The sequence below is a fragment of the Phocoena phocoena genome, chromosome 10, assembly GCF_963924675.1.
Source record: "Phocoena phocoena chromosome 10, mPhoPho1.1, whole genome shotgun sequence".
NCBI lineage: Eukaryota > Metazoa > Chordata > Mammalia > Artiodactyla > Phocoenidae > Phocoena > Phocoena phocoena.
In genome coordinates, this window is record NC_089228.1 from 32,134,213 (window position 1) to 32,278,391 (window position 144,179).

The 144,179-nt window shown below is 43.4% G+C and overlaps 1 pseudogene; it reads left to right on the top strand.

Moving 5' to 3' along the window:
- Positions 1-114,680: 114,680 nt before the first annotated feature.
- On the top strand, positions 114,681-116,520 carry LOC136129262 (oxysterol-binding protein-related protein 9 pseudogene; annotated as a pseudogene).
- The last annotated feature ends 27,659 nt before the right edge of the window (positions 116,521-144,179 follow it).

The following is a 144,179-nucleotide window of genomic DNA, read 5'->3' on the forward strand; positions in this document are numbered from 1 at the left end:
AGTCTGCCTGCCGATACAAGGGACATGGGTTCGTGCCCTGGTACGGGAAGATCCCACATGCCGCGGAGCGGATAGGCCCGTGAGCCATGGCCGCTAGGCCTGCGCGTCCGGAGCCTGTGCTCCGCAACCGGAGAGGCCACATCAGTGAGAGGCCTGTGTACCACAAAAAAAAAAAAAAAAAAAAAAAAAGTGGCGCTGGGAAAACTGGACAGCTACATGTAAAACAATGAAATTAGAACACTTCCTAACACCATACACAAAAATAAACTCAAAGTGGATAAAAGACCTAAATGTAAGGCTAGACACTAAAAAACTCTTAGAGGAAAACTTAGGCAGAACACTCTATGACATAAATCACAGCAAGATCCTTTTTGACCCACCTCCTAGAGAAGTGGAAATAAAAACAAAAATAAACAGACGGGACCTAATGAAACTTAAAGCTTTTGCACAGCAAAGGAAACCATAAACAAGACGAAAAGATAACCCTCAGAATGGGAGAAAAGAACGAAGCAACTGACAAAGGATTAATCTCCAAAATATACAAGCAGCTCATGCAGTTCAATATCAAAAAAACAAACAACGCAATCCAAAAATGCGTGGAAGACCTAAATAGACATTTCTCTGGAGAAGATATACAGATTGCCAACAAACACATGAAAGGATGCTCAACATCACTAATCATTAGAGAAATGCAAATCAAAACCACAGTGAGGTATCCCTTCACACCAGTCAGGATGGCCATCATCAAAAAATCTACAAACAGTAAATGCTGGAGAGGGTGCGGAGAAAAGAGAACCTTCCTGCACTGTTGGTGGGAATGTAAATTGATAAAGCCACTATTGAGAACAGTATGGAGGTTCCTTAAAAAACAAAAATAGAATTACCATATGACTCAGCAATCCCACTACTGGGCACATACTGTGAGAAAACCGTAATTCAAAAAGAGACGTGTACCCCAGTGTTCATTGTAGCACTATTTACAATAGCCAGGACATGGAAGCAACCTAAGTAAGTGTCCATCAACAGATGAATGGATAAAGAAGATGCAGCTCATATATATAATGGAATATTGCTCAGCCATAAAAAGAAACAAAATTGAATTATTTGTAGTGAGGTGGATGGACCTAGAGTCTGTCATACAGAGTGAAGCAAGTCAGAAAGAGAAAAACAAATACCGTATGCTAACACATGTATATGGAATCTAAAAAAAAGAAAAGAAAGGAAAAAATCGTTCTGAAGAACCAAGGGGCGGGACAGGAATAAAGATGCAGTTGTAGAGGATGGACTTGAGGACACGGGGAGGGGGAAGGGGTTGCTGGGACGAAGTGAGAGAGTGGCATTGACATATATACACTACCAAATGTAAAACTGATAGGGAGTGGGAAGCAGCTGCATAGCACAGGGATATTAGCTCAGTGTTTTGTGACCACCTAGTGGGGTGGGATAGGGAGGGTGGGAGGGAGGCTTAAGAGGGAGGGGATATGGGGATATATGTATACATATAGCTGATTCACTTTGTTATACAGCAGCAACGAACACAACACTGTAAAGCAATTATACTCCAATAAAGATGTTAAAAAAAAATACAGTGGTTAGGAACACAGACTTGAACCCCCTGGTTCAAGTCGTGGCTTTGTCATTTGGTGTCTGTATGGCCTTCGACAAATCTTAACCCAGTTTTCCGTTTCATAGAGTGAGGCAGTGCCTGCCTCCTAGGGCTGATGTGAGAATTCAATGAAATAATCCATGTCAGTGTCTGCACCTTGGGCATCCCTCAGTGCTGGGATACAGAGATGGGTGTCCCCAGTGCCGGCTCCTAGCCACGGGCTGAAGGACAGTGGTTTCTTGATGGCTGTCTACAGAATACCTTCTCCAACACCAGGAGGGAAAACCTGAAACCCTGACCCAGAATTAGCCTGTGAAGGCAGGCTCTGACCTCGTTGCTGCAGGGGAAATGTGACTTAGAGGAGAGTTTGCTGTTGGCGTCATTTGGGATGTAGGTATCAAATCCTCTTGCAGCAGTTACTGTGCTGTGTAAGAGCTTGCTACACTGAGCAAACTTGACTTCCAGGCCAAGGTGAGGTGGGCCAAGGTGTTCACAGCCGCAGAAGTGACCCTGGTGTGAGCTACTGATTTCTCCCCTCTCCCTTCGTGGCAGAAATGCAGTAGCACCTCTGGGACTCTGAGTTCAAGTCCCATTACCCTTCCACATTCACATCCACATCCCTCCTTCCAGGGTCCATATCTTCCCTCTTGCCTTGTTCTGGGTCCCTGCATAATGCACATGCCACAGCTGAAGAAGTTAAGCTCTGATGGAAGCCAGGGCAGTGGCCTCAGACAGGAATCCAGATGCTAAAAATACCTCTTAGTGTGCTCTTTGCAAGTTAAAGAGCAGAGTTGGAGGCTGTGGCTGGGGATTCTCCCCAACACTGACTGTCCAACACATCATGGTGCAGGGTCCCAGGTATCTGGTCCTGCTCACCTGGATCTGAAAGTTTGTTCACATGGTGCTTTGATCTGGGAGAAAGCCAGACCCACAGTGGAGCAGATGGAGGATTTTGGAGGAGATTTGGCCAAACAGCCTATGATGCTCAACCATCAAAACTGCTGATGCAGTGGAGCTGGGCCATAATGACAGCACCAGCGTGAAGGTCATGGGTGTCAAAACTATCCTGGACCCCTTTTTGCCTAGGAGGCTCCAGGCTGGAGACCAAGACACCATCCCTCAATATGGTCTGCACAGCCAGTTCTTCCTGCATTGAAAATGACAGCTGTTTCTTTGGTTACAAATGAAGTAGCTGGTTCATGTTTGGGCCATGGTGCAGAAAGAGAATCTATCTTTTAATGCTAAAGCCACACCCTGAGTGGTGAGGAATGCAGTTCCTGAGACTGGAGAGGGAACCTCCGAGTTGTAGCTCAGACTCATCCTGGGGCAGACGTGCAGGGAGTGGAATAGTGGGCCGAATCCTCCACCATTGGAATGTTCTCCCTCTAGCTCTGTCTCTCTGTCTCTGTCCCTGTGTTTCCTAGTCTCTGTCACTCCTAAGCAGAGACTAAAATCCTTAAATGTGGGTATCGTGTACATTCAGGTGGCATTTTACCATCCCGAGTAGTTGTTTAGTGAAGTGAAGCTCACAAGTCATACTTGTGGGTCCCAGTGTTCCTAATTCCATACCAGGTGCTCTGCTTTCAAGGCGCTTCACACAGGAAGAGATTACATGCTTATTAACACCTCTTCATCCATCGAACACTGATTGAGTACCTACTTGAAATTGCATGTGGTTTTACCAAAATTGTGACCCCAAATAATTTGGACTCACCTGTCTCCACAGACACAGACTGTCCCAAGCTCCAAATAACCAAACCCACCCTCAGAAGGGCCCCAGTGATAATATTTAACTGTAGTGCCAACTCAGTGAGACTTAACCAGCCATAAAAACAAGACCCAATAAAACTTAAAGTTTTATTAAACTTAAAGTGACTTAAAGAACAAAGACATTTCTCTCTAAGGTAGTAGTTCCCAGGAGAGAGGGCACCTGTGCTCCATGCAGTCAGTCACAGGCCCAAGTGCCTTCTGTCTTGTTCCTTTGTTATTTCCAAGTGCATTGTCATCATCTGCATGGTCAGAGCTGAGTTCCAGCCAGTGGGAACCAAGGGGAAGGATGGACAAGGCATGCCCATGTCTTGAGACCTACGTGGAGAAGTGGAACATATCACATCCTTTCACATTCCATTGGGAACTCAGATACCTGGCTGCACCTAGCTGCAAGGATGCCTGGGAAATGTAGTCCTTGATGAAACTCAAGTAACCTATGGACAAAGGGGAGAATGGATTTTGATGGACACTAGGCAACCTTTGACATATTCCTTTTGTATGTATTTAATGCATCTCTTTGTGTTAACATAAATGTACCCAGGTTATAAATGTTGGTTATTTTCCTTTTTCAGAAAGAAGACCTGGATCTGCCACACAGTGTCTATGGACAGTTCCAGAGTAATGAATCAGTGTGTCTTCAGAGAAATGGAAGAAAACAAGGAAAGGTAAAAGTATCTTTAAAAATTAAAATTAAAAAAAATTCTTACATGCAACAATTAAATGTAATGCAGGACTTCTTATAAGTCAGTGGAGGCCAACAAGAATTTGGAGATAGCAAAATTTCATGTGTCCCGTTTTCATACCTTGAGTTTCTGACACCAGAGGAAGGATACCTTTCCTGTATGAGGGAATTTTTCTAAGATTTAGAAGGAAGAGTTGGTATATAGAACTGATGTGGTATAGCATTAAATATCTGATTCTGTCATTCCAAGAAACTATGGGCTTATGCTCAGATGTGTTGTGTCTGCATTTGTGGGTGGCCAGTCCCCCAAGAGGAGGTGAAGGCAGACCCTTAGCTCTCGGCAGCTACATCTTCTCTTGAAGTCATCATCTCTTCCTGTTCCTTCCACCTCCTCTTTTTTGTTCCTTAAAAATAAATGTATTAATTTAATTTAAATACCCAAGAAATGCATTGGTACGTTTTTCTAGTTAAAAATAAGAGTGAAATCCCCATTGATCCCCAAGTTTCATTCCCAGCACCCACCCCACTCCTACCTTTCCCAGAATAACCACTGTGACCTACTTTGTGAATTTCCTTCCAGAGCTTTTACTAGGAGTCTATATACATAGAAAAACAAAGTCATTTTTTCCTTCCTTTCCTTTTTCTTTCTTTCTGTTCTTTAAATACAGTCTGTCATACTGTGCTTGCTGGTCTATTCTGTAACCTTTTTATTTTATTTATTTATTTATTTTAATAATTTTTTAAAAATTCGTTTATTTTATTTATTTATTTTTGGCTGTATTGGGTCTTCATTGCTGTGCGTGGGCCCTCTCTAGTTGCGGCGAGCCCGGGCTACTCTTCGCTGTGGTGCGCAGGCTTCTCATTGCAGTGAGAGACTTCTCTTGTCGTGGAGCATGGGTTCTAGGCACGTGGGCTTCAGCAGTTGTGGCACGTGGGCTCAGCAGCTGCAGCTCACGGACTCCAGAGCATAGGCTCAGCAGCTGTGGCACACGGGCCCATTTGCTCCGCAGCATCTGGAATCTTCCCGGACCAGGGCTTGAACCCATGTCCCTGCATTTGCAGGCAGACTCGCAACCACTGCAGTACCAGGGAAGCCCCTGTAACCTTTTTAAAACATTCAATAATATGTCTTTAAATGTTTTCAAGACAGTACATGTGAGTCTAACTTGTTTTGTTGCAAAGTGAGTATCGTATCCATGGCATGAGAATCTCACTGTTTATCGAGCTGTTTTCCTGTTGGTGGTGGGGGGTGGGTGGGTTCTGTTTTTCGCCCTTACAGCAGTGGAGTGCTTTGATGCACTTTCTGGCTTACGCCTCCAAGCACATGAGCAGATAGTTCTCTTAGGTAGATGGTTATCGAGGAGTGAAGTTGTTGGGCCATCCTTTGCTTGCATTTAAGATCTTGATAAATGCTGCCAAATCATTCTCTAAAGAGCACCAGTTATCGGCAGGATACCAGATTTCCTGTTTGCCCGCCTCCTGCCACACCTCAGCTCTTCATGCTTTTTAATTTTTGCCAGTCTGTTGGGTTAACAGGGGTATCTCTCCATGGTTGTAATTTCCTCCCCCTTCTCTTTACTCTGAGGAAGTTCGTCTTCTCAGGTCTCTCTGTTTCCCAATGGCCCTGGCGAGCCTCTGTCCTTACAGGGACCCAGTGATTATCCTGAGGCCCAGGGCACCTGGACAGGCTGGGTCCTTCCCAAGAGTGGGCACCTGTTTGTTTCTTTTCTGAAAAGTATCCAAGTCTGCTCTTCCAGTAGCGTTCATCCCAGGATCACCTGCTTCTCTCTGGATCCTGGAGTGGGTTGGGAGAGCCTTGGGTTGGATTTCCTGACTCAGATGATTTCATCCACTACCACCACCATCCTTGGCAACAATCTGAGTATGTACTGTGTGTCAGGCTCTGTGTGGATCACTTGGCTTACTCATCTCATTTAATTCTCACCGTGGTGAGGAAGGGAGATGTGTTGTTACCCCCATTATGTCCATTAGGTGACGTGAGGACAGAAATTCCCTCAAAACCAACCCAAGCAACAAAAGACCAACAAATACTCTGTCTTGCCGCGGAGCCCCAGCTCCTACCCATTGCTCTCACTTTGAGTGACAGACAGACCCATGCTTGCCGAGTGGCGAGTTCTCCTGTGGTCATAGCTTATGGACCACATGCAGCCATTAGGCCCATGTTCGCAGTGGCCTTGACCACACTCACGTGGCCTTCCCAGAGGAGAGTGTAGGAGTGGAGAGTGTGGTTTGGGTTTTGTTTGCTTCCAGCATATGAACACAGGCTCTTTCATTTCACCAGCCCCTCTATTCTGGTGTACAGTTGGGGGTGGCAGTCTCACCCGTATTCGTCCAAAATATTTCTCTGGAAAGGGGTTTTTGTCATAGGGAGTAAATCTACTTTATTAGGATAAATATGCCCACTGAGCTATGGTCGAAGAGGAAGTTCTTCACTCACCCCCATAGACCTGATCAGTCACCCTCCCTAAAACGTTTAATTTGAGACACCGTTCTAAAAGCAGGCAGAGTGCAGTTTCAGAGGTCTTCCTGAGCCCCGGCCCCTGCCCCCCATTAGGTTTCAGAGACGTAAATGTGTAGAGCCAGCAGAGGTCCTAGGCTCACTGTCTGGTTTCTTGCTTCCCCATCAGGACAGTGGGAAGCAGTGAGGCCTAGAGGGAGGAAATGATTGTCCAGGTTCACACAGAGCCAAGCTGCGGTTTCAGGCCTCCGGGGGTTGGCTCTGGCTCTTTTCACAACATCACAGCTACTTCTCGCATGACCATTAGGACGCTGACCAGTACTTGTTCCAAAAATTGAGCTTATTACGCAGATAATGCCTTGAAGGAAACCAGCCCATTGATCAATCAGTTGATTATTCATTCATTGGGAGTTTATGAAATACTGTTGTGGGCACAAGAGACAGCAAGTTGAGTAAGATATGAATTCTCAGGGAATTCCGGGTCTTGGCTGGGGGGTGGATGGGCTTTTGCGCACACAGTAAGCAGTGGTTAAGTAGAAAACTTTAATTCTTCCTTGGTCGATGGGGATAATAATAGTACCTCCTGCAGTGGGTTGTTGGAGCATGTCCTGAGTTAATCATAGTAAAGCACCTGGTATTGAGTAAGCACCCAATTAAGGCAGCTGTTTTCATTTTTGTTTGTTTATTTTTAATCCCACATAGAGTGAGGAACCTAGGAAGATTTCTCTATCAGAAGATTGATAGGGCCAGACTTGTGTTTTAGAAATGATAATCTGGGACTTCCGTGGTGGTCCAGTGGTTAAGACTTCATGCTTCCAGTGTAGGTGGCATGGGTTCAGTCCCTGCTCGGGAAACTGAAATCCCACATGCTGCATGGCCAAAAAAAAAAGAGAAATGATAATCCATTGACATGATTTCTTATCCTATATGTAATTATCTTTTTAGTGTCTACCTTTCTTACTGGACTGTGAACTCTGTGGGGCCAGGTCTTGCCTGTTTTGCTCACTGTCGTTTACCCATTGCCTGGCACACAGTAGGTGCTCACTGATATTTCTGGACTGATAAGTGTAGTAGTGTTCAAGTAGTGATAAAGGGTGGACCCTGGATCCTTGAGGTGAGGTACTGTGACAAAGCCTGCCAGTGAGAAGGACCAGGACCTAAGCTTGCCTGGAGCCAACCCCAGGTTCCCGAGGAGAGGGGCTCCCTGGGGGCGCTGCCCACAGACCTCACTCCCTTCTGCGGGAACGCAGTTTTGCTCCTGAGCTTTACGGACACTTTGTCTTTTAACCAAGTGACTTAGTTGTGGGAAGACCTAGTCCCACAGCACTCATTAACTGAGCAACCTTTACTTGCTGCTTGTACTTCTGGGTGCTAACTCACAAGAATATAGGATTTTTAGAAGAGTAAGCCCCTGGGGAGTGCAGTTTTCTGCTGGCATTTGTGATGTTGGGTGGATAATATCACTCCTCAGTTTCTTCAGCTGTGCAGCAATGGTTTTAGGCAAGTGGAATTTCTGATGTTTAAAGAGGAGAATTTTGAGGGGAGAAGCTCTTGCCCTTCTTGTAAATCCTTCCTATAAATGGACTTGTGATAGTTTCTTGAAATGGTAGATGGTTAGGACTCAGCCCATGCTGGAGAAATTGATCGATTGTTTCATTCATTCATTCATTCATTCATTCATCTGTGGGTCAGTCAGTCAGTGAACATCCTATCCTGTTCAAATAAGGGGTTACTCTTTCCTTGCAGGGCCTTTCACTCTCAGATTGTACCAATGAGTGTCTCTTTTATGAAAATAAAGATCTTCTCTGGCTAGCTCATTTATTCCAGGGTGTTTTGAGAACCTCTTTTGTGCTGGCTCCACTAGACTTTACTGACTTGAAAGGCAGGGCCTTGTCTGGTGCAGCGACACCCCATGTCCGGCCCAGGGCCCTGTACACAGTAGGCTCTCAACCCATGAGCAGCTTTAGTGGCCTGAACTGGCTAGAAAACAGAATGATTTTTAGATGGCAGCCTGAAGGGCTGTATCCAAAATTGAGATTTGCCCTGCGCTGTGTTCTGTTTTCGTGCTCCAGGGATAGACTGCCTCTAGAGCCCGCACCTTAGACTGGTTAGTTTCACTGCTTGTTGTTAGTTGCTCTCTTGATCCACTTATCAGCTTCCATCGTGTCCTTCAGGCCGGAGCTGTTTGGGTCACTGATTTTTTATGAGCTCTTTGTTCACTGCCCCAAGGGCTGTGTGGGCCTGCTCTGCTTCCTCCACCTCCAGAAGTTCAGCCGCTGACCTTGAGAAGCTGGAAACCCAACAAAAGGGAGAGTAGCCTCTCCTGACCTGAGGCTCTAGCCTTTACTCTCAGACTCACCAGTCCTGTGACCTTGAGCAAGGCACTTCACCTCTTCAACGTGTCTTCTTGGAGATTCCATCAGCATTTCCCACAGTCTGCTCCTCAGAACATGGTTTCCTCCAAACATTAATAGGCACTGCAGGGAAAAAAATGGGGCCTGTTGCCAAACTTGTTTAGGCACTACTGGCTTAAGCTCAGTCAAATGTAGCCTTTCTCACAGGACCCAGCAGAGCCTGTAAAAGGTCAGTGTGCATGGAGGGGTCTCTCAAGAGAGGGAAGAGTGTGCAGCCCCCCAATCCTCACATCTGCTGTTGCAGAGATCACACTGGGGACATGCCAAACTGGGAGATCTTGAAGGTTCCTACCAATGCTGCAGTGATGTGCCTGGGACAGAGAGGCATAGTAACCAAAGACACAGGTGTTGGATTTTTAAATGGTTCAGCGTTATTTGATAGGAACTTTAAAATACTATTGTAAGCGAAAGATGGAAGAGGTCTTCCAATCCCTGTCACAAGCCTGCCGGTGAGTGAGTTGAGAACAAGTGGGAGGGTCAGGTATCTTCATAAAGATTTTTATTCAGGCAGAAACTCTCTCGTGCAAAGAACACTGGGCTGCAAACTGAAAAACCGCTGTGCAGATTCTGCTCTCGCCTCTTCCTGGCTGTGTGACCCTTGGTGTGTCTCTTTTCTTTTCTCTCATATCTCTCATTGGCTAAAAAGAATGGTTGGTTGATTGATGACTTTCCTTTTAATCCTAAAATTTTAGGTATATTGTTTAAAACAACTGTAAGCCCCTGAGGGCAGATGTGGTCTGTGTCTCTTCACCCGACTCCTCAGGGCGGTGCCTGGGATAGAGTCGTCACTCACTAAACATTTGTTGCATAAATATGAAAACGAAATAGACTCCGTATTACATTCATTGGTGTAACCCCGGAGACAGCTTATTATTAAATGATTGTTAAGGTAATTGAGTGAGTGCACATGATCTTCTTTGAGACACACACGAAGACCCAGAGGGAGGTGATGTTATTTTACAGATGAGGGACTGACATTTTGGGAGGCAAAGGGCTGGGCTGTGGTCCTGTAGCAGGAATGGAAGAGCCAAGACCCAGACCCAGCCTCCTAAGCCTCAAGTTCTGCTTTGTTGTGGTTTTTTTCCCCACTAAACCAAGTCTTTATCTGTCCTTGGACTGGTCAGAGGCATGAATTAGGACAGTGTCCTGGAAGATCTGCTGTGAAGCCACTGAAAAAGCTCTTCAGTTCTCCAGGGAGCCTGGCTAATCCTGTACATGGCAAATTATAATAATATCTGCCAATTCTGGGCACCTCCTAAGGGGCTTTTTATATACGTTGGCTCCAAATATCACAGCAACTGGGCAGAATACACATTGTTTGCCTCCATTTTGCAGATGAAGAAACAGTTTTAAGGACGTGCCCCAGTGTCTCAGGTACTTGTTGGGACATCTGTGTCTTTGATGCTCTCAAGGGAGAAGGCCCCTGGCCTTCTAGCCATCTCCCCTACTTCTCATCTCATTGGGATCCTCATCTTACCTTGTCCCTGCAGGTGGGCACTCCAAGCCCCTCTACAGGATGGGAAGGAGCTGCTGTGGCTGCCCCAGGGGTGGGACGGGGCCTCAGCCAAGGGAATCTGTTGAGGTGCAGAGGGTGGGCTTTCTAGTCTCATTGGGAGCCCGTCATTGTGTTCCTAATTCCAGACAGTCTCCTCATAGTGGGGCCCTAGTGACAGTAGGAACTGCCAGGAGGGTGTTAGGGGAAGTGGTGAAGATCCTGGCCCAGTTGTTGGAAGTTTTCCTAGTCTCAGTTTGCCATCTATGAAGGTGAATAACAGTGGTACTTAGGTCATAAAGTTGGTGCGAAGGTTCAGTGTGCTACGAAGTCCCTCGCTTGTGGTCACCGGGCACCTGGCTAACACCCAGCATGTGGCCTTAGTCTGTTATCAGCCTGTAAATCGTTTTCCCACCAACCGCAAAACCAAGTAGGAGCTGTCAGAACACATGCCCTTTGCTTTTCTGTGGCAATCCTTATAGTGATGACTTTGGGAAATTCGTTCAGCAGTTACTTGAGTACCTACCTATCGTGTGCTCAGCACTCTGTCAGGTATGCTGGGGGATGCAGTCAGACCTGGACCTTTCTTCCAATCTAGAAGGGGAGATGAATGTAATAGGAGACAAGACGTGTTAAGGAAGGGCCTAGCAGGGTCTGGCACGCAGTGTGCACCTGGGAAATGTTTAAAAACACTCAGGAGACTGCCCCGGTGGTCCAGTGTTTGAGACTCTGCACTCCCAATGCAGGGGGCACAGGTTCAATCTCTGGTCGGGGAGCTAAGATCATGCATGCCGCATGGCGCAGCCAAAAAAAAAAAAACCCCACTCATAGTGGAGGACATTCAAATGGGCACTGGACTTGAGGTGGTACCAGGAAACACAGTGCATGCGTCTGGCAGGGGAAGCTCACCCAGCCCCCGCCCTGCGGAGGGATGGTGGCACGTGAAAGGTGGCACCCGTCTTGATGCTGAGCCCTTGCTGGGTGGAGACCATGTGCGTCAATCTCTGTCCTGGGATTCTGATAGAAAATTCCTGCCAGGCAAGAGCGTGGCACATTCCCTGGAGGAAACTCTACCTTTTCAACTCTGAGGGCCAAGAATCAGGCCTGGAGAGCTATGTGAGGCTGGGGGTGTGGGCATGCGAACCCACGAAGGTTGAAGTGCTCACTGGGGCCACAGAGGTAAAGAATTATCAAGATGCATTTATGGAGCGCTGGTTTTGTGTGGGTGTTCTGCTGGGGTGTGGGTGGAGAGAGTCTTGAGACTTTGTTCTTTAGGTGGGAGAAGAGCATGGGAACTTAGGTTAAGGCTTTCCCTGTGATCATTGCTTGGACTTGGGCTGCATGTGGCTTTTGTCCCAACCCTGTGCAGTGTTGTGTGTGCTGTGTGTAGCTCAAGAAGGAACCACTGTCTCCTCTAAGGGTGGGGGTTGATTGAGGGCCTGCTGTATACCAGGCACTGTACTGGGCTCAGGGTTAGATCTGTGACTGGTCATTTTGCCGGTAAGGAAACTGCCCAGGGAGGTGATGCACGTGGAGTTTACACAGTGAGTTAGTAGCAGAGGTGGAAGTAGAACCTGGATGTCCTGTAGCCGTGAATGATGGCAATTAATTGGGCAGAGTCAACACCCAGCTACCTTTTGGCAGGTTGTCCTCACAGTTAGGACTGAGGATTTTTCTTTATCTGTAAATTTGAACAAGTGAGAAAATTTTTCACTATTTCTCTGATTTCCCTCCTTGCTTTACTTACTGTCCCCTTATCCCCAGTTCACTGTAGTCCTTCCTCATTCCTTTGGCACCTACCATACTGTTAAGATTTTTCCAAGACAACTCATTTTCTCACCTTCCCCCCACCCCATTTTGCTACTGTTTTAGTTTTGGTGGTTTGTGGGGTTTTGCCAAGTTTTAGTTTTCCACATTGTTGTAATCGTAGTAGCTTTATGATAGTCCTTCACACTTCTTGTGTCAGTCATTTTTTCGTTACGTGGTCTTCATATGCATTCTTTTTAAAGGGCTGTATAATATCTCATTTATTTAAAAAATATTTATTGAGTGGCAGCTGTGTGCCTGGCCGTGTAGTACAAATGAATGGGCAGGAACTTGACGCGGCCCCTGTCTGCCTGGAGGTTCTAATTAGTAGGAAAGTCAGCCGTTAACCTCACAATCACTTGGACAGACTGTTCCATTATGTTACAGTGATGGAGTTGTGGGTAAGTTTTAATAACCTGCTCTCCACTTCCCAAAGCAAATAAAGGGGAATTTCACCTCTCCAGTGACATCTGGGAACGCTTCCCTGGGGGAAGGATGAGCATTCCAGGCAGAGGGCACACTTTTCCTGTTGTGGAAAGTGAAAAAAGAAAAAAAAAAGTATTATAAAACTACTGGTCATGCAAAAGGGATATTGTGCTTATGGATAGTAGGCATATTTTAGGTTCTGAAACAAAGTTCAAATCACTTGTTAAAGACCTAATAACTCCTTTCTTTGTGTTCTTTATCTTATTATTATAATGTTATCAAAGGAACTAAGTTTTACCTTGTATTTTTCTTTTTTAAAAAATATTTTATATTTACTGACCATTTTCAGCATTTATTTCTTTTCTTTGGCCGCAAGGCATGGCATGTGGGATCTTAGTTCCCCAACCAGGGATCGAACTCGTGCCCCCTGCTCTGGAAGCGCGGAGTCCTAACCACTGGACAGCCAGGGAATTCCCCTACCTTGTATTAATATTTTTCTACCCAAATGTATATTTGGAAAATTTGTAACTCTACAGAAAAGTTAACAGATTTTTTTCCTTCACCTAGATTTTATTTGAACACTTTGCCTCACTACTCTGTGTGTGTCTCTGTGTATGTGTGTGTGTGTATACATATATATACTTTCTTTTCCTGAACCATTTGGAAACCCATTGCAGACATCCTGACACTTTACCTCTAAATACCTTGGCCTGTAACTCCTAAAAATAGGTACAGTCACGTTCATATTCACCTGTTACCCACTTCTGCAAACAAACAATAATTTTGTAATGTCTTTTTTTAGTAGTGTCAATTATTCTCTTTATTACACATATATGTAAGTTTATTCCAGTGGTAGGGCTTAGTACATGATTCTAAAATAAGCAAGTGAAAATTTTCCCAGTGGCGCGGGGGCAAGTCACACAATAGCTTTAAAAATTCTATCATGAGGTTACATTAACATTATTATTGCAAACAAGAAAATAAATCCTGTTTGAAATACTAACTTGAAAACTAAGGAAGCATATAAATTCCAGTAAGCGAAATCTATTCATGGTTGTTTACAAATAGCAACAGATCCAAAGGCCAAAAATACTTCACAAATGCATCTAATGAAGTTAGCAGAAACTCAAGACAGATTACCTGTTTCCCATCTTTTGTTCATGTGGTTTTTGTCCTCTATGCAAATGCGAGTATAGGATGTCCTTATCCTTTCAGTGGAAAGGGTAGTGCTGTCCATCACGAGGTACAAATAACCCTACCTAGGCAACCTTTCACCTCCAGGCGAGCCTGAACACCTTGGCACTCCCTTGGCACCATGTCTTAAAGAGACATTGGCTCTTAGCAGCTAGACTTGAGAAAGTTTTTTAACTTGGTATACTTTCTTCAAGGAGGTTCGTATTCAGAAGCCTTGTACACAGAACCATTTTAGGATTGAGGGAAGAGGTGGGAGAAGATTTAGGGAACACAAGTCAGATGTCAGTATTACCATTCTCTTGTCCTTCCAAGGCATCTCTTTTTTCCTTTATCTGTGTTCAGTATTAATTTTACTTCCTTGATTCCTCTAGTCCCCATTTATTTAGTATAGACCTATAATATCTTTTAATATCCAGTCCATATTCAACTTTCCTTAGTTGTTCCAAACCACTTTTTGTTTTTTGGCTGCGTTGGGTCTTTGTTGCTGCACACAGGCTTTGTCTAGTTGCGGTGAGCGGGGGCTACTCTTCATTGCGGTGTGCGGGCTTCTCATTTTGGTGGCTTCTCTTGTTGCGGAACACGGGCTCTAGGCACGTGAGCTTCAGTAGTTGCAGCACATGGGCTCAATAGTTGTGGCAGGCAGGCCCTAGAGCGCAGGCTCAGTAGTTGTGGCGCACAGGCTTAGTTGCTCCATGGCATGTGGGATCTTCTCGGACCAGGGATCAAACCCGTGTCCCCTGCATTGGCAGGTGGATTCTTAACCACTGCGCCCCCAGGGAAGTCCTCCAAAACACCTTTTACAGCTCTTTCCATTTCTCCCTCCTTCCTGCCCCACATCCAGGGAGCGTTCCTGGCTGAAGCGTTGCATTTGGTTCGTATGTCCCTTTAGTCCCCTTCGATCCAAAACAGGGCCTTCTCTTGTATTTATCCTCCACAACATTGGCACTTTTAAAAGTAAGATCCATGTTCTGGATTTGTCTGAGTGTCTCCTTGTGGTGCTGTCTACTGTATTCCTTCATCCCTTCCCTTCCATGAATGTCAAGTGAAGCACAGTGGCTGGAGTAGGTCCAGGAACAACATGTGCAGTGACAGGGTCTCATTGGTGACATTGTTACTCCCCAAGGTCAGGATGACCCATGGCTGGTGGTGCTGGGTTGACACTTGGTTAAGACCACAGCTTGCATTGTGTTTTGGTTTAGATCTGATAGAGATAATAATAATTATATTGACCATAATTCTAACAATTACCTTTCTAATAAAAAAACTCTCTCACTCTAGACATAGGATAAGAATCTAAAAAATAATGAATGTATAACTGAATCACTTTGCTGTATACCTGAAACTAACACAACATTGTAAATCAACTATACTCCAATAAAAGTAAAATATTAAAAAAAGCAGTTGCAGATTATTCCATTATACTATTTTATAACTTATTTTACTTTAAAAAAATCTATTGTTAGTGTTTAATTGCTTATATTTTTATATTATAAACAACACTGACAAATATTGTTACATAATTTGCACATTAAAAAATAAACACAGGACAGGTTTTTTGCTTTTTAATTACAAAAACAGTCATATATAAGTACAGCTCCTTTTGTTTATTTGTTTAAAACTTTCAAATAAGATTGAATCTGCTTGATATGGACCTTATAGGTATGGTAACTAAGGGAGAGATTTCAGAGAAAGGCTCTGCACTTTAAAAAAAGTATCTCTCCCTCTTTTTTTTTTTTATTTGAAGTATTGTTGATTTACAATATTGTGTTAGTTTCAGGTGTACAGCAAAATGATTCAGATATGTAGTTTTCAGGTTATATTCTCTTTTTTTTTTTCACACACACACTGTATTTTATATTTAGAAGAGATAAATAGACTGACAGCAAGCATTGTAAATGGATGACCACAACAAAAGCAGCAATGATTGCAGTTACCAAACACGAAACACACTCATACGATGTCATAATATTGACATTCAGTCCAGTAATCCTCCACTGTAGCAGCTCCTTTACTTTGCAGTGAAAATTGATTTGTATATTTTTTGCCTCTGAGTCCTTATGGGATTTTTTTTTTTATTCAAACAGAAAGTCACAAAAATTATAATCATCCTCATCAGTTCACTCAGTCCCATGTAATTAATTTCTTTTTTATCTTGATCTTTTGTTAGCACTTTTATAAATTCATCAGTTTTCCATTAGAGTTATGAAAAAGGTTATTTTCCATTATAGGTTTTTACAAGATATTGAATATAGTTCCCTGTGTTATACAGTAAATCTTTGTTACTTATGTATTTAATTGTATAGTTGTTTGTATCTGTTAATCCCATACCTCTAATTTGTCCCTCCTCACCCCCTCCCTTTCCCTTTTGTTAACCATAAGTTTGTTTTCTAGGTCTGTGAGTCTGTTTCTCTTTGGTATATAGATTCATTTGTATTATTTATTATTTTATTTTATTATTATCTTTTTTTCTTGGCCACGCCACACGGCTTGTGGGATCTTAGTTCCCTGACCAGGGATCAAACCCCGGGCCCTCAGCAGTGAAAGTGTGGAGTCCTAACCACTAGACTGCCAGGGAATTCCCCATTTGTATTATTTTTTTAGATTCCATATATAAGTGATATCATATGATATTTGTCTTTCTCTGTCTGACTCACTTCACTTAATATGATAATCTCTAGGTCCATCCATGTTGCTGCAAATGGCAATATTTTATTCTTTCTTATGGCTGAGTAATAGTCCACTGTACATACATAATACATCCTCTTAAACCAGTCGTCTGTTCATGGACACTTAGGTTGCTTCCATGTCTTGGCTGTTGTAAATAGTGCTGCTGTGAACATTGGGGTGCATGTATCTTTTCAAATTAGTTTTCATCTTTTCTGGATATATGCCTGGGAGTGGGATTGCTGGATCATATGGTGGCTCTTTTTTTAGGTTTTTAAGGAACCTTCATACTGTTTTCCACAGTGGCCACACCAATTTACATTCCCACCAACAGTGTAGTAGGGTTCCCTTTTCTCCACACCCTCTCCAGCATTTATTATTTGTACACTTTTCGATAATAGCCATTCTGACTGGTGTGAGGTGATACCTCATTGTGGTTTTGATTTTCATTTCTCTAATAATTAGGAATGTTGAGAATTTTTTTTCTTGTTCCTGTTGGCCATCTGTATATCTTCTTTGGAGAAATGTCTATTCAGTCTTCTGACCATTTTTTGATTGGGTTGTTTGTCTTTTTTATATTGAGTTGTATGAGCCGTTTGTATATTTTGGAGATTAACTCCTTGTTGGTCAGATCATTTGCAAATATTATTCCATAGGTTGTCTTTTTCTTTTGTCAATAGTTTCCTTTGCTGTGCAAAAGCTTTTAAGTTTGATTAGGCCCCATTTGTTTGTTTTTGCTTTTATTTCTTTTGCCTTGGGAGATTGATCTAAGAAAACATTGCTACAGTTTATGTCTGAGAAGGTTTTGCGTAACTATGTTCTCTTCTAGGAGTTTCACAGTGTCAAGTCTTATGCTTAAGTCTTTAAACAATTTTGAATTTATTTTTGTGTATGGTGTGAGAGTGTATTCTAACTTCACTGATTTACATGCAGCTGTCCAGCTTTCCCAACACCACTTGCTTAAGAGACTGTCTTTTCTCCATTGTATATTCTTACCTCCTTTGTTGTAGATTAATTGACCGTAGGTGTGTGGGTTTATTTCTGGGCTCTCTATTCTGTTCCATTGATCCATATGTCTGTTTTTGTATCAGTACCACACTGTTTTGATTACTGTAGCTTTGTAGTATTATCTGAAGTCTGGGAGGGTTATGCTTCCAGTTTTGTTCTTTTTCCTCAGGATTGCTTTGGCAATTCTGGGTCTTTTGTGGCTCCGTATAAATTTTGGTATTATTTGTTCTAGTTCTGTGGGAAAAAGTCATTGGTATTTTGATAGGGATCACATTAAATCTGTAAATTGCTTTGGGTAGTATGGCCATTTTAGCAATACTAATTCTTCCAATCCAAGAGTATGTCTCCCTCTTTTTTAATAGGCCCAGGTCAAGTTTTGGTAGAGTGTGGCTGATGTAGCTGGCTCCAATACTTATTTTATAACATTCAGGCAGAAAGCAAGACCTCCTCAAGGTTAAAATGTCATGGTGGGAGGGGAGTTTTGGAGAGTAACAGATTCCGCAAGTTTTGTGTGTGTGTATGTGTGCACGCCAGTGTGAATACATCCATATGTGTACTGTTGTCTCAAGGGAGTATGAATGGCGAGTCAAGGTGCTGGAAGTGGTGTCAGATGTGACACAGAGAGATGAACCCTGTGCCAGTTTGGAGAAGGCATGAAGGTGTAAAGAAGGCATCATTTAAATTAAAGTCAAGGAAATCTACCTCGAGCCCCTCCTTGGTACCAGGCATTGTGCCAAGTGCTGTGAATGGTACAAGCTGCCTCTTGTAGCCCTTATAGTCCAGAAGGAACAGACTTAAACACACCATTTCAAGGGTTGTTAAGTTTGGGGTGGACCCAACATTTCCCAGGGGAGGTAACAGTCAGAAAATGGAAGCTTACATGAGGGGTAGTCAGGTAAAGAGTGATCCATGTGGAAGGAACAGCGTGTGCGAAGGCCCTGAGGCCAGAAAGAATGTGGCATGCTGTAAGAAGAGGCAGCTGCTCAGTGTGACTGGATGGTGGAATATGACAGAAGCCTGGTTGGCGTCTGGGCTGGGAAGACTGGATCCTGGGAGCCTTAGTAATAAAGAGCTTCAATTGTCCTAAGGCCCCAGGAGGCCACTGAAGCATTTTAAGTAGAGGAATGACATGATCAAATTTATATTTTGAGAAAAGACCTCTGGCTGGAGTGGGAAAAAAATTTGGATGGAGGCTAAACTTGGGGCTGAGAGACCAGCTAGGGGTATTGTAGCCATCTAGGAGAGAGGTGATGAAGGGAATAAATACCTGTTGAGAATGAGTGGGAAGGAAGATAGCTTGGATATCAATGAGAAGGTAGAAATAAATTAAAAATATTCTGACAGTAGTGTTGGGATTGGATCTGAGGACTGAAAGAATCCATCTTTCCATCCATCCATCTATGCATAAAACCAACATTTTTTATTGAACCACTTCTGTGTGTCTGGGAAGGGGATGTTAGGGGTGGGGGATATAGCAGTGAGTGAAGCAGACATGGTGATCCCTGCCCTGATGGAGTTTACCTTCTGGAGAGAGACAGACTATAAACAGACAAATGTATGAAGCAATGTTAGCTGATGATGTGTGCTATGAAGAAAAATAAAGTTGAATAAAGGGATAGACAGTGAGATGTGGAATTTTAGACAGGGAAACTGGGAGGGATTTTTTTAAGAGTGTACCATTTTAGCACAGACCTGAATGTTGAGAGAGCAAGCCTTGCAGCCTTCTTAGGGAAACTTGACAGGCAGAAGGGACAGCACATGCAACGGCTCAGGGGCAGGATAGGGGCTTAGCCTGTGTGAGGAACAGCATGCAGGTCAGTACAAGTAAACATGTGTGTTGATTGGTCTGGTCAGCCCTGTTACTAAGGGGTCACATCTTGAAGAATGGGTCTCCTTTCTCTGTGCTGGCAAAGGGAGGGACCTACTGGGCTTGCCTAGGTGACTGGGGAGTGGGCAGTCTCAGGAGATGGGTTCCCAGTCACCAGAGATTGTCGAGCCAAGGCAAGATAAGCATCTTTTTGACAAGGTCTGTGTTTGGTTAGAGCTGTGCTGTGTGTTTCAAGCATTCCACCAAAATCCACACAGGCAGAAAAGAAGGAATATGACAGTGCAGAAGAAGGAATCTGTGTTAGAATAATCATTTATGTTGTCCAGATCACCATCATATTTTCATGTCTTCTTTTTTTTCGGATATAGGAAAACGATTGATTAATAACATCTTTTATTAATGTTGACTAATATGAAATTTTCCTACTGGTTCTAATAGTTTTTCAGATCTTATTTTATTTATTGTTGTTTGTTGTTGTTATTGGGAGGAATTTTTCAGACATGTAATCACATTATCTGCAACTTAATAAAATTTTGCTTCCTCTTCCTTTCAAATTGGTAATTTTTTTGTTTGTCTAATTAGATTAGCAAATGCTTCCTGAATAATGTTAAACTGTGGTGAAATCTCAGGTCATTCTTAACCTTATACTGACTTCAGTGGTAGTGCTCTAACCCTTCCCCCAAAACATAATGCTGGCTTTCTGTTTGACCTGTGGATCTCTTAAGAAAATTTCCCTCTATTCCTATTTTGTTAAGAGGTTTTTTTTAAAAGTCAGGAATAAATGTTGAAATTTAACAAGATTGGCATTTAAGAAGACATGTGTTTTTTTCTTTTGACTCTGTTAATGAGATGAATTATATTGATTGATTTCCTAAAATTGACCAATCTTTGCATTCCTAGTGTGAACCATGTGGTTGTGATCTCTGTTTGTTTTAATTAAAAAGCATTTTAAGTTACTTACCATCATTTAAAATAATGCTTCATGAAGATGCAGTTGGTTTATCTTGTGGCTTAGAGTAATGCTGTCAGGATAGCTTTACTTCAGTTTGAGAAGTTGGAGCTAGAGTGATGAACAAATCATTCATTGGCCAGCATAACACTGTTGAATGCTTGATGTGTGCAAAACACTGCTGGATGGCCTCCAGTGCCTTCTTGTAACTTGGAGATCTTGTGATTCTTTGCAGTGGTTCCATTAGTCAGGATTTGTTGTTATTGCAAGTGACAGAAACACAATTCAGTCTGGAATAAGCAGCATAGGGAATGTAATGGCTCACATAAATGGAAGGCCCAAGAGTAGATAGCTTCAGGCATGGCTGGACCCAGGGGCTCAGTGTTATTAGGTCTTGGTCTCATTCTTTTCTTCTCTTGGCTTTGCTTTTTTCTATATTGGCCTCATTCCCAGGAAGGCTTCCTCCACATGGTACCGCCCAGAAGCTCCAGGCTGACATTCTCCCACAGCTGTGGAGCGAAAGTTTATCATTGCCACTTGTTCTAGCAGGACTTCCCAAACAGACTAATATTTGTTCAGCTTGTCCATGCTCTCTTCTGGAACGTGAGGGTAGGGAGATAGGGTCAGCCTCACCTGGACCCATGGACTGAGAGTGGGGAGGGGTGGTCCCCCAATGGGAAGGCCAAGTGCTGTTACCCATGGGCGGGGAATCAGATGCCGGGTAGCAGAAACACCTAATGTTCATGGCATCTGAGCCAGTGATGCCCTTTCTTCTGTGGACCTCACTATCCATTTTTTTTTTTTTTTTTTTTTTTTTGCTGTACGTGGGCCTCTCACTGTTGTGGCCTCTCTTGTTGCGGAGCACAGGCTCCGGACGCACAGGCTCAGCGGCCATGGCTCACGGGCCCAGCTGCTCCGCGGCATGTGGGATCTTTCCAGACCGGGGCACGAACCCGTGTCCCCTGCACCGGCAGGCGGACTCTCAACCACTGTGCCACCAGGGAAGCCCCTCACTATCCTTTTTCACAGTTGAGAAGGGAGGCTGCCAGGCGCCAGGATTTCTCACCTGACCTGAGGGCCCACCAAGTCAGTCTCTGAATCATGATTCTAAGTTCCTACCTGAAGTTCTAGGCCTTACTTGCTGCACTGAATTATGCATAGAAATAGGAGTGGAGAGTCAAAGCGTTAGCTGGGCACCTTGCAATTTGGTTGTTAAATAAAGGATTTCCCTGGACTCACCCTCACCTCCAACGTGCTAGCCTAACATGATGGTCATCTTGGTGATTCTGTATTGTCCCCTTTTCATAATGCACTTAGGAGGTATACACTTTTAAAGGGGTATCTTTAATAGGATGTGAAATATTTTATGTGGAACATTTATAGTAGCAAAGTTTTAATTTGGCAAAATCTTGCCTGGTCTGATTTGTCATCTTATAACCTTTATTGAGTTATAAATATATATGGTGTGTGTGCCAACTTATGGGCAAAGCTCAGTGAGTTTCTACATATGTTTATACGGATCGAGGTATAGCACTTGTTCAAACTCCTCACTGTTCCCACCCCAGCTTCTTCCTGGCCCCCACATCCTTCCCTCCTTTCCCCTCCTCCCCAGAAGAACTGTGGCTTCCTCGCCATTGCCTGGCCTCAGGCTGCACCTGAGAACTCTCTCCTCGGTGCACATACCTGAGTCCAGGGACAAAGTTAGAAACCTGCTCCTGGAGATTTGTGCTGGGACCAGGGAAGTTAACATCCATGGAGGGGAAACAGCTGCCTGTAGAGCTCTCCTTGCCACAAATGACCACGTGCCCATTGTCTAATCCTGGTGCTGGCAGGGCCCCTTGCTGTCCTGCTCTTCCTTCATAGAGGAGGAAACTGAGGCCCCGAGAAAGAAGGGATTTGCCGAAGGTCATGGGTTGTGCAAATTGGAGGTCAGGTGGATGGTCCGTGGCTCTAGTCCAGCCGCCCATTGCCATCCCTCCCATTCAGTGAATCCAGGTGGCTTAATTGTTGAAGTTTGTCTTGATTGTTTTTCTGGAAAATCTTGAAACTCTGTGAGGGATGGCATATGTAGTAGAAAGAATATAGGCACTGGAGTCTGACATTTTTGGATTCAAATTCCTGCTCTGTGTTACGACTCTGGCCAAGGATGTAACCTCCCTGAACCTCAGTGTCTTTATCTGTAAATGGGATAATATTAATACCAACCTCACAGGGTGGTTGTAAGGATGAAATGAGAAATGTAACTCATGCTCAGCACACGGTCTGGCACAGGCTGTTTTTATATCTGAAAAGCCAGGTTATAGCATTTTGGGGAGGAGGGTGAGAAGTGACGTAAAAGTGAGCTGAAAAAGTCACAACCTCAAAAAAAAAAAAAAAAATCACAACCTCCTCGCAAACGTGAACACTTTAGCATAACTTTAATTTTACAATTCTAAATTAGTTTAGTAATTAATGATAGCATGGTATTTAAGAACACAAGCTCTGGAGATGGACTGCCTTGGTTCACATCCTGACTGTGCCACTGTGTAACTTTGGGTAGATTATTTAACCTCTCTGTGCTGGAGTTTCCTTGAATGTAAAATGAGGCTAATAATAGGCCCTACCTTCTAGGGTAGTTTGTTCATTATTTATTTATTGGGCTGTGTTGCATCTTTGTTGCTGCACGTGGGCTTTCTCTAGTTGTGGTGAGCGAGGGCTACTCTTCATTGCGGTGCGTGGGCTTCTCATTGCGGTAGCTTCTCTTGTTGCAGAGCACGGGCTCTAGGCATGTGGGCTTCGGTAGTTGCAGCACACGGGCTTCAGTAGTTGTGGTTCGCGGGCTCAGTAGTTGTGGCGCATGGGCTTTGTTGCTCCGCAGCATGTGGGATCTTCCTGGACCAGGGCTTGAACCTGTGTCCCCAGCATTGGCAGGCAGATTCTTAACCACTGCGCCACCAGGGATGTCTCCTCGGGTAGTTCTTAGGATTAAGTGAGGTAATGTGTATAACACACTTCCTTAGCCCAGTGCCTTAGCTGATGTATAATAAATGTGGCTTATTATTGCCAACAAATTGACCTATATTTCTCTATGCCTTTTAAACATCTTGATGGAAGTTTGCCTTGATTTTTCAGTCTGTACTCTCTTCATACTGGTGCTTCATTGAAAGTTGTCTCCCATGCCTGTTTCCCTCACATTTATGTTGGTGACTGAATTTGGGAAGAGAAGACTGACCACTTGGGCAGCAGCATCCTCCAGAAGCTGCAGGAAGAGGTCGGCTCTTTGGGAAGTGTGAATGGGCCACTCTCCTGGACTGAGTGTTTTGTCTGCTGGGGACAATGGGTGGCTTTCACGGGTGACTCATCCTGCGGCAGCGGTGACCACAGCATGGGAAAAGCGGAATGGATTTCAAGTCCATGTGTGCCAAGACAGTGCCTCGGTCACTGCACAACGGCAGCTGGGGGACGGGGAGGGTTGATTTCTCCGAAGACCAAGGAGTCAGTTCAACCAGCAGTGGGTCAAATTGAGCAACTGAAAGGATGTAAGAAAATAAGAGGTAATATCTTGGCGGGCTTGGCCTTTTTATTTTGAAAAATGCTCCTTTCGGCTCCGAACTGGTCCCTTGAGCTGCAAGGAGCAGTGCCAGTTAACCCACATTTAATTAGAAACTGGTTTAGTGGACATTCTGTTTCTCCCCAGAGCATGTCCTGCATGTTGGACCCCTTCCAGGGGCTGGTACAGTAATGGCCATTTACACAGCCCTGGCTGTCTGGACGATGGAATCAGCTGGGTGAATGTACATCCCTCTTCTCCCACCTCCGCCAACACTCTCCTAATTGATTTTGCCAGCTCCGCGTGGAATGTGGACTTTCCCCTTTATTTTCCTAAGGATCCATCTCCTCTGCTTATCTTTGCCTACCTCTGCTGTTTGGGAAACACTTCAGCTCACGGTTAGATTTTTCAGTGGAAAAAACTTCAGTGCAAGTTTTTCCTCTCCTGAGTGAAATGATGTGCATTTCCTTTTGTCTGGTGACTTCCCTCTGTGTGTGTGTGTGTGTGTGTGCGTGCGTGCGTGCGTGCGTGTGTGTGTGTGTGTGTGTGTGTGTAAGCTTCCCTCCCTCCCTCCCCCAGGCCTCGCTGTGTCTTGTTTCTGGGGCTGGGACCTGGCAGACAGCGATACAGAGACTCTCTTGTCCGCCTGGTTCCCACCAGCTGATGAGCAAGGTCATTTTCAAACTCCTGACACCTGCTTATCAAAACTGCCAGCTGCGCTCCACAAAGATGCCCTTCCCCCACACCAGGGAGAGGGGCGGTAAGAATAGACCAGGGAGGAACCAAGAGCCAGGGAATGAAGGACACTATCCACCTGATGTTTAAGGCGTGGGTGGGCATTTTGTTGGACTCCGGAGGCCCCTGATTGATGTAAATGCCCCACCATAACGGTTGTGCTATGCATTGGAGAGTTCTTTTAAATAGACAGTGCAATGTTTGCATGCACACTATGTGATTTAATCTCCCCCTGCTTTTTTTTTTCTTGCAAGCAACATTACTTTTTAGAAAGCAATTTTAGATTATCTGCCTGCCTCTTATTATTTGAAAGTGCTCTGATTACAGAGCCTCTGTAATCTGAGAGTACAGATTACATGTATCATAAAAATACATGAATTAGATTGGATGGTGGGATTTCAGTGGAGCTGAGAAATGACTGAAGGACAGTGTGTGTGTGAGCAGGTGTTCCTCTTTCTGTGAATGTGGGTCCCCTCAGGGTCCTCCACAGGGATGGTCTGCTCTGTGAGCTTCCTGGTGGATCCTGTATATATCTTTATTTCATCTTAATTTTTATAAATTTATTTATTTATGGCTGCATTGGGTCTTCGTTGCCGTGCACAGGCTTTCTTTAGTTGCAGTGAGTGGTGGCTTTTCTTGTTGCGGAGCATGGGTCCTAGGCATGTGGGTTTGAATATTTGTGGCATGCGGACTTCAGTAGTTGTGGCACACAGGCTCAGTAGTTGTGGCTCGTGGGCTCTGGAGTGTGGGCTCAGTAGTTGTGGCGCATGGGCTTAGTTGCTCTGCAGCATGTGGGATCTTCCTGGACCAGGGCTCGAACCCGTGTCCCCTGCATTGGCAGGTGGATTCTTAACCACTGCGCCACCAGGGATGTCCCTAGAGTTTTCATCTTTTCCAGATATACGCACAGGAGTGGGATTGCTGGATCATATGGTAACTCTAGTTTTCTAAGGAACCTTCATACTGTTCTCCATAGTGGCTGCACCAATTTACATTCCCACCAACAGAGTAGGAGGGTTTGCTTTTCTCCACACCCTCTCCAGCATTTATTATTTGCAGACTTTTTTAAAAAAACACTTTTTATTTTATATTGGAGTATAGCCAATTAACAATGTCGTGATAGTTTCAGGTGCACAGCGAAGTGACTCAGCCATAATATACATGTATCCTTTCTCCCTCAGACTCCCCTCCCATCCAGGCTGCCACATAACATTGAGCAGAATTCTCTGTGCTATACAGTAGGTCCTTGTTGGTTATCCATTTTAAATATAGCAGTGTGTACATGTTGATCCTAAACTCCCTAACTATCCCTTCCTCCCACCCTTCCCCACGCCCCCAGTAATAAGTTCGATCTCTAAGTCTGTGAGTCTGTTTCTGTTTTGTAAATAAGTTCATTTGTATCATTTCTTTTCAGATTTGCGTATAAGGGATATCATATGATATTTCTCTTTCTCTGTCTGACTTACTTCACTCAGTATGACAAACTCTTGGTCCATCCATGTTGCTGCAGATGGCATTATTTCATTCTTTTTAATGGCTGAGTAATATTCCATTGTATGTACATACCACATCTTTCTCCATTTTTCTGTCGATGGGCATTTAGGTTGCTTCCATGAGGGAGTCCTCATCCTCAGTGGGTACCATGCAGGACCCAGGACCAGTCTGTACTGACCCTTCTGCAGCATCACCCCTCCCACCTAACCAGATACCACTGCTTCTTTTTCCCCTCAGTCAAGTCAGAGGCTCTGCAAGCATTGGGAGAGATGATGATGGAGCGAGACCCGTGATTGACAAAGCGCTTTCAAAACCTCGTCCCCAGTAGAGCCCAGTCAGGGTTTGGGAGTGATTATCCTCTAGTACAGGTGAAGAGACCAAAGTCCGCAGTCATATGGTAGAGAAATAAATGACAGTGTTGGGGCACCTGCCGCCTTTGCTTTGGTTTAGATCTGGGTTTCTCAACCTCGGCACTACTGATATTTTGCGCAGGGTCATTCTTTGTTCGTGAGGGTTGTTCTGTGCATGGTGAGATGTTCAGCATCGTCTCTCACCTCTACCAACTAGATGCCAGCAGCATTTCCCCCTCCAAGTTGTGACAACCAAAAGTGTCTCTACACATTGCCAGATGTCCTCTGGGGGGCAAAAGAGGAGACATACATTTGCCTGCAGGTAGAATGGCGTTGAGAGCAACTCAGTATTAAACTTGAAATACTGCCATCAATGAGTCTGAATGAGGAATCTCCAGGGAGTTCCCTGTTAGAGCAGAAAACCGTGAGATTCTTGTTTGAGATCATGTGCTCAGAGCCAGCATGTTCACATCAGTTTCCAGGTGATTGAACTTTACAGCCTATTCCTAAAATGTTTTTGTTTTCATCAACTGTGCTAGTAAGTGTTTCTTCATTAGACTGCATGCCTCCCTGCTTTATGAAATGGGATACCCATCCCAGTTGCACCTTCCTCCCTGGCTTTCCATGTTGCCGGCTTGCAGCTTCATCACGGCGCTTTGCACGCAGCAGTGTGCCTATAACCAGGGAGCAAGATGGAGACCTTTTCCCTTTATCTTAAGGGGTGCTAAATCCTGCTTTGAAATTTCCTTTTGGTCTCCTTTCTGGAAATCCTGTGTCACCTGTTACCACATTCCTGTTTTTCTCATTCCTCTCTTCAAATTTTGCTGCTTCTAATCTGTTCTTCCTAAGTTTAATGGTGTGTGTGTAAATTAAGAGTGAGAGACAGTAAGTGAGGGCCCAAACATCTCTTCCTTGGAGTAAAGTATATTTTGTAAAATAGCCCGTATCCATCTTTCAACCGAACCCTCCCCTTTATTCAGGCCTTTTCACAAACACTGGGGTCCTTTGTTCTGGATGGTTGGGATGCTTGGGAGTCAGGGCTCTGAGGGGGCAGTTTACTGTGAATGAGGCCAAAGACAAGTGGGGCAACTTACACACCTAAAGCTGGCGAGTAAGATACAGGTTGCAAATGGTCACAGTTCATCTTAAAAATCCTCCAAGCCATGTGTAAAGAAGAGCATGCGTGGTTCTTTGTATACAGCGACCTGTACATTTAGATGTCAATGTACATAGTTATTCCACAGCGAGGCGTGCCTGTGCAAATAGATTCCACTGTGATTTTTAATAATGTCAGAGAGTATGGACAGAGGTGTGTGACACTGAATCCTCAGCATCAGAGGCACAGTGATGTGCTGCCCGTACATTGGGCGAGGCAGCAGAGAGCCCCGGGTTCAAGAGGCAGCCACCTGCGATTGGGTTCCTGCTCCACCACTTGCTGCCCTGTGATCTTGCTCAAGTCTGTGACCTTGCAGGGCCTCAGTTTCATCATCTGTAAAGTGGGGATGATGATAATTATACCAGAGCCTGACACAGAGTAAGAGCTCACAGAGTGTTAGCTGTCATGCTGCTGCTGCTTCTGATCCCTTCACTGCCATTGTCATTACATTATTATTATTACCAGTGACATGTGGTTGCTTTGAGAACTGAGTTTCCACTCCTGCGCCTCTTGGCTCGCGTGTTTCCTTTAAAGAGATGTGAAACCAGGTCCCATCTTCTTGACCCCAGCCCCCCATCACCGACATACCTGAGTTTCTCTTCTCTGTGCCTTCCTTACTCGCTTCTGCCCGCATCGTGACTCACTTGTTTCTTCATCTGCTCCAGTGACTTGACAGGCCCACAGGCAGCCCTGCATACCCTGGCCTGTGCAGAAGGATGACAGAAGGCAGCTGTGGCTCCGACCTCCCCAGAAACCCGCCCACCTCTGACCTCACTGTCCTGGCTCCCAAACATGTGTCCCTGGCTGAGGGGTAGGGGCTTGAAGAGACGGCCCACAGAGGTCAGACAGCCTGAGAGGACTTTTAAACCACCTCTGGGTCCCTGGACAGTCAATGTTAGAATTGCTGGCAGGCTGGGGCACAGACCCCCAGCTTTATGGAACCCCATTTAATGGACTGTTTGTACTGGTTCTTGTGAAATATTTTGACTTCAAAGCTTATTCATGAGTGTTCCAGATGAAGTGAAAAATGAAAAAGTTAAGCAATATGTTAAAGGAACAAAATAAGCCAGACTTCTGAACTGGAGTCCCAAACCTAAATGCTCACAGGGCCAGTGCTAAAAGTGAAAGCATCAGCTTGGGGAGGTTCATTCCCTTTTCCAGGAACTCTTTCCCCTTCCTAGTTCCTGCTTCCTGTTGGGAATGCGGGCCCACTGTGGCCAGATCTGCCAGTTTCCCAAGAGAATCCAGAAATTGGGATTTTCAAGTAAAGTCTCAAAATTCTCCTGAGAGCCCTCCAGATTTTGACATGTTGGCAACTAACTGGAAAAAAAAAAGTAAACATGTCTATGGGCTGGAATTGAAGAGCCACCACCTTGCAGGGGACTTGAGAGATGCTGTGCTGGTGTCTTCGGGATTTACATATGAGGAAATGTAACCGAGGTCCAGAGAGAAGTAACTTGTCTGTGATCCCAGAACTGGATTTGAATCCAGATCTCTGGGGGTCCCCATTGCAGGCCTTTTTCTTCCAGTTCCATCCAGACTGTGCATTTCTGTTTGGCTTCCAAGAGGGCCATTGAGTGAAGCTTTACTGCAGGTGTCAGGGTCATGCAAACTCTGCTGAGGAGCTGGCAGAGTGACCTCAGGAGGAAGGCGCTCCCCATCTCGGCTGACACTCATTCCCAGAAAAGGCTGCTCTTGGCAGAGCCACCTCCTCAGATTCATCTCCTGAAAGTGCACAGGTGTAGTTTTACTGAGGTTTGATCTGTTCTAGGAAAGTAATACATCCAGTGTGGCTTGACAGAGAGTTTTCCGCCCAAGAATCTATACAGTTTAAAGTATTTTGGAGATCTCAGCCTGCACAAAGCTAGGCTAGGATAATTCCCCAGGTGTCAGGCCAATTCCTCCTTGTCCCTTGGCCAGCAAAGGCCAGGCCTCCCCTGGACCGTGGCATCAAACCTCAGCTGCCCAGCAGAGCAGCCTTGCTGGGATAAGGTGATGAGAAATTCACCTTTGCTAAATGGTTGGTGTGGCCAAATGGCCGTCTGATCAGGGGGCTCAGAAATGAGTGTTTCCTGTTATGCAGGAGGGGAGGGGAGGGGAGGGGAGCGCTCAAAGCTCATGTACTCATGTGCTACTCAGTCTGCTCGTAAAAAGAAGTTTTATTTTTGCAAGTTACTGCAGCTTGAACCCCAAACACCAAAGCCAATCTCTTGAAGGAAATTGATCAAGATCCAGGAGCAGCCGTCAGGCCCCGGGAGGGTAACTCATGAGCAGTAAGTTCCCGGAACACACCCGTCCCTGGCCAGCTCGGAAGAGGCTAAGAGAGGAGGTACATGTGGAGGCGTGGGACGGGCACTGTAGGCATGGCCTCTGCTTTCAAAACAACAATGTGTGTTACAGTCAGAGCATCCATCCCCTGTGAGCAGCCAGGCAATTTTAAAAACAGGAGGTTCTGCAGAAAACTGTGCTGGCTGGCTGTTTTCTTCCGGAAGGCCAAGTGGTCACTTTCTAAGACCAGTCTTGGAACAAACAGAATTGGTTGTAGCTCAGCCTCTGCAGGAGCCATGTGCCATGGCAGCGCTTTTGTGGCTGCCTTCCTTTCAGAAGTTTCTGAAACCAGTGCAATCTGTGGCTCTCAACAGCAGGAACAACTGGTTTTTCAGGCCGTTGAGAAAGTCTGTGATTTATGCAGATGAAGTATGGTGTAACTGACCCCCCACTTCCAGCCCCTAAAGTTCCAGAACACACTGAGAATTCGTGTGAATCAGCAGTTGATTTATTAACTTTCTATAGATGAACCACATACATGCAGAAAAGCCTATGAATACCCGTGTGGCTCTCTGAACACACCTTTGCAATCAGCACCCAGATTAAGAAACACAGCACAACTGTTGCCAAGTGTTCCCTGTGGCCCCTCCACGGGGGGAACCACCATCCTGACTTCTAACTTAGTGTAAATAGAATCGCTAGGGCGTTGGGTCAGTGGTTTTGAGCTTAAAGAGTCCTAAGCAAGTTGGTGCCATAAAGCTGAGGGAAAAATCAGCCAGGGAGAGTTGTTCTCTGAAGGTCAGGAGGAAGATTGTTTTGGTGTTGAGGGTCTGGGAGCAATGTTGGTTCATTGGCTGGGATGGAGATGCATTTGTGGGCTCCTTCTTGAGAGTACGGGGGCATGGAGAAATTGCGCCTGTGTTAGGGGGGCTGTCAGTGTCAGGCAGTACACTGACGTTAACGACTGTGTTGGCTGTGTGGTGTGTACCACTGCTACAGGACCATTTTCTTAAAGGTCTGATTGTTCAGGAAGTATTAGAAGCCTGTTGGGGGAGGAGTGGCGTCCTGAATCAGAGCCAGAGAGAAATGCCATGTGTCGGTACTGATAGAAATCTGATCATCCCCGGATGCCGCCTGTCAGCATGTGGGCTCCTGGGAGCTGTTTGCAGATGGCCTGGATGATGTCTGCTGACAATGGGGCCGGGAGGATGCAGCTCCGCCTAATGAGTTCCTTGTTTCTTGGTCGAAGGTGTGGGGTTTCTTCGAGGGAAGCCATGAGCCCCTTTGATGGTTTGTTTAAAAACAACCGAAATCTGTCTCATCGGTGTGGAGGTTCCATGTGCACTTCGCGCTGGTCCTTGACACCAACAGCTGGGAGCTCCCCTGGCAGGTGGACATAGCTGGGCTTCTTCATGATTCGCTCTCATGTTACTTGAATATGTGGCTGGGGTGGGTTCTATATATACACTTGCTTTGTGTGGCTCAAGGGAGCAAGGAAAGTGGCCGATCCTATTGAAAATGGTTCCTGTTTATTCATTGTTCAACATTTATTAAGCACCAACTGCATGCCAGGTGCTAGGGATGACTATTTACAGTCACTGATGTAATCAGTCTTTATGTATGCAGTGTTACAGGTAAGTTACTTATTGGTTTGAGGGCTGTACGTTGTGCATTGTTCTCTCCTGACATGTGCTTCTCATGTCCAAACAAGAAATTTATCCCAAATGAGGTGATATATATAAAAGACTTTGTACACCGGAAAGTGTTTGGTAGGTAAGTCCGAGGAGTTATTTTTATTCTAGGGCCCACAGTCTTCTGTTTATATATCAAGTTACGGTATAGTGAGTAGACCTTTTGCACTCTAAACGCTACTCTCCGCCTTTTATGTATTAGCGAATGGAGGCTCATGGAGGTGATGCCCTTGCTTCTTGAAGGACCTGGTTTGCAGCTCCAGATCTTTACTCTCAGCTGCTAGACAGGGTCAAGTAACGTCTGGGGGCAGAGCTCATGGGACAGGAGGGACAGGCTGTCCAGCAGTTGGAATGCTAGACTTGACTGGAGGACTTCCCTAGGACTCTGTGATTCATGTTGGGGTTTCCCTGTTGTGCAATATACAGTTTTCATTGGTAACTCTCCTTTAGTCCTTGTCATCCCATTTGACTGTGTGTGGGTGGGGACAGGTGACAGTCAGGTGACAGGTGGGTTATGGCAGACACTTCCACAGTCGAAGTTAGCACTTGCCTCCCGGGGGGGCCCTCATTCTGCTGTGCTGCTTACCGACATTTTTATGATAATCAAGATTAAGTACTCAATAAATACTCACTACTATACTCTTTAGTTTTTCTTGGATGTTCCCATCTCCCAGATTCTGTGTGTATCATGTACGAGTGATCAGCAGAAACAGAGTCTCTTTTGCCCAGAGGTGTAGCTTAAAATTTTGGCCTTGTACAGTCTACATTTTAGGAAGGGTTGGGCTTTTTTGTGCATTTTAAGAAAACATTGCATAAAGAGAGGGATCCATTCCTTTTTGCACCCCAACTTATTTTAAGGATTGTTTGGATGGTGCTATTATTTAGGTGTGTGATGAATCTCCGTTTGTTGGTCTGGCTGGATAAGACTGTGACATGTGGGGGGGCTGGCACGTGTCGGAGGCGTTTACTTGAAAGGGGAGCTGGAGATTGAAGATGAGGCTGCCTTTCTTACATTAGAATAATCTGTTTATGGGCCTGACTTTGGCTAGAGAAAGAGGAAACATCAAGCATCACCTGTCTGAAGGTATAGGGAGCCCAACTGAAGGGGGAAGGACAGGAAGACCAGACTGGTAAATCCAGACAAGCCACCAAAGGATTCCAGGAAAGAAGCTCTGAGGGTATTGCCCTTTCCCTTGCCAAGTTTTTGTGTCCTACAGATGTGGAAACATTATCAGGGCAGATTCATTAGAAAATGAATTCACTGAAAAACTCGTCAGTAAGTGGCTCCAGACTGTCGTTATCTCCCTGGGCTTTGTAGCCAGTTGTAGATGACAAGGACATTCTGCTGGTTTGGCCAGGGGCCCGTGTGTGTGGACCAAACACTTTCCCACAGGTTCCCACAACACTTCGTTGTGAGGGTTCTGTGGCCCTTATTGCATCTAGTCTTAGGAACAGGCGGTGGCTTCCCTCTCTGGGTGAATGAGCTTCTTGAGGGCAAGGACCGAGGAGGGTAGGGTTGGAAGTCAGAGTTATCGACTATACTAGTTTCCCATGGCTGCTGTAACACATTATTACAAACGTAATGGTTTTAAACAATAGACATTATTTTACAGTTCTAGAGACCTGAAGTGTAATATCAGTCTCACTGAGCTAAGGTGAAGGTGTCAGTGGTCCTGGCTCCTTTCTGAAGGTTCTAGGGGAGAATCTGTTTCTTCGCCTTTTCCAGCTTCTAGAGGCTGCCTGCATTCCTTGGCCTGCAGCCCCCTTCCTTGCTTCACTCCAACCTCTGTTCCCATCATCACATCTCCTACTACTGATTTGCCCTTTAGTCTCCCTCTTATAGGGCCCCTTTTGATCACCTGTAATGTGATTGGGCCCACCCAGCTGATCCAGGATCATCTCCCCATCTCAAGATCCTTCACTAAATCCCATCCGCAAAGTCCCTTTTGCCATGTGAGGCAACGTATTCGCAGGTTCTGGGAATTAAGAGGTGGACGTCTTTGAGGAGCCATTATTCGACCTGCCACATTGACACATCTCCTGAAGTGCTAAACTCACAGATCTGGGCTCTGCTACTCACTGTCTTGGTGATATTGGCATTACTTAATGTCTCTCAAGGAGTCTCCTCATCTAATGTGGGGATAATAATAGTACTTCCCTTCTTCTGAGACTTAATTGAAGTAATATATGTGAAGTGCTTAGAACAGTGCCTGGCATATGGTAAGTGCATTTGGAGTATTATCTATTTACATTGTTACTATCTTATTCTTTGTAAGCACTCCAAGTGTTTGGATAAATGTTCCGTCTTCTAGTTTGGTTGTTCTGACTATTGACATTTAAGAACAAAAAGTCTTGTCATCATAATATATATATTTCTAATTTTAGAATCTCACTTTGGGTTTTAAGATATAAGACAAGACTACAAGACTACTAACTCATCTTTTTCAGGGAAATATATTCCATTTTTTTGTGGAATGATACATAAATAGTGCTGAAGGGTAGGAAGAGATTAATTTAGCACCTGAGTAATCCGATTGGCTACAGGTCAAGCCTTTTTTCACTTTGCCATGCCCTTGGTGAGGCTTTGTCCTGATGTTCACACTGTGGCTGCTCATCTCCTGCCCTCAGGTCTGTGTTCCAGCAGGGGAGAAAGGAAGAGGGAGGGCCAGCACTGTATCAGGGAAGCAAAGTCTTTTGGGGATCCTCAGAAGATTTTTATCTAAATCTTTGGCCATAACTGAGGTGTCTGTCCTCCTGTAGCTGCAGGGAGATCTGGGAACGTGAGAATGTTTAATTGCAACCTAGAACACGTTGGGTTCTGTTAGTAAGAACAAAAGATGCATCAGTAAGAACAAAAGATGCATCAGGGGCTTCCCTGGTGGCGCAGTGGTTAAGAATCCGCCTGCCAATGCAGGGGACATGGGTTCGAGCCCTGGTCCGGGAAGATCCCACATGCCACAGAGCAACTAAGCCCGTGCGCTACAACTACTGAGCCTGCGCTCCAGAGCCCATGCTCAGCAACGAGAGAAGCCGCTGCAATGCGAAGCCTGCGCACCGCAACAGAGAGTAGCCCCCGCTCTCTGCGACTAGAGAAAAGCCTGTGCACAGCAACAAAGACCCAACGCAGACAAAAATAAAATAAATAATAAAAAATAAATAAAAAAAAAAAAAAAAAAAAAAAGATGCATCAGTGTCTGCCATGATTCCCTAGAGAAACTCTGGCTGATGCTGGTCCCCAAGGAAATTTGAATAAGAATGGCTGCATGTTTATTACCACATTGTTTGTAACAGAAAAAAGTTATAAAGACCAAATATCCGTCAGCAGGACAGCTCACGAATAAATGGCTATTATATCCATATAATCAAGTACTCTAGAGTAGTTGTAACCTGCATATATTAACATGGATAAACCTTAAAAATATCAAATAGAAAAGTGCAGAAGGTTAAGTATAGCATGATATGATGCCACTCATATAAAGCTTACATAAGAAACACTGTTGTTTATAGTTACATAGTACAATGAAAATAGGTGAAAATACAAATGGGAGTGATTAGTGTCATGTTCAGGAGGCAGGAAGTGGGGAGAAGTGGAATCAGGGAGGATGTACAGTGAGCATCAGTTGTTACCTGTAATCAGGATCCAGGTTTTGTGGGGCCTGCTGCATATATAATCTTGGGGGGGGTCCTTTTAAGAAAAAAGAGGGCCCCACCCTGGCTTTACTATAAATCTGCCTCTAATTAGCCATTGCAAGTGTGTATGTGATATACTGAGAAGTCATTTCTAAAGTCATGTGGGCAGCTCTTTGTAGATGAGTAACTGTAGCATTCACAGTCAAAATAGCTAATGTTTTTTGAACCCTTTCCATAGGCCAGGCACTGGGCTAAAGATTTAGTGGGATTTTTTTCACTGACTCCTTATAACCAGCTTATGATACAGGTACTGCTTATTAGTCTTCTCTTATGGCCAAGGAAGCAGAGGCTCAGAGAGGTTAAGTCATTTTGCCCAAGGCCACACAGACGGTGTATGGCAGACTTGGGGTTCAAGCTCATGGAGAGAACGGGACTTGTCTACTATGGATTAAGCATTACCACATGTAGTGATCTCTTCATTATTGCTTACGTGCATGTTATGTGCTCTTCAGTAAAGGCTTGTTATTTTTATGAACTGGAGGAAGGGCAACACAACCTGAAAATATTCTTCCCATTACATGGAGGTTGTTTTTGGAATTAGACAATATGTTCTTTAGTGGTATTTCTCAAAGTAATTAGTTTGATGAATAGGTAAGAATAAGTTAAATGCCTTTGATTAAAAGACTTTTGATTTGAAAAACACTTTTCAAAATCCTTGTTGCATTTAATCTGTCGGCTGAGCTAATATAAAGGTCCAGTTGTAAATAATCAAGAAGTCAGTCCTGATGACTTCCTAGTAATAGAACTCAGTGAGGTTCTCCCTTTATGGAGGCCCCAGAACAACATGCTTAAATGGGTAGGTGGGTCTGTTTCATGGTATCTTACTAAGGACAGGACTCTTTGTGTGCCCACGGGTGTATGCACATGGACATGGCTTCCTCTGGATCCCAAAATGACCAATTCCACAATGGGGAGAGAGGATGAAGCCAGGCCAGGTTTGAATTGGCCAGTCCCTGAAACAGTGTAAGTTAAAAGCCAAATCAAGAAAACCGAAATGGCTGGTTGCCGGCTTTCTTCTGGAGTTTGGCGAAGATGGATGGCTCGAGGAATGGTCTGTGAGGTCCCTGCGCTGTGGGTCTTGGCCTCGGGGCTTGGCTGTGGCTCCCCCAGTGGACAGCTAAGATCATGAAGGAGCTCACAGCACCCTCAGGGCCCTGGATATGGACTTTGCTCCCTGGAGCCCTGTAGCAACTAAAGCAGTGAAGTGAACCAGGTAGAGCCAGTGTTGCTCTTGGCTGCAGGGAGAGAAAGAAAAAAAGACAGGGTGACCGGAAAGAGAAGGAGCCAAGCCACCTTCTTGGTCACATTTAATGAACGTTAATATTTGTAAATATTGAGCAGTATCTGTCACCAAGTAACAGCCTTGCCAAATGATTGAGTGGAGGGCCTCCTTCTGTGTGATCTCACTGGTTAGGGGTTTCTTTGTGCAGAGTGTTTGGCTCCTTTCCTTTTGTGTGGTTCTATGGGTTGAACAGAGGGGTGGTTGCTTTTCAGTTGTCTTTGTGCAGGCTGACTGTCAAAATTTGGCACTGGAAAGTAAGCAGCAGTTTGTGATGTGATCGATTTGGTGTTTGCATAAATAACTTGAGAACCTTAAAAATAAAACTGTACATCATACATCGTAGACTCAGGACATCAATGGTAATTAAGTCTCGCCCACCTCATTTTGCAACTGAGGAAACAGGCCAGGAGAGCCTGCACGCAACGTTGCTTACAGCTGTATACAAGTTCATAAGGAGTGTGCCTTTTTGCAATGTGAAGGCTTTACAAGTTCCTGCTGAAGCATCTCCAGGAATTCTAAGTTGGAACATGGGGCCCCTGGAAGAGTGAAAATGTAAAACCCTTTGGGTTTCCTGCTAATTACAGGGGGAATGACAGGGCATTGGGGTAGGTGTGTGGGGGGAACCCTGGGATCATTTACCCCACCCCGGCCTCTGTCTCCTGCTGGGGCCTCTCATATTACTCCCAGTCTGTCCCTCAGTTGAGCAGGGCAAAGTCACACGTGGATGTGGAAAAAGCCCCCACAAACAGCTCTGAGTTCCTGTGACCACCTGCCAGGGGGAGGCTCCTTGTAGGGCCAACCCTGTTTGTGGAGAGGCTTCTAGACCCCACTCTCCCTGATCCTTCTTGCTCAGACAAGCCTGCCACTAAGTTGTCAGAGGGGCAGAGTTTGTTTTTAGCACTCCCTGCTCACTGTGAAAGCTGCTCTTTCTCTTGGTAGCAGCCCCTTCCAAGAAGCTGGTACCCTCAGGCTGGTTCTCTTACAGCCCATGGACTGGGCAGAAATGACCAAACATGGACCCTGCCCTGAAGGAAATCCCAATAGTGTACATGGATGGATAGGTTAGAAGTCCGTACTGAGAGCTGGGGGATCGAGGTCCGCAGGGGTCAGGAGGGCTTCTTAGAAAGGGTGGCAGTGGGGCTGACTCAGCTGCTCAGAGAGAGCAAGCCTCATAGGCCTGGATAGTGTTATGGGGGAGGGGTCTCTCCTGTAGGGCTGGAGGCCTGGTGTGAGGACGCTGGGGTGCGGCTCCCAGGAAGCAGGTCTGGGGTAGGTGAAGTGGGGACGGGTGTAGTGGTTAGAGGGCCTACTAAATTGTACTTTTTTAATCTTGGGTTTTATTTTATAAGAGCTATGGAACCTTTCAAAGCTTTGAAATGGGATTCAGGAATGAGGAGGGAATGAGTGGATTTGAGATTTAACAGCTTCTTGCTGTTGCAGTGTGCAGGGGGAGCTAAGACAGGGCACCGGCTTGGGGCGTAAAGGGTCTGAGCAAAATAAATGCAGAAATGAGGGAGAGGGAGGGGGTCTCTGTGGACTCCGGGGGTGGGCGGGGCAGAGTGGGTGTAGGGGAAGTGATGATGCCCTTCATTGAGAGTCTCTTCCTTAACTAGGGAGCCCCAGTTTCTCCGTCTACTTGATGGGGATACAGAACAATGATGAGGACTAAAGAGCTCTCGTGGGCCTGTACCTAGAGGGTACTGGCCCCTGTCTTCCTCTCCTCTTCTCCATCGAGACTCACCCAACCTGCGCCTCGTGCCCCAGGGCCTGGCCCCTTGCTAGCTCAGCTGATGAATTACTTCTCATCAGGTGTGGGACTTAATGATCGGTGGGTTAATATGTTACCCAGTCCTGATAACCTATTTACATTTTAAACAGAAGTCCTCAGTCCTGGAAGTTTCATGAGAGTTTTACCAGAAAACCTTTAAATGTCCAATTTTAGCTTTAACTTCTATTTTTTTAGATTTCTTTTTATTGGAATTTCAAATTGTGACTAGGTTTAAAAAAAAAAAAAGTAGGAAATTTTACTCTTTGCCCCCTAGTGGCAGACTCCTAAACACCTCTTTTCAATTCCAACCACTATGGAATTTATTGATTCAAAAAATAATTATTGAGTGCCTCTTATGTGCTAGTGCCACGAAGATCCTCACTGTTTGATCTTATGATGGCCATTCAGTAAGCTCCTAAAGGAGCAGCAGAACATATAAAGTAAGTTAAAATTCCTGGAAGATTTTGTTTTTAATTTTTAGCATTTAGCGTTTCTCTTTGATATAGTAAATATCCTGAGGTATGAAAACCCGAGGCTGAGAATTGATGCTTTGTGCACCAGCCATAGTTCCTGCTACATATCTTATTTTCTTCTCTTATCCTGGATTCAGCAGAATGTAGGAAGTATTTAAGATGTATAGATCGTTACAGGTCTAATGAGAAAAATGTTAAAAGATTACCCATCCACGTGAATGCTAGTATCTTGAGACAAGACATGTAATAATGGAAAAATGTGAACTCTTCTGTGAAATTAGTGAGGGTGTTCAAGCTCTATTACCTTTCTGGCAAGTAATTTTAGAGAAATATTTACATTCTCCACAAAGTGGGCTCTTCTGAAAAAACTGAACATGTTGACAAATGGACCTCAGTTCTCTGTGAGTTATTATTTTAATGGCCAAGTGGAAGCAGGAGAATGCCCAGCACTATGCCTGATGCAACATCACTCCAGAAACACACCTGCCAGCTTTCTGGTACTAGAGCTTGCTTTCTGACCATGTTTTTGTCTGTTTGTTGTTTTGGGCTTTACATTTTTATATGGAAATTTTGCCCAAGTTCCATAACAAAGCTTTGTTATATTTTTAAAACAGCATCTGATAATCATAATAACTATGAAAATAACACACATTTGTATTGTGTTTTATAACCTGTAATGTGCTTTTATTCATGAACACTGAGTCTTTTAATGAGATATGAGAATTTTCCTTTCTGGAGGAGGACAGTGAGGCTCAGGCAGGTTAAGCAACTTGTCCAAAGTCACAGAGTTAGTTACCTGCCTCTAGCCAGAGTCTTCTGCTCTTAGGGCTGGTGCTACTTAAGCTGTGTGAGAGACAAAATCATTGTTCTCAGGAGGCTGCTGTACGGCTTAAGTGTAGAGTGATGTTTTTGGTGGAAATGTGCAGAAATTATTATCCTATTGTAGGTTTTGACAAGCCTCCTTGAGCAGGTGTTTATGCCATGTTGACTTGGTGAACGAGCAGACTGTGCAGCTGGACCCCGCCACAGAAGCCACAGGGATTGACAGAGGGCCTGGCACTGAGCAGCTGATGCCCAGGGATCTCTGTTCTCCTCTGTGCTGTGTACTGAGGCTGGCATCTGAGGATGTGGTCCAGTACAGAGGTGTCCTCTCTCGAGAACTGGGACTTTGCCAACTGTCCTGTACCTGTCTCCTCCCCAATTATTAGAGAAGGGTGACATGGAGTTACAGCCACTTGATCCAGGGAACACAGTTCTTCATCTCCCACCCTGTGAGGCCAGTTCTGTGTTGTTAGGTCACAGCCATTGCATGTGGCTGGGACAGACAGAAGGGACTCTACTTGACAGTCATGTCATGTTGATATAGCAGGTGTTGGTTGAAAGGATCCAGATGCTGGAGGCCACATGACCTTCTTTCCAGTTCACCAGTGTGCCATACTCCCTACCACAGTGCCTTTGCACACACTGTCCTGTTTGCCTGGGATGCTTTTCCCCCTGTTATTCTTCAGATCTTGCACAAAGGTCTACTTTTCTCTGAAAGCCTTCCTTAACCCTTGTATGAATATATACTTAGTCTGGGTAAAATATCTATTTAACTCATTTATGAGAGAACTAGAAGGATGAGGAAAAGAAAGCTGTTCAAGGAAGTATCCAGGAAGATATATATGATAGATATGTGTGTGTGTATGTGCCTGTGAATGTGTATATATACACATACATATACTCTCTTGTATGTGTGTATATATACATATATGCATATATATGCATGTGTGTGTATATATATATATATACATATATATTCATAGAAAATTGTGAAGGAAAGAATGTTGGGATAAGACTGAAAATTTAGACATAAAGCTAGTTAAGGTTCTACAGGAAAATAACACTATAACCTTTGGAATTTTTTTTTTATACCTGGCAGAAATTATTTACAACTAACCGGTCTTTTACACATTATCATCCTAAATTTACAGAGTCTGGGACCTAATCGAAAGCAAATAGTAAGTCAAAATTACCTTCCCTGTAGGCAGGTTCTGACTGTAGATGACGTTGAAAAGGCATGCTTTATTTCCTGCTGTTGGTTTTTTTTTTTTTTTTAACGGCATTATGTCCTGAGTGCCTAGCACAGTGCCTGGCACAGAGTAGAAATAAGTGACTGTTGAATGAATGAATGGGGAGAAGGGGTTCCTCAGGCAGGCCCAGGGCTGGGTGTTTCATACAGGACAGAGAACGCTGTCCATTAGAGGCTGAGCCTCCACCGTCCCGCTGGAAGAGTTTGGGGTCAGAATGCAGGCTGTGTGCAGACCTGGGGGAGGCTAGGTGGCAGAGCACTTACCAAATAGGGTTTGGGGCAATAAAAGACAACATGTCAGGAATCCAGCAGTGAGAATGGGGTCTTCAGAACCAGGGAGAGCTCAATGATTAGGACGGAGGAGGGAAGGGAAGGAACTGGTACTTCTGGCATCACCTACAGTGTGTGATTCATTGCGGGGGCTTTTAATCCAAATGATCTGTCCCATGTTTACCCTCCCCTGGCCTATTAGGTGGTTTTCTTTTTCTTCTGCAAAGAGGCCCGAGCATCACTGAAGGAGCCGTCGAGTCAGATGCACTTGGATTTGCATTTAGGCTCTGCCGCTCATGAGTTATGCAGGCCTTAGGAAGTTAGTGCCCCTCCCTCGGCCTGTTTCCTCATCTGGAACATTGGAATGTAATCTGGGCAGATACCAAAGCCTCCAACGCTGCAGACTTCAGGTTTTGCTGCATCCAGAGGTTCAAAGTCCATTAGTTCTACTCTTTACTGTGTCTCTCAAAGAAGACTCAAGGGGGATCCATTTTATACCCAAGAGCAGCACTCCTGAGCAACTCCTCTCTCTACTCCTCATCCTTTCAGTCCCCAGCTCACCTGGCCTTGCAGCCACCCTAAGACCTTTCTCCTCCCTTCCTTAGACTCCCCCTAAGTTCTCTCCCTATTAGCTCTGCTCCAGAAGATTTTCCTCTTCTCCCGAACCCCTGGTATTCCCTTTTCTCTCCATGTCCTGCTTCTTTCCTCCCTGATTCACTCAGTTTGCATAGTAGAGACTGATGAACTCAGACCACATAATGGGGGGAAGATGGCAGATGGGGCCAAGTCCTTCCTCAGCCAGTGGACAAGAAGCTGCGTAGCCTCAGATTTTAAGCAGTTCTTGCTCTTTATTCAGGAGGAAGAGCAACTCAGAGTGTGGTCACGAGGATTCACCTAAAGTGGTCTGTGTCCAGTTTCTGACAGTTAGTGGACCTCCAGTAAACGGCAGCTCCCATTATTGTTACAGAGAAGGAAACTCAGCGGGGACAATTCCCACAGCTGTGAGTGATGAGCTGGGGTTGAAGTTCAGCCGGGTTGGCTCTGGTGCATAGTCTGAGTGAGCACAAAACCCAGAGGGTTAGAACTCACCCACGAGGTCAGGGTTGTTCCTACGGAGGAGAGCGGAGGTGGTGCTAAGGATGGAGACCGAGGTCATGGGGGACCCAGGTGAGGGAGCAGCCCGGCAGGAAGCGGTGTTCTAGTCTTGAGGTGGGGGTCTCATCCCAAGGTTCCAAGGTTCTAGAAGAGGCCATCCAGAGTCATCTGGGTGTGAGCCAGGATCGACCTGTCGCCTCTGCCACCGGGATCTCACTGTCCCTAAGAGCAGACCTGCTGGGAATTTCTGGGAGGAATCAGGCAGCTTTGACTCAGGGAGTCTGTCTGTGAAGTTTACAGTCTGGTCAAATCTTAGGATGGAAATTGGGTGGTGCTGTGGGCCACCTGCAGACACTGGGTCAAGTTCCACAGGGGTCATTTTAGGTGACATTCAGGTGCTCCAGCAAAAAAAACAAGTGAGGAGTGGAAGGAAATTCTCTATGACCTTGTTGTTTCGCTCAGCTCTTCTCCTTTTAGGAAAGGAAGCGTTGTTGTTTGCAGTTCAGATTCATTACAAAGAAAAGGAAGGAAAGAAGAGAAAATAAAAAAGGGAAAAAAGAGCTGCGTAGGGTTTTTGAGACTTGCCTCCAGCCAGCAGAACCGGGGCCTTCCTGGACAGGGCTCCTCTGCTGAGGTTTTCTCACACTGGCCAGCAGAGGGCACACTTCACTCACATACTGTGCTGACTTTCTCTTGTGGAGTCAGGAATCCTGCTCTCTCGGAAAAGATTCACTTCCAGCTGTTTCTAATATAACTCTGAGTTCTCAAGGAGGGAACTTCCCCTTTTAGAGCTGTAACGTCTGGGCTATCATTATTATTATTATTATTATTATTATTATTTTTGCGGTACGCGGGCCTCTTACTGTTGTGGCCTCTCCCGTTGCGGAGCACAGGCTCAGCGCCCATGGCTCACGGGCCCAGCCGCTCCGGGGCATGTGGGATCTTCCCGGACCGGGGCACGAACCCATGTCCTCTGCATCGGCAGGCGGCGGACTCTCAACCACTGCGCCACCACGGAAGCCCTGTGCTATTATTTTAACATCTATTTACTGTTGTCTGAGTGTCCAAAGACTCCTAAGAGGGAGATGCAGTCTCAGAGCTTCTTAGAGCACAGGTTCAGACAGAAACAGGGCCAGATGGGCACAAAGAGTTGTGTAAACACAAATTAATAAATACTTGGCTCCAGATGAGCCTTGCTTGTCAATCTCATGATCTTCACACCTCCATGGTCCCGGCCCTTCCTCCCATTGGTACAAAAATGATAGAGATGATTACAGAAACCAGAGCATTCACGGGCCAGTCCTGGGAGGGAACAACATTGGGACATGCAGACCATTGTGCTTTCCATGGGGACATTTTAATTACTTCCAGTGGATTTTTTGTTTTTCCCCATCACACTTTTAATCCTATTGACGCGATTAATAATAATGTTACATAACATTTATCGTGCTCTAACAGGCACTGTGCTAAGGGCTCTTATAAGCATCCACTTGTTTAACCCTCTTAAAATCCCAGGAGGAGGGGAAACTGCTGGGGCTTCCGAGGGCTTTGTGGGGGTCAGACACTTGCTGAGTGTCACTTAGCTTGTGAGGGAGGATCCAGATTTGACCGTGCACACGTGTTGCCCAGACATGTCCATCCCCCATCTGTTGAGTCCCAATTATATCCCCATATGGTGCAGACACAAGACACAGTGCATCTGTGGCTAATTTTAGTTTTGAATGTGTTATTATTTGAATATTTGAAAGAAAGAAAGGAAGAGAGAGAAAGAAAGAGAGGGAGGGAGGGAGGGAGGGAGGAGAGAGAGCCAGCCTTCAGAGAGCATACATCTGAGAGTGGAGGCCCTCAGGAGTCCTGAGTTCCACCAGGATGGAGATGTAGAGGTGGGGGGAGGATGGTGGGTCTAGTTCCTCCCCCTCCTTCCCTTCAACTAGAGCAATTCTGCTTCTCCCAGGCTTATGTCTTGGGTTTTGAGTATAATCAGGTTTGACTCATGGGCTCTGCTGCTGAAAGAACAAGCAGAACCTCTGGTATAGCAGCTAGTACCTAAAAGCACGCCCCGGGGCGTTATCCACTCGCATCCCGGGGTCCCTTCCTCTTCCAGCTCCCTTGCCAGTGGCTCTTACCCCTGCCTCCCTCCTGTGCCTCACACTTCCTTCCCTGGCTCCTGCTCAGCCCTCTCATTACCAGCAGCTCAGCTCAGCTCTGGTACAGACGGGGGAGAGGCTAGGAGGGTGAGCCCTGGCGTCAGAGCTCGGCTTCCCCACCTGCTGGCATACTGTGTCCGCTCCCTGCACCCCAGGCTCTTCATCTGTGAGCTGGAATGTTAACAGAACCTGCCCATCACGTTGTTGTGCCGATTGCATGAGGCGATGGTTTTAAACATCACCTGGCCCAGGTGTAAGAATTCACTATCCCTGGGCCATTGTGATGATGATTATTAGTATTATGACAGCCATCGCCACCCTATTTTTCTCTTTCATTTTCCTCCCAGTGTTCTCAAGAGAGTTCATCCTCTCTTCAGCCTCCACTTCTTTCTCCCCCATTCACTTCTCCCAAGAGCTTGGCCAGCCAGCTGCTACCCCCACTGCTGCCCTGAAACAGTGTCCCAGGTTGTCGGCCATCTCCTGACAGCCAGCCCTACCTCCTGATTCCCGGACGGCACTCCACTTTCCAAGTCAACAACCCTGAGCCGGCATCTTCTTTGAGGAAGTTTGGGTACCATTGGCCATTTTGCAAATGAGCAGCTTCAGAGAGAGGCTGAATGGCGGGATGTGCACAGAGCTCAGAGTTTGTGTTAGACACAGACAGGAAGGGGAACCTTGGACTCCTGTTTCACCGTTCCTTCCCAAGCTGGAATGGGTTCTAGAAAGCTGATGGCTAACTTGCCAGGGGATGTAGAAGGCGGCAGGTCCATTATTGTTTTCGGTGAGTGAAGAGATTTCCTTCAGGGAGAAGACAATAAAAAGGAAGGAACCGGGCTTCCCTGGTGGCGCAGTGGTGGAGAGTCTGCCTGCCAATGCAGGGGACACGGGTTCGAGCCCTGGTCTGGGAGGATCCCACATGCTGCGGAGCAACAATGCCCGTGAGCCACGGCTACTGAGCCTGCGTGTCTGGAGCCTGTGCTCCGCAGCAACAGGAGAGGCCGCGATAGTGAGAGGCCCGCGCACCGCGATGAAGAGTGGCCCCCGCTTACCACAACAGGAGAAAGCCCTCGCACAGAAACGAAGACCCAACACAGCCATAAATAAATAATTTAAAAAAAAAAAAAAAAGGAAGGAACCGCTGCAGCACGCAGCACCACAGGTGACTCTCGGGCTCTAGGCGGAGGGAAAGAAGCCAGGCGTAAAAGGTGACTTGCCACAGGATCCCACTTATGTGACATTTTGGAAAAGGCAAAATTATAGGAACAGAAGAGAGGTCAATGGTTGCCAGGAACTAGGGTGGGGAGGAGGGTTAGACTACAAAGGGGCTGCATGAGGGACTTTGGGGGGTGATGGAGCAGCTCTGTGTCGACTGTGGTGGTGGGCATACACCTGTGAGTGTTTGTCAGAACTCACATCTGCACATCAAAGAGTGAATTTGTATGTAAAAGTGTATTTTTAAAAATGAGTTAATAAAGTGAAATACAGGCTGCAGAGCAGGAAGACAGAACATGCTGTCATCACCCTCCAGCAGGTTGGTCTGATCCCGTTCTACTGATGTGGAAGCTGAGGCTCAGGTCCCTGGGAAACGGACGGAAGATTTCTTTCTTTTTTCTTCTTTCTCTTCACCTTGGCCCCTCCAGGCCCCAGGTGCTGTTCTAGGAGCTGAGGATGAAGTCCTCAGCCGGATGGGTTGGTTTCCACCCTCACAGAGCTCACGGTCCAGAATTCTGGGAAACAAATATGGAATAAGTTAGTCTAAGTAACGGTGGCATGGAAGGGAGGGTCAGGGAAGCGCTGCCTTGAGGAAGTGACAGCCAAGCCCAGGCCTGGGGGCCTGTAGGAGGTGAGGAAGCCCCACCATCTCCCACTGTGAGGCCTAGAGCAGAGAGGGTATAATGGGGAGGGGAGAGGGTGAGCTGCGGCCAGCGGCCGCTGACTCGGGGGAGGTTAAGGGTAGCAGGTCTCTTTAAGCAAATGAGAATTCATCCTGAGGGCCCTGGGAAGCCTTTGCAGGTTGAGGCAGGACCAATCCCAGATCTGTTCATCTCCAAAGACCAGGCCTGGTCCACACCCTGCACTTCCTGCCTTGCTGCTGGGCCTCAGGGTGGCAGGGCCGCCTCCAGTTTGTGGGTGTTTCTTTTACTGTTAATCCACTCTGCTGGTGATTCATGCATCCCTCACAGACTCCAGCGCCCAAATACAATCTGTTAATAAGTTGCGTCTGGCAGAACTGCGGAGGTTGTAACTGCACAGTACTTAATAGCTGATGTTCTCCTGAGCACGCCTCGGGAAACCAGCAATACCTTTCGTCCCTTGCTTTTGTTTCTCACTTGCTGACCCAGATCTGTGGTTATCTTGGTCACTCACTCAGTTACCTGTTAAGGGTCTTCACCCCTCTCCCCACTTGCTCGCAAGTTCCTGGTTTGCAGGGTTCCGTCTCACCAGCACCTGGTACCTGGGAGTCCTCAGGAAACATTTGTGAAATGAAGGAGGCAGGAGGCAGGCGACTGTTCTCAGCTGTGTCATCACTCCTCCTCTCAGAACCTTGGTTTCCTTGTCTGTCTTTACAAAGTGCCTGGCCCTGAGCTCTCGCTGCCCACCCTGTATGTCAGTGAAACATGCCTGGAGACCAGACAAGGGGGCAGAGACCCATCCAGAGCTCCTGGGAGCATGCACACGTCATGTCGTCAGAGGACCATGTGGTTTGGTGCAGCATGTGCTGTTCTGCTTCCCCACAGCCATGGTACCAGAGCAGCAGCAGTGCTTTTCAAGATGCGTGTCTATTTTAATTTAAATTCATGTATCTGTGTTAGAAGATTTCCTTATGTTTCTTTGTTTTTCTTTGGAAGCGTTCCATAGGCCAGTGTTGAAATAATTACCATCCTTTGCTCCAAAAGAAATATAATTTCCCATAACATTTTGAATTTCCAGGATCCGGAAGGAGAACTAATGTTGCTTCTGCTGATAGCAGGTGTGTGTGTAGTGGGGAGGGAGGATTGGTCATTACGGGGCCACTAAGGAGTCTTGAAGGATCGCTTTCCACTGTGGAAGGCCAGGCTCACCTCTGTGTTTTCTTTTCCTCCCTCCTCAATTCCACTCTGAGAGCCAAACTAATCCAAAATATTATCCTTTCCTCCATGGGCCCTTCAGGTTTCAAAATCTATGAAAGTCTAGGGGGAGAATATTCACTTGGTTATAGTTCAATGCTGGCAGTTAAAAATGAACTTCATAAACTAAGGAAAGAAGGAAAATATACAAAGGGATTTTAAAAAAAAGTTCTACCACTATCAATGCTATAGTGTTTTCCTTACAGTATTTTTTTTTCTTACAGTATTTTTTTAAACATATGAGTTTATTCATTATGTAACTTTATACCACACTTTTTAATTTAATCTTTTAATATAAGCATTTCCTCATGACATTGGCAAATTGGAAATCACAGTTACAGGGCTCATCCCCTCCCTCCCCACCTGTAACATACTCACCCACCCAACTACACATCGTGTGTCCATCCAGCTCACCTACTGTCCATACATCATGGATTGAGGGCCTCCTCTGTGAGGACAAGCTTAGGTTCTAAGAAAATAGTAATCCCTGAGGCAGCCAGGGTCCCTGCCCAGAGGGAGTTGTCATTATACAGTGGAGCCGAGCAGAAATAAACAGAGGAAGATACCAGAGAGTGGGGTCTGTGGGCAAAGTATATGGGGCTGCAGTGGTGGTCCAGTCTCTTGTGGCTGTCGTGCATCAAGGAAGAGTACCCATATCATGGGGACTGGATTTAAACACAGAATTGGGAGTTTTCCTATGGAAAAGGCACCTCAGTAGGTGCTCAAGACTTGGACCCTCCCATGTAGGCTTAACTGAAGGACTGTATGTTAAATGCGTGCAGGTTGATTGTTGTTGAACTGGGATAGTCAGTCTGAGAAAGGGGCACTGAATTTGACCCGGCTTGCTGAGCCCACAGAGGAGGGCCGGGCTGTGAATGCAGGGTTCTCTGCCACTGGAAGTTAGGTGGTTACTTGGAACATCCCAGGCCACTGTTGGGGGCAGAGTGAATTTTAGAGGGGCTGCCTTCCACAGACCACATAACCTTGAGCCAACTCTTACTTTTCCAGTCTCTAGCTGAGGGGGATAGAGTAGCTGGTTCTCTGAGGATCCTTCCAGCTCTTATCTATTTGAATTTTAGGCACATTATCTGAAAACAGACACTGTAAAATTGCCAGATTTGAAAGAATACTGGGTTATGAATCCTGGTGAAACACATGGGTAGTTTTTTTGTTTGTTTTTTTCCTAACAACTAGTTCTTTTGGTGAATTGCTGAGGAAGCTGTGAGGGACACAAGACTTGCCTCTGCTCCAGCCATGCTGTTTCTTGCTGGCATCTACCTATAGCTCTGGCGATCTGGTTTGCAAGGAAGCTTTGTATGTTTTCTACTGGTGATGGGAAGTGAACTCACTGCCACGAATTTCATGCTCCAAAGGCTGGAACGGCACATTAAGGAAGATTTACCCTTGCTTTACCTCCCAGCGTGAACTTGTGAGCAGGCCATAGTTTAAACAACACATGAGTATCAACAGCTGTGGGGAAAACCAGCTGTGTGGATGTCAGCATGAGTTTCCAAGACACTGATTAGATGTCTCAGTCCAGAATTTTGTTTTAATGCTAATGTCTCATCTCCAGAGTAAGACACACACCAGTGTATTTCCCTGGGAAGATAGGGAGGGATGATGACAGGCATTGCTCTTTGGTTACTGTGCTAGTGTGACTTACCCTTCTGTTCGTCAGGCGTCTGTGGGGTCAGCGTTTGTGCGGCATGGTGGGGGCTTGGCGATGAGTCATCTCAAAGCTAGAAAGCTATGCATCACCCTCCACAGAAAACTCTGGCAGGCATACAGCTTCGCAAGCAGGCAGCCACGGGTTATGTGAATGTTGGGCTGAGCACTGCAGTGCGGGGGGCAAGAGTGCTGCAGCCCAACTGATGTGGTTTGAAGCCCGGCAGCATTGATGCTTCCTGGCTGTGTGATCTGAGGCAAGTTACTTGAGCTCTCTGAGCCTCCATTTCCCCATCTATAAATCCAAACAATAATTGAGTGTTGTCAGCATTAAATAGGAGATCACGTGTTAGGTTCTTCTCACGAGAATAATGACTTCTGTTGGAGGTGGTGGTGGACTGGCATGGTGTCACGTTCGTAACGCCTAACATATGCTGTGTTCATCAAGTGACAGGCCCACCATACGTACATGACAGACACTGTTCTTAGCTCTCCTAAATACATTAGCTCAGCTAGATAATGTGATCATTCATGTTAACTCAGGTGGGTGCTATTATTATCATTTTATTGATGAGCAAACTGAAAGAGTTAAGTAACTTGCCTGAAGTCACAGAGCTAATGAGTGGTGGATGTGGAATTTGAACCCAGGCAGCTGGCTGTAGCGTCCTTGTTCTTAACCACTACTCTGTACAGTCTCACTGAAATAATAAGAGCTACTCAGAGAGCTTCCTGTAGGTCAGGAAACATTCCAAGCACTTTCTATAGATTGACTAATTTAACCCTCACAACAAACCATCTGAAGTGGTTGCTGTTATTCTCCCCATTTTATAGATGAGGAAACTGAGGCACCTAGAAAGGGGTGTGAATGGAGTTCACATCTCATTAGCTATGTGATTTAAGACAAGGAAGCTGATGTCTCAAGCCTCAGGGTTGCTGTGAGGTAACAGGTGACTGATGACAAGCACTGCCTGCAGACCTGGCTATGGTGAGACCTTCTCTGGAGGGTGGCTCTTTAATTATTAGTGAGAGGGCCTTGCTCATGGACCCCAGCTTTGTTCCTTGTCTTGAGCTGCTCCTGGTAGCTGGGACGAGGCCAAGAGCTCTTGGCTTCTTGGGGAAAGAGGTCTTTGAGGAGATGTCTTCACCCCCAGCTTGGCTGCTGTGGTACCAGGGCATAGCTTGACCCCTACCCCAGTTTCTGTGTCTGGCCTCGAAGGTGACAGTTCTGCCCCTGGGGAAGCGAATACACGAAACCTGTCCCAGCCGTTTGGGGGCAAACCGTCTAATAAGCCTGAGTCTCAGTTTCCTTAGCCGCAAAATGGAGTGAGTATGGGATCAAAGCATGTGACTAAAAGCACCAAATCCAGAAAACATGTATTTGCACAATGTGGAATTATCAAGTCTGGCCACTATTTTACATACTGGACATGTGGAACTTTGCAAGGCACTGTCTCAGCAGCCAGTTCCTATTGTTGGCTGTTTGAGCTGTGCCTCGTTTCTACCTCTGAAACAACACTGGGAGCTGTGTTCTGGTCGTTTAGCCCATGTTCATGGGATTTTTTTTTTTTTTTTTTTTTTGTCAAATTAATTATTGTAAGCATGAAGTTCTGGGTCATTTTAAGTTTCTTGGAAAATGCTGCCTAATTGCTGCCAAATTATCCTGTGGGAACGTTATTCCAATTTATACATTCACAATTGTGAAGCGAAATGTCTGCTTCTCCTCATTCTTGCCCACACTGGGTATGACCATGTAAAATTTGCCAACTTGAGGGGCAAACGTGCTGCTTATTTAAATTTCTATTTTGCTAGTTACTAAGGAGGGTAAACATTTTTTGGTTGTTTATTGGCTGTTTGGATTTCTTCTTTGGTGAACTATGTTATGGCAAAACATTTCAGCTTTCTTTTATTAAAAAAGCTATTTTCTGGGGACTTCCCTGTCGGTCCAGTGGTTGGGACTCCGAGCTTCCACTGCAGGGGGCATGGGTTCAATCCCTGGTTGGGGAACTGGGATCCCACATGCCACATGGCCAAAAAAAAAAGCTATTTTTAAAAAATGTATATTTATTTAATTTATTTTTGGCTGTGTTGGGTTTTCGTTGCTGCACACGGGCTTTCTCTAGTTGCGGCGTGTGGGGGCTACTCTTCGTTGCAATATGCGGGCTTCTCATTGCAATGGCTTCTCTTGTTGTGGAGCACAGGCTCTAGAGCGCAGGCTCAGTAGTTGTGGTCCACGGGCTTCATTGCTCTGCGGCAAGTGGGATCTTCCTGGACCATGGGTTGAACCCGTGTTCCCTGCATTGGCAGACGGATTCTTAACCACTGCGCCACCAGAGAAGTCCAAAAAAGCTATTTTATGATTACAAAATTTATTTTATACATATCGTAAAAGTTCAGATAGTGTAGAGTGTGTAACATGACAAGTGCAGGTTCCCTGGATCAGTCCTAACCCTGAGAAATCACCACTGCTGACAGTGTGGACCTTATTTTTTTCAGAATTTTCTAGAAATTTTTGAATGCCACCATTTCACCTTAAAGATTTCCGAAGGTTCGTACATGGCTTTTGTATCATAAAAGGTGTTTTGCTGAGTGGCATTTTTCTTGAGTAAAGGTAGCATGTTTATTTTGATGAATCGATATTTTCAGAGAAGCCATGTGGCCTAGAAGGAAGGGTACTGAATTTGGGGGCCCCACCGACCGCTATCATGTCTCCCTGGGCTCAGCAGGGTGTGTGTGATCTGTTGGCCTTGTCCAGCCCTCGGGTCAGTGCCTCTGTGCCTACCGACAGGAGTGCTTTCTGTTTTGAATGTCAGGCTGCTGAGCTGTAAAGGCAGCAGCAAGAGGATGAGGGCTCCTGATCTTCTGCCAGCACCAGCATTGAACCAGTGCATGGTGACAATAGTTAATAATAGCCATTAATAACAGCCAGCATTTCTCCTTTTTTTCTTTTTTCTTTTTTTTTTTTGTGAGTGTCAATATTTCGTTTTGGTGTGAAGACGGGAAGCTGGAAAATACACTGGATTTAAAATTTTCTTGGTTCCCCCTCACATTGTAACCCCTTCCCCCCAGAGCTAATCTGTTCAAACTCAAATACTTAAAAATTACAGCAGCAAAACAAAAGCACAGAAAAAAGAAAACCAGATGGAGAAGGTAGCCAGGCCAGTAGTGTCACTCGGTGTGGACGACTGAGGTGCTGAACAGGAGCTTCTGGTTTTTTCTTGTCTTTCCTCCTTTCTCTTCAGAGAGGGGATCGAAGTAGCTAGTGTGTCTACTTAGACCTCACAGCTCTATAAAGTGCAAAATCCGATATGATCCCTGTTTTTCATACCTAAGACATGGGTTCCTAGAGACCAGATCATTTGCTTAGGGTGCGCAGCTAGCAAGTGCCAGGGTCAGAACTCATACGTAGCCCTGCCAGGCACTGAGGCCCCATGAGTGGTTAGCCTCCCACTCTGCAGTTATGCAAAGCCTCTTGAATCCCATCTCCCTGCCGGCCTTAATACACATTAGTCTGGTCCAAATGTATCCAGGGACCTGGGGAACCCCCGATAGGTTCTCAGTTTTGTAAAGTCTTGAGCAAGTTGGAAGCAGGTAAAAAGATGAATTCAGAGGCTGCATCCCTGAGTCAGGGTTCTGGAGCGAGGTGGGGAGAGTATCTTTGTCTGGGTGACAATGTGCGGTTGCCATGGCAGCAGCTATGGCAACGCGATGCAAGTGGCAGCCCTGTTCCCACTGGAGCCCAGCTGGTAAGCTGGAAGACGAGGTGCCCAGGAGAATGGGCTGGGGGCTTGCTCTGCCCTATGCTTCAGATGGACCATGTTTGATAGAAATACTTAATAAATAGCACATAACTGATCAACGTGGTTAATTTTTCTCTCCCAGCTTATGGCTCTTGTGGATTAGGTGGCCAGAAAATCCTTACACAAGTTGGCAGGACTCAGGAGCTGAGAGCAGGCATCCTGGAATCAGGCTATCTGGCCCAGACCTCTAGTAACTATGGGGCATTTCCAAGTCTAATTTCGCAGTGCCTCAGCCTTCTCTTCTGTTATTGCCATTATTTCTCAGGGTCCCCATGAAAGTGAAATGAATTAATCCACATAAAAAGGCACAGCACCATTATTATTATTATTAAATTAGTAATAATAGTTCCCTCTCTTACTCAGAATTCTCTTACTCTGAGGAATTCTCTTACTCAGAATTATCCCCTCTTATCCGGAATTTTGGGGGTGGCTTGCTCTTTGTCATAGTGATGAAATAATCTCACTTTGAACGGTACCCTTGGCATTACCTTTCCTTTTCCTGCACGTATGCTATAACGAGTCTGACGTGGTCCCAACCTGCACCACCATATTTCACTGACAGTTTGGGAATAAACATGTTTTTATGTGTGGCCCCAGTCACTGCCAAAAACAACATTTATGGAGTTTCTAATTACCTTGGAGACTGTGGTAGGTCCTGTATCAGAGAGTCAATAAACTGTTTTAAGCGATGCTGGCTAATTTAAGAATTTTGGGTGTTTTTGGAGTTAGAATCAACAGAACATTTGTAAGAGATGCCCATTTCCGAGGACTCATTTTTAAGGTTGTGATCTTCAATTTGGAGGTGTTGGGCCACCTATATACTGATTTATTAGCTTCTGATCAATATATTATTGAAAAAAATGTGAAGACTTTCTTCTGCTCCTCTCTGGGCCAAAAGCCCTCATGGAGCTCCTGTCTGAGAGGAACTGGGAAAATAAGGTGTCTGTAAATATAATTTTTGAGTTAGAGCTTTCTAAGATTTGAAAAACATGAATTTATCTCCCTCCCTTTTGTTTCTTATTTGTGTATGTTTTGCCAGAACAATTCAAAAGGCTTTTCTTAAGACAAAAATTGGAAAGATAGTTCAAGGTGATTTTTTTAAACATGCCTTCTAAGGGTTGTTTATTTGATCCAAATCCATTTAAAACATTAAGAAAACTCAGCCATTAAAATTTTAAACTAAAGCTATACTTTTACCAAAGTATAACGTGCACACAGTAAAGTGTACCAAATGGTCTGCATGGATTTTTATTTGCAGATGTAGAGAAGCTAATAAATAAGACTAACCTCTGACTTATTATTAAAGTCCAGTTGCATTTCATGTAAAGAGGAGCCAACCCTGTAACACTGGCTCTGAATCTGGTGCTAGTAAGCATTTTAGTTTCCATCTCCTTTCCTCTGTCGTCACTGCTTCTGCAATGGTTTTAACATCTGCTTCTCTGTTCATGTTCTCTGGGGCCTGACTGCCTGGGTTTGGATCCTGGCTCTACACCTACTAGTTGTGTGATTTTGGACAAGTCAGTTAACCCCTCTGAGCTTCAGTTTCCTTATCTGTAAAGTGAAAATAATAAAAGTACCTACTTATAAAATTGTTTTGAGGATTAAATGAGCTAATATTTATTAAGCACTTAGAATGGTGTCTGGCACGTAATAAGCATTTTTTTTAAGTGAACCCTTAAAAATGTCATCTCCATGACCGAGAGATTGAGGATTGTGCTTGTCCATAAGGCAAAGGCCAATGGTGCTGATAAATTGATGACCGTGACTTGATTCCACATCCCTGGAGTTGAGGGGCCAGTGGCTCTCATCAGTGGAGAGCTCCAGTTTCTCATCTCAGTCAAGGGGGGTGCTCTCAGTGTTGGCTTATGGGAAGGTAGAGCACGTACAGGGAGTCCTGGTTAGAAAAACACACACTCAGTAAAGAACAGTCTCTCCTCAGGCAAAACTTTAGAAAAACAACAATCTGCTGCTCCTTGATTAAAGAGTAGAAAACTAATTATCCTTTCCGGAGGGACGTGAGGCTGCTCTCTGCCGGGCTGTGACCTGGAGGTGCAGGATGTGGATTTCCTTAGGATGTAATGAAGCCTTTCCCATTGAAAATGTGCCATAATTTAGATGGATGCAGGCAGGAAGAGGGAGAATGATCCCCTTGCTTTTAAAAGCAACCCCTAAACACTTTAGAAACATCATTTGCAGGTCAGTACTTTGAGAATATGAAAAAATAATTTTCTTAAATTGGATTTGCAAAAGACCTCTGTTACAAAGCATCCCTTCAGAAATATTCTGTAAGTTCTTCTAATTAGATCAGCTTATAATTAGCTTGAATATTTGAAATTCGGTGCTGCCAATGAGAAGTCATCCATGAACTGATGACGTGGATCAGAATGCCAATGAGGAGTAACTGGGAAACATGTTATTTTTGTGCTGAATGAATGCCAAGTAGTATTAATTCTAGTTTCTTTAGTCAAAGGAGGAGACTGAAACATTCCATCTTGGGATAATTTGTGTATGCGTTTTCTCACTGTCTTCCGTACCATCCTGTTAGGGATGGGAAGCTCCTGTTGACCTGTACTGTTTGGCTGGAGATGTCAAGAAAGTTCAAAAAAGTCTTCCAGATATTTATTGAGCATCTACCGTGTGCCAGGTGTCCAGAGGTTGGGAATGAGGCATTAAAAAGACAGAAGTGCCTGCCCTCAGGGAGCTCACATTTTAGTGGCTCAGCGGACTAGGCAGTACCTAAGATCCTTGTCAACTTATATTTTCTATGAACAATGCTTCTAGATAATCTGTAGACATATCCCTCTCAGCTCTCGTCGTCCAGGTCCACTCACTTGCTCTTATCAAGTCACCAGGGACCTCTGCTTTGCCAAATTCAGTGGGCATTTCTCCTTCCCCTACTTAGTGACATAGTAGAGCACCCCTCCTCTAAACACTTTCTTTGCCGGCCTCCAGGATGCCCCCTCTCACCTTGTCAGGGCTCCTCTTCTGTCTAAAGGCTGATGACTCTTGAACACAATCTCCGGTTTCTTAAATCCACCTGCAGACTCCACATCTCCATTTGGAGATCCATACCAGTGCACATGTGGCATTTCAAACGTGATATGTATGATCTTGATTTTTGTTCCCAAATCTGCTGCTCTGGTAAGTCTTCTCCACCCTGCCAGCTGCTCACACTAAAATTCTTAGAGCATCCTTTACTTCTCTTTTATTTTACCTTCTGTATCCAATCCACCAGCAAATCCCATTACCCTACCTTCAAATATGTACATAACTCCACCACTGCTCACCACCTCTGCTGCCACCATCTTGGTCCAAGTTCCTCCTGTCCCTCACTTGGCCACCCTCACCTCCTCCCTGCCCTTCGTCTTGTCCCTTCAGCTGTTTACCCCACGCAGCGTTGAGAACAGTCCTTTTAAAAGTTAGACCATGTTTCTTCTCTGCTCAGAATCCTTCTGTGGTCTCCCATCTCATTCAGACTAAAATCCAGAGACCTTGCAGTAATCTGTAAGACCTTTGCCATCTGGTTCCTGCTCCCTCCGTGGCTTTCTCTGCTCTTTGCTCCCACTCCAGCTGTACTACCCTTGCTTCCCCTCAGCCGTGCCCCAGGAACTTTGCATATGCTGTCTTGTCCACCTAAGACATTCTCCCCCCTCTTCTGGGTTCTGTTCAAACATCACTTTCTTGGAGAAGCCTGCCCTGAGCACTCCATATAAAATAGCAACTACTCCCACTGTCTCTGTTCTCCTACCCTCCATAGGTTTTCTCCATAGAATTTATCAACTCCTGACATAAGCTCCCAAAGAACAGGAACTGTGTTTTTCTCTGTAGTATCCCTTATGCCTACAACAATGCCTGGCACATAGTAGATACTGGGCAAATATTTAGAGCTAACATTTATTAAGTGCTCAGTGTGAGCCAGGTAGCATGCAAAGCACTTTACTCCTCATGGCGACCCTATGAAGTCTAAGTCTCATCATGTCTGTTTTAAGTTGGAAACTGAGACTTGAGGAAGTTCCCTAAGTTGCCCAAGTTTGCATGGTGGACTTGGGCTTGAACCCAGGTCTTGGAGGCTGCAGATCCCATGCTCTGACCACCTTGTGTTCCTGCTGTCTCTTTTTGGTAGCCTTACATTATTCTTAAAAGGTTTATGGTAGCTGCTTAACACATGGAAATGTGAATGAACAACATGTGGACTTGAAACGTGGAAATAAATGGGAGCCTTGGTGTATTTGGCATGATGGGATGGTGTCTCTTAGAATGTTTGGAGTTTTAGTTTGCTGGGAGCAGTTATGGCATTTTGTAGGTACTTTTTCCTGGATAAGGAGGTAGCAAGTGAACCTTAGGGGGGTTAGGAAGGTGAAAATCACATATAATCCAAAGTGCTCTTAAATGCCCTGGGGAAGGTATCACGTTGGAGCCTGACCTGCCCTTAACGACCAGTGTTCCTGCCAATTCTGTTCATTTGGACAGTTCTGGCCTGAGGAGCTGGCTGGAATTTGAAGATCTTTTGTTCAGAAAGTGCCTATCGTGATCCAGCTTAGCCTGAGAGAGGCCTGGGGGAGGAGGGAAGACTGCGATGGGGGCAGATCCACAGCCCCGTGCCAGGCTTCCCTGGGGGTCCATATCCAGTGCACAGAAGGCCACACAAGATGCCTTCAACTATGGAACTTCTCTCTCTCTCTCTCTCTCCCCCTCAAGTGCATGTGGTTGTATTCATGTTTTGTCAGTGTGTATATAAGGCTATTCTGTGATACTGTTGACCACAAAACTCCTGACGGCAAGCATTCATTCTCCAGCTTTTTTTTTTTTTTTTTGCAGCACGCGGGCCTCTCACTGTTGTGGCCTCTCCCGTTGTGGAGCACAGGCTCCGGATGTGCAGGCTCAGCGGCCATGGCTCATGGGCCTAGCCGCTCCGCGGCATGTGGGATCTTCCCGGACTGGGACACAAACCTGTGTCCCCTTTATTGGCAGGCGGACTCACAACCACTGGGCCACCAGGGAAGCCCTCTCCAGCTATTTAATAAGATCCACGGGACTTCTCTGGTGGCGCAGTGGTTAGGACTCTGAGCTCCCAATGCGGGGGGCCCAGGTTAGATCTCTGGTCAGGGAACTAGATCGCACATGCATGCCTCAAATAAGAGTTCACATGCTTCAACCAAGGAGCTGGCGAGCCGCAACTAAGGAGCCCTCAAGACACAACTAAGGAGCACACCTGCTGCAACTAAGGAGCATACCTGCCGCAACCAAGACCCGGCACAACCAAATAAATAAAATAAATAGGGCTTCCCTGGTGGCGCAGTGGTTGAGAGTCCACCTGCCGATGCAGGGGACATGGGTTCGTGCCCCGGTCCGGGAGGATCCCACATGCCGCGGAGCGGCTGGGTCCGTGAGCCATGGCCGCTGAGCCTGTGCGTCCGGAGCCTGTGCTCCGCAACGGGAGAGGCCACAACAGTGAGAGGCCCGCGTACCGCAAAATAAATAAATAAACAAACAAACAAATAAATATAAATAAAATAAATATAAATAAGATCCTACTAAGTGCAGGGAGTGTAGAGACAGTAGTGAATCCAAATCACATAGTCCCTGGCCTTCCAGCTCATCACCCAGAAGGAGGATAATTCTTTTTTTTTTTTTTTTTTTTCCGTGGCACGCGGGGTTCCCACTGCCGTGGCCTCTCCTGTTGCGTAGCACAGGCTCCGGATGCGCAGGCTCAGCGGCCACGGCTCACGGGCCCAGCCGCTCCGCGGCACGCGGGATCCTCCCGGACCGGGGCACAAACCCATGCCCCCTGCATCAGCAGGCGGACTCTCAACCACCACGCCAGCAGGGAAGCCCGAGGATAATTCTTAAAGTGCACCTTTTGTGTACCCAGCACTAAGAGCTTTACGTATGTTGGAAGTTCCCTGGCGGTCCCGTGGTTAAGACTCTGTACTTTCACTCTAGGGGTCACGGGTTTGATTCCTGGTTGGGGAACTAAGATCCCGCATGCCACATAATGTGGCCAAAAAAAAAAAAAAGAGCTTTACATATGTTAACTCACTTAATCCTCACAACAGCGCTGTAAGGGAATCCTGTTATTACCTCCATTTTACAGAAGGGGGAAGTAGGAACAGAGAGGTTAAGTCACGTGTCCAGTGTCACACAGCTGGTGAATGGCAGAGCTGGCTCCATCATCTGTGCTCTTAACCAATGTGCCCAACTGCCCCTTTATGGCACCACCTGAGAATCCCTGAAATTTACCGATGGGAGTTCTTCTTCTGGAAGATTGTACCTGTGAAAAGTTCTAAAGATAAAAGCTTTGCAGGAAACTCAAGTGTAAAAAGAAACACTGCAGAATGGCTTGTGAGATGGGAGCAGAAGATGGAACGGGTGTTGCTGCAGAATATCTGAGCACAGAGACCTGGCTGGGGGTGGAGAGTGGGAGGAAGCACAGAAAACCAGAGGCTGTGGGAATTTTTATCATTGTTGAATGATTCACGTAAATATGTGTCTCAGAAACAGGGACTTGTAGGGCTGATTTCTCACAGTACTGATAAAACTTCACATCTAAGCCATTTTTTGTCAATTCCTAAGCTGCACAGAGTGCTCTCCTGGCTTCTGCTTACATAATTCCCTTTTCTGGAATAGTTAATAGCATTTTACTTTGCATTATTATTTCATGAGAATTTTTTCCATGAGATGTATATCTTTTATTTTGCCTGAAAATATCTTTACCCTCGCTTTTTAAAAAATTGTGGTAAACTGCACATAACATAGTATTTACGATTTTAAGTGTATAATAATTCAGGGGCATTAAGTACATTTACAGTGTTGTGCATCCATCACCGTTCTCTAATTCCAGAACCTTTTGTATCACCCCAAAAGGAAACTGTGCCCCCATTAAGTAGTCATTCCCCATTCACTGTCTTCCCCTAGCTCCAGGCCACCACTTGTCCACTTTCTGTCTCTATGGATTTGCCTCTTCTGGGTGTTTCATGTAAATGGAATCATACAGTATGTGGCCTTTTGTGTCTGGCATCTTTCACTTTGCATAATGTCTTCAAGGTTGTTGCATGCTGTAGCATGTATCAGTACTTTATTCTTTTTTGTGGTTGAATAATATTCCATTTTATGCATATATCACATTTTGTTTATCCATTTTCATTCATCATTTGATGAAATTTTATACCTTTTCAATATGGTTACTAGAGGATTGGCTAGGGAACTACAAATATAATAATTTCATGGGTTTAAAAAAATCACTTCAATCTCTCTTTTTAGTTAATTTTGGAATTAGTTTGGTTAGAGCAGTTCTCCATTATTTAGCAACAGATCATAGACATTTGTTTGGGATGTGCTCCATTTGGGGAAGAATTTCATTTGTTGCTCCATTCAAGTAGCAATGTGACCTGAAGATCATCTCCACTGGTTTTTCTAGAGACTACATCTCTAAAGCCTTTGTGAAATATTTTGCTCTTTTGAATGTTTTTGAATTCAGATGGATACAAAAATCTTTTTGGAGAATGTCTCACCTTTCATGTGGGTCTCAACTTACACATTTTGGTCACTAACTGCTGAGAGAGAGTGGTGGATTTTCAAAGTCTGAGGCTCTTTGAAACTGCATGCTCTGTTTTTCTGTAACTGTGCTGTCCAATACGGTAGACACATGCCACCTGTCACTGCTGAGAACTTGAAACACTGCTAGTGTCAATTAAGATGTGCTGCAAGGGTGAAATAGTGGATTTTGAAGACTTAGTACAAAAAATGTAAAATATCTCTAATTCTTTTTTCTGTTGATTACATGTTGAACTGATAATAATAACTGGATATATTGGGTGAAGTAAACTATATTATTAAAATTAAATGGGACTTCCCTCGTGGTGCAGTGGTTAAGAATCCGCCTGCCAATGCAGGGGATGTGGGTTCGAGCCCTGGTCCGGGAAGATCCCACATGCTGTGGAGCAACTAAGCCCATGCGCCACAACTACTGGGCCTGCACTCTAGAGCTTCTGAGCCACAACTGCTGAGCCCACGTGCCACAACTACTGAATCCCATGCACCCTAGAGCCCGTGTGCCACAACTACTGAGCCCACACACTGCAACTACTGAGGCCTGCACGCTCTAGGGCCTGCGTGCCGCAACTACTGAGCCTGCGTGCCGCAACTACTAAAGCCTGTGTGCCTAGAGCCTGTGCTCCGCAACAAGAGAAGCTACCACAATGAGAAGCCCGCGCACCACAACGAAGAGTAGTCCCTGCTTGCCACAACTAGAGAAAGCCCGCGTGCAGCAGTGAGGACCCAATGCAGCCAAAAAATAAAAATAAAAAATAAATTTAAGAAAAATTTAAAAAAACAAACAAAAAAATAGAGTTAAACTTACCTGCCTTTTTTTCTTACCATTTTAATGTGACTCATAGAAATTTTAAATTACATACGTTGCTCACGTGCTGTTTCTATTGAACAGTGAACACTGTTCTAAAAAAAATAACTGGCAGATGGGTGGAAAATGGAAGAGAAATCTGAACAGACTTGACCTCTGTGCCGTAAGCATTTTGAAAGTGCCCCATGAGAGAAGCTGCAGTGGGTCTGGATGGCTCCAGGAGCCGCCCGGGTCTCTGCGTTCACTCTGGACCCCCTCGGCTGTCTTCTCTTTTCTCTAGCCAGACAGATCTTTCTAAAGGCAAATCTCATCATGTCACTCCCCACTTTATAACTTCAGTGGAGCCCCATTACCCCCAACCCCAGCCTTTAAGCCTCTGCCCTGGCCACTGTTCAGCCTCATCTCATGCCTCTTTACCTCCTTCCCTTCCTGTCAAGGCCTTTTTATAAACATTATTATAATTTCCATTTTATGCACAATATGTTTCCATAGTAATGATTTAAAAATACATAAAGTAAAAGATAATGTCCACATTTATGCCCCCTCCCCCCAACCCCAGCTACATAATCAGTCACCGTCAACAGTTGGGCGTGTGCTCTTCCAGGGACCTCACTCTGTGCACACGTAGCTGATTCTGTACGCGCATGTGCGCATGCGTGCGTGTGTGTGTGTGTGTGTGTGTGTGTGTGTACCTAAATGAGTTTACATGTTGTGTCTAATTTCACATAATGAATTTTAAGGTCTCTGCTGGTGAGGATGTTAGTATACCTCATTATTTTTTAATGGATGCCTGGTATTTTATTGTATAGCTTTGCCATGATTTATTACTGTTCTTAGTTATTAAATATTTCACCCATATAGCAAAATATCAACTATTATAATATTCACCTCTGTACCCCCCATATAGATTTATTAAACAGTAACATTGTGCCCTATTAGCTTCAGAATTTTTTTGTGAATAAATGAAACGTTCCAGGTAGAGATTCTCTCCCCTCTCCGTCCCCTGAGGGAAGCTCTCTTCTGCAGTTGATACAGCCTCTTTATCTTACATTTTTACTACATGTGGCTATAAGCAGAGTGTTATTTTGTGCATTCCTATATAGTATCATATCATATGCATATCTCCTCCAACTTGGATTTTCATTCTTTTTTCTTCCTTTTTTTTTGAAGATTTTTCATTAATATATAGTTCTGTATGGTCTTCCATTGTTAAGAATGAATATAGCTTCATTTCATCCATTTCCTTATTTACAGACATTTCAGTTGTCATACTTTAATTCCAATTGTTCAAATGTGTCGTCTCTCCTTTACTTCTTAACTCTGGACTCTTTTTATCTTCTGTGGAACAGTCTGTATAAGATTGGAATGATCTGTTGTTTTGAAGGTTTTGTAGAATTCATTAGCAAAACTGTCCAGCCTGGTGCTTTCTTTCTTTTTTTTTTTTTTTTTAATTAGTTACTGAGCTTTTTAGGTTTTCTATTTCTCCTTGAGATATTTTTGATAAGCTATATATTTTGAAGGAATATATGCAGTTTGTTTAAGTTTTCAAATGTAATGGCATCAAGTCATTGATAGCATTCTTTTGTCATTTACTTGATGTTGTGTCTGTAGTTCTGTGCCTCCATCTGTAATAGTATTTATCAGTGTTCTCCCCACCCCCTTTTAACTTGATCAGCTTTACCAGTTTTGTCTATTTGGTTAATCTTTTCAAAGATCCATTTTTTTACCTCCTGCACTTTGAGCATGCTTTTCCTGTGGCCTGGCCTACAGTTCCTTTTTCTCATCACCTGGCTGAGTCTTTCTTCTGGCTCCTCAATCCTTGATTGAGCCACTTTGGCACTCCCCATGACCACTCTTTTTTTAAAAAAACACTTACCATGTTGTAATCTCTCTCTTTCTCTCTCAATTTTTGGTCTGGCTGCTCTTCTGCAAGCTCCACGAAAGCAGGAACTGGATCTGTTTTGTTCACCACTGTCTCTGTAACGTGTGGCACTGTGCCTGGTGTACAGTAGGTGCTCAATAAATATTGGTGAAGAAATTAATGTGTGAGCCCATTATACATAAAGAGGTACAGACCCATTCTCCAAGGGGTGAGGGCTCTCTTTCCAGGTGCGTTCTCAACGGGACTGTTGCAAAGAGGATGCAACTACTGCCAGCTGAGCATTCTGAGGTTCTGTGATTCTTTTTTCCCAATATTTATCAGGAAGTAAAGAGCTGGACTTGCAGTCATGGCATGAGTAGAATGAAGCTGATATGACTCATTGAGCCACAGAAACATGGTACCGAGTGGTGCCTTTGTACTTTCATTTAAGAGAGAGACAAGCCAAAGTGATGAGACTTCCATTCTGCAAACTATCTCTTTCCAGTGAGTTTCTCCAGGAAGAACTGGGTCTTTACCTGGCTAAACACCTGCCAGTTGATGCTTGATTATGTACCAAAAACAGAAACTAAAACGACATTTAAGCAAAAGAAACCACCATATCTTTTTTTTTTAAAACATCTTTATTGGAGTATAATTGCTTTACAATGGTGTGTTAGTTTCTGCTTTATAACAAAGTGAATCAGTTATACATATGTTCCCATATCTCTTCCCTCTTGCGTCTCCCTCCCTCCCACCCTCCCTATCCCACCCCTCTAGGTGGTCACAAAGCACCGAGCTGATCTCCCTGTGCTATGCGGCTGCTTCCCACTAGCTATCTACCTTACGTTTGGTAGTGTATATATGTACATGCCACTCTCTCGCTTTGTCACACCTTACCCTTCCCCCTCCCCAAGTCCATTCTCTAGTAGGTCTAGTAGGACACAGACTTTATTCCTGTCTTACCCCTAGGTTCTTCATGCCATTTTTTTCCCTTAAATTCCATATATATGTGTTAGCATACGGTATTTGTCTTTCTCTTTCTGACTTACTTCACTCTGTATGACAGACTCTAGGTCTATCCACCTCATTACAAATAGCTCAATTTCGTTTCTTTTTATGGCTGAGTAATATTCCATTGTATATATGTGCCATATCTTCTTTATCCATTCATCCGATGATGGACACTTAGGTTGTTTCCATCTCTGGGCTATTGTAAACAGAGCTGCAATGAACATTTTGGTACATGACTCTTTTTGAATTATGGTTTTCTCAGGGTATATGCCCAGTAGTGGGATTGCTGGGTCATATGGTAGTTCTATTTGTAGTTTTTTAAGGAACCTCCATACTGTTCTCCATAGTGGCTGTATCAATTTACATTCCCACCAACAGTGCAAGAGGGTTCCCTTTTCTCCACACCCTCTCCAGCATTTATTGTTTCTGGATTTTTTGATGATGGCCATTCTGACTGGTGTGAGATGATATCTCATTGTAGTTTTGATTTGCATTTCTCTAATGATTAGTGATGTTGGGCATTCTTTCATGTGAAACCACCATATCTTAAGTGGTCCAACCAGAATAAAAGTAACTGGCATTAATTTCTCCTATAAAGTGTAGCTGTTTGGTTTTCCTAGTAATGCTACAGTTGTCTTCATGGAGAAAGAGGGAGAGGTAAAACAAAAGAAAAGAAATCCAAGGAAAGTTTTTTAGCAATATGCTCTGGGTTGACAGTTAAGATGTTAAAATATTTACAACATATAAAACATGCTGGCAAAAGTAGTAATCTTTGAAAAGGAAAAGGGGGGCAGGAAATTAGAATAGGAAGGTGGGGCTCTTTTCAGAGTTACATCATGTTCATATTTAGGGCTGTGTTGTTGTCACCTAACAAAATATTCATAGCACCTTAAAGCCTTTGTTTTATTTTACTTATATGTTATCCAATCTGTAAGAATTAGATGTATATTTCATTGTCTCTCCAGCATGAGCCTTGCCAATGATAATTATAAGTAATATCCCCTTTACTGGTTTAAAGAAGGCATTTTCTCAATAATAATGACAGCTAATTTGAGCAGCTATTAAGGGCCAGACTCTCTGCCAAACATTTGTATAGTACGTTATTATTATTATTATTTTGCTGCGTGCAGGCCTCTCACAGTTGTGGCCTCTCCCGTTGCGGAGCACAGGTTCCGGACGCGCAGGCTCAGCGGCCGTGGCTCACGGGCCCTGCCACTCCGTGGCATGTGGGATCTTCCCGGACCGGGGCACGAACCCATGTCCCCTGTATCGGCAGGTGGACTCTGAACCACTGCACCACCAGGGAAGCCCCGTTATTATTTTTTTAATCAACCATCTTTTATTCCTTTTTACTTCTTTTATGGTACATTAATGTTTCAATTTTGTAAAAAGGGATTATTCTCCCCACTTTCCAGATGAGAAAATGGAAGCTCAAGGGGAGTAAAAAGTAAGTAGCCTAGTTGAAGTCCTCCAGCAAGAAAGGGAGGGAGGCACTCTGGGTGCCCCAAGTCAGTTCCACCCCGAACACCAGACTCAGCCCCCACGGTGCAGGCAGCAGACGCAACCTGAAACCCACACTCCTGGGAGATGCTGTGGAAATGGTCATCAACCCTCTTCTCAAGGCGCTGGGAAAGAGTCACACTTGTTTTCATGTGATGGGAAAATACATCCTGTTAATCCGCTGAGCGTATTCTCTCTGATTCCAGCCACACACACACCTGAATCGGAGATCATTCCCTAAACGCACCTTGAATCCTGACTTTTCACTCTTACTGTGGGCATTTCTCCATTTCTACTATGAGCTCTCCCGAGGGTGGAGAGTTTATAACTTTTCTTTCCAACCTTTCCTAAGGTTGTAACCTCCTTCCAGTCAAGAATCCTTGCCTCCTGTCTTGGCACTTTCTCTCCTGCTGCTTGCCCAGCCCTGGCTCCCATCAGCTCCGCCGTGGAGGTGGAGGTGGATGATGACTGGTCAGCGTTGCCCTTCTGACATCTGTGGATGGGCTGTGCTTTCTAACCACATGTGTACACACCGTGCACAGACCTGGTTCACTTAGGGGCCTGAGGACCGGACACATTATAGGTAACTCCTCCCAGCCCTGTCAGGAAGTCCAACTGCATATCTTTGTGTCTGAGAAACCTGTAGAACCAAGTGCCATTTTCTCCCTTGGACTTTCGCTGACAGTGCAAAGAAGTTGCTTCTAAAACAGAAGAAATATACCCAGGGCTGACTGCCCTTCCTGTGATGAGGACCTGGCCTTCACAGGCTTCTGAGCTGCTGTCCTTTATGCTGCCAGTTCCCTCACAGTCTTCTCAGGAGGGTGCCTTGTACTCCCTGAAGCTGTCCTTCAAAACCACGTGGGTGGTAGTGTTCAGCTGGGGACGACTTATGATACCAGATGAGATAGTTAAAAGGAACTCCAGCCTATGTGAATGATCTGGAAGCCTGGCAGGTGGTGGAACGCAGGGGTGGGGGAAGCACCAGTTAGAGACAGCCGTCTTCTAGGTAGGTTTCCTGGCAGTTTCCCCAGCCAAGGAGGGTGCGACTGCATTGCCCAAGAGTGCCCTGGATTGACAGACTTGCTCTGATGCTTTTTCTTTGCCTATGAGGCCTCTTAGTGTGAGGCCCTGCTAAACTGGTGCCCTCCCACAAGGAACCCCCAGGCTGCATTCTTCCAAATGCATGGAAGCCCTGTTTGGTGGGGCTTCTCTCTATTTGAAAGGGGCTACATCCCCTGAATCTGGAGTCAGACATATCTGGGTATGAATCCCACCTTAGCCACCTACCAGCTGTGTGACTTCTGGCATCTGGTTTAACCTCTCTGAGCCTCGGTTTAGCCCATCTGTAAAATAGGGTAATGATAATATCCCCATTATACCATAATATTATATGAAAACATATTATGATACAACGTTATTTATTTAAATATATGTAACGCCATACATATAAATATATAAAATATGGTAATGTATAGCACCATTATAATGCTACCTATATATCATGTATTAACGTTAGAGTATAGCCTAACATAATAACCCATCTAATTGTTATTCTCAGACTTAGATTATGTAGGCAGAGTACTTAGAACAGTCCCTCCTGGCACATCATGTAACTCAGTCACTGTTAATTATTGTGATTTTCATTTTCTGTGGACTGCAACAGACAAAACAGGGGCACATTGACTAGGAATGTTCTGGTATATGTTGTTGCTTCAGAAGCAATGAAGCTCATCAAATAATTAGGAGAGCAAAGCCCAATTATAACCTGGGAGGGGAGGGAGCAGTATCCAGGGAGAAGTATTGTTGAATTCTAAGTTTTGTGTTTTTTTTTTTAAGGGAGAAATGTCTTTTCAGAAGAGCTTAGACCAACATGTTACTTAATAAGAGAAGAGTATTAAATCTAAATAACCACCCACGTTTTCTCTGTTTGTCTTGAGAAGTTATTAGCCTGGGTTTTTATTGTACATGTGGGGGAGGAGGAGGAGGATGCAGAAGAATGGGGTTGAATATAAAGACACATCAGCAGGAGGGAGTTCCCCTCTGTTTTGGTGAGTTGTCCCAGCTCTGCTGTGTCAGTCCTCTGTCCCTGATTGAAGGCTGTCCTTGGAGCCAGGATTTGGAGGGGTGGGGGAGGGCAGGTTGGGGGTGGGGTGGGCACCGTGCTGACATCTGTTGAGAACTTAGCAGTGACAGCACTGGAGTTAGAACCCACATCTCATCTTGACTCTGTGTACAGGATATTATTTCTCGTTCTGCACATAGGAATATGAAAGCTCCAGAGCTTAAGCCTCGGGCTCAGGGTCACACAGCTAATAAAACACCATGGGGTGTGAGATCAGACACCTGAGAACAGAATCCTGATTTCACTTGTATGGTGATAGTTGAGTCACTTAATATCCTTAGGTGTCTGTTTTCTTATCTGTTAAATGGGTACAACAGTGAACCTCAGCTCCCAGTGGAGAGTCAGTGAGATTTACTACATAAAGTATTAGCATATGCTGTTTTAAATACCCAGTACCTGTCAGCTGCTGCTATTATTATAATTATGTTGTATTTTGTTTACTTATCTCTTAGGCCTGGTAGAGTCAGTCCAGATTTTTATCAGGCCTGACATACCGCAGAGCCTGTGCAGTGGTCACTACAAGCATCCTGCCTTGCATTCCTGCTTATTGTGGCAGGGAGGTCAAAGAAAAGGTGTATCATGTTAAAATACCAACACCACCACCCTTTGGCACATCAGTGACTAAAACCTCAGGGCAAGTGCAAGGTGGACCTTTTTCAGGGATGTTTTTCAGTGAAGTGGTACTTCAAACAAACATGACATTTGAATATCCATATTGACAGACATAGCATTTTGGGGAGGAGTAATTTACCACTCCAGAAAAACATTGTAAGACGTATCCTTGTGGGTATGTTGGCAGCTACTAAATTGGATTCACTTTACAAGACAGAAGTAAGGTGTTCCTGGTGTGTCTGGAGCCGCCCAGCCCCCTTGCTGCATCTTTCCTTTTCTGTACCGGTTACCTGCCGCTTGTGCAGATCCGACTTGAAGCTGCCTCCATCACATCTAAGGCGGTTGATTCGTGGGGAGAGATTAATAGGCGAGAAAGCCAGTTCTAACTTGTTAGGCAGCAGCTGCATGTCCTGTCAGTCGTCCCTGTAAGAGTTTAGAGCTCCAGTGTGGCCTGAGTGGAGGTGCAGGAACTCCCCAGCAACTGAGCAACAAGGGAGGGTTCCAGGCTCCACCGAAGCTACAGACATCATCTGATGACATCCCTTTGGGAACTGCTTGTGTGTGAGAAATAAAGATCAAGATTGGAGTTTGGTCTGGCTTTTTGATCTCATCCAGGTTGAATTTTAGATTTTCTTTTCTTTTTTTCTTTTATCTTTTAATTTTTGACTTTTTTAAGGGACTCTGGAGCTTTCCTCCTGGGGGCCTGGGAAGGAGTTTGCAGTGAGTTTGGCTGCTAAAGATTGCAGAGCTGTAGAAAACAATAGCTGCCTCACCTGCCTGGACCATCTCTCCAAGCATCTCTCTTTTTGACAAAGCTACATCTGAAATTGGTGATTTCCTCTGAAGAGCTAACCAATGAATAATGAATGCATCGTCTTTTTTTTTTTTCTTTTCTTTTTTTTGTCCTCTTCCAGACCTAAACGGCAGCGGCAAAACAACTTTCCCATGTTTCCGTCTCCTAAAGCCTGGAATTTCAGAGGGGTAAGTGTTTTCCCTGGACAGTCCCAGCCGTTATATGTCCTGTTCCGGATGCTCCAGAGAGGACACTGCCGAGGTTGGCTTTACTAATCAAAGTCTCCACCAAGCTTCTGTGCTTTACCACTCAGGGAAGTCATGTTTGCATCACCACTTGTGGTTTAATTTAAAAAATCTTAAGTGGCTCGCTAAGCACCTGTTGACGTTGCTTGCCCTGTAGGTCTTGGGTTACTGGAAGCATCTGGTAAAGAAGCCAAGAGATGTCAAGGTTGATGAAGTGGGCATTGTGGCTGTTTTGGGGGAACAAAAAGGGAACCGGTGCACAGTGAAGGAAAAAGAAATCAGAAATGTACAGTCTATTCATGTGTAGATTTATGACTTTGCAGGAACTTTACAAGAGGAGAGGTCTATAAGCTTTAAACAGACTCTAAAGGGAATCATAGAATTCTCCCAATCACAAAGCCGTAGACCCTTAGAGGTGTAGGAAGGGTCAGATTTAACCTCCCCTTGATGCAGAGTTCTCTTCCTTTATGTGATTATGATAATAATAATAGTCAAAGTGTATGGAGGCCCTTCTGTGTGTTAAAATGAATTCTACCTCTGACTTCAGGAACAAGACCCTTGCCTGTGTAGAGAATGCTCTGAGCTCTGTTTCACAGGCCTTTGCATGTGTTATTCCTTCTGCCCATAACACTGTCCCCTGCTGCCCAGCACTACACTCCTACACACACTGCATTGGCCCACCCACTTTATCCATTGGGTCTAAGCCTTGACATCACCTCCCGTGGGAATGCATCATGTCTGCCTCCTGAATCTGACCTAGAGACACCTCCTATGGACCCCTGTACTTTTTTCTCATTGTTAAGATTGTTACTTAATACTTAGTGAAATTTAAGATTGGAAGCCCCAAGCATCAGAGACCTTATCACTCTCTCTTGTTCACTGCAATATCCCTGGGCCTCGCACAGTGCCTGGCACATACATGCTTAATTAATTTGAATGAATAAATGGAATGAATGAATGAATAAAAAATTTCTTAGGGGCTTCCCTGGTGGTGCAGTGGTTAAGAATCTGCCTGCCAATGCAGGGGACACGGGTTCGAGCCCTGGTCCGGGAAGATCCCACATGCCACAGAGCAACTAAACCTGTGCACCACAACTACTGAGCCTGTGCTCTAGAGCCCGCAAGCCACAACTACTGAGCCTGTGTGCCACAACTACTGAAGCTTGCGTGCCTAGATCCCGTGCTCCGCAACAAGAGAAGCCACCGCAATGACAAGCCTGCTCGCCGCAACCAGAAAAAGCCCGTGCACAGCAACGAAGACCCAACGCAGCCAAAAATTAAAAAAAAAAAAAAAATAAGAACGAAAGAAAAAAATCTCTTATATCTATCAGACACAAGATTCAATTCAGATTATGTTTCAAGTTCAGGTCTTTAGTCTTTTCAGCACTGTTTTTACTGGTTTCATTCATCTTTAATATCCTACATATATCTCAGTCATTTTCCTCAGATGTCTTTTTAAAAATATAGATCCTGGCTCTCTTTTAGCTAAGTTTCAGCATGCTTTTCACTGAGTACGAAGAGAAATTTGTTGACACATATCCATAAATGGATAAGATCCCCATTTCTCAAAGTATGTTCAGTTGCATGATCATAACCATTAAGTGAAAAAATCTTGTGTGGTCAGAAAAACTTGGGACACCCTGAGAGCACCAAACTAAATATGTTCACCACTCCAGGACTTCTCAGAGCCTTTGATGGGTTGATGTGCATAGAGACTACGTGAAGGAGACCTGATGGGATTTTGTTTGGAGCATTTCCCAAAGTCGTTGGCCATAAATCCTTTGTTGACAAAACAGTTTATACACACTTTGGAACAGTTGATATTTGTAGTTGATTTTGAACTACAGAGAAATTGAACCTTCTGTGAGCACTTGGCTGTTTTGAAGGTGTTTATTTTCTCTCCCTCTCTACCCTCCTTTCAATGTTCCCCACCCTTCCTTCTGAATCAACAGTAGTCACTAGCCTAGGGTTGGGGAACATGTAGAGATTGCCCTGAGTTTGCCTGGGACTGTCCTGGTTTTAGCACTGAAAGTCCCATGTCTTGGGAAACTTCAGTTCCGGGAAAGCCGGGACAATTGATGACCCTCCCTATGGCTGTGAGACCTCTTAAACTGTTTGTCCTTGAAAAATATTTTATGAACTTTTAAGCACAAGTCTGGTTTATAGAACTTGCTGCTGAAAAGGAACCTGTTAGATGCACACTTGGTTTAAGGGACCCTCTGTCAGTTGTAGCCTTGCAGGGGTAACATTTAACGTTAGTAATTGCTGCAGGGGAGCAAACAAACAAAGTGCCCCTGGCTAATTGCAACCAAATAGATGACAGCATCTAATGCTTTGTTGACTTCAGTTTCCTATCAGCCCTCAAATTCTTAGCCAGCTCGTTAACTTAAGATTTTCCCAAATGGTTAAAAGTGTCAAAGTGACTAGAGTCTGTTAGGCAGTTAGGTCAATTGTTGTGTTGATCTTGGTCTCTTGTCTTTGCTTTGATTCTTCCGGGCCCTGTAGCTTCTTGGTAAAGTTAGACAAACTGACCTCAAGATACACCAGAGGGAAATGGTTCGGGGCCTGGTCAATTGCCAGATTCCTCTGTGGCCAAATCATCTCTGTGTCACTTGGAGCATAATCCTCCATGACATGGTGGGGGAGGAAGGAAACCCAGCTAAGTGGAAACACCCTCACTCCCAGCCAGGACACGCTCTGTAACCATCATTATGGTAATTGGAACTGAAGACAAGAAGCACCCAGAGTGCTGGGAGGAGGACGTTGGAGGTATTCTCTAGCTGATACATTTTCTATAATGAAATGTGACTCTCGGGCCTGCTAGAATGAACTGTGCAGGCTGTGCTAGGGCAAGGCACGCATTCTGTGAACTCTTCCTTTTCTTCTTTACTTGGAAAGGAAGGTTTTAGAATCTCTGTGCTCGCAAATTTCCCATGTTTATATACATGGCAGAGGAAACCATTAGAAGCATTTGCAATTCCATTCCTCTTTAGCTTGTAAAGAAGAAGCATCCTGTGTTAGCTCACCCAGGTCCTGGACATTTGTGGGGTTTGGGGGTGGGAGTGGGGAGAAGAGGTGATAAGAAATGGGTTGGAAAAGGCAAGAGGAGAAGGAACCACATGGCTCTAGATGAGAAGTGAAGAGGGAGACACATGAGGGCCAAGGAGGGAGCCGGGGACAGGGCACGAGGGAGCGAAGGGAGTGGTCAGTGTCTTAAGGAATAGACATTCTGGGAAAAGAAAGATGTTTCAAAAAAATTTTAAGGAAAGTCTTGCTGAATGAATGTATTGTAACCCCCTCCTCATCCTCCCTGGAAACATTCACTGCAGATCTGCATGACTTCTCAAGGCATTAGGAGTTGCATTTGTGGTTTTCCTTTTTTTTGGCTGGAGTTTTTGTCTGCAGAGAGCCTCGGGAAGGGCTGGTGACACTTGGATGACACATCCTTTCTACCTACCAAGCGGTTCAGTCCTCTCATGAGTTGACGTTGTTAATTGTAGGTTGTGTCCTTTGGTTCTCATGCTCGTCTAAGGAGACAGAGGCCCTGGGTGTTACCAACCCTATGGGATTTCCCCACCCTCCTGGGCAAGGGGTGGTGCTGTGCCATCTCTCACCAGACCATGGGTGCTACAGAGATGTTCGTGGAGAGAAGCCAAGAGGATGGTTTTGGTTGGGAGAGTTTTGGTGGGAACATCATGAGTGAAACCAGAACAGAATGGGGAGAATAAGAAAGCAGGACCCTCAGAGAGGTGGGACCCTGGGAGGTGTCTTGCTCTGAGACATCTCTTCTGGATCTGGTTGGGGCAGTGCTCAGCTCAGAATTTCCACCATTCCTTGTGAAAATATTTGCTACAGCTCCTCCAGTAAGCTGAGAAAGAGGGTCACAGAGACAGACTCAGGGCGGAAACTCATCCTAGAAATGGGAAAATCTCTGGACCACAACACCTGCCATTGCCTGTAGTTAACTTAAGAATGCTTAACAAGACGTACCATGTGTGAGGCATTGTTTTAGGTGCCAGATCTGAGATTTGAATTTTAAATATCAACCAGATTTCAGGGCCATGCTGGTCTTGTCTCTTTCTCCAGTGCCTGGTCTTTACCCTTGCCTAAGCCATTTGGTAAGAAATTTCTAAACTCTGGGGCTTTGGAAGGGACTTTGAACATTGTAGCCCTAACTATTTAATTTTCAGATGAGAAAAATAAGGTTTAGTGTATTAGGACTCTTCTGGCTACAAGTGATAGAAACTCAATCAAAACAAGCTCAAGTAGAAAGGGGAATTGATTGGTTCATTTGACTGCTTCAGATACCACTGTATCCAGGTATGCTCTCTCAGCTTTGTCACTCTTGGGGTTTTGGTCTTCTGCTACTGCACATGGACTTTTTTGGAGGGAGGGGATAACCACAGACAGCCATACTTTTCCAGAGGAAAGAGAGAGGTTTATGCTTCCAGAATCCAGATGTGAAATCCCAGCATAGGACTCTTATTGACCTGGTTCCAGTCACATAGCTATACCTTGGCCAATCACATAGCTATACCTTGGCCAATCACTGTGGTCAAGAGTATTGGACAGGCCTTGTTTACGTGCTCCCCTAAGGGAGCTGGGTGGACAGTGTTTCGTGATTGGCAGTTCCACTAGAGCCACTGGAAGTGGGGAAGGGACATTTGCTCCAAGGAACAGTTTCTTGCTGTTTTTCTTTCTTTCTTTTTTTAAAATAAAATGTCAATAAGCATTTATTCAATCATAAAGACACGAAATTGAATAAGATACAGTCTTGATCTTGTGAACCTTAACATCTAGTAGATGTATATGTAAACAAATTATTTTGTCATTGCAAAATGTCAGAGTAGGAGGCATATAACAGAGCTGCTTAACAGAGGTTAAAAACAAAAGGTCCCTAAACATGATAGTAGACACCTGTATTTTCAAATGACTCCCGCCTGGTTATATGGCATGGGTAACACAAGTGCCATCCATGCCTGCAGCCTCTTGCACCCTTGTCAGGTGAGTAAGGAATCCCTCTTAGTGGGGTGTCCAGATATTTGGGGGGTCAGTGGGTGCTTGAAATTTAGTGCAGGGTTTGGGAAGCACATCACATTTTTTAGGGCAAAGGTCCTCATTTTTTAGCCACTTTCAGAGTTCTATTATCCATGCACATATGGATACAGTTCTGATGGTAGAAAGTAGTTACGTATATGAGAATCTGTAAAAAGATTGATTTGAAAGCCTTTCAAAGCCTGTTGAGGCTTATTCATCCTGCTGGGGCCAAAAATGGCCCTTATTGGCCTTTGAAAGGGACACTTCTCACATAGGCTGGCCCGCTGTCAGCCCACCACATCCAGCCTGCCCCAGCTCCTTCCTGCATAGACATTTGCCCTTCTCTCCCACACCCCAAGCATCTATAGTTCCCTGCCCAGCCTTCTCTCTATGCACTTTTTTGATACATATTCCTGTCATTCCTGGCACAGTTAATGCTATTTTAAATACTAACCTTCTGTTCCAAGGAAGAGTTTGGTACTGTCACCAAAGGAAGTCCAGTTCCTAGACAGACAGGAAATATTGCTGACCACTGTGAGGGTCAAGCCAAGAGATCAGGAGCAGATCCACGTCTTCAGACAATAGGTCCTGTGCCTGCTGCAGGCTGTCCAACCCATCCCAGGCCCCCGTGTTTGGAAGGAAGCCGAATGTTTCTTGATGATCAGGCTGAAATGCTTTGAAATTCACAACTCATTACAGTGACAGAGTCCCTAATACTCAACACACACCTGGCCTGGTCATTGTTTACTGTGGCCTCACCTCTCTTTTGCAGAAGAAGGTGGCATGGCTTTCTCTTCTCTCACAGCCTCTGTTTGTACATTTACCTACATTATTTAACATCAGCTCCAAGCAAGGCTATGGCAGTCCTGCGTGGTAGATGGTATCTGTTCCATTTCGAAGATGAGGAAACTGAGCCTACATCTGCTCACTTGCCTAAAATCACAGCCATAGTAAGTGGCAGAGCCAGCATTTGAACTTGGGACAGTCTGTCCCCAGGCCGTTGAAGCCTACTGCCTCTTTAAAACAAGGCTGATGACACATACTTTGTCTTCAAAGGAGGTAAGACATGACCAACTTTTTAAAAGTGCTAAAAACAAGGGACAATTCTATGGTAAACTTTTCATCACCCCAAATCCCTTTTAATTCCCTTATACTCCCTTGGATTGTATTTTTTTTTTATTTTCATTTTTTATTGAAGTGTAGTTGATTTACAATACCGTGTTAGTTTCAGGTATACAGCAAAATGATTGTTATATATATATATTTTTCAGATTATTTTCCATTATAGATTGTTACAAGGTACTGAATATAATTCCCTGTGCTATATATTAAATTCTTGTTGCTTATATATATATATATATATATTTTTTTTTTTTTTTTTTTTTTTGCGGTACGCAGGCCTCTCACTGTTGTGGTCTCTCCCGTTGCGGAGCACAGGCTCCGGACGCACAGCCTCAGCGGCCATGGCTCGCGGGCCCAGCCGCTGCGCGGCATGTAGGATCTTCCCGGACTGGGGCACGAACCCGTGTCCCCTGCATCGGCAGGCGGACTCTCAACCACTGCACCACCAGGGAAGCCCGCTTATTTATTTTAGTATAGTAGTATCTGTTAATCCCATATTCCTAATTTATCCCTCCCCACCTCTTTCCCCTTTTGTACACATATTTTGTTTTCTATGTCTAAGTCTATTTCTGTTTTGAATATAGATTCATTTGTATTATTTTTTAGATTCCACATATAAGTGATATCATATAATATATATCTTTCTCTGTCTGATTTACTTCACTAAGTACAATATTCTCTAGGTCCATCCATATTGCTGCAACTCCAATACTTCATTCTTTTTAATGGCTGAGTAGTATTCCCGTGCGTGCGTGTGTGTGTGTGTGTGTGTGTGTGTGTGTGTGTGTGAATATATATATATATTTTTTCTTTTCAAATTAGAGTTTTAGTCTTTTCTGGATGTATACCCAGGAGTGGAGTTGCTGGATCATATGGTAGCTCTATTTTTTGTTTTTTAAGCAATCTCTATACTGTTTTTCATAGTGGCTACACCAATTTACATTCCCATCAACAGTGTAGGAAGAAGGTTCCCTTCTCTCCATACCCTCTCCAGCATTTATTATTTGTGGACTTTTTGATGATAGCCATTCTGACCAGTGTGAGGTGATACCTCATTGTGGTTTTGATTTGTATTTCTCTAATGTTTAGCATCTTTTCACGTGCCTGTTGGCCATCTGTACGTCTTCTTTGGAGAAATGTCTATTTACGTCTTCTGCCCTTTTTTTGGCCACTCGGCGTGTGGGATCTTAGTTCCCTGCCCAGGGATCAGACCCACGCCCCCTGCACTGGAAGTGCAGAGTCTTAACCACTGGGGAAGTCCCTTCTGCCCCTTTTTTGATTGGGTTGTTTGTTTTTTTGATATTGAGTTTTATGAGCTGCTTGTATATTTTTGAAATTAAGCTCTTGCTGGTTGCATCGTTTGCAAATATTTTCTCCCATTCCATAGGTAGTCTTTTTGTTTTGTTGACAGTTTCCTATGCTGTGCAAAAGTTTATAAGTTTGCTATGTCCCATTTGTTTATTTTTGCTTTTGCCTTGGGAAACTGATCTAAGAAAATACTACTACGATTTATATTAGAGAATGTTTTGCCTATGTTCTCCTCTAGGAGTTTTATGGTATCATGTCTTATATTTAGGTCTTCAACCCATTTTGAGTTTATAATAGATGCCTTTTTGATGTGAGGTACCCCTTCAAAAGGAAAAACTGTCTCTCGTTCTGCTTAGTCTTCTTGTCTCATTTCCCTTCAGGCAGTGGAGAAGCCAGCCTGTGAGAGATGCTGACACCTGTGAGGAAAAGCCCATGTCATTCTCAATCTGCTGACACCAAAAATATGCCAGGCACATTGAAACTCATTTTTAGATTCAAAAGCAGTTTCTTTTTTTGGTCATATGTGAGGTCTCTGGGGACATACAGTGGCTTGTGTACCAGCTGTGCAAATTTTGCACTTTTGAGGCAGAATTTATAGATGCCTTTGTTTATTTTATGCAGTTGTCAACTCAATTATTCTCTTTTTCTTCTAGATTTATACAAGGTAAAAGATGCTTTTAGGTTAATTAGGAGATCTTGTTGCAAGTGATAGAAATTCAACTCAAATTAGCTTAAACAAGGAGAGTTTTTAAAATTATAGAGATCTCAAGAATATCTCGTGGAATGCAGCAGGATCTCAGAAGCCCCTGGAACCAGGCACCAGAAGCCCATGAGGGCTCCCAATTCCTCTGTTGTTTGCTGCATTTTCTCTGCAGACTGACTTCCTCCATTTCTCCATACTGTGGAAATGCAGCCACCTGCAGAGTGACAGCCTTTTCTCTTTCAGATCCAAAAGCACTGGGGGCTGGGGTTTGATTGGTTCAGCCGGGGTAGGGTGGATACTCCTAGACCAATCAGCAGTGACCACAGTGTGGCGTTGTGCTGTACCACTATGTTGGCTCCTATGGTAACCATAGTAACATGGGAGGGAAGGGGCAGTTTCCAGAAGAAGGGGAGAGACACTAGGCAGATACAAACAATTCTTGTCTACAAAAGTCTTTCCCATCTGTCAGACCAGGGTAAAGGGTAATCATCCTGATTCCCAGGGTCTGACTTTCAGATAAACAAAACTTCTAACTCCTCTTCTTCTTATTTTTTTTCAGTCCTCACAATCTGATCTGGGAGCAAGAATAAACTGCTCATAAGACATAAAACATAATAGTCCTCTGTATTAATTGAAATAATAGCAGATCGTGGAAAATTGCATTCTGAAATGGCTGAGGTCATTTCTGTGCCATTGGGAAGTATTGGAGCTTAGTTAGGGGTTTTATTTTTTTAAAAATGTATTGAAGTATAGTTGATTTACAATGTTGTGTTAATTTCTGCTGTACAGCAAAGTGATTCAGTTATACATATATATATTTTTTTCATACTTCCCGTTATGGTTTAGCACAGGATATTGATTATAGTTCCACGTGCTCTACAGTAGGATGTTGTTGTTTATCCATTCTATATATAATAGTTTGCATCTGCTAATCCCAGAGTCCCAATCCTTCCCCCCCACCCACCCCTTGGCAGCCACAAATTTGTTATCTATGTCTGTGAATCTCTTTCTGTTTCGTAGATATGTTCATTTGTGTTGTATTTTAGATTTCAGATATAAGTGATATCACATGGTATTTGTGACTGACTTACTTTGCTAAGTATGATAATCTCTAGGGCCATCCATGTTGCTGCAAATGACATTGTTCTTTTTTATGGCTGAGTAATATTCCATATCTTCTTTATCCACTCGTCTGTCGAAGGACATTTAGGTTGCTTCCATGTCTTGGCTATTGTAAATATGAACATGCTATGAACATAGAGGTGCATGTATCTTTTCAAATTATAGTTTTGTCTGGGTATCTGCCCAGGAATGGGATTGCTGGATCATATGGCAACTCTATTTTTAGTTTTTTGAGGAACTTCCATACTGTTTTTCATAGCAGCTGCACTAATTTACATTCCCGCCAACAGTGTAGGAGGGTTCCCTTTTCTCCATCCCCTCTCCAGCATTTATTATTTGTAGACTTTTTAGTGATGGCCATTCTGATCGATGTGAGGTGGTACCTCATTGTAGTTTTGATTTGCATTTCTCTAATAATTAGCAATGATGAGCATTTTTTCTTTTCTTTTTTTTTTTTTAAAGCATTGACTAATCCTCACATCCACGGTGGCATTGGTATTTTTGTTTTTAATGAATTAATTTATTTTTGCTGTGTTGGGTCTTCGTTTCTGTGCGAGGGCTTTCTCTAGTTGTGGCAAGCGGGGGCCACTCACTATCACGGCCTCTCTTGTTGCGGAGCACAGGCTCCAGATGCGCAGGCTCAGTAGTTATGGCTCACGGGCCTAGTTGCTCCGTGGCATGTGGGATCCTCCCAGACCAGGGCTCAAACCCATGTCCCCTGCATTAGCAGGCAGATTCTCAACCACTGCGCCACCAGGGAAGCCCCAATGATGAGCATCTTTTCACGTGCCTATTGACCATCTGTATGTCTTCTTTGGAGAAATGTCTATTTAGGTCTTAAATAGAAGGTGGCCCAAGACTCAGTCTCAGTATTGCTTTGTGTTTTGTTACATTTATGACTTTTCATGGAGGTATTTATTTTTCATTCTAATCAAATTTAGCCTTTATTACACAAACAGTATTGTGGCAGTGATCTCATCACCTCCAAAAGGCCCTCATGCTATTTGAAAGCGTGGGAGGGGAAGGAGATATTGAGAACTGAGGGGATGCAGCAATTTGGAAAATTTTTTCTGAATCCGAACCTTTCCCTTCAGTTTTCCTTTTCCCCTCTGTGTTAGATTTTATATTCTGTTTCCTGCCCATGTCAGAAGTTGGGGATGGGAATTGAAGCCTCTTACATGGGGGTTGGTAATGGTCCTGTCACCGACTTTTCTTCTTTCCTATCAACTTCTTCCTCTTCACAATAATGTGGCCTGCTTAATGGATTAGACGAGGTTTAGCTCATTGTGAGGGTAAATAGTGCCTCACCCTTTTCTTTAAATACTCAGATCACACTGTCCAATTAAACCAGTTGAAACATAATGAGAAGGAAGGGGGAGAAATGGAGTAAGTTAACATACTACAGAGAGGACGGAAGGACCTCACCTGTATCCTGGGGTTCACAATGCCAATACGTCCCTTTCTCTCCACTGCATTGGCCTTCCCCATGGATGTGGCTGCAAGGACCAGAGTTGAAGTGCAGGCAAGAGGTCTACAGACTGAAGGTGCCCTGGGCCAATGACACACACTTGCTTTATCATAAAAACACAGGGACAAACATACCTGGTCAACAGTAGCAGCTTGGCAATTAGCCAGATGAACAGCTGGCTAATTTCTATTTTATTTGTGTTTCTTGGGCAGAGGGCATGTGGGGCCAGAATAGGGTGTCTCCAGTGGGTAGCCAAATTAAGTCCTCATGTATATTAAGTGCTCATATATATTTAGTGCCTGTGTATAGTCAGTACCTCATAAGTCTCATGCATATCTAGTGCATAACAAACATTCAGTAACCAGGTGGCTCATGAATAGTAGGTATCTTTTGCTCCTTTCACCCTTTCCTATCTATGTTTACCACACACATATTCTACTTACCACTTATTTATACTTAACATAACTTAAGGTATTTCTATTATTGATTAGAAATAATAGAAATATATTTATATTATTATTTGTAAGTTGTCACAAACTTATTCACCTTTAGTAATTGAAATGAATATTCTCTAAAAGCAAAAGCTCATTACAACCTGATTGCACAGAGCTCATTTTTTAAATGGGCTATCTTATTTAGGCCTGATGATGAAAATTCTTCTCTTACTTGATTTTTGGGCCTCCCACATTTGTCATCCCCCACCCAGGCTCTCTCCTTCTGCCATCCGACTCTGGAAATCTCAATGAACACAGCTCCTGGACTACCTTTTTGAGCATGACTCTTACTGTGGACTTGTACATGGTACTGGTAATAAAACCAGCTGGATTAGATGCTGCAGCATCTAATGGTGGTCCATGCAGCAGTGTGAACCACCACTGCCGTGACCTCCTGGTTAACACACGTTCAGGGAGGAGGAAACGTACCATACACCAGAACGCTGCTAATGCATAATGTGTTTTTATATCCTCAGGGCTGATTTGACCTTACATCCATTTGGAAAAAAGAGGGAATGAGGCCTATTACTTTTTTATGGACAGATGAGGACTTGTTTAAAAGTTCTGATTTGAGGAAGGTTCAAGGAAGTTGTATCAGATGTGCATTTAATTTATGCAGGTTCATCTAAACTTACTTACAGAAAAAAGGGTGGGACGGGAACTTACGACTCATTGTTAGATGGGATTGTGAACCTGCTTTTTCCTCTGTCAATCCCAGTGGGCTGATGGTGATTCTAGAACTTAATGGGGGCTTTTGGTGCTGCATTTCCCCTAAAAACAAGCAACAGCTTCGTCTGGGGCTAAACTGAAGATGTATGTACAATATTTGTTATAGCAGTAAAGTAGGAACTATTGAGTGTGGTTTATTGAGAGAAGGGCTGTCAGGCATCACCAGGTATCTTCCTAAGGGGTTTCCAAGATTATTATTTTTACTATGTGTGCTACTTTTTCAACTTTTTATTATGAAAACTTTTAAATATATGGAAAGTTGAAAGATAAGTGCAATGAACACCCACCATCTAGAATCAACAATTAATTGCTAACATTCTGCTTTACCTGTTTATCTATCTCTAGCTGTTTATTACAATTTGGCTTTATTTTACTAAATCATTTCAAAGTAAGACAATCACGACGCTTCACTTCTATATACTTCAATACATATGTCTTAAGAATAAGGACATTTTCCTACATTATCAAGCCTAATAAAGTTACTATTAATTCCCCAACATGCAGTCTATATTCCTATTTCCCCAATTATCTTTTTTAAGATTTTTTTTTTTTTTGATGTGGACCATTTTAAAAGTCTTTATTGAATTTGTTACAATATTGCTTCTGTTTTGTGTTTTGGTTTTTTGGCCCCAAGGCATGTGGGATCGTAGCTCCCCGACCAGGGATCGAACCCGCACTCCCTGCATTGGAAGGCGAACTCTTAACCACTGGACCGTCAGGGAAGTCCCCCTAATTGTCTTTTATAGTTGGTTTCCCCCAAAACCATTCAAGGGCCGTGCATTGCATCTGGTTGGATTTTTTGTTTGGTTGTTTTTATCCAATTGAGGATGACGATTTCATTTTGTTACTGTGTTTTTTAGTCCTTTTAAATCCTTGAATAATCTCCTCATCTCCCTTTCTTTCTTTTTTTTTTTTAGTATTTATTTATTTGGTTGCACCAGGTCTTAGCTGTGGCAGGTGGGCTCCTTACTTGTGGCTCTTCAGCTCCTTAGTTGTGGCATGCGAACTCTTAGTTGCATCATGCATGTGGGATCTAGTTCCCTGGCCAGGGATCGAACCCAGGCCCCCTGCATTGGGAGCTCGGAGTCTTAATCACTGCGCCACCAGGGAAGCCCCTCTTTTTTTTTTTTTTAATGACACTGACTTTTTGAAAAGACCAGACCAATTGCTTGTGGAATGGGTCTCACATTTTAGTTTATTTGATTGCTTACCTATGATGTCATTTAACTTGCCCCTTTGTCCTTTATATTTCTTATAAACTGGTAATTTAGGTCTAAAGACCTGGTTTGTTTCAAGTTAAGCACTTTGGGGCAGGAAAACATCCTAAGGGAATCCAGGTACTTGCATCTCATTAAGAGGCACATGTGTTGGTTTTTTGTTATTAATGGTGCTAACTTGCTACACAGGGTAGATGCTGATGACAGTCCATTCCAGTGAGGAGCGACTCCACTGTAAATTCCTTGGTGGTTATTTTAAACAGAGCTCTTGGCAAAAAGCAGGCACTTGCTCCCATTACCTCAAGAAAAGTGCTGTTTAATAAGAGAATTACAGTTGCAGAAACCCAGGATTTCTCTCTGTGGGTCAGTTTCATTCTTTCTCTCTCTGCTTTTACCTTTCTGATATTCAGGTCCTGCTCCCAGTGTCTTCCTGTATGTGCCATTGTTGGGCTTGTCACGATGCCGGCTCTGATCCAACCTGACATGTCTTTCAGCAGCTTTCTCCCAAAGGTCGTGGGATAGTCTCAGTTGTTTGCCCTATCCCCAAATCCCTAAGAAAACCCTGATTGCTTCAGATCCTCTTTCTTTTGTTGGGGTTCACAGGTGGTGGGCAGGCTTCTGGCTGTCTCCTAGAGGGGCTTCCCTCCCCCTTGGTCCAGTCATCTTTGGCCAGAGAGTCAGGGTCAAAGGGACCCACCAGCTTGGGCAAGTAAGTAAACCTACTGAAACTCAGATTTTCCCATCTGAAAAATGTATCCAACTCATGGGGTTCTTATGAGAATTAAACTAAATAATTCATGTTAAGTATTTAGCACTGGGTCTGTGACATAGTAGGTGCTCAATAAATACTTTCCCCCCCTTGCTACAGCTACTGTTATATTATACCCACTCAGCAGGAGCTGTGGACAGCATTGGGGAAAGTGGGACAAATTTCCTGGAAAGAGAATGTGGGAAAGATACCCCAAACCATTTCTAGTATAGTAGAAAAGGTTTCCATTTATCTAATGCTTTTCCATGTTCTAGGGTGATCAGTTTAGGCCTTGGGTTATAAGAGACTGAGTCTAGACCATTTGCTCTTGCGTATATGTGCCATTAAGTAAAAAAACTTACCTGATGTATATGGGAATATGCACCAATTTGGAGAAAGAAAGAAAATTTCTTATGTAAAAAGCTATTGAATGAATTTTATTTTTTAATAAATTTCTTTCTTTATTTATTTTTGGCAACGCTGGGTCTTCTTTGCTGTGTGTGGGCTTTCTCTAGTTTCGGTGAGCGGGGACTACTCTTCGTTGTGGTGCACGGGCTTCTCCTTGCGGTGGCTTCTCTTGTTGCAGAGTATAGGCTCTAGGCGCGCGGGCTTCAGTAGTTGTGGCTCACGGGCTCTAGAGCGCAGGCTCAGTAGTTGTGGCGCACGGGCTTAGTTGCTCCGCAGCATGTGGGATCTTCTCGGACCAGGGCTCAAACCCGTGTCCTCTGCATTGGCAGGCGGATTCTTAACCACTGCACCACTAGGGAAGCCCTAAATGAATTTTAAATGTAATCTGGATATATTCCTGAACATTCTAATGTATTCCTTCTGATAAGTGTGACTTATGGTAATTAAAATCTTATGTATCTTGTGAAGTTTGGCAGTGGATTCAGTTCTGAATTTACTTTGCTCATGTCTCTCTGTACTGGGCGTCTCTCCGTACGGTCACAGACTGGTACATCATACTGGTTGTTCTTGGCTTCTTAACTACAGCACCTTAGTTGCCCAATGAAAACATCCAACAAATGACTACATTCTTTCCATGTTTGTGGTTTTGCTTGCATTCTTGTATGTGAGAAAAATTAACATTGTATTTGAAGATTATTCTGATACTGAGGGAACATTTGAAATCATTGACCTCAGCAGGTCAGTATAAGAATGGGAAATTTAAGGTTTTTCAGCTGCAGAATTAATCAGCCTTTTTTAAAATGATAACTTTAAATGCTCGTGAGGGTGCAGTAGGACTGATGTTCTCACCAATGTTCAGTGGCATTGTTACTTGATCATCTTTCTGGAAAGCTATTTGTGTCAAGAATCATAAATGCATTTATGACTATTGATCTAATAATTTCACTTCTACGAGTTTATCCTAAAGAAGTTATCAGAGCTGTGGATTAAGATTTATGAACAAAAATGTTTAGTGCAGCAGTCATTATAATGACAGAAAAAATGGAAAAAGTCTAAATGTCCAATTATGTGGAACTGTTGGTATAAACTGTGTTTTATCCATATGAGTGCGTATTCTGCAGCCATAAGGGGCTGTTGAGGAAGAGTGCTAATTCAGGGGAAATGTTTATTGTTATGACTTTAAAAGCAGGAAACAAAATTGTATGTACAGTAATGATACTGCTATGAAAAAATTCATTTAAAGGACTGAAAGAAATATAACAAAATATTAATGATTTCCTCTCTGTAAGTGAGGTTATAAGTGACATTTTTCCTTCATTTTATTTTGACTTTCCCAAATTTCTACAGGGTGCGTACAAAATTTTTATAGTTGAAGAGTAGAAAAACTGAGGTGAGAAGACAAATATTTGAACTGCAATTTTGAAGTGGAGTTTTAGGTTTTAAGGTTTAAGAATAAAAATCATCCACAACAGGCAGCAGGAATAAATCTGAGTCAGAAATTCAATGAATTGGCCTAAATCCCATGGTTCCTTAAGATGGAATTTTTAAATATGGCATCTGTTTGTGGAGGAGTTTCAAATGTGAGAACTTGGTAAAGGTGAACTTGGAGGAATTTTGTCTTCCTTCTGTAACAACAACTAAAAAAAATCCATAAATCTTGTATATGTGAGAGAGGGGAGGAAAGCACCTTAATAAGAATGAATACTGCATACTCAGCCAAGAGGGAAATCACAGTCCTAAAACAATCATCCCCAAGAGTTAATATTCCAAAGAATTAATAGGTAACTCAGTTGCATCTTCCTGAATTGGGGCACATTATTTTTATGGGTTCTGGATGATAACTTGAGACGATACTGTGGAATATCACTTTGGGAAAATTAGAGAAAAATACCTAATGTGGCATCCAGTGTATTCCTCCTCTTGGGTTTAATTTATTATTGAAACTCTGAGGACTCTCAATTGCAAACTTGGCTTAGGAATTTCGGGGTCAAAATGATACTTGTCTTTTAAAAAATACCCTCCACTCCAAAGTATGTTTCCCACTGTGAAATTTTTGTAATGAAAATCGAACTTGTTTTTCTTGGAGCAGATCTTTGCCAGGCATCAATAAGTTTATCGCCAAATTTCAAAACTTCTCAAGGAAGGAAAAAACTTGAGTTTGAGACTAAAATGGTGTTTTCAAGTCTTCAGAATTGGTACAAATAGACAAGATTTGCTGTTCTTGAAACATAATAAAGCTTCCTGCTGCCTATTCTTATAGTCTTGATGTCATGTCTTTTTTCCTTCTTTTAAAAATATACTCATCTCATTATCCAGAGTGACTAAGAGGCCCTGCATATGTGCCGCTAGCTTGTCCTCAGTTTGCTCTTCCTTTTCTCCCCACAGCCATTGCTCAGGAAATGGCTTTTCCATCTTGTTTTATTAGTCATTCTGACGTGGTCCATCAAAGGCTCCCTCCCTGGAGCCTACCTAGTCCTTGAATATCATCTCTCTACTTTAATAAATGTCCATTTCTCTTCCCTTGTCCACTGGCATTTTTTTTTTCTATTTTAGGGTTTGGGTTTAAAGACTAATGTTCCTTCTTATATGTTATGTGTAATTTTATGTTATTTAATGATATCAAACTTCTTTAATATGTTATACCCGACTCAAAGGACAAATGCCCAAAAGTGCAGGGGAGAAGAATAGGAAAGAAAAATCCTTACTGTGAGGCACGAAACAGACAATACAGGTAAGTCAGTTGATTTAGTTTTAGTGGTCCAAAAATCTATGTCTGCATGTGTGTGGAAGAAACACAGAGTTGGTTTTCTGGGTGTTCTCCACTCAGCTGCCTTCTACTTCTTACACTTGACACTTGGTTTTATTTCTAGAAGAACTCAATTTCAGAAGTCTCTGGTTTAGCAATAGGAGGAGGTAACATTTTCACCGGTTGTTAGTTGTGTTTATTTAAACAAACCCATGCAAGTATTGTTGCTTACAGTCACTGGGCTCAATTCTGCTGGCCTGGCAGGGTTTATGTTGGCAACAGTGAGGAGATGCTATCAGCAATTCACTGTGTACTGTTTGCGTAACGGGATAAGGCAGCCAGCTCCAGGCAGTTAAAAAAAAAAAAAAATGTATTGAATTAGTTGGATGATTTTATTAAGGTGCCTGTCTGGTTGGGAGCATGCAACCTGTGACTGAGGAGGTAGTGCTCAAGTTCTTAAGAGGCCCCCAGCCACAGCTGGTGGGCTAGGTGAGCAGTTTGCTCAGCCTCTAGAACACAGCTGCACCTGCAGTGGGCTGGCCACCCCAAGAAGCGTCAGTGATGAGAGTGCTGGTGAAGGCATATGCTCAACTGTGTTGTCCTTTGAACCTCAGAGGACCCAGGGCTATTCCAGAAACTTGGGTCAAGGGAAGATCTGCTTGATTTTCCTCAGTTAATAGCGTTCAACAAGGTTTTCCTGCCAGAACAGTCATCCTATTAACCGTCAGTGAGATAACTTGGAAACAAGAACTTTAAAGATACATTGTGCTTGAGTTTACTTGTTTGCTCTTAGAATGAAGACACCACTTGACATCATGACCGTAGAGACATAGGAAATATGATTTTTTTCCGGTCTGCTTCAACCACTAGCACGTCTCCTAGCAAAGGTTCTTAACGTGTGGTCCATGAGGCAATAACAGCAGCAGCACCTGAGAGCTCGTTAGAAATGCAGAATCTCGAGCCCCACCCCAGACCTGAATCAGAATCTGCATTTTATCGAGATGCCCAGGTGATTTATGGGCACATTAAAGTTTGAGAAACACTCTAGTTTTGGGTTTTTTTTTGTTGTTTTTTTGGCTGTGTTTGGTCTTTGTTGCTGCACGCAGGCTTTCTCTAGCTGTGGTGAGCGGGGGCTACTCTTTGTTGTGGTGCGTGGGCTTCTCATTGCGGTGGCTTCTCTTGTTGCGGAGCATGGGCTCTAGGGCGCATGGGCTCAGTAGTTGTGGCTCGTGGGCTCTAGAGCACAGGCTCGGTAGTTGTGGTGCACGGGCTGAGTTGCTCCGCGACATGTGGGATCTTCCCAGACCAGGGATCGAGCCTGTGTCCCCTGCATTGGTAGGTGGATTCTTAACCACTGCGCCACCAGGGAAGTCCATAACTCTAGTTTTAGGGCAGTCTTGCAGATACCGTCAACTCAGTAGAGGTTCCATGTGAAAATCTTCAGTCAGGATCTGAGGTGATGGAAATTGACATGTGGTTTGTCCTCTTTCCCTAGTAAAAGAAAGTAGGGCTATGGTGAATCCCAGTTAACAAGTACTCAGGACTCTAGACACTTGGAGCCAAAATTATTAGTACAAATGCCTCTGTGGTTCAGGTATAGTAAAAGAGGCTGCAGGCAGGGTTGAGAATTCTGGTATCCTCCACTCCCTCTCTTCTCACTATACCCTCCTTCCCCACTCGGGAGCACCCAAATCATAGCATTCTTTGCTCATAGAAAGGTCCTCTGGGATCTCTTTCTCTAATGCAGAGGTTGTATTTTTTTTCTCACAGTGCGAACATAGTAAGGCTTTTGCTCATCTTGTGGATGTCCTGTGGTGGCAAAGCCACCACACCCTGACAAGTGACTTGTAGGCAAGACAACAACTTGTGATAAAGGAGGGAAGGGTGTCCATTACACCTCAAACTGAGGCCCATGTGTTATGTGCTGAGTTTCCTGCCTTTAATTATTTACCGGTCTTGCCCAGCGTGGCCACTGTCCTGGCTGCCGTTTTCTTTGTTCTGTGACAGAGGAATTTGATCTCTCTGGGGTTTAGATCCCGCTCAACCCTGACCATTTCTCGGCATGGTTTTCCTCAGGTGGCAGGTCACTGAGAGCAGAGGCATATTTTCCAACCTTCCCCTGTGTCTCAGTTCCTTTAGTAGTCTTCATTTTGAGGAAGATTTTTTTTTTTTGGCGGTACGCGGGCCTCTCACTGTTGTGGCCTCTCCCATTGCGGAGCACAGGCTCCGGATGCGCAGGCTCAGCGGCCATGGCTCATGGACCCAGCCGCTCCGCGGCATGTGGGATCTTCCCGAACCGGGGCACAAACCCGTGTCCCCTGCATTGGCAGGCGGACTCTCAACCACTGCGCCACCAGGGAAGCCCTCGAGGAAGATTTGGAGAGAGGCTAAGCTGATTTCAGGGCTCAAGTGACACCCTGAGCACACTTCAGATTTGGAATGCAAATTGTTGTCTGTAGTAATTACAGTTTGTGCCACGGCCCTGCGTGGCCCCTGTGGTCATCATCTTGGTGCAGAATAAGTAGCTTTGTGCGTAATGAGGGGGAGAGGGACACATGAAGGACATTAGGGGGTGTTTTCAAAGCCTGTCTCCAAGCTTAAGTGGGAGTAGGACAGACCCAGATGTGTGGTGGGATGCTGCCACTGACAAGCTCTGTGACCATGGGCTAGGAACTCAGTCTCTCTGAGCCTCATCGTCCTCCAGTCCTTGTCTCATAGCATTGCCATGGTGATGAAATGGCGATGATGGGACACTCAGCAAGGTGCTTGGTGCATAATAGGTGTTTAGCAACAGGGAGTTTCACTGCCTTAGCAGGTGCTATAAGGGTAAGGATCTGCAATGGAAAATACACACTCTTCCTTTTATATTTATTTGTTTGTTTGTTTATTTATTTATTTATTTAGGCTGCATTCGTCTTCATTGCTGCTCGTGGGGTTTTTCTAGTTGTGGCGAGCAGGTGCTACTCTTCATTGCGGTGCGCAGGCTTCTTATTGCTGTGGCTGCTCTTGTTGCAGAGCATGGGCTCTAGACACGCGGGTTTCAGTAGTTCAGCACACGGGCTCAGTAGTTGTGACCCCCAGGCTCTGGAGCGCAGGCTCAGTAGTTGTGGCGCACTGGCTTAGTTGCTCCACGGCATGTGGAATCTTCCTGGACCAGGGATCGAACCCGTGTCCCCTGCATTGGCAGGTGGATTCTTAGGTGCTGTGCCACTAGGGAAGTCCCCCACACCCTTCTTAAAGAGTAATTTCTGTACACACATTAGTTACCCCTCTCATCCTGCAGAGGAGCTGTGCTTCACAAGTGTGCAGAATTGAGGGCTGGCTTAGAGTGCTGGCTCAAGTCAGAGTTCCTGTGTGTCAGTCTAGCTGTGTGTCCTTCGGTGATTTGATTAACATCTCTGAGCCGTGGGTTTTCTCATTTGTAAAATGGACATCATAATTGTATGTGATTCACAGGCGGCTGGGAAGGTTGTCTGTGAAAAATGCACATAAATTTGAGCACCACAAACTCTAAGGGGGTACTATTGTTATCATCCCCTTTGCAGAGATGAAGAGCTCAGGGTTTTAAGGGCTAAGTGACTTTGCGGAGTCTGCAACTCCTATGTGGCAAGTCCCAGACTCTGACCCAGCAGATTGGCTCTAGAGTCCACATTAGTGTCACTGTCACTTTACCTGAAGGGGTTCAAGTCACTGTACCAGTGTTGCCCAGGCACCTGCTGCTGGGGCTCTCCCCTCAGACCCCTCATTTTTGTTGACAAATTATTTCTTAAGTTAAAGCAGGTCATAACAAAATAATTATATTACTATATTAGGTAATGTTACTTGTAATGTTATGTGATATTTAAAAATAAAGTTTTATTTATAATACATAATTATATACTATAAGAAATATTATATATATTAAATAAAGATAGCAGCAACCGCTATTTGCATAGATTTGTATTCCTAATGACAGTGTCCTAGCCATTGTCAACACTTATAATTGCTTTCTGCTGTCCCACATAGGAGCTTATTGTCCATGATTTGGCTGCAAATTTCATTGTTTATCATATAGAGCCTCCAAAAGCTGCTATGGTTACTTATTGTGTGCCAGGCACTAAGTGACTTATTTGATCCTCACAATGACCTGTGGTGGGTGCTCTTATTATCCTCATTTAACAGATGATGAAACTGAGGCACAGAGAAGTTAAGGAAATTGCCAGAGGCCACACAGCAAGCAATAGCACTGGGATTTGAATCCAGGTTGTTTGGCTCAGAACTCCTATTCCTAATCCTTGTGCTAAACTGCCTTCATTGATTTCCAGCCTACTTTCCAGATGCTATGCCCTTGCCATCTTGGCTGGCCACGATGCTCCCAGACCTTCTCGGCTGCAAACTTAGCATACCATTTCCTAGGGCCTGTTACTATGCGCTGATCTCACCTGTCCTCAGAGAGTCTTTCTGGGGACTCCTCCCACATTCCCCAGATGCTCATTCAACACAGGAAGCCCTTTGTGCCTCAACCTCATACATTCTTTAAAAAAAATAAAAGTCAGCCTTTCATTTTAATGATGACACAACCCAGAGGTGAGGTTCTTGTTATCACACTGGGGGAATCTGGGCAGAAGTGGTTGGAGTTGTAAAGTCAAGTAGCAGGGGAATTCCTTCTTTTCTCCATAAATCACAGATGTGAGAGCTCTGTGTAATTTCACATTTCAGGAGGGGATGGCTATGCTTCCAACTCCTGTTGGAAGGGCAAATTTAGCTCACTTCTCGTTCAGCAAAGAGATGGAGTCATGAAGCATAGAAATGGAATTTTGTTGTTGTTGTTGTTGTTACAATTCCTGGCTTTTGGCTCATGTATTTATGCATGTGTGCTAGCAAAGAGGGTACCAGAACATCTCACCAGTGCTATTTAGCCATGGCCGCTGTTCTCGAGAAAAAGAATTTTTATCTGGTCTTGTCTGTTCTTGCCAAAAAACTTGCTCTGGTGCCCCATTTTCTACAGGATAGAGTTGGCATTCCTGCCTTAGTTCCAACCTTCTCATCTCCTGGCCTTCCCACCCTGTCCCTTCCACAGGCCCTTTGAACATCTCCCCACTTCCTGGATGAGCCATGCTTTCTTCCCCACTTCTCTCCTTTGCTCTGGCCCTCCTCCCCTCAGCCTGGCAATTCTTACTCATTGCCAACCACCTGTTCGAATGGCACTTTTACTCAGGGGAGACTTGCGAATTGTCCCTGGTGCTTCCTCTGTGTTCCCAGTGCTCCAGGACTATGGAATGCAGCAGGGTGAGCAGCAAACTTTGTTTGTATGCTGACACTTTGAGCACAGAGTGGGGCACTTCTCTGTTGAATGAAGGACCCCTTCACCCTCTTTACACACACCTGGCTACATTTCTTCCCTGGAGAGGGTCCCTGGAGTGTAGATAGAACACCTGGTGGAAGATCTGGAACATGCGGCTGTGGGCTCCATGAGAGCTGGGCCAGTCCTGTGGCTCCAGAGCCTGCACTGTTGTCGAGGCTCATTACGTTGTTGTCAGACAACTTCTTGAATGAGCCTTGGGGTAATGAGCCCACACTACAGGTCTGGGTTCAGATTCCTGTTCCATCCCTGCCATGCTTGAACAATTCCTTAACCCCTCTGAGCCTGCTTCCTTATCTATAAGCAGGGGTTAATAAAAGTACCCGTCTCATAGGGTGATCACAGAAGTAAATGAGTTTAGCCTAGTCTGGCATGTAACAAGCTTCCAATCAATGGTGGTTGCTATTGTTATTAATAATGAAATAAATTAATCACAGGTTGTGTGCTACAAAGGAAACTAACAGGGTATTGTAATAAAAGATAAGATGGTGGGGTGTGCGGTGTGGTCCTTTAAACAGTCTGGTCATTGAAGGCTTCCTCTAAGCTGTGACTGAACTATGAAAAGGATGCTGCTGCAATGTGAAGAGCTGGAGGAAACAGTTTTCTGGAGAGCAAGTGCAAAGGCCCTGAGGCAGAAAAGAGCCTGATGAGGAACAGAAAGTATGATCAGAGCTTAGGACGAGAGAGGAGAGTAGGTCCAGGAGGGAGTTAGGGACAGATTGAGGCAGGGCCTTGCAGGCTGAGGGACAGTGTTTGGATTGAATTTGAGGTGTGAAATAATATATTCAGTCCTTATGCTCAGAATCACTCTTTGGGATTGGTTTCTGGACTACTCCAGCTTTAGCCCACCCTGTGTTTTGTGTGCATGAACTAACCCCTAGCAATAAAACCCAGTTGTGATGGATTTAAGCAGAAAATGAAGTTTGGTAAATTTGGAAAGGATCAGGGAATCAAGAACAACCCAAATTATTCTACCAAACATTTCCTACAAGGATACTGTTGCTGCCACTGCTGGGCAGGTGTAGATACCATGGTTTGCACCACCAACACTGGTTACAGGACACAGCTACTCGATCTGCCCTCACTGCTGCCTCTGCAAGCTGCCACCACCCTCACCAGAATAGAGTCTGAGGTATCCCTTCTGCTTTCTTTGCCAGTTTCTCATGCCAGGTCTGGGGTGGGAGTATCTCATTGCCTGAGCCTCACTCATGCTGTCATTCCCTAGCTGCAAGGGAAGATGGGAAAGCAAATGTGTGGCACCCTCATCTCTTCTGGTAGAATGTGGACTCTGGTTCGTGTGTTGGGGCCTCCCTAAACCTAGGGAGGGGGTTGAGCTGCACAGCATCCAGAGGGTGATAAATGTCCCTCACAGAGACACGTGGAGTTAGTGACTCATGGAATCACTTGGCCTCAGCAATGTACATCTAACAGGCAGTGGCACTTGAAGTAAGACTTGATTGCTTTTCTCTTAGACAGTTATTTTTCAAAAAAAAGTGCCAAATTTGGAAGCAACTATTTCTCAGTCTGATGAGAGTCTAGGGGCTATTTTTTTAAATTAGTTTAGTTTGTGCAGGTGTGTGGGGTAGCATGTTTCCCCCATGTTTATCACAGATTTGCATTCCTGTTGGAAATGCCCTAGCCATTGTCAGTGCTTATAATTGCTTCTTGTTATGGCCATGTGGGGCTTATTGTCCAAGATTTTGCTGCAGAGTTTATTGTTTATCTTATTATGTCTCCAGGAAGCTGCATACGGAAATCTCAGGAAGTCTGATTTAAAGGGACAGCCTCCAGGGCAGAACCCTAACTGGGAGGAGGCACTGAGCTTCTGACCAGAATCAGCTTACCTCTGGTGGGAGCTGGAAAGAAACCTTTTCTGAGTATCTCCCGCTTGCTTTGCTGCTTTCCAGTGTTTTGGTGATTCCTTTCTGATTCTGATTTAAGGGGAAAAGTAACAATATTTATTCTTCAAATACACATGGATATACACCAAACAAAATAAAACAAAAAAACACTTTCACTGTTTTGTAAGCAGAATGGATGCTGAGTCATGGGTGCATACATGCTTTTCAAATCTTTTGGTGCTTCCTTGGAGGTATTTTCATAGAAGCCTTAAACTTTTTAAATGGACACGAGGATTTCAAGGAAGTCAGCATTATAACATCAAAAAAATAAATAGGACTTGAGTTTTAACCACCTTCCCATTTTTCCCCCTGTTGGAAGGAAGAGGGAAAAATGAGAAATTGCAAATTTCCATTGCCTTTTTCTTATTAGATGTCTGGTTGATGGCTCTCATTCAAGTCAGGGTAAAAATCAAGCTATTTCAGATTTGGTAACAAATTTTCAACTTGCTCAGAGGAAGATTTGAACCAGTGTCCATAATTACACCAAAAAACTTCCTTTTCTGCTTGAAAAATAAAAGTAAAGAAATTATTACTAAGCTTTTGTCTTCTAAAAAAACACTGTATTATGAAAAATTTTTTAACTTATACAAAAATAGAAAGAATAGTATAATGATCCCCAATATGTTCCCAACATCTTTCGTTTTGCTTTTAAACACAAGTACGTATCAGTTAGATTCCTATCCTCCTCATGAGGGATAATGGAATCATTATTCCTGTTTTACAGATGAGGAAACTAAGGGTCCAGGAAGTTAAGAAGTGACTTACTAGGTCATTCAACTAGTAAATGGCAGAGCCAAAAATCACAGAGCTCCCGTATTAATTTACTGTTCATTATTCCAGCCAGCCAGTTGTTTCCAGAAATTATCCCTAAGGAGATATCTGGAGTCAAAACTAATGGTAAGAAACTTTTTATTAAGAATGATTTCTGCTTTTGCTATATATTTTTAACTCAGAAATTCAGTTTGTCAAGACTTGTTCTTTGATATAAGCAAATTACTTTTAAAAATCCTGAGTAGTGTTAGGAATACCACCCCCCTCATTTTCAGATTTTCCACTTCTAACCAATTTTGACAGTATAATGCTAAAGAGTAAGTCTAATTTCCAAGGAAGGAAGCTCTTTGGTTGATAGATATCAGCTAATCAGTTTTTAAACCTTTCTTTTTCCTACGAATTGGTTAGAGGTCAGCAACCTGCTGGAGTTTCACTTTTAACTGCCAGTTTAACGAAGAGGACTTGACAGTCCTTTGAAAAAAGCTGTATTCAAGGTATTCATGTTTCTGAGAAATTGAGTGAGCTTCTTGCAAGCGCCCCAGTCTGCTCCATGCAGAAGTTCTTCAGGCTTCCTCGCTCATGTTCAGAAAGGAGGTGGAACCCCAGAGACCAGGCTGCTGGCTGTTTCACGGGGCACATCAGAAGACGGCTCTCCTTATTTTTCATTCGCTTTTAAAAATAGTTGTCTATATATTGGTTGCCAAAATCTTATGAGGAATGTGATTATAAAAGTTCAGATTTGTTTAGAGAAAAAAATAGTTCAAGCTATTGCTCGTAACAAAACCAGCGAGATAAGCACTCAAGATTAGCCATGATTAGCAATCTGTTGAGACCTCCACGTTCAAGCTTCATTTATTTTTAGTTCTTGTGTTGAAACTATAGATGAAAACTTTTCTAGTTATTCATTCTTGACCTTGGGCAGCCAGGTCTGCTCCCACATTCTCATCATTTTGTAATCTTGTTGAGCTGGGATATTAAGTAGGGCTCTAGAAAAGCATCAGCGTTTTCAAATGGTTGAAGTCTCTTGAGTTAAACCACCTTGCATCCAACTGGCCTGGTGTGAGGTCTGGACACCGCCCCCGCCCCCCCTCCCACCGTGTCTATGGTTCACGATGAAGGAGGGGGACAGGGTAGTTGTTCAAGTTTTGCTTGGATTAACCACACTTCCAGCACCGAGGAGTAGATATGAAGTAATGCAGTAAAATTGTGTGACCGTGAGTAAACTCCCAGGCTCTAAAATACTTTGAAGTTCTCTTTATTTCTCACTGGCTTGCCATGCATTATGCCTTCTTGCTAACCTAGTAACACCAAAGAGTATTACTGTACCTCCCCTCTCCACCACAGTATAAATTTTGTTTCTTGTTAGTCTTAACCTGAATTTGACAACAGCCTCAGAAACTAAGATCTGCGATGTAACACTTTTCTAATGTTGGAGACTTGGTTAAATCAAAGTGCACTTATACTCTTTTAATTTGGTCACTGCTTCCATTTCATTTTACTGAGATTGTTTCACCACCTGTTTTTCAATTCAGTCTGTGGAATTATTTTATTTTATTTTTTTATAAATTTATTTGTTTATTTATTATTTTTGGTTGCGTTGGGTCTTTGTTGCTGTGCGTGAGCTTTCTCTAATTGTGGCGAGTGGGGGCCACTCTTCATTGCAGCGCATGGGCTTCTCATTGCAGTGGTTTCTCTTGTTGCGGAGCGTGGGCTCTAGGCACGCGGGCTCATAGTTGTGGCTCGCGGGCTCTAGAGCGCAGGCTCAGTAGTTGTGGCGCACGGGCTTAGTTGCTCCGCGGCATGTAGGATCTTCCAGGCCAGGGCTCGAACCCGTGTCCCCTGCATTGGCAGGCAGATTCTTAACCACTGTGCCACCAGGGAAGTCCCTGTGGAATTATTTTAAAATGTAATGCATCAAATGAAATATGGTCAAATACCCTGAAATTCCCAGATAACTTCTGAGCTTTTGTGAAATCTACGGCTTCTTGGGTGTAAATAGGAAAGAAATTGAATAAAATAAACCAGAATAAAATTTTAAATGGAAAGAACCACCATTAGTCACGAATTTTAATGAAGAAATAATTCTGCTGAAATGTCACTGTTTCATTTTATGTGAATGAATTTATCACAGCCCTAATGAATACGTTTCTTATAATATTTTTGGTGAGAAAACTGCTCGAAACTTCTCAGTAGAACATATCATAAGGTATATAGACTAACAACATAGGAAACACACCACTTCGAGTTCCAGCGACACAAGGAAGCATGGGGTGGAGTCTTAATGAGGCCCCTATTTTGGCACTAGTCTCTTTAGAGTTTAGTAAGAAGTTGTCACCACTATGGTTATTTCACCAGGTGTGGGAGAACAGGGGCCAGTTTTGCATACCTACAGGTGCCTTATAGGTAGTTTCCCATTTATAAATATATAATTCAGGTTCACACATTTAAAGAAAAGTATCATACCCTGAGAACCTACACCCCCAGAATTTCATAGTTTTTTTTTCTTTTTAATATCTCACTCTAATTTATGTAGAATTTATTTTGACTGAGTGTGAAGTAGAGCTTTAAAATGAGGCTTTTCTAAGAAATGAATTGTCCCGTTCGTTAGTAATCCTTCTCTCCTCCAGTAGTAGTTTGCAGTCAACATTCACTGTATGTCAGATTCTTGAATATACCAGGGCAGGTTTCAGGCAGTCTGCTCTGGGGGTTGTATGCATATAACAGGAGCTCTGAGGTCCCCTCCTGACCCTGGCTCCTGTCCCGACCCTGCCAACTCTAGGCGCTCTTGGGCAGGCTTATGCCACCTGTTTGAGTCTCAGTTTTTAAAAAATCTATACAGTAGAGATAATAGTAAGGCCTACATCAGGAGAGTTGTGAAGGTCAAATAAAAAAATATGTGGTAAGTTCTCATATTAAAACATCAGAAATCTGCAGTCGCCATTTTTGGTTTCAGTAATTGTGGCTTTAGGATGTTTTAATATCTGTGCACAGGTACACTTTCATCATGAGTTATATTGTCAGGAATGAGCAACTGAGAGGTGACATTTCAAGTGCATCTCTTACGTTTGCTCTTACAAATGTCCACAGGGCAGGAGCTAATGAACTGAGGTACTTCCATACCGTGGTGTGCTCTGCAGAGGGGTCCAAGATGTGGATAATGTGGAAAGATGATGTTAAGTGAAGAAAGCAAGTGCTGGAATAATGTTATCATTCCATTTTGACAAATATAAATTAAAAAAATAAAACATGACAAATCAAACTTATGTGTGTTTAGACAGCAGGAAATGTCTAAAGGATCACCACCAGAGGTTGCAAACTGGTGGCCCTCAGGTCAAATCTACCAGCAACTGTGTTTTGATTGGCCTGTACAGCATTTTTAAAAATGATGAATTAGTTGCCAGCATTTAAAAACTGGGAGATTTTATGTAAAACCCAGAATTTCCAGCTTCTCTTGAACAATTGGAATGTCTGTTCACTTTGGCCATGAGTCCCTTGGGACCCCAGTAAGCTGGAACTTTCCCAAGGCAAACACTCTCAGTGGTGCCCATTGCCTGCCAGGCCTCTTCTTTCATGTACCTTCCCACCTAGTCCTGAGAGCATTTAGGTTTGTGACCCCTCATCTACCTCTGTCCTTGACACGGGTGCCTCTGGCAAATGGGATGGTGATAGGGAAGAACGTGGGGCCTTTGGGAAGATTCGCTTTTTACACTATATACTTCTGTATGGTTTGAATGTATTATAATGACACTATGTCACTTTTAAAATTTAAAAGTCAGTAGAAAAACATGTTCGAATACTCGACAGTATCATAGATGCCACATCGAGAAAACCCACATCCCGTTCCTGTATAAGCTTTCATTATAACGCTCAAAATGAACTTGAGCCCTGCAGGGCAGGAACCTCTCATTATGGAAATGTTCCTCCGAGGTGCCTTCTGCATGGCTGATTTCATTACTGGAGCTCTTGCTTCTGGTCAAAGCAGGGGCATCAGAGGGAAGGGCCGCGCCCCGTTCTTTCCTTCCCTTTTTCAGGCTGTGCCCTTTATCTCCGGCCAGGGCGTCTGTTGGTCCTCCCGCCCTTCCTCCCTCCTCCGTGGCTACCTGCCCTGGAGCCCACTCAAGTTTCACCTCTTCCATGAAGGGCTGCAGCCCACAGGTTTCGGTTCTTCTTTCTCATTCACAGTCAGCAGCCGGAAGTTAGGCTTAATCATTCTAGGATTAGTTCACATGAATGTGCCCTTCCTCCCCAAGGAAAGAAAGAAACTCTAGTGCCCCATGGTCATCTCACGTTTCCTTTGGGTCCTCATTGGAGTGGATCCTGGCCTTGGCAGCTGGGGCCCTGCAGAGGGGCTGTTGGAAAATTCTCCAGGAGAGGAGTGCCTGGGCCAATGGGGGATTGACATCCTTGGTCCTCAGGGGATTGACATTCTTCATTAGCTGAGTTACTACCAAAGCTGGTTAATCTTAGGTTGTTTACAGGCCTGTACAAATCAGGACCTTTTCTATGCAGGAGGCTAGAGCAAGAAGCCTTTTTTAGGAACACCTCCCCTTCCCCCGAGTAGCACCACTTACCCCAGGCTGCTTTGTGGGGAGTCTGGCTTTGGAAAATAAAGAATCCCAAGGACAAGCTGAAGCCCACCTTTTGTGGACACCACTGTTTGACTTTTACACATTACTGAGTGTTTCCTGGGTGCCTGACCCGGTAGGTACCACATATAGGCCTTGAGGTAACCCAGATGCTTGCCTGAAAGGCTTGAGCCTTTTCACAGAGATTTCACTTCCTTCTTTCTCCAGATAGATGGGACCCCTGTCACGCTCTTTGAAGCAAGACCCAAGCCCGTCAGAGCAGTACTTTCAAAGCATTTGCCTTTCTTCCAGAGCACCCTATGGTTCTACACCCCACTGCTGTTGCCCTTGCCAGTTCTTCTGCCTAGAACACCCCTCAGAATTCTGCCCATATGTGTCTCTTGCTCTGAGAAGCCTTCCCAGACTTTGTCCCCATAAAACAATTAATTTGCCAGGCTCAGTTATTTCTTGGCTCCCTCAACACTTTTTGCAAGTTCCTGGCAGCATTTATGTTGTTCTCCAGTCATCTTTGGTTCATCTTTGTACTACCAGAGCCTGGTGCATCCTTCCGTAGTGCTCTTTTGTAATGCACTCTTCAGAGGCCATATGTTAGGGGCCAGGCTGCTGGCCTGAGAATGGGGAGAGCCTTTCTTATAAACTCTAAAGTCAACTCTTGGATTTAAGCTTGTTGTTCAAATGAACCCTCTCTCTTTGCTGAGCCCCCCACTTTACTCAGGGCTGAGACAGGCAAAGGCTCTTAAAAATCTGGGCATTTGTAAGAATGCCTTGGGAAATCCTGGGCTAAACCTTTGCAGCTAAAAGTTGCAATTAGAAAAATTTTTGCAAAAAAAATACTATCCCATTAGAGAACTAAAAAATAAAAATCAAGAATTGAAAGCTACACTGGAGTTATGTATGTCTCCTTGGGTTTGAGTCCCTCTGCCCCTGTGCAGGGAGGGTGAGGGTGTTGATTTGTTGTAGGGAGGGGTTGAACAGGCATAGTTTTCATCTGAAACCTTGGAGTTCACGTGAGGCACTCTATCTCACCCAATAAGTCTGAGCTTTGTAAAAGGCCCGGGACCAGGGCAAGGTGTTCATTCGTGAGATCCCCAGTTCATAAAATGAAAAATGTCAGCCACTAGTTGTTTCCATAATAACTCTGGGAAGAGCAGTAAGGCCCTTTGTTATTCACATTAAAAGCTGAAAAGGAGGTTTCCAGAAGCAGTTATTTTGAATGGGCTCTGAAGAGAAAATTTGCCTACGAAAAAAAGAAGTGAACGGTTGAGTGGGGTGTTTATCGTCGCTCTCATTTGTTGAGTTGCTATGAAATTGGGATTCAGTGTAGGCTCTGTATGCCGTGCAGGGCCCTGGCTCTTGGGTGAAGTTCAAGTGGACTGTTGATTCCTCTTTGATCATACAAAGTTCTCCTCCCAGTGTCCCTTCTCTATCCATTTCACCCCAATGTTTGGGTCTACAAAGCATGATATCCTGGCAGTGAACACTTTAGAGCTGCCAGAATGCCAAGCATGGCTTTAGGTGGGGACCCAGTAAGCATTGTTTGTTTCTTACAGGCTGGGGATTGTCAGCCAGAAACTGAACTTCTGGTGTGCCTTTGAATGCCAGAAGGCAGAGTGCTCTGAAAAAGCAGCAACAGCAGCCGGCAAGGAAACCGCCGGAGGTGGGGAGCTCTGGGCTGGTGTGGTTCTCAGCTTCTGACAATGTAACTTATGGCCCCCTGTCACTTCCTGTCAGGCAGCCCAAGTAGTGGGGAGGAGTTCCTTGAGGGAAACCATGCTCTGCTCTGCTCAGAGAATCCCGTCCGAAGGGCTCTGCCGCAGTTAGGGGCGGGGGACTCCAGGTGGATGAGGTCGGAGCGCCCCATGGTGTGGTGTTGCTTCTTTGTTCATGCTCAGGTAAGCTCCTTTGCAGCTGGACCAGGGAGAGACCCGCTCCCAACTCCCACCCAAGCCTGGCTGGGCCATGCCAGGAGCTGAGGTATGGGAGGATGCAGCTGTCTGCATCTCCCAAGAAAGTGAGCAGGGAGCCGCCAAGAACACCTGGGATGAGGGAGGCACACTTCTGCCTCACTGTACTGTGAATCAGAAAAGAGCTGTGTGGTTGTGTTTAAGACCACAAATGGTTGTGCTTGGTGGAGATGGTGTGCTAAGTGGAGTACCTAGCTGTCAGCGCTTCCTTTAGCATCTGTGATTGGAGGAGAGCAAGGGTAGGGGGACTTTCATTCTTTGCTCCACAGTGCCAGTATTTTAATTTTTTTAAGAGACCTGTTTTCATTAAATGGGAAGGAAAAAGTAAGTGTGTGTGTGTGTGTGTGTGTGTGTGTGTGTGTGTGTGTGTGTGTGTTTAAATAGCAAAGTGGATTTCTAAGACCTTTTCTTCTTTGGATTGGAAGATGGCTAAACTCAGTTTTGGAAGTTCATTCTTTGTGAAGCAACTGTTTTGTAGGTTTCCTTAATATTCTGGTGTTTTGAAGGTGGTGTTTTGAAGGTGTTCATCATTGGGAAAATGAAGTCAGGTAATATCAGGGGAGACTCAGACTCACTGGTTTTCTCGTTAAAAGTATTGGTGCCTGTTTGGGTTATATTGGAAGGAGCAGCTGGAAATGTTATGTTTCTATGGACTGAAGAATGATTAGGAGCCCTGAAGCTTACTCTCTCTCTGTGTCCCTTTTATCTGTTTGTTTGTTTGTGGATAGGTTTTGGATAAGCCAAAGTTATTTTTTAAAGAAAATGCCCATTGCTTTTTCTGTTTCTTTCATCAGAATTATGTTTCTGAAACTGATGTTTGCAATACAAATTCCAACTCTTGTACATGGCCATTATAGACATCTTTTCATGTGATTTGAGTGGTTTCACTGTCTTTCTCCTTTCCCATCTCACTCACCTAGCTATTCGCTCACCTGATAAAGAATAATTTTTGATCATTTGAGATATGGAAATTGGCAACATTTTAAATGATTTACTATACTTCAGGGATAGTTAATGCAGCATTAAAAATATTACAATAATAGCTGATGTTTATTAGATACTTTTCATGTTACTTGCATTAGCTCTTGAAAGTCTTACAACACTGTAGGGGTTGGCTGTTATTATTACCTCCACTTTGCAGATGGTAGAACTGGGATGCAGAGAGGATAAATACTTTGCCTATGGTCTCCTAGCTGGTTAGTAGTGGATCAGGCTTCAAGCTCAGGCAGAATGGAGCCAGAAATGACATTCATAGCCATAGCACACGTGATGATTTTAATGACAGGGCCCTTCTTATATCTCCTATCAAGTGCAGCATCTTCAGTAACACTTGCTTTCCAATCCTTTGACAAATCAGCTCATTTTGGTGGATGTTTGCCTCGGTCCAATTAGCGCCTACACAAGAGGCATCTAAGACAAGTCGCTGCCTTCTCTGGACTCAGTTTCCCACCTGTCAAACAGAGATATCTCTAAACTCATTTTAGCTCTGATATGGGTCTAAGGTATGACTTTTTGACAAAAAGTCAAAAATAGTTCTCATATCCCTGTTGCAAAGTCAAATGATTTAATAAGTGCTTTTACATACAGATTTCCCGAGGATATGGACTGGAACTCAAACTGTAATTGGCCGGCTGGCTGTTGACCTTTATTCTGCTCTTGAAAATATTACTGAATGGATTTTTATTTCTTGGGTCCGAGGGTCTCTAAAGAAAGGATCTGGGGGAGTTGAGTTTGGGTGTGGGAAAGGCAGTTCGTTGGTAGCTGGGTGTGGAAGGAGAGAATGGGAAGGGAGAAACCCTTTAAAGTTCTCACAAATCCATCTTCTGAGATTTGATCAAGATAGCTCTGTATCTGTTGAGGAATGGCAGAGTGTAACAGTTAAGGGCATGGGTTTTAGAACCACATAGATGTAGATGTAGATTTGAGTCCCAGCTTTGCCTCTTACTAGCCATTGCAGTCCCAGGCATGTTACCAAATCTCTCTGAATCTCCTTGTTAAATGGGGATAATAAATAGTGCCTACTGGGACTTCCCTGGCGGTCTAGTGGGTAAGACTCCGTGCTCCCAATGCAGGGGGCCTGAGTTCAATCCCTGGTCGGGGAACTAGATCCCACATGCATGCCGCAACTAAGGAGTCCGTATGCCGCAACTAAAGATCCCACATGCCACAATGAAGATCCCGTGTGCCACAGTGAAGACCTGGCACAGCCTAAATAAATAAATAAATATTTAAAAAAAATAGTGCCTACCATATAGGGTTGTCATGAGGAATAAATGAAGTGATTCAAGACAGTGCCTAGCACAGATTCAGCACTCAGTGAACATGACCCACGTCCCAGGTCTTATTGACCATAGCTGTTGGTGGCTCCCAGAGAAATGAATCATTAGTGTGTAAGGGCTCAGCAACAATAGTGCTGTGAAACGTCTTATATCCTGAGTTAAATATGCCCTGATTTGATTTTGTGGAGGGAAGGAAGCAGCATATTACACAGAAAAGTCAGTACTTCATTTTAAAGCCCTGATTCCAGCCATATTTTTACAGCTTTCCCAGAACGCCAAGTGGGAGCCATTGAAGGGGAAGTTGATTCAAACCAGATCCTAAAAAAGGCTTGTCTTGATGGAGCACTCAGTGGTGTGATTCGGAAAGTGCAAGGTCAGGGTGGTGACCCCGAGTGTCCATCGGGAGAGAAACAATGGGTGACTTTAGGACCTAAATATAGACTATGTGGATGTCACTTAGGGAAGTCACAGTGGGTGGGTCTCTTGGGAGGAGTTCAGAAAGCAGCCCCTGTGTGCCAACCCTTGCTCTGTCAGCCCTCTTTTTCTGAATAACTTTGTCCGTAGTCTAGCTTTTCTGCATCCCTTGAGCCCCTGCCTCTGTTTGGCAGCCTTGTTTATGTCACCATTTCTTCCCTCCCAAATCTTCCTTGTGGCATTTACCACTTCTCTCCCTTGTCTCTAGCAGACCCCACTCACCCCCTGCCATAAGCCCCAGGTGTTCTCACCACAGTGTTCCTCATGGTGCAGGCATGAGAGCACTGGTCTGGGAGTCAGGAGTTTGGGGTTCTAGGTTTTGCATTAACCTTGGGCAATGCTGAACTTCCCTGGGTACCAGGTTCTCCAATAGAGACAGACATATCTGCATCCTGGAGGTTGGTACTCTGAGTTCACACCCTCACTGCCACTTGACCTTGGGCAAGTTCTTTACTTTTCCTTCTGGGCCTTAGTTACCTCACCTGTGAAATGGAGATGATATAATATCTGCTTCCAATACTATGAAAAGTTTATAAAATAATATCTGTGAAACTCTTAAAACAGTGCATTCTATGATAATGTTCAAAAATACTAGCTATGATTGTGATTGTGATTTGTAGGAAAATGAGACTTGAATAGAATCAGTGTTTCCTAAACTTCGGTCATGTTTCCCATATCCACATACCACTTTTACTGTTATTTTTCACTTACTGTTTTTCTTTAAATTGTCTATTTGTTTTGTTTTGACCTTAGGTTCATCCTAAGTAGTAAGAGCCCTAAAGTCACTAAACATCATAATATGTTTCCTAAAACACATTATAATAAATACACCTTGGTCTACTGCATATGGTCTGAAATGATATCGTGTCACCACCAGGTCCACTTCCCACAGTGAGGACTGCAGAGCCAGTGGCTCTGAGCATCTGAGGCCCAAGTTGCTGCCTGCTATGATTCTGACAGGGCTCCTCTCACCAGAATGAACAGTCAGCCCATCCTTTCATACATCAGACACTGCCTGAGAACCAGCTTTGTGCCTGACTCTGTGCCAGGTGCCAAGATGGCCAAAATATGGATCTTTGTAGCCCCTGCTGTCTTCTCTAAATGGGGCATTACCAGCCTAGAGAAAACGGGGTAGGGAGAGCCACAAAATGACCCAACTGTTGAAATCCCACCATAAGAGAAGCCAGGGCCACTCTCTGCCTGGGTGTGGGTAAAGGAGTATATCTCAGTCAGCTTTCGCTGAGTAACAACTACCCCAAACTCAGTAGCAAACAATAGCAAGCATTTATTCTTATGCTCACAGGTGTGCAGATTGGCTGTGTGGTCTGCCCCATTCAGGTCCCTTAGCTACCCAAGTGTATATTCTTCTCCTGTGCAGGTCAGAAGATCCCAGAGGAGCAAGCAGCAATATGTAATGTCTCTTAAGGCCTAGGCTCAGAATTGGTACATTGTCCTGTCCACCCATATTCCACTGGCCAGAGCAAGTCATAGTACCAAGCCATGGAGGTCAGGGAAGGGCATAAAAGTTTGCTGAAGAATAAATTAATATACCACAGAGATCATCACTATTTACTCACTCAACTTACATTTATTGAGTGAATACTATGTGGAGTACTCTGCCATGTTGGGGGAGATAAATATGGTACTAATAAGTGATGAAGATGATGAAAACATCTAACCTAAGGGCTGGCATGTATTAGGTCCTAAATAAATATTCTATGAATAAATATCTGCTAGTACCTTTGAGATGCTAACTAGTGATGAGTGTTTCACATGGGTTATCTCATTCTCTCCTCCTAACTCTCCCCCTCAAATTCCACCCACCCCCCCAGCTTTGGGCAAGTACAGTCATCCCAGGTCAAGCAAGTGGGATACTGTCTTGGCCTGTTAAATGCTTGTAATCTTCTGATGTGAGCAAGGGGAGCACTGGTAAAGGCACAGCAGCAGGGAGAAGGCGTGTGTAAACAGATTATCCCTGATGTGAGGGGAAAGAGGTGGGCTTTGCACCAAAGAGGCTCCGGTTCAAATCCCTTGTGTGTTTATCCCCATGTACACCTTGTGCACTGTCTTGGGTGCTAACTCTTCAGGCACCCACCATGGACTAAGAATTTAGTGTGGTCATTAGCCTCTCATAGTTTCTTTACATCACTAGCCCCCTGCCTTCATGAGGTCACATGCATCTTGGAATGTTCTCTTTAGAAAACTGCACATAGTTAAAGTGTCTGTGCAGACCCCTGGCCCCAGGTAAAGAACTCTGCTCTAATGATTCATTCCATCCCCACCCTCTTCTCTTCCCTTCCATCTCTTAAACACTTCATCCAGTGGAAGAAGCATTTTTCCATATTTGTATGCCAGTGTCAGGCTCAGGGTCTAACTCATATTGGTTGACCAATGAGTGTCTTTTTTTTACATCTTTATTGGGCTATAATTGCTTTACAATGGTGTGTTAGTTTCTGCTTTATAACAAAGTGAATCAGTTATACATGTACATATGTTCCCATATCTCTTCCCTCTGGCGTCTCCCTCCCTCCCACCCTCCCTATCCCACCCCTCCAGGCGGTCACAAAGCATCGAGCTGATCTCCCTGTGCTATGTGGCTGCTTCCCACTAGCTATCTACCGTATGTTTGGTAAAATAGTGTATATATGTCCATGCCTCTCTCTCGCTTTCTCACAGCTCACCCTTACCCCTCCCCATATCCTCAAGTCCATTCTCTAGTAGGTCTGTGTCTTTATTCCTGTCTTACCCCTAGGTTCTTCATGACATTTTTTTTTCTTAAATTCCATATATATGTGTTAGCATACGGTATTTGTCTTTCTCTTCCTGACTTACTTCACTCTGTATGACAGACTCTAGGTCTATCCACCTCACTACAAATAACTCAATTTCGTTTCTTTTTATGGCTGAGTAATATTCCATTGTATATATGTGCCACATCTTCTTTATCCATTCATCCGATGATCATCATCATCATTAGCTGTGTGCCTTTGAACAAGCGAAATAACCTCTCTGCGTCTCAGTTGTATCATCTATAAAATATATGAGCTTTCCTATCTCATCCAGTCAGAAAGTTCTGTGACTCTATGCACATGCAAATGAACTATAAGCAGATGACTTATGCTCAGATACAATTAGGTCTCATTCCCTCAGTACCTGGATAGAAAATGTTCTGATCTATCAAGTTGAAGGATCATGTTGCAAAACTGTTTTCTTTCTTTTTTTTTTTCTTAACATGGAAGAACTGTATTTATTTTTGAGTGAGATGAAACGTGATAAAACAGCATGTTTATATCATTGTATGTAACATACACAATTTTGTAGTCTGAAAGAATATACACTGAAATGTTAAAACTGGTTTATTTAGTAGAATAAAAGGTAATTGAACGTTAAAAAAAATTCTACCTAGATATAGTTTGAGTTTACTACAATAGATTGTATTCTTTAATCATGGTGGCAACTATCATGGACTGTTTATACCTAACTGCCATTCGTGTTTCTTTCCTACTAACAAAACCCTGTCTCACAGGCAAAAAGACGTCAGTGCCAGGGCACAAACTGGTCCACCCATCCCTCTTTGCCAGTGCCCATCCAAGGGTGAAAACTGTTTTCTTGACCCTCATAGCCAAAGCTAAAGACACAGGTGGCGGAAACATATATGCCATGTCTCAACCATAGAACCATTGTCGCGTCAGCCCTTTAGGGCAGAGCCCTTGCCGCCCACCTCTTTCTCTGGGTCTCCCCTTTCCACTCTATCCCTCAGTCTGTGTGTACAGACTGCTGAGAATGCAGGGGGTTTGGGGCTGGGACAGGACATTTGTCAGGCCAAGGGGCCAGGTCAAGCCAAGGGGCCAGGTCAAGCCAAGGGGTGGAAAGTGGGTTAGGGTCGGTGCAGGGGAGGAATTTGTTCCTGCAGAGTCCTGGAAATCTTATTTGGAGCCATTCTTCTATTCTTAGTTTTGAAGGCACTTTGTTCTCTGGTACATTGTTTGAACAGCCACCAGGAAATCAGGCCCTGCTCGGGGTCAGCGATGCCACTGGTTCCTGCCTGTGGCCGCCCAGGTGGGAAGTGTACTGGTTTGTTTCAGGGCTGATTGTTCGTCATCAAGATCATTGCCGCCCTTTCTCCTTTTGTCGCCCACCCTGTCTGCATGGGGCAGGGAAGGGCTAGGAGGAAAAAGAGATTCCAATGAGTCTGTTTTTCTTTATAGCAATAGTAGCTACACTTATTTCTGTGTAAAAGGAAAAATGCTAAAATCCAGGTCTTAAGAGTACACTGTGCCCTCTGGAGCAGCATTGTCCAATAGAAACAGAATGTGAGACACATGTGTACATTTAAATTTCCTAATAGCCACATTAAAAGAGGTAAAAAGAAAAAAAAGAAGAAAAAAAGAGGTAAAAAGAAACAGATGGAATTAATTTAATGATTTATTTAACCCAGTATATCAAAATATTAGCATTTCAACATATAATCAACACAAAAAATTATTATGGAGACATTTTACATTCTTCTTTTCATAATAAGTCTTTGAAATCCAGTGTGTATTATCTACTTAGAGCACATCTCACTTCAGATTAGCCACATTTCATGTGCTCAGTACCCACGTGTGTGCTCATGGTAGCCATTGGACAGTGCGGTAGAGCAGCACCGTCCAGTGGAACTTTCTACGGTGATACTAATGTTTTGTATCTGCACTGTCTCACACAGAGGCCACTAGCCACAGGTGACTAGTGAGCACTTCACGTGAGGCTAGTGCAGCTGAGGAGCTGAGTTTTAAATGTTATTTAACTTTAATTAATTAAAATTTAAATTTAAACAGCCACATGTATCTAGTGGCTACCATTACTGGATAGCATAGCTCTAGAGATTTGATCTTGTTAGAAAAATATCAATTTAAACTTAACCAAGGTATCATTTTTCATCTACCACATTGACGGAGATTGAAAAGTTGGATAACGCTGCTTGGCAAGGGTAATAGGACCTCTCATGCATGGCAGTGGGAGTATAAATTAGAACAGTCTTTATAGAGGACAATTTGACAATGTTTATCAAACTTACAAATATACATTCCCTTGGACCCAGCAGTTTCACTCCTGGATATTAATGTCACAGAGTCTCTCACATGTGTAGATTGATTTCTATAGAAGGATATTTGCTGCAGCAAAAGACTGGAAACCCCATACGTATCCAGTTAATGGGGGGGCTGAATAAATAAGCTATAGTACAGTTTAAAAATGTAATTTTCAACTATTGAAAAAATGAGGCCAATTTTAATTTGATGTCCAAGCTATAATGTTAAACAAGTGTAGAGCAGTGCATATAGTATGATGCCATTTGGGTAAAAGAAATGACTAGCCTATTTACGTCTAGAGCAGCTCTGGAAAAATGTAGAAGGAACCAATCACAATGGTTGCCTCCTGGGAGAGGAAGGGATGGATGTGGGAAAGAAGTCTACTTACTATTGTACAGCATACCCTTTTGGAATTTAATCCAATGCACTTCAATTACTTATTCAAAAAATAAGTATTTAAAACACAAAAAAGTAAACTCCAAGGGAAGGGTGAATCAGAGAAGGCTTCCTAGAGGAGGTGACCTTTGGACGGGGTTACAAGAGATACGCAGGAGTCTTAGCAGGAGGAAAGCTGAGGCTCAGAGGCACGAACAAGCAGAACAGAGCAGGCATGCGTGTGTACCCGGAGGTGGGTAGAGTACCAGTATATAAAGTAGAGCAGTAATGGAGTTTGGACAGACACGAGATTGGCTAAATGGGAAGGGTTTTTGTGCAGAATTCGGACTTAACTTTATGAGCCATAGGCAGCCATTCACGCTTTGAGGGAAGCGGGAAATGACGATTGTGTTTGTGTGAAAGACAACTTTTGGCAGAATGTAGGGTGATTTAAAACAGTGGTTCTAAAGTGTGATCCAAGGAGTTCCTGAGACCTAGAAAGTACTAACTACGTAACTACAGAACAGATTTTCTTCGTATGCATCAACCAAAATAACACACCACAACAGATTCATTACAGAAGCAGATATGTGAATCCAGCTGTCTTCTGTGCAGCCAGCCATTAAAGAGAGTTATAAAAGTATGAAGCAATGCTGCTTTTCTGTTTTGGAAAATATAGTTAATTTTCATTAAAATGTGATAATTAGATTAAGAAGTAATAATACACTCATTACTTTTTAAAAGAAAGAAAGTTTTTAATTCTTAATTTTATTTTCTAATACTGCAAATATTGATATAACCAACATAAACAAAAGCTCTTGGGGCTCTCAATAGTTTTTAAAAGTATAAAGGGGTCCTGAGACCAAAAATTTTGAGAACCACTAGTCTAGAAGCAAGGAGGCCCTGTGTGCTTGTAATTCTGGTTGGATCAAAATAAACTATAGGGAAACAAATGCAGCTATCCAAACATGAGTCAGGTGGGAGGCATGAACTAGCAGTGTTGGAGCTGATGTGTGTTTTGCATATCCAAGCGCAATGTAATGGTCTGGGCAGGTATGTGTGAGAGGAGGAACCTGATTGATGGATGGGTTTTCACTGATGGAAATGTTGGTGCATGTCCTATACTCCATCTACGTACTACAAGATATTTCCGTTATGTCCAGTCTTTTGCTGTTACAAACATCCTGAGCATCCCTCAAGTACAGGCCTCTAAGTGCCCACCACCTGCAAGAATTACGCTAGACTATGTCCTTAAAAGTGGGTTTCTGGGCAGGAAAACATGCCTATCCTCAGCTTGACTGGAAGCTGTCAAGTTACTCTCCAGTCTGTAACTCTCCCTGTAGCCTTGGATGAGAATCCTCATTTCTCCAACCCTTAGTATTGTCAGGCTTTTAATTTTGCCAATCTGATGGATGGATGTGAAATGGCATCTTGTTATTTTAACTGCACACACAGACACACACAGACACACACACACACACACACATATCTTCTTGATCCATTCATCCATTGATGGGCACTTAGGTTGTTTCTATATCTTGGCTGTTGTAAATAATTGGGCATTAGCCTTGAGTCCTCAAAAGATATTCAGGGAAGGTGCCTTTGTCCACTCATTCAACACACATTGGTGGATCACCTTCTTTGTGTAGTGCTCTGGGCTGTGCTGGAATCTGGACACAGACATTGTGTTTCAAAACCATAATTTACAGCTATGATTATTGTCATCTGTGACTTTGAGGCAAAAACAGAATATCATATTTACTTCTAGAAAGTGTTTCCCAATCTCTGCCATTCTCATTCCCCCCGCCCCTTACCCAGCAATCTCCTTGGCTACGTGTTGTCATACACGCATACAATGTTAGAAGGAAACTTTGGAGGTCACCTGGTCCAATGCCCTCATCTTACAGATAACGAAACTGAGATCCAGAGCAGGAATGTGAAATGCCTAAGGTCATACAGTTAGTTCGATGACCTTAAAAAATAGGTAACCACTGGATAATTGTTCTCTATTTTGCTACTTATGCATCAGATCAGAGTAACAACACTTGTGATCTGGCAACTTCTGATGAAAATTTATAAAGCAGACCTATAAATTGTGCACATTGTAAGTAAGCTAGAAAATATATACAAATGTAAGTTTTAAAAACTACTTAGGTTTAAACTTTCTTTTCTTCACAGAAGCATTTCGTATTTGTGGTCAAGGTGTCTAGACATTTTCAACATAGAGGGTTTTTTAATTCCTCATTTGAGTGATTTTCATCATCAAAATATTTTTTATAGTATACTCTAAAGTGGGCATCACTTGGTCCTAATGATATGTAGCATAAGTTTGAGAGGCAGACAGTGACAACAGTGAAACTTCCCACACAGCTGACCAGGAAACAGATCCAACAGGCCTCACTTCCCGATCACTCCCCAAAGCTTAGCCTCCACCCCTCCCCTCCCAAAAAGGGGAAGGAAGAAGGTTCAGAAAAGATAATGTGCCCATCCTTTAACAAAGCTTGGCTAACCCTTTGGGTCCCCCAAGTGCTCCTGTTTCCTGTGGCTAAAGTTAGACCTGTTAGATACAAATTTCATTTTTAATCCATGACTGGGCAGATGGAGGGCTACAGATCTTCTCCAGAAAGGATGGGCATGTGTTGGGGGGGTGGGTGGGGTAGGAGTCTCTTTTCACTCATTCCAGGGAAGAGGGCAACAGAGTGTCACTTTTTCTGTACTTGTCAGGAGCAGCAAGATCGTGGGCCAGTTACTTTGTGTGACAGTTATGAGAGGGAGTTTCCACAAAGAGAGTGTTTCCTAAACCTCACTCATTTATGAATCATCTTTTACCATAGCCCTTAACATTGTAAAACACTTAATAGTTTTCTACAGACCGACAGTTTTTCCCTTATAGTTATCTTTAATGGAAAGGTTGTATTATTATAATGTAAAACCAGTATGCTGGCCCAAATTTGAATATAGGTATTAAGATAAATAGATACCCACAAAACAGAGTAACTAAATTCTAGCTAGATGCTGTTGCCTGAGTCTCTTCGCACCCTGGAGAGAGGGAAAGATTGAGGCTGGTAAGCACTGGGTGGGTGTTAAAGGTGAGGTAGCCCCAGTCTGATGGACTGAGAATGGACAGTGAATTAAAAACATGATAACTTTCCTACGTGATCTGCTGCTGGGTAAAGCCTGTCAGAGCAGACTCTCCCAATGCCCCACTCATATTGCCTAGGCTCACTCCAGAAATCACCTCCAGAGTCCCCTAGACCCATTTATGACTTCCTGTGTCCTTCAACTTTCAGGGGTTTCCAGCCAAGGGGGTTAACGTCCCGAGCGGCCCCTCCCCATCAGTGAGAGGCAGGAGTTGGTGGATTAAATACTTCCACCTCCCCACCCCTTAGTGGAAAATTATGAGGTGTGTCTTACACAGTCTCTCAGGGGGGGCCCCAGTGGGTTTTACTCCGGCTGCCCACAGCTGTAACCTGGTGGCTTTACAATGTTTTGTGGCCTCCCTCCTTTGGCCACCTCACTTTCCCACTCCCCACCAGTTCTTCCTGGGGATCACCTCCCACGTAAACAGCTTATACCTAAATCTTTACCCAGGATCTGCTTTGGGGGGAGCCCAAACCAAGGCAGCTGGTAAGCATACTGCCTAAAATGATCTTACAAGCCACAAGGTACCAGACTGATCCTTTGGGAAACAGTACCCCAAGGTATATATCCAAATGGTGTAAAGCAACATCACTTTTCTTTCTTTAAAGTTCAAAAATATATTGAAATTCTTGGTGTTCAGCTCTCTCTGCCATTTTCCCTAACATATTGGTGATACTCTGTTCTGATGAGTAACATCGTTTTCCATTTTTGCTGTTCCTCTTTCAATATGGTATTACCATTTGCTAACAAACTTAGTGTTTCCAAACTTGCCTGTAAATTTAATATACTGTGTGGCATTTGTCCATTGTTTGTCAATCTGAGATATCCAGTGAGTAGAGCAGCATTGTCAGTCTGTGGCTACTGAAAGTAAATGTTTGTTGATGCATCAGTGATGAGCCCAGGCTAAAACGCAGCAGGCAAGTGTTGCCAAACTCAGAGAGCCACTTTCTGGCAAACCTTTTACAATATCCTGAGGTGAACCAGGCCTTTAAAATTAGGGAGATTAAAAAAGTACTTCTGCAAGATGAAGTTTCTGTTTTGGCCTGAGTCTTATTGGCAGGTTGAAGGCAGGACTGAAGTTCTAATGGGGAAAGTACTTCTTATCTTCAGGGTTGGGCCCGTGCCAACGAGGTCCTGTCCTGTGAAACCTATCAACAGATTGTTCAGAGAGTGGTGAAGTCTAGGGTGAGATATATCCCACAAGAAGTCAGAAGCATCTTTAATTGGCATGGGATCACGAAGTCCAAGAGGAAGGCAGGAAGAGGGCCACCTTCATGGACAGAGCTCTGCACTCAGCAGGGCTCCACTATGTGGGCACATAACGTCCAATAAATATTTGTTTAATATTTGAACAAATCAATGCTTGGTAGTCAAACTTGCTTTGGGTTTTTAGGGATGGTGGCCTCAGAATGAGTATTCTTCACAGAAGAGCCCCTATACATTCTTTCCTTCCCAAGACTGACTACGTAATTTGCAGGGGCCAGTGAAAAATGAAAATTCAGGTCCTTTGTTAAAAAAGTTAAGAGTTTCAAGATGGTGACCGCAAAGCTTTATACTCTATGTGCCCACATAACAGAATGCGCTAGAAGTATCACAGTAAGTGAACTTGATCTGGTTTCCGCATTCTTTGAACTTAGCTTGAGGGAGGAGACAGACATTAACCAAGTTATCACACAAGTAAAGGGTAACATTTTTTTTTTTTTTTGCGGTACGCGGGCCTCTCACTGTTGCGGCCTCTCCCGTTGCGGAGCACAGGCTCCGGACACACAGGCTCAGCAGCCATGGCTCACGGGCCCAGCCTCTCCACGGCACATGGGATGTTCCTGGACCGGGGCATGAACCCGCGTCCCCTGCATCGGCAGGCGGACTCTCAACCACTGCGCCACCGGCGAAGCCCCAAGGGTAACATTTTAATAGGGTTCGTACAACAAAGAGGAGGCACATGAGGCTGAGAGGCCATAACTGGGAGATTTAATGTGGTTTGGAGCTATCTTGGATGTCAAGCTGATATCTGAAGGATGAGGAGGAGTTGGCTGAGAGAAAAGGGGTAGGAAAGAGGGTTCCAGGCAGAGGAAACAAGGGGAAAGAGGAATTGGGATTATGGGAGGTTGGAGCGCAGAGCAAAGGGAATGAGGTTAGAGACGAGAAGTAGACCAGGCATCAGCCTCGTGATCCAGCAGAGGGGGTAGAAGAGGGGGTGCCCAGAAGCAGCCCTCGGCTCCCTTCCCTGGAGGCACAGAGGGTGGGGGCCTTGGCTTGACAGCTACTTGCGGAGGTTTGGATTCAGGATTTGTTCCTAGTATCCAAGACTTTGATAAGAAACTTACAGAGGCTGATGCTTACCTACAGATCTTGATAGAACAGTTAAAGCTTTTTGACGACAAACTTCAAAACTGCAAAGACGATGAACAGAGAAAGAAAATTGAAACTCTCAAAGAGACAGCAAATAGCATGGTAGAATCAATTAAACACTGCATTGTGTTGCTGCAGATCACTAAAAGTACTATTAATCCTATGGATGCAATATATCAACCTAGTCCCTTGGAACCTGTGGTCAGCACAATGCCCTCCCAGACTGTCTTACCTCCAGAACCCACTCAGTTGTGTAAGTCAGAGCAGCGTCCATCTTCTCTACCAGTTGGACCTGTATTAGCTCCTATCTTGGGACATCATCAGACTCCAACACCAAACAGTACAGGCAGTGAGCACTCACCACCTAGTAGCAGTCTCACTTCTCCAGGCCATGCCAGCTTGTCTCCAAACACAGTCCCAGAGTTCTCTTATTCTAGCAGTGAAGATGAATTCTATAATGCGGATGAATTCCATCAAAGTGGCTCATCCCCAAAGCACTTAATAGATTCCTCCGGTTCTGCCTCAGTCTTGACACACAGCAGCTCAGGAAATAGTCTAAAGTGCCCAGATACCACGGAATCAGTTAATTCTTCCATGTCCAATGGAACAAGTGATGCTCACCTTTTCTATTCACATGATGATAGAGATGATGAAGGGGAGGCAGGGTTGGTGGAAGAGCACAAGAGTGTTATCATGCTTTTGTTGTCACAGGTTAGGCTTGGAATGGATCTTACTAAAGTAGTTCTTCCAACATTTACTCTTGAAAGAAGATCTCTTTTAGAAATGCATGCAGACTTTTTTGCACATCCGGACCTTGTTGTGAGTATTAGTGACCAGAAGGATGCCAGAGACTGAATGGTTCAGGTTGTAAAATGGTACCTCTTAGCCTTTCACGCAGGAAGGAAAGGATTGGTTGCCAAAAGGCCGTACAACCCCATTTTGGGTGAGATCCTTCAGTATCACTGGACATTACCAATGATACTGAAGAGAATGTGGAGCTAGTTTCAGAAGGACCAATTCCCTGGGTTTCCAAGAACAGCATAACCATGATCCACCAGTTTCAGCCTTTTATGCTGAGTGTTTTAACAAGAAGATACAATTCAATGCTCATATCTGGACCAAATCACAATTCCTTGGGATGTCAGTTGGGGTGCACAACATAGGACAGGGCTGTGTCTTGTGTCTAGACCCTGATGAACGTTACATTCTCACATTCCCCAATGGTTATGGAAGGTCTATCCTTACAGTGCCCTAGGTGGAACTAGGTGGAGAATGCAATATTAATTGTTCCAAAACTGGCTAAAGTGCCAATATCGTCTTCCACACTAAACCTTTCTATGGGGGCAAGAAGCACAGAATTACTGCTGAGATTTTTTCTCCAAATGACAAGAAGTCTTTCTGCTCAATTGAAGGGGAATGGAATGGTGTACTGTATGCAAAATACTCAACAGGGGAAAATGTAGTTTTTATAGATACCAAGAAGTTGCCTATAATCAAGAAGAAAGTGAGGAAGTTGGAAGATCAGAATGAGTACGAAACCCACTGCCTTTGGAAGGGTGTCACTTTCAACTTAAAAATCAGAGACATTGATGCAGCAACTGAAGCCAAGCATAGACTTGAAGAAAGACAAAGAGCAGAAGCCCAAGAAAGGAAGGGAAAGGAAATTCAATGGGAGACAAGGTTATTTCATGAAGATGGAGAATGCAGGGTTTATGATGAACCATTACTGAAACGTCTTGGTGCTGCCAAGCATTAGGTTGGGAAATGCAAAGTTTGCTCCTGGTGACCAGGGCAGGAGGCATAATGAAGTAACCGTCTTCCTTTGGGAGAACCTATTCACTCCCTTCTTATTGCGGTGGTTCCTGTCTCAGGGATACTGGACTTTCTGATGCAGATGAACAATTGAAGCGAGAAAAGCTTCCCTTTTTCCTGTTCTGTGGCAGTTACAGTGTTGACTTGGGTCTTGAGAAAAACTTCAGGTTTTGAAAACAAGATGTCTGCTCCTTTTCCAAATCCCATGTTATAAATCCTAGTCTCAAATTCTGCACTCTAGTATTGCTGTTGAAATATACAACATATGTTTCCTAGTTCATATAATCTTGGGTTCTCTCTCTATATATATATTCACATATATACATGTATATAATATAGGTGATGCCAGAGTTCTCATAAATACTCCATCTACTGTAAATATTTGTTCCTCTGAGTTGTTTTAGAAAATTTAGCACAACATATTAAAATGACATGTTAGGAAATTTCGTGGTCTCACCTACAATAACTTTTATTTTGGAATTGAACTATATTAAATTGTATCTAACTCTGGACTACAGTTTAATTATACTCAGTGCTTCTTAAGGCTTCATAAAGTAATTTTTCCAACCTTTAAAAAAAAAAGTAGACCAGACCTGACTTTGCATAGAGTCTTACAGACACTACAAGTCTTGAGAAATTCAGGACCGTGTTCATGACTAACAATAACACAAAGATGAGTAAAATTATTCACCCTTAATTTCTCTTCAAATAAACTGAGAAAGAAAATTGCCTCAGTACAGTTCTCTTATTAATAGGAGATGATGTTCTTCCACATAAATAATCATGTTCATGGACGCTGGCCAATCAGAACAGGCACCAGGTATGGAACCAGCACACATCCATGGGCATTGGCCAATCAGAACAGGCATTAGGGACTGTGTGTGGAAGGAAAGAACTTGAACCTTTAATGATGAGGGGCCTTTAGGAGCTCTAACTCCCCATCTATCCCCATCTTTGCTTGGTTGACTCCATCCCATCACTTAGGTGTCATCTCAAATGTTCCTCCTCTGAGAAGCTTCCCTGACCTCTCTCTCTGGTAGTTTCACCCCTCCCCACCTTTCATAGGCTTTCATATTACCCTGGTCTACTTTCTTCATAACACTTAGTGCACCCTAAAAATAGCTTTTTTATTTGCTTATTGTTTTTCGTCTCTGTCCCCTCTGAGGGCAGGGACCATATCGCTTTTGTTAACCAATATATCTACAGCAGCTTGCACAGTGCCTGGCACCTAATAGGTACTCAATAAAATATTTGTTGAATGAATGAAACTATAGAGTGAAATTCATTCATCTGAGTCTCTTGTTGTTCCTGGATTATTTATTTATTTATTTATTTATTCATGCATGCATGCATGCTGCTCCGGGTCTTAGTTGTGGCATGTGTGATCTTTAGCTGCGGCATGAGAACTCTTAGTTGCAGCATGCATGCGGGATCTAGTCCTCTGACCAGGGATCGAACCCAGGCCCCCTGCGTTGGGAGCGTGAAGTCTTAGCCACTGGACCACCAGGGAAGTCCCTGGATTTCTATTGCCAAGAAATGAGAAATACTGTGGATCCCAGAGTCAAAAATGGAATTTTATGGATGGCACATCTTGGTGTTTTAGTCTTTCTGAAAAGAAATTCTACAGTTTTATATTCACTATCTTGGATTCATTTGTTCATGTGTGTCAGTCAACAAACATTTGTTGAGCTTTTTCTGTGTGCTGGATTAGGCCTTAGAAGTGCCCAGGAAAGATCTGGACATGAAAGAATTCTACTCTTAGTAAAACACTGATTTCCTGGGAAATGGATTAAATGCTGGATGAATATGCTTTGATTCTGCAAAATCCAGATCTCAGTTTCAGACCTCAGGATAAAAGTGATTGGGATGGGCTTTGAAGCAAAAATTCAGGATTAGAAAATTTAGCACAAAGTCCTTTCCCCCTCCCTGCAGCCCACTTGTGGCTTATCACAACTTTTGCTTTTTTACTCAAAACTTGACAGGACATGATAGTGCTGCTGAAGGAAGGATTCCCTGAATACCTGCATGTCCCTGGTGTTTGGCGGCCCTTTACCTCTCTCCTATAATTTGAGGTTGTGATGAGGCCCTCCTCCACTTTCAGAGACAGCTGCAGAAGGAAAATGTCCCTCTAATCACAGTTGACATCTTTCCAGACACCACATCAGAAACGGTAACTGGCTTTCACGTTATTGTTCTGACAGCTTCTCTGCAGACTGTTGCCGGGAGCGTTTTCTCAAGTTAGTCAAGACTAGTCTGAAAACTGGTGGCCTCCTTTGTGCAAATGAACTCTAGTTGGACAAGGAGAGAGGTCCAGTCCTTCCAGAGGCCACATTCTGAGGAGCTACATTAAGATACATTGTTGGCATATTCAAGTACATTGTTTTGAGGGGAGGGGTATTACCTATTACACAGTTATTTTCCTTTTAGCTGTTTCTTTCTACTGAGAGAAACATCTTTAAAAATAAAGAGCCTCTTGTGAGAATTTCCAGTTTTTTTTGGAAGAGAGCTATTTTGATCAAAAAAGCCTTAAATTATATTCTTCTCAGGCCTAAGGAATTGTGTCCCAGCTAATACCCAACCAAGTTCTGCTGAAGTGCCTGGGCAGACTCACTCCCTTGTAGGATCCCGGAGCCTGCAGGCCTCAAGGGTTAGCAGATCCTGCAGAGCTGAGCCCTGAGGGCCTAAGGCCCCCTGGAGTTGGGCAACCGGTGGATATCAGATGCCCTGAAGAGGAATGAGTGTCTATGGGCTTGTCTTTTTCTTGAGGAGTGGTGAGAGTGTGCAGCTTATTTGTGAACTTATTTTACTGTTGGCAACTTAGTATTATTTCAAACTTATAGAAAAGTTGCAAGTCTAAGATAAGATACTTCTGAATAGTCTTTACCCACCTTCACTGATTGTTTACATTTGCTTTCTCTGTGTCTCTGTGTATCAGCCTCTCAGTAGATAGATAGATCGATAAATAGATAGATATGGATAAAGATAGATAGAGATATAGAATATATTTAACATATAAATGTAAATTATTTTTCTTCCTATTTGAGAATGAATTGCAGACATTACACCCCTTTAGCCCCAAATACTTCAGTGTAAGAACAAGAGCATCCTCACACAGTATAATTATCAGAAGCAGAAAATTTAACACTGACAAAATATATTAACTCCTCCACCATTCTTTTTTTTAAAATTTATTTATTTTATTTTTGGCTGTGTTGGGTCTTCATTGCTGCATGTGGGCTTTCTCTAGTTACGGCAAGCAGGGGCTACTCTTCGTTGCAGTGCGTGGGCTTCTCATTGAGATGGCTTCTCTTGTTGTGGAGCACAGGCTCTAGGCACGCAGCCTTCAGTTGTTGTGGCGCTTGGACTCAGTAGTTGTGGCTTGCGGGCTCTAGAGCGCAGGCTCAGTAGTTGTGGCACACAGGCTTAGTTGCTCTGCGGCATGTGGGATCTTCCAAGACCAGGGCACGAACCCGTGTCCCCTGTATTGGCAGGCGGATTCTTAACCACTGCACCATGAGGGAAGCCTCCACCATTCATTTTTAAAGTTTGTCAGCTGTCACAATAATGTATTTTATAGCTGTTGTTATTCCTGGTCTAGAGTCCAGTTCCGGATCATGCATTGCATTTATTGTCACATATTCTTTTGTCTCCTTTAATCTGGAACAGTTCCCCAGGCCTTTTTGGTGTTTCTTGATTTTGACAATTTTGAAGAGTAGAAACCGGTTAGGTTGTACAGTTTCCCTCAATGTGGGTTTATTAGATGTTTCTCCATGACTGTCTTCGGATTATGCATTTAAAAAAAATATCTGGAGTGATGGAAAAATACTTTTTTTAAGCTGTGCATTTTTCACAGGAATATGACAGAAGTGATATGGTGTCTTTCTCTGTGTATCACATCAGAGGATACACGGTATCAGTTTGTACCAGTATTGGTGACATTAGCTTTGGTTACTTAGTTCAGGCGGCATTTTCTAAATTTCTCTGTTGTAAAGTTACAAGTTTTCCCTTTTTAAATTACAAGGAAATTGAAACTATGGAAGAGTCCTATCCCTCATGAAATGTTAACCCACTAGTTTAGCATCCATCGATGATTTTTTAACTCCATCATCCCTTCTATGTTTATTAGTGTTCTATACAGAAGAGGTGTCCCTTCACCATTTATTTATTCATTTATTTAAATCATATATATTATATTTATTTATATTATGGGGTCATGGATCTCTGTTTTGGCTAGTGAGAGCCCTATAAGTTGGTGCCTCATCCATCATTCTTAGAGTACTTCATTACTTTTGATACATCAACATGTTCCAGGCTCATCTTGTATTTTCCCTACCCCAGCCCTAAAATCAGCCTCTTCTCCAAAGAGCTCTGGGTCATTTTAGTGGAGACTGGTACTTTGAAACCAAGATCTGGGCACTTGGTATGTTCATTGCTACTAGGGTGTCGTTGCACGAATATGTGTGTATGTATAACCATGAATTCATTCTGATGCCTCCAATTCCAATCTACCTATATGCATCTATTTTAAAAAACTTTAGGTGTGCCTTATTTCTTTAGTACAGAGATATAAAGAAGGAAATAACAGCCACTAAATAAAAAGGCAGTTGTCCCAGTACCTAGATAGCCTATAATGGTGTGTGTGTGTGTGTGTGTGTGTGTGTGTGTGTGTATGTACACATGCTTAGGGTATATAAGTATATGATAGCACCAAATAAAAAGTGATAGTGGGCTTCCCTGGTGGCGCAGTGGTTGGGAGTCCGCTTGCCGATGCAGGGGACACGGGTTCGTGCCCCGGTCCAGGAGGATCCCACATGCCGCGGAGCGGCTGGGCCCGTGAGCCATGGCCGCTGAGCCTGCACGTCCTGAGCCTGTGCTCCACAACGGGAGAGGCCACAACAGTGAGAGGCCCGCGTACCGCAAAAAAAAAAAAAAAAAAGTGATAGTCTCCTTCCTCCTACCCCAGGCTCTGTCGCCAATGAACACTACATGTGCTTCCTTACAGAAAGAAATTTGATTCATACAATCGGGATGTATGTATGTATATGTAAATAGATAGATATAGATATGTATGTATTTTCCTCTTCTAATTTTAAGAATTTGACACAGTAGGAAACGTGCTGTGCATACAATTTTATTATTATTATTATTACTATTACTCAGTATATCCTGGAGGACCTTCCATACATTGTGTAGCTCTACACTATTCTTTCTAATTGTATAGTATTTCATGTTATATGGATGGACCATAGTTTTGTTCAACCAGTTTCTTTTGGTGACATTTTGTTTCCAGTATTTGCTACTTATAAACAGTGCTACAGTAAACATCCTTGTGTGTGGATCTCAGTGAAAGTATATCCCACCGTTATTCCTACCAGCTATTTTACTGATAGATATTGTCAGAGTATCTTCCAGAAAGTTTTCTGTGGTTATATAGCCTAATCCTTCTGCCTGCAGTATCTAGAGACAGGTTAAATGATGATGACGTTCTGCCTTGACACCTCTAAGGCTCTTGATACAAGTCTCCAGCAGTACCGATGTTCCCACCCAGTCAAGGAGATCAAAAAAAATCAAACCAACCTTCCATCTTAAAACTCGAATTAAATCCCTGTTTAAGTTGTTGTTTCTCACCTTAATTTAAAGTCTGCAGGTCTAATCTCTCCATGCAAGGATGAACCTCACCTGGTGAACAGAGATGCAAAAAAGTAACATTGTCTGCTCTTGTTAGCCCTGAGGGCTTGTGCTTAAAGCATTTGGTCTCTGATTAGTAACCAAATGACAAAAGCCTCCTATTAGTCTTGTTGAGACTCCTTTCTGCTGGAGGAGTGTGTGGATAGACTGTGAAGCGAAGCCTGGAGAAGTAGAAGCTGTGACTCTCTCTGGCTCCTGGACTCTTCCCAACCTCTGATCAGAGAGGAAGCCGACTCAGCCCTTTCTGTGTCTTTCACGAGGGACAGTCAATGTGTAGGTCGTTCAACTTTAAATTTCTTCCCAGCCTTATCTTTAAACACCCATGTAAATTGACATTACATTCTTCTTAAAATATACAAATAATGGCTTGCATGGCTTCCCACGAAGTCAAGTTGATGGACCATTTTTATTCTGTGGCTTTACCTGCCTTCTAGTACACTGCTAGTTTTAGAAGCACAGAGCCACGTTCAGCTTGTCTTAGGTTCGGTGCCCCAGAAGCAGACCCAGATACGAGTGCGAGTAGTTTATTTGGGAGGTGATCCCCAGAAGCACTGGTGAGAGAGTGGGCAAGAGAAGAAACAGAGAAGGGAAGGAAGCCACTACAGCGTGTGATCATGAACAGGTTAGCTCTGTGGGCAACTGGGGCTCAGTCCTGCTGAGGACTTCTAGGAGACTGTGTGGCAGCGATTCTCAAACTTTGCTGCACAATAGACTCACCTGGGGAGCTTCCGGAACTCCTGTTGTTCAGAATCCCTGGATAGCAGGAGTCAGGACACCGGAGCATTTTAAACTCCCCTGGTGATTCCAATGCATAGTCAAGGCTGAGAGACTGTACCTCCGAGTTGAGTTATCCCCTCAAGCTTCAGGAAGCTGGGGTGTTTCCCTACCAACTCCAGTTCATCACGGGTTGAGGGCTGCTCCTGGTGACACTAACACCCAAGCATTTCTGGCCTGTGGAAAGCCAAAGCATGCCAGGGAATGGTGACTGCTCAGGCGATGTGGGCCAGCAGTATCAGCTACACAATTAGCTGGATATGATATCAAATCCTGGCTTTGTTCTACCACTCACAGAGCAGTTTTAATCGAGTCATTTAAGCTCTTTAAGCCTCAGTTTCCTCGTGTGTAATAACTTCTTTGTCCAAGCTGTAAGGATTAGGTATAATATATGGAAAGCACTCAGCATACAGTGGATTCCTAATAGATCGTTGTTTTAAACCCAGCCAAACATGAGTGAAGAACTAAGAACTCTCCTTGTAAAATCAGGCTCCCCATATTATCATGGGCAATAAACACATTTGAATCTGAATTGTCCAGTTGGACCATCTAAGTTGTTTGGTTACATGGAGTAATTCCTTAGAAATTAAGCAAATATGTGGACATTCCCTAAACTATATGGGTAATATATTTGTTGATAAGGGCCTCAGACAGTTCTGTATGGGAATAATTTTAATAAATAAGAGTTCATTATGCTGGTAAAAATAAGTGAATTAGCAAATAAAGGAGGGTCAGGGAAACACCAGTGATAATAGAACCAAGGATTGTGATTAATCCAGTTCAGTGCACCTGAGATTGGAAGAAAACAATGTAAAATAATTAATAGTAATTATTAGAAAAAAAGTGCTCTGTTTAATTAGATTTTGTGCTTCTTGTCAAATTCCACTGTTGAAAACCTTTGTGAAGATGAGCCCCCTTTCCCACTTTAGATGAGTGCCCATAATGGAGTTTTTCTGGAGCAATCATTCTGGAAAATCTACTTGCCAGTGCTTTGCCCTGGACAGGCAAGTTTTCTGTCTTCTCTACTGCTCCCCTGGCCTTGAGTGTTTTAGAGGGAAAAGTGGTTTGTAAATGTTTGTGGGATGAGAGTGAATCTGGCTGCTGTTGATTTCAGGGCTGGTGGTGGCACTGGCAGGCTGGCTGGGTCTCCCCGGCCTCTCACCTGCCTGGTTGAGCATCTTTTCCTTCCCATGGGAGACAGAGACCTTTCCTTGGCCAAGGTGACCTCACCTCTGCTTCCCAACAGGCTAAAGGCCAGGTGTTCTGTGGCCAAAAGCAATCATTGGGGCTTTTCCTGATCTGCCAAAATCAAGTTAATGGGTAACTTTTATACATTAGAGGAATTTTCTCCATGTTCTTTTCCCTGCTCTCACTTGCCATTACTGCTGTTATTGCTGCTACTACTAGTGACAGCTAATACTGAGATGTTACTGTGTGCCAGGCATTGTGATCTATTTAACTCTCACGATAACCTTAGTTATTATATAGACAAGGAAACTGAGGTTCAGAGAGGCGAAGTGATGTGCTTACGTTTCTATCACAAATAAGAGGCATGACGAGGACGTGAACCCAAAAATATAACCTTAGAGCCCAGCTAGCATCTTTAAACCACAGTTAATGGCATCTGAGCACAAAATTGCATATTATGTTAGTTAAGATTTATTTACCAGCAGCTCAGAGAACACCATGATTTTCAGGTTTTCTACCCTGTAAGCACATCGAAGAGTCTAGAAAAAAGGATCATGGTTCCTGGATGCTGGAAAAGGGAGGATATTTTAAAACTAAGGTATTAAAAATGAAGTAGGGGTTCCCTCTCAATTCTCTTACTCAGCCCTGAAGCTGAGACAGAGGAGAGATGAAATGTGGATCCTCTCCCTGCTCGAGCATGAGTTTAGTGAGTCAAGTTCCAGCTAAGGGCAAGTACAAGAACACAAAATCCTTTTGCTAATGTCTCCCTAAAGAAGGCGCAGATGAAAGGCCTCATCAAAGCCTCTGAAACCACCAAAGCTGTTTGCCAGCAAAGAGATAAATCAGAAAGGTTTGAGATCTGGTTTGAATTTAATAATTACAAATGACTAATCAGGGGCCATTTGCTGTCAAGTCGGGAGCTGCACTCCCTCCATCAGTGCATTTTTGCTGCTCTGGTCACTTGGTTATTAAATAGAAAAGCCCTGTGATTAAATCACAGGGCTGTTCCGACACTAATCAGTTCAATCTCAGCCATTTAAAATTAAGTCAGGCCTTGCACTTGCCCTGTCTTTGTTTCAGAAGTGGGAACAACACACTGCAAACGTGACTGAAGGTATCCAGAGAGCATCCATTTATAACCCTGTGTGATGTGGGTAGCTAGAGGAGGGTCAGGCTGCATCCCACGTCTCTTATCCATCATCCTGCAGGATCCCCCATCTCTAATACCACACCCGCCCCTTGCCTGCCTCTCAACGTAACTACAAAGCAGCAATGACAATAGTAGTAATAGTAATTATGGTAATAACCACGGTAGCAATAATAATTACCATTTTTTTATCTCTTGCCATATGCCCAGCCCTGTTCTAAATATTTTTTTCTGCTTTAATCCTTCAAATAACCCTATGATGAAGAAATCAAAGTTTACAGAAATATTTTATAGACACTTACATATCTCACACACCTGGAACCTGCCTGGCACGTAGTAGATCCTAGATAAATATTTGTGAGTGAATGAAGGGATAGAGAGCAACTTGCCCAAGGTCACACCAAGGAGAAATGATCGAGCTGGATTCTGAACTCAGGTCTGTCTCGTTTAAGCTCTTTATTTCTTTGAGGTATGTAGTAAATGCCTTGTGAGCCTTTTTATACTGTTGTAAGACACACATTGTTTTAAATAAATATTTAAATTTATTTTATACTATTTATTATATTAATTTAAGTAAAACACACTTTGTTTTAAAACAATATTAAAAAAGAAATAGCACTGGATGGCAGGAGGATCAGTGGGATTCCAGGGAACCAGGAACCAGGCTGGCGTAGAGAGAACTTCCCTCTCCAGCATTTACTGATTTTGTGACCGTGAGCAAGTCACTAAAGCCTTCCTAGGCTTCAGTGTTCTTCTCTGTACAAATGAACACCACCATGCTTACTTAGGCTGGGCTAAGGAGAAGCTAAAAAGGAACAATCCTTTAAACAGTGAGCACAGTGCTTGACTCATAGCAGACACCCAGCTCCAGCATCCACTTCCCTCCACCTGTATATTGGAAGGTGATTCTCCTTTGATTCTAAGACTCAAAACCTCAAAGGAGGGCTTCCCTGGTGGCGCAGTGGTTGAGGGTCCGCCTGCCGATGCAGGGGACACCGGTTCGTGCCCCGGTCTGGGAGGATCCCGCATGCCACGGAGCAGCTGGGCCCGTGAGCCATGGCCGCTGAGCCTGCGCATCCGGAGCCTACGCTCCGCAACGGGAGAGACCACAACAGTGAGAGGCCCGCGTACCGCAAAAAAACAAAACAAACTCAAAGGATCCCAAGATTTAGGTCTAGAGGGAATGGAACCTGAGCCTAGTAGGAATAAGGATAGGTTTGGACCCAGGTCCAGCTCTTCTGCAAATCCATCAGCTGAAGACAGGTAGGGTCAATTCTCTTTGCAGAAAACCTTACCCAGAACCACAGAAAAAGTAATTGTTCCCGGACCATTTACTAATGAGATTTATTTATTTTTAAATTTAATTTTTAATTTTTGTCTGCATAGGGTCTTCATTGCTGCTCGCGGGCTTTCTCTAGTTGCAGTGAGCCAGGGCTACTCTTTGTTGTGGTGCGTGGGCTTCTCATTGCGGTGGGTTCTCTTTTTGCAGAGCACGGGCTTCAGTAGTTGTGGCTCATGGGCTCTAGAGCACAGGCTCAATGCTTGTGGTGTGCGGGCTTCGTTGCTGCACGGCATGTGGGATCTTCCCAGACCAGGGATCAGACCCATGTCCCCTGCATTGGCAAGTGGATTCTTAACCACTGTGCCACCAGGGAAGTCCCACTGATGAGATTTAGATGTCTGCCTTGCGCTGTCAGGAGCTAGGCAAGCCTAAAAGGAGATAGTCATAGAGTGGCCTGGAGAACAATGGTGCATTGTGAAAGTGCATGGTGTCACCAGTAATGAGTCTCAGACAGAGTCCACCTCATCCATCCAGAGACACCTGTATCTCCATCAGAACTCATATCCACATATACAGAAGACTTTGCCCTGTGGCAAATTAACAAAGAGCCTCCTGGTTGTTTTTTGATCCAAGAAGCATGAGAAGGTTTTTCCAGCACCTAAGCACTTCTAGAAAGTGTCTCCATCAAATATTAAACCCACGGGGCTAAGGAATCAGATGGTACACTCACACCCTTTGTTCCCATACATTCCCCTCTGTAACTGCCTTTCCTCCCTGCCTCAGATAGGTGTTCAGACAAAGGGTTCAGGTGCCCATTAAGTTCATTTATGGTTTGGTTCAGCAGGCTGTTTCATTTCAGTCGAGGTATTAAATCCTGGATTCCTTGCTCCTAAAGCACAGAGGCTGAGTGCTAATGCTGTTTGTTGTTCAGGGCAGTGCATGGATGCTGCCTAGTCATGGGTGTGCCTCACCCTTGAACAGACATTCCTTCTCATAGGAGGAGTGGAAATCACCAGTATCCCACTTGGACCAATGTCTGAACAGCTATAATTGTTTTTTAACGTGTCTATATATTTTAAGGAAAATAAATTCCCCTGCTGGTAAGGAAAAACTCTCTTATTTGAAAAGCAAAAATCATAGCTTGAACTTGTATGTTTTGAGTCTCCAAGGAAATTTGAGGTTGAAGAATTTCAGCCTTCAGTGATCTTTGCTTTTGAGGTTTTGATTTAATTTTGGCAGCCAGGTGGTTAGCGGAAGGGGAGGGTGTCACCTCAAGAACACTGGCCTCCTTTATTTATTCTTTTTTTAGTCACTCATTCAGAAATTATTCATTGACCTACTGCTCAGCACTGGGCACTTGGGTTTAAAGTTATGTGCCCAAATCAGAGAGCCCAGACTACAGCACAGTCACTGAGCTCACCCAAGGCGCTTTGTTTTTCCTGGTTGAAAGAGAAGTAGACTGTGCATACACTTCAGTAAATTTGACAAGAATAACATGGTGGGTCTGTGGGTCTTCAAATAGGCTGAGAACCCATGAAACCAAGTATGTAAATGCAGGTGTTTCACACACAGTGTCCTTCCTGTCTAGGAACTCCCCCAGGTCATCTGTCCATGGCTTCTGATGTACAGAGGAAGGGCTGTGCTGGGCTGGCAGAATGGGTGCCTGTTTGGTTTCCTCCATTCCTTCTCCCTGTGCTCCCCTCCCTGAAGTTGGGTAATTGGTAAGGAAGACAAGCTTCTCAAAGGGAGCAGGGGGCTTCCCTGGTGGCGCAGTGGTTGAGAGTCCACCTGCCGATGCAGGGGACACGGGTTCGTGCCCCGGTCCGGGAAGATCCCACATGCCCCGGAGCGGCTGGGCCCGTGAGCCATGGCCATTGAGCCTGCACATCCGGAGCATGTGCTCCGCCACAGGAGAGGCCACAGCAGTGAGAGACCTGCGTACCACCAAAAAAAAATAAATAAACAAAAAATAAAAAAAGAGGGAGCAGGGCCAAGGGCATCAACATCAACAACAACAAAAATCAAGAAATACTCTTCTGGGGAAGTTGGCTAGGCACCAGGTACTGTACTGGGTTCTGGGAATGTGATCATGACAGACTATATCCTGCCTTCATGTGCTTACATCTCATTAGAAGGTCAACCAAAAACCAGAAAACAAAAAATTAAATTATCTCTGTAAAGCGGGTCTCCCCTGCTAGTCTCTGTCTCAGCATATTATCTGACTCATTCACAGCAGAGATCACAATCTGTAATTATTTTGTTTTCTTTTTATTCCCAGTTAGAGGGCAGGGAGCATGCCTGGCTTGTTCACTGCTGGATCCCGGGACCCAGAGCAGGGCCCTGCACATCAGAGGTGCTCGGTAAACACGGAGCAAAAGAGCAAAAACTAAGTGACACTGTGAAATGTTTGCCTGGGCCCAAAGTTTAAACTTCAGGCTCCTTCTGTGTTGCTGGCCATGATCAGTCACCACCCGATGTAATGGGAATTGAAAAGAAAATCCACTTTGATAATCCATGCAGATTATATTTTACAAAATATGTGGGTTTCTTAAGGAGATCATTCTATCCCAGATTAACTGGCTGTGGTTTAATTTAAAAGGCCACTAGAGGACTTTTGTCTTCTGGATTTGACACTTGGAGTGCCTGGAAACATCTGGGGTTAGTGCTTAGGAGGCTGCATTCAAGCCCTGGGTGATGTATTGAGTTGGTCCCAAGAGAGCTGAGTGCCCGTGAGGGAAAGAGCCTCTCTTAGTGTCCCCTTTCCTTCACCAGCGTGGGCCTCTTGGGGTAACAGGCTACTATTAACATGTCATGTTGGCAAAATCATTGAGCGCTTGAAATGGAATTGTAGCATCATAAAATTCCATAATCTGACAATACCAGGTAGCGGTTTTCATCTTTATAGCTTACAGTTTGGGTAATATGTAATGGAAGCCACCATTTATCGTGCCCCTACTATGTGCCAGCCCTCATTCCAGGTGCCATATACACATCATCTATGATCCTCAGGACAGCCGGACCTGGTGGGCGTTATTTCCACTTTACACGTAACATCCCAGAGCCTCTGCCCTCTCATGGGATTTTCCAAGATTCCAGGTATAATTCTGGAGCCTCTCAAGGCAAGAGAAGCCAGACTCAGGAAAGAGTACAGGTTATCCTGGACAGCAGGTCACCAACGCAACTGTTCCCCACTTTTCTACCCCAGCACATGTTACTAATTGACGGCAGCCTTCTCTCATTTGCTATGCTGTGGAATCCTTCTCAGTACAGCACTCCAGGCATATGCTACCAGACATTTCCGGATGTCCAATGAGTTGTAACCTATTTGCCAAGCATGCTTTAAATGGTGTGTGTGTGTGTGTGTGTGTGTGTGTGTTTGTGAAGGGTTTTGTCCTAGGAATTAGAATCCTGGACTCAGAGTGTTACACTGTAGCCATGTAACTTGGAACAGATTGCTTATCTCTTCTGACCTCAGTTTATTTATCCATAGAATGGGAACCATCCCTTGCCATACATGCCTCCAAAAGTCACCCTATAAATATAAGCCAGTGACTTGGCTTCAGAGACAGCACAGTGCTGCTTTTCATTGTAACTGGATGATGAGTCAGTATGGGTCATGTCCCTACACAAACATCCTCAAAAATGGCAAGCGGCTCTCAGCATCTTCTCCTCCCAGAGCCCCTGAGCAGAGAATTTGACTCCCTAAAAATCACATGGTGAACTTGTTAATGAAGATTCTTGGACACTGTCTCAGAATGGCTGATTGAGGATCTTGGCTCCTGGCATTGGATCTCTAAACTGTTACACTGCTCAAGTGGAATAATATATAGGATCTAGCATTCCATACTCTGGATAGAACCATGTTCACCTTTGGGATTTTAAATGTCTATGTAGCTGATGACAGAAAAAGAGGCCCCAATCTCCTCCACATCTGTGTCTGACAAACTCTTATTCATCCTTCAGACCTATTCAAATGCCTTCTCCTCTAAGAAGATATCCCCAGATCCCACTAAGACCAAACTAATTACTCCCTCACTGTGCTTCCAGAGTCCTCCAACCCACATTCTGAGCACCTACTATGTACCAGGCACTCTGCTAAGTTCTAAAATGCATTACTGTATTTACTCCTCCCCCTCAGAGAATAAAAGCTAACGTTATCACTTCCACCTTAGAGTTGAGAAAGGGTGACTCAGACAAGTGAAGTGACCTTCCCTAGGATAACTGGATCTTACTGCATTATAATCACATCAGAGTCTGTGTCTCCTACATGAATGTGAGTTCCTTAACTGTGGAAGTTGCTGATCTTGGCATTCCTGGGAGCAAACACAGGACTTAGCACATAACAGATGCTCAACAAATTTTTGTTGATGTGAAGAGATAATAGAACAATTCTAGTGAGACAGACGAGGACAGCTCTGGTTGCTTTCCAGTCTCTGCCTGTGTTCACACTCATCATCTGATAGAGGAGGAAGAGGAGGAGATGGTGGACTTCTTTGGGGGGTTGAAGACTCCAGATATCTCTGGATTCCACTGTAACCTCATACCAGTAATTCTGGTCCTTTGGTAGCTTTAGCAAGTCACAAATTTAGGGACTCGAGAAATACTTGCCTGATTGATTAAGCTGGGGATATAGAAGAGAGGTAAATGTATCTTTGAAGAGCTTTATTGTGTCTGTGGATGGAGTTTCTTTTCTTTTTATAAAGAGGATAATGTATTTTCCCTACCCAACCTCATTGACTTCCTTGGTCATAAGTTCATTTCAAATATAATTTTCTTCAGTTCAAATAATGACTTTTTTGAATCTTGGTGTTTATGGCTAGAACATAGGAAGGTTGGAGAAGATGTCTAAGGTTCTTTCCAGCATTCTGGTTCTGTGATTACATCAGCACCCTGGACGATTAGAACAAATTTAAATTACCCAAGTACAAAGCAGCTCTAAAAATGGAATATCTTTAAGTGAATTAGATTTTCTTTCCAGTCTAATCTCTTCTTCCAAGTTAAAAAAATCTGAACTTTGTGTCTAAATTTCTAAGCCTTGATATACAGAGACATTTAGAAAAATAAAAAAAGGAAATTTAAAGAGAAACAAACTGTAGCAGGATAAATAAGAACAATAATGCAAACCAATTATCCTAGAGCTTAATAGTTTCCCGTAATTTCTTAGGCTTTCTTAGAACTATTCATTTACATAGCTTGGTTAAAGGTTTTGCATAACATGGTAGAAATGATAAGGATAACATGTGCTATTTGATGGCATTTTTTTCTTTCCTTAAAGCCATAATCCTTGTTTACATTTGAACTTTGTTTTATCGTTTGTTTCACAGCGAAAACGGAAGCAGAGCGCCCAGGATGAAGATGCCATTAGCCTTTGTAGTCTCGATATAAGTGTAAGTACAGTCCTTCCTGTGTCCCTGCCATGAGAATACTTTTCATCTCTGAATGTATTTGTTAATATGCTGTGTGCTCTAAGTGGGCTTCCAGGATCCAACTGTGGAAGTTGCAACCTGGGAGGAAACTCTCTTTAAAAAAACATTTCATTTTACTGGAGAAAGCTGTGTTGCCAACTTAAACTTCAAAGCCAAACTGTTTATTGCCTGTGTCTTTTCTCTCATAAAATGAATTATGAAGTCAGTACATCTGTGTAGAATCTAGATAAATGCTTCTGTGCCATGTTAGAGGCTTGGTCCAGAAGATGGACTAGATGTTTGTCCCCTTTGGGGGGAGTTGGCAGGTTGGCCCAATTCAGGCATCTGGTGGCTCAAAGGCCAGAAGAAGTCTCTAGCAACATGGCTGAGGGAGTGGCTTTGGATTCAACAGCTCTTAGTTTGAATCAAGATTCTATACTTAACAATTGTGTGACCCCTATCCTCACCTCTGTTTCCTCATCTGGAGAAGACTTAACCTAACAGGATTGTTGAGAGGATCAAACAAAACAATAAAAGTGAGACTACCAAGCACATTGCCTGGTACATACTAGGCACCCACCAAATGTTAACCTCATTGTGTTTTCCTTTAAAAGCAGAAGTTTGCAAGAGATGTTTAAGTGACCTGGTAGTTGTGTGCTAGTGATGATTGAGGTTAAAAGCTTTCTTGGATTTTTCAGGCCCACATCCTTGGATGCTTAATTTTAGCAGCTTTCTTTGCATGGCCTCCTTGTCTCCCTACTGACATGATTGAGAAGCCTACCTGAGCTTCTGATGGTCCCATCATCCAGGGGCTGGGGGAACCCTCCCTAGGCTCCCCATGTCTATTCATCTTTCACACTCCCTTGAAGTTTAATCATTGTGCACAGTGTATCCATCTAACATTAGGCCCTGGTCTTTCTCCTCTACAGAGGCCACAGAAGTCATTGTTGTGAGATGAGGCTTCTATGCTAAGAATTGAAAACTGGGTCGTTGTCCTGGCTGTGCCTATAACTAATGATGTAACCTTGGAAGTCACTTTCTCTCTCTGGGCCTCATCTGTTAAAAAGATAGATTTGAGATCAAGTCTTCTAAAACCATTGTGAAAATTTGAAACTTCATTGAACACAGATTATTGGGTTCTCATCTGATGACATTTATTTACCAATATAACAGTACTCTCTTAGTTATTTTTAATTGTGGCAGAGTTTTCTGTGATGCAGACAGCCATCATGGAGTGAGCCTGAGCTAGCATTAATGTACTTGCACATCTTTATTTTACCCTATGGTGTTTGTTCCAGTGTTTAGACCATCAGGTTGATGGAGTTGGACCAGTTATTAGGTTGCCATGGTAACAGGACAAAAAAGATGATGGTCTTCTGGGTTTTACTTTACTCACTGAATGTTTTATTGTTGACAAGTGAAGTCTTTGGAACTTCCCTTATTGGCAACAACTTTTTGGTGTTTGAATGTTTTCAATTTTGTGGCAATTATTAGAATCATTGATGTTCAGAATATATAGAGCCCTTAGCCATTATGTTGTCCAATCCCCTCACTTTGAAAATGAAGAAGTAGAAACCCAGGGAGGTGTAGTGATTTAATAAGATCTTAATCTAGGTCATTTCTAAGATCATGCCTATTATACACTTTTCCTCAACTATGTTTATTTTTCAGGGAAACATGTCTCTAGAAGCTTTATTCAAAGAACCACTAAACTCTCTTATATGAAAGGATTATTTGCAACCACTTGTTGTGATATGGTTTTTGTGCTGATTGGCATCCATGACCTTGCCTTCTCGTCAAAGTCATCTAAGCTCATGTAATGAATAATTTGATGTCTTTTCTCCTTATGCAGCTGTGGAAGGTATTTCTCTCTCTCTTTTTCTCTCCCTCTCTCTGTCCTTCTCTCTCTCTCTCTCTCCCTCTGTCTCTCTAACCAACTCATATCATGTTTTGTCACAGTTAAGACACTTTTATGGAAAAGAAGTCTGCCTTTGTGCTCAAGGAGTCAGCTATGGCCAAACTCCTTTCTGATTTGCATGACATTTTCCCTGAATCTTGGCAAATAGATTCCAGAACTGGGGCAGAGTTTCCTCCAAATATTGTCACATAGTATTATAATCATTATAAAACTTAGAAGAATCCTAGAAGTTGTTGGAGGACATGAAAAATGGTGTTTTGCAGTTTTACTGACAATCCAAGCTGTATGGAGATGACAGGATGTGTGACATATCCAAATGTAGCCATGGAGGAAGTGTCACTAATTTTCAGTGCCTTGCACGTAACAGGCACTCAGTAGAGATGACTTGAATTGAATGAAGTAGTGGGTGGAACCACTCACGAGAAGATTGTAGCCATAAAGGCTACAATGTCTAAATAAATATCTGAGTCCAATAAATTAACTTCTCTAATAGATAAATTGCTTTGTAGTCTCCCTAAAGGTGCTTTTAAATGGTGATATTCAGTAGTCACGGCCCCTTAACTAACCAGCAGCATTAATGAAGAGTTGTTTTGAGCCTGTTTCTATGTGTAGTGGAGAGTATCTGAAAAAAAGGTGGGTTCCAATGGATGACTCATACTGGAGGATGTGAGGGTTTGGGAAAGTAATATTAGTAACGCTCAATTTTGATTCCACTTAATAAGTGGAAAGATGTTCACCATATGTGTGCTTTGAACAAGAAGTTGCTAGATGGGGGACAGGGGTCTTTGGGGGATCATGGTCAGGTTTCCATTGAGTCCTAGCCCCATGCTGCACAGTGAGCTCTTGGTAAATACTTATTGGTTGATGAATTTTAACAACAACAAAACAAAAACCAAAAAAACCAGTGAGCCTTCCTAATGTGTATGTGGAATTCAACACACATACCCCCCTTAAAGAACTATATCTGTGACATAAAGTTGGGAAATGTTAGCACAGAAACTTTCCCCCTTTGATTAAAAAGCATGTATAGGTGTCTGAGTGATGATAACACCAAACATTCCCATTAACATCTTGCTTTATTTTAAGGCGTCAGATGACAATTCTGATAGGTACCTGGAAGGGAGTTTTCCTTCTAAACTCCTCTGCAACCTCCTATTGAACTTGGGCTTAGAGACCAAACAGGAGTGGGTTAGCTAAGGAAAGAGCTTATCTTTACAGAACGGGGATCCTCAATTGTTTGGGGTGGGGGGTGTTATGGACTCTTTTGAGAATCTGGTGATAGCACTGGGCTCCAGAAAATTTTGCAGGATTGATGTGTGACGTCATGGGCCCCAGGGACCCCAGCCAAGACCCCACGTTAGGAGTTCCTCTTAAAAAGGAAATTGGAAGGGTCTTAAGGCATGGTGACGTATCTCCACAGAATTATTATCCCACCCTCCACCTCCAGCACTTGGCGAAAAATGAATTGTGGCTGGAGAGTCCACACTAGTTGACAATATAATTGGTGTCTATTTTTTCCCACCACTTTATCCAATCCACTGGCTGAGCCCCCAGCTTCCTGGCAGGATAGAACGCAAACTATTCCAGGGGGAAAAAAAAAAAAAGCAAACTATATTTTTGAGTACTTTTGAAAACAACTTGCAGAGTGGAGAGTGCTCCCAGCAGCCGCCTACAAATCTCCTCTCACATCAGAGGATATGAGTGGGATGGTTTCAGGGACATCGCTTCCCCCACAGCACTTTTCGAGTTTAAATTCTAGTGGGTAAGAGATGCCTGAGGGAAGAGCTGGGTTTCATGTTCCCTCAAGAAAGGCCCTTGGCAGAGGAGCCAGGTGTGCCCCTGATGCAGGGCACTGCTTAGCACCAAGCATCCTTTATCAAAAAACATATGAGTTTTGGTGTGGGAGTAAAAATAGTTTCCCATGAAGAAACAACGTAAAAGATAAAAAGGAATATGTGTTCTCTGTAGAAAATTTGGAAAATGTGAACAATAGCATTCACTGATACTCTCACCTCAAAAGTAGTGGCTACATTTTGATGTATCACCTTCCTGACATTATACACACACTCACTTAAAACTTTTTCATTATGAAATATTGCAGACATACAAAATGGTATAAAGGATAATGTAAAATTCCATGTAGCTACCAAGAAATATGCCCTTAACAACAACGCCACAGGCCCTTGTAAACCCCTTTCTCTGCTGAGTTTAATGTTTATTGTTACCCTCCCTGTCTATAAACTTGCTATGTACATGTATCCCTAAATGACACGTATATTTTCAACCGACTTTTAAAGTTTATATAAGCACACAATTTTAAGAAATTGATATCATAACACATATTAATTTATTCCTGTATTTTCCATTTACTATATTGAGATCGTGTCACCACATCCTGAAATATTCTTCAAGAACATTATTTTAAGTAACCAACTTTGTCAAATGGATGCATCAGATTTATTTAACCAGTCCTTCCGTGGATATTTAAATGTTACAATTTTTCACTATTATAAATAACACTGTTGGGCATCCAAGAATATCTTTGTGTGATCTTTTATCAGTAGGATAAAATATAAAATTCCTGGCTAAAAAAGAATTAATCTTTTTTAAACCTGTGAACAGGTTTATACCCCTTCTGGCAGTGAAAGGTGGAAATGCAGTTCAGAGCAGCTGAGTGTCTTGTACGGAAACTCAGAATGGGGGATTGTTTTCAGTTTTCTCCCCCACATCACTCTTGCAACTGTATTGCTGGTCCCTTGCTGAGTGTAACTTTATATGGGACATTTGCTTACACCCCCTCTTTAGGAGGAGCCCCTTCTGTTGCCCCTGGCAGAGCCCAGGCCTTGCCTGTGCTTTCCAGTTACTTACTCTGTTATATGGACGCTCAAAGCGCAAGAGTTGATATACTGATAGAGGGGGAAGCTTTCCTGTCTCGATGATGCTAAATGACATTTCATTGCTAGGATATGTTAAACTAGACATGGAACAGCAGCAGGATTATATTATCTCTGCTCAGCAGAGTCCAGATAATTAAAAAAGATACCATTTCTGTGGTTTTGTTTCTCTTGGTCTGTCCTGGAACTTGCTAACTGGGGAGATTAACCTTGCCCTGGCCAGCGTGAGGTCTTGATGAATTATGTGGGAGATTTTAATAATGCTCTTATCACCGAGGAGACCAGGCCTGCCCCTGAGACTAGGTTGTCAGTAGCACATACCTGTGTTTAACCTGATGGCATTTTTTCTATTTGGGATTTATGATCTGCTCTTGCTGCCTACGAAATTATTTGGGCCTAAGGTAGTAGAGACCCTATGTTGAGTCCCAACCCAAGTCTCTGATGGCAGATGTGCTTATTGTTGACACAGGCACATTTTATCATGCCTTTGGCCTAATTGATTAGGTTGCGGACTGTAATCATTTCGCTGTGTACTCACTGTGGTCTTTTCTCTGTGATCCACCTCTTGAAAAGCACAGTGACAAAAAAATTCCAAGGAGCTTCAGGACACACTCTCAGAAGTTAATGATGTAACAAAGTGTCCATCATCGTTTATTGCTCCCCTTCAGTGACTCCGATGGGGCCCATGATTATTGAGGGCTCCTGTGTTCTGAGAATACCTATTTGTTTGAATTTGTTATCAGAATTACAAACTTTGGAGCTTAGAGACTAAACATCAGTCTGTACCTCAATTTCCTCACCTATAAACTGAAGTCGTAGCAGTGCCTTGCCTTGGAGTTGTAAGGATTAAAATGAGTTAATTCATGTAAAGCACTTAGTACCTGGCCCCTGGGTAAGCACAAAACATACTAGCTATTGTTGCTGTTGATTTCATAATACAAAATTGATTTTATGGTTAAATTTGAGGGTGTTTATTGTTGGTACCAGTGTCCCATACATAGAACTGATTATGAAATTTAAAAAAAACCACCAGGATATAAAGAGATGTATATGAGGAGTTTTATTACAGCATTTTTAAATAATAGCCAAAAGCTGGAAACAGCATGAACGACCAGATTATATAGAGACTTGTAAATATATTACAAAATGTAAGTGTAAAACACAATTACAGAGCGCATTACTATATAAATTATGCCTCTAGATTTATATATATATTTGTCCCCATGAAAGAATAAGCATGGAAGAACATACAGTACATTGTGGATAGTGGTTACGTTGGGAGAATGGGATTATAGGAAGGGGTGGTTGAGTTCCAGGGGTTCTTAACCTTTCGCATGTTGTGAAACCTATGAACCTTCCCACCCTCGAGACTATTTATATGTGCTTAAATTAAAATACATAAGATTAGAACAAAACCCAGTTGTACTGAAATACAGTTATCAAAATATTTAAAAACAAATTTGTGGTAAGAGTTGCATGTGTGCTTCTTAATTAATGCATTAAGTAACAAGATCGATCTGGCAACAAATCTAATAATTAATATACCTTCCATGAGATGATAAGAGTAAATGATATTTTGAAATACCCATGCCATCCACACTGTGATTTGAAAACATAGTGATTTCCGTGGTGACAAAGTCACAGGTCTGCTAATGCTTCTGTGATTTGTGGTCTCCACTCATACTTGGAAGGAAATGCTACATTTTGCTTGTTAGTAAAACTGAAGATGTGTTTTTTTCCATCCAAGCTCACTGAATTGAATCCATGGACTCTGGAAGATTTTAGATTAAGAATCCCTGTTTAAGATACTCAATCTGTTATGATAAGCTTTGTATTGTATTACTTTAGTAATTCAAATGTCTAAAATTTAAAAAAAATACAACAAATATAATCGAGTTGACCTGTTAATATACGAGGTTGTTAGTGTTTTAAAAGGGGGAATGTAAAACATTATATAAAAGCAAGGGATGGTGATAATGATGATAATGTTTTTAGGAAGACCTTGCAATAACCGTTAAATCAATTCTCTATACTTGGTGTTTATATTTTCCTTTGAGACCAGCTTGGCTTTTTGAAATAGATGACTTAAATCACCCCAATAGTTTAGTAGAAGATCTTTTGTGCTTTTTCTGCTGTTGGAAAATAATTTTAGGGTAGAAAAATGTTCTTATTTTTAAAAGCTGAATACTGAAGTATTTAGATTGTCATGATATCTGTAATTTACTTTTTAAAAAAAATTATTTATTTAATTAATTATTATTATTTTTTGGCTACGTTGGGTCTTCATCGCTGTGCTCAGACTTCTTCTAGTTGCGGTGAGCAGGGGCTACCCTTGGTTGCGGTGCGCAGGCTTCTCATTGCGGTGGCTTCTCTTGTTGCGGAGCACAGGCTCTAGGCACGCGGGCTTCAGTAGTTGTGGCACGTAGGCTCAGTAGTTGTGGCTCGCGGGCTCTAGAGTGCAGGCTCAGTAGTTGTGGTGCGTGGGCCTAGTTGTTCCGCAGCATGTGGGATCTTCCTGGACCAGGACTCGAACCTATGTCCCCTGCATTGGCAGGCGGATTCTTAACCACTGTGCCACTGGGGAAGCCCTGTAATTTACTTTTGAATACTTTATCATAAGTTATAAAGTGAGTCTTTTTAAAAGAAAAACAAATTATTTTTAATTACACAAGCAGCACTGCATATATATTTGCATAATTTAAAAAAAAATCAGACAGCAGAGATAGAGCTGACTGCCCCTTAACCAGCCACGGTCCCACTTACCTTCTTAGGTATAATCATGGTTATCAATTTAGTCTCCTCCCAGATATTTGAATATTTTTAGATATATAGATGGATACAGCTATAAAAATTAGCTTGTGATGGCTTTGTAAAGACATGTGTTGTCATTTTTAGTTTTACTCTGCAATTTGCTTTTTTTTTCTTTTAAATTGTCCATTTTTTAAGAGCAGTTTTAGGTTCACAGCAAAATTAAGCAGAAAGTACAAAGAATTTCCACATAGCCTCTGCCCCCACATGTGCACAGTCTCCCCCTAATATTGACATCCCCTACCAAAGTGGTACATTGTGACAACTGATGAACTTACATAGACACATCATTATTACCCACAGTCCATAGTTTACATTAGGGTTCACTCAGTGTTGTGCATTCTGTGGGTTTGACAAATGTGTGATGATATATCCACCATTATGGTATCTTACAGAATAGTTTTACGGCCCTAAAGATGCCCTGTGCTCTGCATATTCATCTTCTCCTCTTCCCAGCCCCTGGCAACCACTGATCTTTTTTCCTTTTCCAGAATGTTATACAGTATGTAGCCTTTTCAGACTGGCTTTTTCATGCAGTAATAGCCATTAAGTTTCCTCCATGTCTTTTTGTGGCTTGAGAACTCATTTCTTTTTTTTTTAATCACGGAAATAATATTCCATTTTATGGATATACCATGTTTATTTATCCATTCGCCTAGTGAAGGATATGTCTCATTGTATTAGCTGCTGCTTATTTTTGCATAAGACAAATGGGTCATAGTTTATTTTAACGTGATTCTCCATTGAGGAACATTATTCTTGTTTCCAATATTTCCCAGTTACAAACAATGACCATCCTCATATTCCAGAGCAAGTAGTAAGGTAGATGCAAAAAAGTACCTGTGGACACTTCCTATTTTAATGTTAGTGTGAATAATATTAAATTACCATTTTACAGTTTATCTTCTTGTGCAAACAATTAAAAACCAAACTGTTACCAAATGCAGATCTGAACAGGCTGTGAAAATTAGTGGAGAGGGAAACTTATTTTGTCTCCATCATATAGGCTTCATTTATTTATGTGTTTATTTATTTATTTATTTTTGCCTTATTTATTTTTTTAACATCTTTATTGGAGTATAATTGCTTTACAATGGTGTGTTAGTTTCTGCTTTGTAACAAAGTGAATCAGCTATACATATACATATATCCCTATATCTCATCCATCCTGCGTCTTCCTCCCACACTCCCTATTCCAGACTTCTAGGTGGTCACAAAGCACCGAGCTGATCTCCCTGTGCTATGTGGCTGCTTCCCACTAGTTATCTATTTTACATATGGTATGTATGTCCATGCCACTCTCTCACTTCATCCCAGCTTACCCTTCCCACTCCCCATGTCCTCAAGTCCATTCTCTACATCTGTGTCTTTACTGCTGTCATGCCCATAGGTTCGTCACAACGATTTAAAAATTTTTTTTTAGATTCCATATATATGTGTTAGCATACAGTATTTTTCTCTTTCTGACTTACTTCACTCTGTATGACAGACTCTAGGTCCATCCACCTCACTACAAATAACTCAATTTCACTTCTTTTTATGGCTGAGTAATATTCCATTGTATATATGTGCCACATCTTCTTTATCCATTCATCTGTCGATGGACCCTTAGGTTGCTTCCATGTCCTGGCTATTGTAAATAGAGCTGCAATGAACATTGTAGTACATGACTCTTTTTGAATTATGTACTGGGATTTCTGGGTCATATGGTAGTTCTATTTTTAGTTTTTTAAGAAACCTCCATACTGTTCTCCATAGTGGTGGTATCAATTTACATTCCCACCAACAGTGCAAGAGGGTTCCCTTTTCTCCACACCCTCTTCAGCATTTATTGTTCATAGATGTTTTTGATGAAGGCCATTCTGATTGGTGTGAGGTGATACCTCATTGTAGTTTTGATTTGCATTTCTCTAATGATTAGTGATGTTGAGCATCCTTTTATGTGTTTGTTGGCAATATGTATATCTTCTTTGGAGAAATGTCTATTTAGGTCTTCTGCCCATTTTTGGATTGGGTTGTTTGGTTTTTTGACATTGAGCTACATGAGCTGCTTGTAAATTTTGGAGATTAATCCTTTGTCAGTTGCTTCATTTGCAAATATTTTCTCCCATTCTGAGGGTTGTCTTTTCGTCTTGTTTATGGTTTCCTTTGCTGTGCAAAAGCTTTGAAGTTTCATTAGGTCCCATTTGTTTATTTTTGTTTTTATTTACATCACTCTAGGATGTGGGTCAAAAAGGATCTTGTTGTGATTTATATCATAGAGTGTTCTGCCTATGTTTTCCTCTAAGAGTTTGATAGTCTCTGACCTTACATTTAGGTCTTTAATCCATTTTGAGTTTATTTTTGTGTATAGTGTTAGGGAGTGTCCTAATTTCATTCTTTTACATGTCGCTGTCCAGTTTTCCCAGCACCACTTATTGAAGAGACTGTCTTTTCTCCATTGTATATTCTTGCCTCCTTTATCAAAGATAAGTTGACCATATGTGCGTGGGTTTATCTCTGGGCTTTCTATGCTGTTCCATTGATTTATATTTCCGTTTTTGTGCCAGTACCATACTGTCTTGATTACTGTAGCTTTGTAGTATAGTCTGAAGTCAGGGAGCCTGATTCCTCCAGCTCCGTCTTTCTTTCTCAAGATTGCTTTTGCTATTCGGGCTCTTTAGTGGTTCCATACAAATTGTGAAATTTTTTGTTCCAGTTCTGTGAAAAATGCCATTGGTAGTTTGATAGGGATTGCATGGAATCTGTAGATTGCTTTGGGTAATATAGTCATTTTCACAATGTTGATTCTTCCAATCCAAGAACATGGTATATCTCTCCATCTGTTTGTATCATCTTTAATTTCTTTCATCAGTGTCTTATAGTTTTCTGCATACAGGTCTTTTGTCTCCTTAGGTAGGTTTATTCCTAGGTATTTTATTCTTTTTGTTGCAATGGTAAATGGGAGTGCTTCCTTAATTTCTTTTTCAGAATTTTCATTATTAACGTATAGAAATACAAGAGGTTTCTGTGCATTAATTTTGTATACTGCTACATTCCCAAATTCATTGATTAGCTGTAGTGGTTTTCTGGTAGCATCTTGAGGAGTCTCTATGTATAGTATCATGTCATTTGCAAACAGTGACAATTGTACTTCTTCTTTTCTGATTTGGATTCCTTTTATTTCTTTTTCTTCTCTGATTGCTGTGGCTAAAACTTCCAAAACTATATTGAATAATAGTGGGGAGAGTGGACAACCTTGTGTTTTTCTTGATCTTAGAGGAAATGGTTTCAGTTTTTCACCATGGAGAATGATGTTGACTGTGGGTGTGTCATATATGGCCTTTATTATGTTGAGGTAAGTTCCCTCTGTGCCTACTTTCTGGAGGTTTTTTATCATAAATGGGTGTTGAATTTTGTCAAAAGCTTTTTCTGCATCTTTTGAGATGATCATATGGTTTTTCTCCTTCAATTTGTTAATATGGTTTATCACATTGATTGATTTGTGTGTACTGAAGAATCCTTGCATTCCTGGGATAAACCCCACTTGATCATGGTGTATGATCGTTTTATTGTGCAGTCGTATTCTGTTCGCGAGTATTTCGTTAAGGATTTTTGCATTTATGTTCATCAGTGATATTGGCCTGTAGTTTTCTTTCTTTGTGACATCTTTGTCTGGTTTTGGTATTAGGGTGATGGTGGCCTCGTAGAAAGAGTTTGGGAGTGTTCCTCCCTCTGCTATATTTTGGAAGAGTTTGAGAAGGATAGGTGTTAGCTCTTGTCTAAATGTTTGATAGAATTTGCCTGTGAAGCCATCTGTTCCTGGGCTTTTGTTTGTTGGAAGATTTTTAATCACAATCTCAATTTCAGTGCTTGTGATTGGTCTGTGTATATTTTCTATTTATTCCTGTTTCAGTCTCGGAAGGTTGTACTTTTCTAAGAATTTGTCCATTTCTTCCAGGTTGTCCATTTTATTGGCATATAGTTGCTTGCAGTAATCTCTCATGATCATTTGTATTTCTGCAGTGTCATTTGTTACTTCTTTTTCATTTCTAATTCTATTGATTTGAGTCTTCTCCCTTTTTTTCTTGATGAGTCTGGCTAGTGGTTTATCAATTTTATCTTCTCAAAGAACAGCTTTTAGTTTTATTGATCTTTGCTACTGTTTCCTTCATTTATTTCTATTTTCATTTATTTCTGATCTGACCTTTATGATTTTTTCCTTCTGCTAACTTTGGGGTTTTTTGGTTCCTCTTTCTCTAATTGCTTTAGGTGTAAGGTTAGGTTGTTTATGTGAGATGTTTCTTGTTTCTTGAGGTAGGATTGTATTGCTCTAAACTTCCCTCTTAGAACTGCTTTTGCTGCATCCCATAGGTTTTGGGTCTTCATGTTTTCATTGTCATTTGTTTCTAGGTATTTTTTGATTTCCTCTTTGATTTCTTCAGTGATCTCTTGGTTATTTGGTAGTGTATTGTTTAGCCTCCATGTGTTTATATTTTTTACAGATTTTTTCCTGTAAT